General features: G+C 44.9%; 2 protein-coding genes across 6 annotated transcripts; both read right to left on the reverse strand.

Moving 5' to 3' along the window:
* Nucleotides 1–802: 802 nt before the first annotated feature.
* Nucleotides 803–119,264, reverse strand: CDC42BPA (CDC42 binding protein kinase alpha). Of its 5 annotated transcripts, none has more exons than XM_075267212.1 (39): nt 118,920–119,264; nt 77,432–77,523; nt 72,209–72,292; nt 62,921–63,016; nt 61,452–61,600; nt 43,795–43,888; nt 42,382–42,582; nt 41,177–41,425; nt 40,892–40,971; nt 40,650–40,816; nt 39,289–39,405; nt 31,587–31,720; nt 30,820–31,062; nt 30,471–30,581; nt 29,448–29,692; nt 27,261–27,366; nt 26,931–27,055; nt 23,011–23,116; nt 22,311–22,459; nt 21,882–21,973; nt 21,184–21,260; nt 19,397–19,435; nt 16,708–16,827; nt 15,395–15,475; nt 15,133–15,238; nt 14,730–14,866; nt 13,861–14,000; nt 13,602–13,683; nt 13,180–13,396; nt 12,997–13,059; nt 10,961–11,554; nt 10,766–10,863; nt 10,500–10,584; nt 10,257–10,380; nt 8,970–9,087; nt 6,609–6,794; nt 4,106–4,223; nt 3,322–3,476; nt 803–2,830 (listed from the first exon to the last, which is right to left on the reverse strand). In XM_075267212.1, the coding sequence occupies exons 1-39, from the start codon at nt 119,098–119,100 to the stop codon at nt 2,699–2,701; spliced, it is 5,493 nt and encodes a 1,830-aa protein (XP_075123313.1). In that variant the 5' UTR covers nt 119,101–119,264; the 3' UTR covers nt 803–2,698. The 5 variants fall into 5 exon arrangements, with proteins under 5 accessions (XP_075123313.1, XP_075123312.1, XP_075123314.1 ...); XM_075267211.1 differs by having other exon boundaries at nt 804–2,830; nt 29,448–29,695; XM_075267213.1 differs by lacking the exon at nt 19,397–19,435 and having other exon boundaries at nt 804–2,830; nt 29,448–29,695.
* Nucleotides 119,265–130,743: 11,479 nt separating this feature from the next.
* Nucleotides 130,744–133,956, reverse strand: CIAO2B (cytosolic iron-sulfur assembly component 2B). Its single transcript, XM_075266506.1, has 5 exons — nt 133,765–133,956; nt 133,325–133,402; nt 132,943–133,068; nt 132,367–132,412; nt 130,744–131,409 (listed from the first exon to the last, which is right to left on the reverse strand). Exons 1-5 carry the CDS (start codon nt 133,891–133,893, stop codon nt 131,312–131,314), a joined length of 477 nt encoding a protein of 158 aa, XP_075122607.1. The 5' UTR covers nt 133,894–133,956; the 3' UTR covers nt 130,744–131,311.
* Between the last annotated feature and the right edge of the window lie 10,223 nt (nt 133,957–144,179).

Here is a 144,179-nt window from a genome sequence, read left to right on the forward strand (position 1 = left end):
ACTCATTCACAGCATTACGAGCGCTCCCACTTAAGTGAATGGGAAGTGTTCGGGAGCCATCCGCAGCGCTTGCGTGTACGGCTGTGAATGAGTATTTTTACAAGCCCAGCGTAACTCTGTGTGCATGCAGCCTTTAACCCTTATTTAGAAGATCCTGAGCTATGATCCTGGTCAGTAGTCTACAGAACTAGATTCTAGTATATACATGCCACCACTAGGGGGAGCTCTCTGCACACATAGGATTATCATTGAGTTCACTGTATATAATGATTTGCAGTAAGCTCCCCCTAGTGGTGGCTGCAGGTAGTTAGATATATTATTTATTTCTATGGCTGGGGTGAAATTTAAGGGGTTTGCCAGGTCTTATGTATTTATAGTTGGTCAGGACCCTCACCAATGAGCGGTCTCTGTCCTGTGCTGATGACATCGCCTTTATTGGTCACGTGGTACAGCTCAGTCCAGCGCTCATGTGTTGGAGCCCACCAGTCACACATTGATGACGTCTTAAGGCCAAGTCCTGAAAAACCCCTTTAATGGATTTAAAGACATACAATACCTCTACGCTTCCAGAGTTACTCTTATATACAGAGGGTATCCTGCTGTGCTGGTTCTTGTCCCTATATACACACCCACTACCATATACTCATTGTCGCCCCCTGCTGGGTAACGCAAAGAAGCTGCAAAGAACAGGAGTGCAGCTTTGGATGTGACTAGAGAGGAGGTAATATTCCTCACCGATCTTCCACCTTATATAAAAACGCGAGATCCCGATTTATTTTTTTGTCTTTTTTTTTTTTTAATTTTTCAACCTTTTTTTTTTGTATAGCATTAATTGTAAAAACAAAAAATACCAGCATCGTGATTATAAATATTATATTAACAGATAAAATGACATCTCGATTGTAACAAACACAAAGAAAAAAAAAATATTATTTTGCAGAGACTGCGCAAAGCACAATACGTGGATTTATACAACGCGGGGGAGGGGCGTCAGAATACTTTGGTGGGGGATGGGACGGTGACAAAAAAAAAAAAAAAAATCCTGATAATAAATAAATAAATACAAACAAAGCAGATGGATGTAAATTACAATGACCTACATGCAAGGGGCGAGGAGCGGGACCCCGAACCTTCTTCCTAAGGGTGACACACGGTCTCCGGGGGGCTCTTGGATGTGTCCGAGATTGACAGACTCTTCTCTTTGCGGTCAGATAGGGAGATATTACTGGGCTGGTCAGCACGGAGCCGACCTTTACAATGTCCCTTTGGTATATTGTAGGCACAGGAAAGTTGCTGAAGGCGCCACCAAGTGGTCAATAGTCAGAACTGCAGATGAATATTGAAGCAACATCCAAAGCAGCAGAATTCTGGTCTGGAGGGGCTATTGAATGTGGTGAAATGGCCACCAAATCTGTACTGGATCCAATTTTTGATTTTTATTTAGTAATCGTAGTGGAAAAAGCAAATCAGCAGCCAAAATAATCTCGTCGGGCAGTCGCTTCCTGCTTCGAAGTCGTCCTAATCTGATTGAAAGTGTCACCTGTGTCAAAGGGGCGGGTCCGGGACTATGAGCTTGATGTCTGCGGCCTCTTCACTGTGTACCAAGCACAGCGCCATACTCCGTATAGTGGCTGTGCTTGGTATTGCAGCTCTGCCCCATTCATTTGAATGGGACTAAGCCGCAGTATGGCCATGTGACTCAGATGTAATGTCACTGGAGGCGCCGCTCAATATCACAGTCCCCTCCCCCACTTTAAAATCTTAACTACATGGCATCAGCCGGGGTCGCTCACACCTCAGATATCTCATTAATTTTCCCTACTCATAAAAACTCATTTTCATGGCCCTCCAGATAAAACAAAACAATCCCCTCCCCCCTTCGAAACTATGCTTTAAAAACTTTGTAAATACTTGCACCTCGCAGCCAGCAGGTGTCACTGTCCCCTATTAGTAACCATTCAAACTCTTATGACAGTGACATCTGCTGGTCAAAAGGAAGTATTGCATTCATTAAAATTCACCTGCGTACAGTATATACGTGATAATCATGGCGGGGCACGGGCGATTTGACAGGCGGGGGCGGCAAACAACGTAATTTCCTGAGAAATTAAATATATTGGTGTGGAATGGTGAATACCGGTGACGTGTGAACCTCGTCAAAACAACGGCGGTGGGAAAACTGAGTATAACCTGGAAACGTGATTGACGGTGAGAAGCAAAACGTGAAGATTACGTGATTGTACGGTACGTGGTCTGGATCATTATGACAGAATCTCTCTTAAATAGGCCTCTAATACACCATCCTTATATATACATATGCAATGTACTATTAGATTAAACTCTGCTTTGTAGTAAAATACGTTATCGACGACGCGAGGGCTCGTGAGCTGAGAGCGGGGGTGCGGTCACATGTCCTCCCACGGGGGGGAGTGACCCGACACACAGCAGACTCCCCCCCTGGATCTCCTATAATGGTTCCATCCTGTGTCCACCATTCATGGCTAATGGATTCACTGGTAAATCGTATGAAAAGCAACCAATCCTATAATGTGGCGCGTCTGTCCGCGGACGCTGCTTGCCGGAGGCAATGTGGTGCCGTGATGGTGGAGAAGAGGATCCTGCCGGCCCTTCCTTACCAGTCCAGGGCGGGCGGGAGGTGGGGGGAGGAGCTGAGAGCAGCGGGAAGGGGCGAGAACGTTCATGCGTCCCAGCTGACGTGGTCCGAGCTCTCTAAGGAACTGCTCTTGGTCTTGTGGGGCGACACCGGGCTTGGGGGGCTGCTTAGGTTGGAGCTATTTGAGGCTGTTGAATGTCTTGGCGAATCAGAATCCTGAAGAAGAAAAAACGAAGAGTTAAATCTCTGAAGACAATATATAGTGGTCTCTAGTCACATCGAAAGCTGCATGAAATATGTAACATTAGTGTTGAAGGGGGGGTATAGAACTGGAAGAATCATGGGGGTCAGACAACCGAGGCCCCCACAGATCAGGGGTCATTGGTCACATGACCTCATCAAGTTCAAGTGAATGGGGCTGAGCTGCAATACCAAGCACGGCCACTAAACAACTTATGGCACTGTTCTTGGTAAGTACTGAAGAGGCCGCAGCCCTCACCTGACCACTGCAGCCCCTTCTAACAGCTGATCGGTGGGGGGGCCCGGCCTATACTAAGGATAAGTCAATAATCATAAAGGTTAGAGACGCCCTTTAGTATCTCGGGTGAGATGTTATAATGCTCCGCACTGTGAGGGCTACGGCCAGCTGGGCACTACATCTCCCACAACGCCCCACAGACGTCCTCAGTCCGCTTGGAAAGTCTTACCTCTCGTTCATAGTCTCGAGCTGGCGCGTCGCTCCCTTGGTCGGGTCCTCCAGAAGACAAGGAGCCATCAGATGGCGACGTCATGGGCTGTCTCTTTGCCCCGTAGCTGCCTCCAGATAACTCCCGCCGTAAAGCGCTGCCGTTCTGTGACGTCCCTGCAATGTGAATTTCGATATTTTAAAAGAATTTTTCATGTCCCTATCTACATTTAAAGGGATCGTCCACTGTCAGACCAATGGTCATGTGATGGAATCAGAAATCTGCCAGACAACAAGCTGTGCACCTGTGTGCTCATCACATGACCACGGACTGTATATCACATGACCACGGACTGTACATCACATGACCCTAGATTGTACATCACATGACCACGGAATGTATATCATGACCACGGACAGGTTTTTATCCACTGGCAGTAAGCAGAATGAATGATTTCCAGCAGAGATCTAGAAAACTGCAAGGAATTGATTTCTCTCTTAATACTCGTCTGAAAGTGGACAACCCCTGTAAAAATGACTATATCCTGCAATTTTCACTCTGGCAACTAAGCCTAAAAACAGACTCTTGGCAATTCTGTAGGGTTTTCTTTGCAGAAGTCATCTCATTTACATCCTAGACAGGATTACAATAGATGATAACACCTCTATAGATAACACCACTGACAATAGATCATGTCACAGTTTATTTCCTCTCCCTCGCTACACTGAGCATGTCCTACCCAGATCTCAATGAGTCGCCTCTGTATTTCGCTTCGTTTGCAGCTTGTGGTGTTCCCATTACTTACGTGCAGCCAGTCCGCTGCTGGCGCTCATGGACCGGCCGGGCTCACCGCGGGACTTTGTGATTGACGGAATACTGACCGAGCCGCTGAACATGGACCGACTATCCTGGGGCCGGAGGTTCTGTACAGGAGAGAGGGGACATTGTTATACGTCTATAGGTCCCCGCAGGATATATAACCTATAGAACACCCGCTCCTATATATATAAGCGCAGCAAACAGGAAAGCTCCAGGAGGCCAAAGCCGAGACGATCCAGACTGAGACACCACGTCACGTGAACACACACAATGGATCAATGAGCAGATCGGACCAGAATGGGGTGATATAATGTCCCTGCGATGGAAGACGTGAAATATACAGCGACCCCATTCCTCATGGCTGTGCGGCTAATACTGGAAGTACTGCAAGAGAAGACACTGTGGGGATACCAGGAGGGGGCAGCACATAGGGGCAGGACACCACAGCTGTAGGGGCAGGACTAAGACATTCTCTCTTACAGGGAATTGGGGGCAGCAGCGAGCACCACCGACAGCTCTGCTTGTAGAAGCACGGGTGCGTTATAATAGAAAGGCCTCTAATAACAAGTAGGATCACACAGGACGGGAGGGGTTAATGTCGCTGCAATAATAAAACGAGAAAAGATCGGCACAGGCGAGACAGAGAGAGAAGGGTGACAGCGGTAACCCCACAGCCGGCGTATAGAGGACATGGCAAGCAGAGGAAGAATGGGAGGCAACGAAGAAGAGGAGAGAAGAGCAGAGACTGGAAGGAGAGAGAAGAGCAGAGACTGGGAGGAAAGAGGAGAGGGAAGCAGAGACTGGAAGGAGAGAGAAGAGCAGAGACTGGGAGGAAAGAGGAGAGGGGAGCAGAGACTGGAAGGAGAGAGAAGAGCAGAGACTGGGAGGAAAGAGGAGAGGGGAGCAGAGACTGGAAGGAGAGAGAAGAGCAGAGACCGGGAGGAGAGAGGAGCAGAGACTGGGAGGAAAGAGGAGAGGGGAGCAGAGACCGAGAGGAGAGAGGAGCAGAGACTGGGAGGAAAGAGGAAGGAGCAGAGACTGGAAGGAGAGAGAAGAGCAGAGACTGGGAGGAAAGAGGAGAGGGGAGCAGAGACTGGAAGGAGAGAGAAGAGCAGAGACTGGAAGGAGAGAGAAGAGCAGAGACTGGGAGGAAAGAGGAGAGGGGAGCAGAGACTGGAAGGAGAGAGAAGAGCAGAGACTGGGAGGAAAGAGGAGAGGGGAGCAGAGACTGGAAGGAGAGAGAAGAGCAGAGACCGGGAGGAGAGAGGAGCAGAGACTGGGAGGAAAGAGGAGAGGGGAGCAGAGACCGAGAGGAGCAGAGACTGGGAGGAAAGAGGAAGGAGCAGAGACTGGAAGGAGAGAGAAGAGCAGAGACTGGGAGGAAAGAGGAGAGGGGAGCAGAGACTGGAAGGAGAGAGAAGAGCAGAGACTGGGAGGAAAGAGGAGAGGGGAGCAGAGACTGGAAGGAGAGAGAAGAGCAGAGACTGGGAGGAAAGAGGAGAGGGGAGCAGAGACTGGAAGGAGAGAGAAGAGCAGAGACTGGGAGGAAAGAGGAGAGGGGAGCAGAGACCGAGAGGAGAGAGGAGCAGAGACTGGGAGGAAAGAGGAGAGGGGAGCAGAGACTGGAAGGAGAGAGAAGAGCAGAGACCGGGAGGAGAGAGAGGAACAGAGACCGAGAGGAGAGAGGAGCAGAGACTGGGAGGAGAGAGGAAGGAGCAGAGACTGGAAGGAGAGAAGAGCAGAGACCGGGAGGAGAGAGGAAGGAGCAGAGACAGAGAGGAGAGAAGAACAGAGACTGGAAGGAGAGAGAAGAGCAGAGACCGGGAGGAGAGAGAGGAACAGAGACTGAGAGGAGAGAAGAGCAGAGACCGGGAGGAGAGAAGAGCAGAGACCGGAGGAGAGAGAAGAGCAGAGACTGGGAGGAGAGAAGAGCAGAGACCGGGAGGAGAGAGAAGAGCAGAGACCAGGAGGAGAGAAGAGCAGAGACTGGAAGGAGGGAGAGGAACAGAGAGGAGAGGAGAGCAGAGAAGGGAACAGAGAGCAGGAACAGAAAGGGGAAAGCAGAGACCAGGAGGAAAGAAGGGAGGAGAGTGGGGAGTAGAGCCCAGGATAAGAGAGGAGCAGAGAACGAGAGGAGAGAGGGAAGGAGAGCAGAGACTGGGAGGAGAGGGGAGCAGAGACCTGGAGGAGAGGGGAGCAGAGAGCGGGAAGTGAGCAGAGCTGATGTGAAGCAGCCATACGAGAGATCATGATGTGATATTAAGGGGCACTGGCAGGGAGGTCGGAGATGTGAAGCAGCCGCAGGGGATGAGGTTATGATGAGGTGTAATGTGTGACTATCACTGACATGGAGCAGCCATGACCGGCAGACATGAGGGCACAGATGAGGGCTGTGCCATGGAGCAGTGACAAGCAGAGGCGTACAGCGGTGACATGGAGGCAGGCACACCACACAGGTTAGTACAGCGAAGGGGCTCGGCTGTGCCTACCCTGTGAGAGCCAGGGGTAGTGCTGAGAGACGGGGAGGAGTAGGAGGAGGTGGCGGGGTGTACGGGATCGGAGGACAGAAAGTTTTCAGCAGAATTTGCAGTCATGTGATAGACGTGCTCAAAGTTGCTTGGAGTGGAGATCAGGCTGGAGTGATGGCGGAGGGGGGATGGATTAGGGGACCTGGACTAGTAAAAAAAAAGACAGAATAAAGAAGACACAATCAAGGCGGAGAAGGCTCCAGTGTCAGCGGTAACAACCTCCTAGGGGAGAAATCCATTAGGCACAGTCATGATGACAGGAGACCTCTCCATGCTGCAGTAACAATGCCTGTCCTGGCTGTTTGTTACAATGTATCAGGGCAGATAAAGAGTATCTGGCTGGGGTCCAGGTTGTTTCACTCAGACGGGATGCAACTGTAACAAACTCTCAGCTGTGAGATGTATTTGGGTCTGGAACAGGGTTTGCATTTACTGACAGCAAGCAGAGATGTAGAAAGTGTTAAAGACTAGAAATGGATATTAAAGGTGCAGAACGATACAAAGAAGTGATAAACCCAGTTATAGAGAGACTGGAGGGTCACAGAGCCCCCTCTGCTGGCCAGTGGTAGGTATTGCTGCGGTAAGTTGCTGCAGAGTGATCAGTATGCCAGGTAGGAGCATGCAAGTCATTGCAGAGTGAGAGGGTTAATCTAATATGAGAAGATTTGGGGTTGTGCACTGCGCCTGGCATTAAGCTAGAATGGACAACTGGGAGGAGACTCCTGACTGTCACCTTCTAGCAGCCAATGACAATGGATGGGAAAGCTGGGTAATGCTGATTGGCTGACAGCAGGGTCCACCTCCCACTTGTCTTCTCCAGATAAAAGTCAGGCACAGGACTCAACCCCAAAATCTGGTTCCAGGAGTGAGAACATTTAGCAGTAGTTTAACCCTTATAGATGATCCTCTTTAGAGAGCCCGGAGGCTTCGCCACTTACAAACCTAATACCGCCACAAAGACACGACTGAAGAAGACTTGTAATGGGAGGGCCCCCGAGCCCCTCAGGAATGGCGGGATTATATAGCGCACATAAAGTATAAAAAACTTACAGAGATTGAGGCTAAAATATAACACTGACACCTCCTGCCACATATTACTCTGGGGGTCTCAGAACTGATCGCTCATCTCTACTTGTGATCCAGTAAGATTACAAATTGTCCTGAAGTTTTTGCTCAACCATCAGATGCCGGAACAAAGGAATCCACTGTAGACACTTTCTATATTGTACAGTGTTGGCCAAAAGTATTGGCACCCCTGCAATTCTGTCAGATAATACTAAATGATTGCAATCACAAATTCTTTGTTATTATTATCTTCATTTAATTTGTCTTCAATCAAAAACCAGAACAAGAATTGTCAAAAAGCCAAATTGGATATAATTCCACAGCAAACATAAAAAAGGGGGTGGGCAAAATTATTGGCACTGTTTGAAAAGTCATGTGATGCTTCTCTAATTTGTGTAATTAACAGCACCTGTTACTTACCTGAGGCACCTAACAGGTGGTGACAATAACTAAATCACACTTGCAGCCAGTTGAAATGGATTAAAGTCGACTCAACCTCTGCCCTGTGTCCTTGTGTGCACCACATTGAGCATGGAGAAAAGAAAGAAGACCAAAGAACTGTCTGAGGACTTGAGAAGCCAAATTGTGAGGGAGCATGAGCAATCTCAAGGCTACAAGTCCATCTCCAAAGACCTGAATGTTCCTGTGTCTACCGTGCGCAGTGTCATCAAGAAGTTTGTGACCCAAAACACACTTCAGGTCAGCACTAGAAAATGGTGGTGAGAGAAAGCCCTGGAGACTTGTAAAGTGGCAGCAATGAGTCCAGCCCTGAATCCCATAGAACACCTGTGGGAGAGGAGAGATCTCTTGGTGGCAGTTTGGAGAAGGCCCCCTTCACATCTCAGGGGGGACCTGGAGCAGTTTGCCAAAGAAGAATGGTCTAAAATTCCTGCAGAGCCTTGTAAGAAACTCATTGCTGGTTACCGGAAGCGGTTGTGCGCAGTTATTGTGTCTAAAGGTTGTGCTACCAAGTATTAGGCTGAGGGGGCCAATACTTCTGTCCGGCCCATTATTGGAGTTTTGTGTAAAATGATCAATGATGTGACTTTTTTTTTCATTCTCTTTTGTATTTTTTCATAGCAAGCAAAATAAATGAAGATATTACCAAAGAGTTTGTGATTGCAATCATTTACTGGAAGAACACAAGTGTTATCTGACAGAATTGCAGGGAGGGCCAATACTTTTGGCCAACAGTGTACATATCAAAGATGAACTCTGAGACAGGCCCGTACAGTACAGCAGCCGCTCATCTCTCACCATAGGCAAATCCTTCAGTATCTGGATCCCGTCTCCAGGCCCCATGTGTGCTATGTGGTTGAAGTTCGTTGGGTTGGAAATCAGCTTGTTTCTCATTTCTGGGTCTCGTAACATCTCCCTGTAAGATAGAAATGGACGGTCATGTCAGTGAGGGGAGAGGTGAAAGGGAGCAATGTGAGGATCACCAAATCACTGTACTTGTATTATACTCCAGAGCTGCGCTCACTATTCTGCTGGTGCAGTCACTGTGTACATACATTACATTACATATCCTGTACTGATCCTGAGTTACATCCTGTATTATACTCCAGAGCTGCGCTCACTATTCTGCTGGTACAGTCACTGTGTACATACATTACATTACTTATCCTGTATTATACTCCAGAGCTGCGCTCACTATGCTGCTGGTGCAGTCACTGTGTACATACATTACATTACTTATCCTGTACTGATCCTGAGTTACATCCTGTATTATACTCCAGAGCTGTGCTCACTATTCTGCTGGTACAGTCACTGTGTACATACATTACATTACTTATCCTGTATTATACTCCAGAGCTGTGCTCACTATTCTGCTGGTACAGTCACTGTGTACATACATTACATTACTTATCCTGTATTATACTCCAGAGCTGCGCTCACTATTCTGCTGGTACAGTCACTGTGTACATACATTACATTACTTATCCTGTATTATACTCCAGAGCTGCGCTCACTATTCTGCTGGTACAGTCACTGTGTACATACATTACATTACTTATCCTGTACTGATCCTGAGTTACATCCTGTATTATACTCCAGAGCTGTGCTCACTATTCTGCTGGTACAGTCACTGTGTACATACATTACATTACTTATCCTGTACTGATCCTGAGTTACATCCTGTATTATACTCCAGAGCTGTGCTCACTATTCTGCTGGTACAGTCACTGTGTACATACATTACATTACTTATCCTGTATTATACTCCAGAGCTGCGCTCACTATTCTGCTGGTACAATCACTGTGTACATACATTACATTACTTATCCTGTACTGATCCTGAGTTACATCCTGTATTATACTCCAGAGCTGCGCTCACTATTCTGCTGGTGCAGTCACTGTGTACATACATTACATTACTTATCCTGTATTATACTCCAGAGCTGCGCTCACTATTCTGCGCTGCCTAAACTGTATAACCAATCTCTGGAGACGGCTGATTATTTTTTCGTGCATAAGATTTTGCCTTTTCATTGGCTGCTGTGGACTGCTCATGGTGATCGGGTGCTTTAAGTGGTTTCCTACCTCCTCTGCTGCATCCTCTCCTCCTCTGGCACACGGAAGGAGTACCTCCGTTTGTTGTTAATATTCCTCACCATTTGCTTCCTACTATTGTCTGACGTCTCGGGAACCACCAGCTCGTCCCCTTCTACAAAACAAAGAGGTAAAGTCAGGACAGAGGTCCCTGGGTGGGGGTGGCGGGGGATGTGAAACAAGACTACAGGACAGGGAGGAATAATTTGTAGAATTTCCATTGGTCTCTCTCACCTGCCATTTTATTCTTGAAATATATAAGACGTATTGTTTCCAACCCCAGGAGATTGAGGGAACCTTCAGCGTTCAGTGGCCGCACCTGAGAGCGAAAGAAAAGAGGATCGGTATAGAAAGTGCACGGGGGGGTAATGATTTGCTCAACATTAAGATTGCAACGCCATATGGGAACATCGTTGCAGAATAACAGTGACCGCCCGGAAGCATATAGTCTATGGGTGGTCCAGAACTGGTTAAAAAGGGGGGAGGGGGGGTGTTCTTACCTTCTTAAGGGGGATAGTCTGTATCCACTCCATGGAATTAATGTCATAGACGTCGACTGAATTCTCGCTATACACAGAGAGGTACGGGGCATTGTAGCCTGCAAGTAGAAGCGACAGGTCATTGGTTACGACGTGCGGTGCCATTCTGGATCTAGACAACAGTGGGGTCGGTATTTTATACATTTTCCCACTTACAGCACGCTGATGGAACCGCAGGCCACATGAGTTCCTGCTGCCGCGACCTCCGGCCCTGGCAGTCGACATAAACCCCAACGCTGCTAAAACACAGCAGGTATTCCTTATTTGAGATCTCGACTGCGCAAATGGCGTCCGTGGGCTGTTGCGTGATGAAGGAGAGCGTGTGGTCGTCAGAGTGGAGGAGGCTGTACGGGCTGCCTTCGGCGTGTAATGGATACCGGATAAATCCCGACTGATAGCCCACGCAGAGGCGCTCATTGAAGATGGCCATCCACTGGACGTTGCCGGGAACCTGGATCTCCTTGATCTTTTTGTGCCGGCTCTTGCTTTGGTTCAGTTCGTAGCAGAGAACCTGCCTCTTCATTGACACGCACAGGCAGGTGAGGGCGCCGTGCCGCACCTGACCCGACACTATACCCTGGCAGCCCTTGGTCTCGGCCAGCTTGAAGAACTCGGCCTCTCTCCCGTCTAGTGAGGCCATAGGATAGAGCCGGACGTGGCGGTTCCTCCCTGATATGACGGCGATCAGCTGCTCGTGCGGTATCAGCTCCACCTGGTGAACCTTCTTGTTGTCTCCAACCCTTATGATCTCTGTGGACAAGAGGAAACAGTCAGCGCTCCTACGGAACAAGCAGCAATTTATGGACACGGGACTCAGCAGCTTTTGTGCCTTGCCCAAATAAACCAGATCCCAAATACTCTCTCTATAAACAATTGAAATTCTGCATATGATTTATCACAATTGTAACTTATTTTTACAATACAGAGAGAATCTACTGTTGGAAACAGTCAACAAGCAGGTGTGTAGCTATATCTGTTATCCTGGAGAGGCGGGTGAGTAGACCACAGGTATAGAAAAGTAACCCTATTACTGCTACAGACCTCAAAGAATTAACAACTTTTTTTGGTATAGACATCTTGATGGCGAACCTATGGCACAGGTGCCGGAGGTGGCACTCAGAGCCCTCTGTTTGGGCACCCATCTGTGGAGCAGATTATACTGTGTGGGGGGGCACCGTGGAGCAAATTGTACTGTGTGGGGCTCACTGTAGAGCAGATTATACTGTGTGAGGCTCACTGTAGAGCAGATTATACTGTTTGAGGGCCACTGTGGAGCAGATTATACTGTGTGGTGGCCACTGTGGAGCAGATTATACTGTGTGGGGGCCACTGTGGAGCAGATTGTACTGTGTGGGGGCCACTGTGGAGCAGATTGTACTGTGTGGGGGCCACTGTGGAGCAGATTGTACTGTGTGGGGGCCACTGTGCAGCAGATTATACTGTATGGTGGCCACTGTGCAGCAGATTATACTGTGTGGGGGTAACTGTGGAGCAGATTATACTGTGTGGGGGCCACTATGGAGCAGATTGTACTGTGTGGGGGCCACTGTGCAGCAGATTATACTGTGTGGGGACAACTGTGGAGCACATTATACTGTGTGGGGGTCACTGTGCAGCAGATTATACTGTGTGCGGGCCACTGTAGAGCAGATTGTATTGTGTGGGGGTCACAGTGGAGCATAAAGCACTATAGAGCCCCATTCATATGACCATATTTTACCGGTCTGTAATTGTGTGCAATTGTAATTTCAAATTACAGCGTTGGCACTTTGTGATAAATTAGCAGGTTGCAGTTTGGGCACTCAGTCTCTAAAAGTTTCGCCATCACTGGTATAGACCAACAGAGGGACAGACATTAACCCCTTCTTTTCCATATACATAATGATATTAGTATAAACCCATCAAAGAGGGTCCCCGACGACTGAGAGCCAGTCTGCTAAAACAGCGGCTACCCAGGGAACCCATAGACTATAATGGGGGTGTGCCGGGTTTCCAATATGTAGGACTTTTCTCTCCGATGATTTTCTTTATGGAGACTCTGACACAGATGTGAACCAAGCCTTACAGTGTATCTTCCCATAACACAATCAGTCAGCAGCATCTAGCCTACTTGTTGATGGTTTCCATAAGGCAAAAAAAAAAAAAAAAACACTTTTGGATATTTTCTGTATTGCACATCTTGTCTCTCTTACCATCTTTGGTGACGTGCACGACAAACAATCCTTCTTCGTTCCCGAGGGCTATTCTCTCATGATCTGCAACCACATAAACAAGTGAATATAAATGATAAATCTAATGACTATAACACCACCGTAGACAATAGATGGGAGGAATCGGTCAGGTCCGAGCATCCGACTGCTCTCTGTTGTACTCACCTAGAATGGAGGCCGACTGCGTGTTCTTGATGAGCGGCAGCGTGCTGTCATACGCCTCTTTAGGCACGTAGACGGAGCGGTCCTTCAGCTTGTTCTTCTTCAGGATCCGGTGCAGCTCGTTCAGCACTCCCACCCACTTGCTCTTGTCGTTCTCGCTGTCGGCTAGGAGCAGGATCGAGCACTTATTGCTGGACGCCGACAACTGCGACGCCGTCACCTTGGAAAAGACGCAGAAGATGTTACCACCGCTAAGTAATACATTACCGCCATATTACTGCATCTACCAGAAAAATAAAGTAACTCTGCAAATAGTCGTGCTGAAAAATATACTATCATGTATACAGCACCTAGGCAGAGCCATGGTAACAGACTACATAACCCTACAGTCATGTAATACAGGCTGCAGTGAATGTGTCACTTACTCTGAAAATGCAGGGAATATCCTTGCGATTGGCGTGGATGACGTCCGATGCCAGGACCGAACTCACTGCAAACTCCTCGTCCCTGCAGCCAACACATAGGAGGAATCAGAGGCTCGTTCACTACAATGACCAGCAGGGTAAGAACTAATATGGCCACCATTAAAGGGGTGTTCCAGTAAATCAGTCAGGGGGTGGGGGTGGGGGGGTGGAATGACTGCTCGGACCCCCACTGATCACAAGGACAGGGTGCAATACTCACCTCATATCAATCACCTGACTCACTACACAAGAGGGCTGAGACGTCTTCCCTTCCGGTATATCATATAAGAAGAGTTTGAAGTCACAGACTACCGCCAGAGCCCGCTGCCAGCCCTTCTTCACTCCTGCCGGCTTGGGCACCTGAAAAATGAATGCAATGTCATCAATATAGTATTGTGCACACTAACCGCGCCATTCTATACTGGACTGACTACAGTTATTAAAAGGTGTTGTCCGGGTTTGGAAATCATGGCAGCTTTCTTAAAGAAACAGCGCCACCCCTGCCTACATGTTTGTGTGTGGTATAGCAGCTCAGCTCCATGACTGCAATACCACAAACAACGTGGGGGGGCTGTAATAAGTTGAAAGCAGCCATGTTTTCCTCAATAGGCTGAAGTCTCTTTAAAGGGGTTTCACAGGAATTATATACCAATGATCTAACCTAAGGTCCTTCAATATATGATTGGTAGGTGGGGATGGAGGGATCTGACACCGGAGACCCCTACAGACTAGCTGCTTTAAGTGGCTGCCACCTTTGGGTGAGCATTGAGGCCTCTTCAATGAATATCAATGGACATTGTATAGTGGCCGTGCTTGGTATTGCAACTTAGAACCATTCACTTGAATGAGACTGAGTTGCTGCTGTACCATGTGACTCTTGGATGCGACGCGTAGTGGGTACCATAGCCTTTTCAGACAGCGGTGCTCCCCACCACTCTTATGTACCTGTTTTCATTGCTGTTCCCCATGACAACACTTCCTGTTCAGTTCACTGACAGCTACTGTCATAGGGACATGGGCACAGAGAATCTATACCTTCAGACAATCCTTAGCTTTTTTTGCACTACAAGTTCCAGCAAGGTCACTTACACGGACATGGCCTTCATAAGCTGTCCCAATTCCTTTCTGGGGATCAATGCCCAAGGGTCCCTTGGTCTGGTCAGGAGGGATGGGACACACTGAAGGGGCTTTATCCGCACAGGTAACATGGCAAGAAAAACCACACACTGTAAAGAAAAAAACAAGAGAGATGTTTTGTTAGAGTTCTCCGCCAATAATAAGTGGATTGCAGGCTGTCTTGATGATGGGTCCGTGGAGATCAGTGGTAATCTACAGCACCCCCACAGGAGAAACTAATACTACATGTTATCCCATGAAATCTATGGGCTGGCAGGGTAATGCATGTCGGACTGGGTCCTCAGTGGAAAGAACCCTCCTTTCAGCTTCTCTCTGCCCTTGTTGGGGATCCCCTAATTTAGAATTCACTACTGACCTTCACAGGTGCAGCCCTGTCGGATGAGCCCCACCATCAGCGAGGTGCACTGGTTACACTTTGTTGGTGTGTTGAAGGTTTTGACAACAAACTGATGAGCTTTGGGCTACAAGACAAGAAAAAAACAATAATCGTCACTCCTGGACATAAGTGTGTACAGCGCTGTAATCTCCTGCTCTTGTAAATCATGGCTAATGGACATAGGGAAAGTCTGCAGTCCGGACAGAAGTATCGCCATCCGGAGGGAGGACACTTATATTACCTTTGGAGTGGAGGAGCCTGAACTCAGGTATGAAGCTCTGATTGTCGGTGTCTGCGCGGAGCGCGGGGGGTGATCTGCCGTCTGGAAAGGAAGAATTAGATGACATCAGAGATCCCGCCATTAAATCTCCTCCCTGCCACAATCCAGGGGTTTGATAATGAAGCACTGACAATAATGGGGTTGCAGCTCTAATGGAGCTTTTGCTACAGCAAAAGGCCACATACCCCAGCTACAGCAGGAGGCAGAGCAAAGCCAGCTACAGCAGGAGGCAGAAAAACACCAGCTACATCAGGAGGTACAGCTACGCCAGCTATAGCAAGAGGCACAGCTACACCAACTACAACAGGAGGCAGAGCATCGCCAGCTACAGCAGGAGGCAGAGCATCGCCAGCTACAGCAGGAGGCAGAGCATCGCCAGCTACAGCAGGAGGCAGAGCATTGCTAGCTACAGCAGGAGACAGAGCATCGCCAGCTACAGCAGGAGGCAGAGCATCGCCAGCTACAGCAGGAGGCAGAGCATCGCCAGCTACAGCAGGAGGCAGAGCATCGCCAGCTACAGCAGGAGGCAGAGCATCGCCAGCTACAGCAGGAGGCAGAGCATCGCCAGCTACAGCAGGAGGCAGAGCATCGCCAGCTACAGCAGGAGGCAGAGCATCGCCAGCTACAGCAAGAGGCAGAGCATCGCCAGCTACAGCAGGAGGAAGAGCATCGCCAGCTACAGCAGGAGGCAGAGCATCGCCAGCTACAGCAGGAGGCAGAGCATCGCCAGCTACAGCAGGAGGAAGAGCATCGCCAGCTACAGCAGGAGGCAGAGCATCGCCAGCTACAGCAGGAGGCAGAGCATCGCCAGCTACAGCAAGAGGCAGAGCATCGCCAGCTACAGCAGGAGGCAGAGCAACACCAGCTACAGCAGGAGGCAGAGCTACACCACTGCTGCAGCCACTTTATTCTCAGGCTCTGTTGTAGTCCCAGAGATCCACAGTGCCAGCTTTGCCATAAATCAAGTCTGACAACATGGTTACCAAGGATTCTTTAACAACAGTAAAATGTGTTAGGTTGACAGGGCAGTACCAAGATTCCTATTTCAATAACTACAGAAAGGGCTCAGTTTTGGGGGCCTGTTAGAGATAAGGTATAGGGGCCCAGATACTTTGGGTAATCCCTCTAACAAAAAAATGGAAGACAAAGTTCTAGATATCTGAGCATCTTCTCTCAGGAATCTAATGTGCATCATTCTCAAGCTCTAGATCCTGTAGGATACAAGGTCCAGCCCTGCATATTCCAGGGGATCAAGAGGCAACAGGAAGTGTTACCTCGCCAGCTTCAATGTCACTCATGGTCGATGGCGATCTGGAGCGGGATATGACCTGAGATTTTGAGTCCTCGTCACGTGACGGAGTGTTGGACAAGGTGAAATTATCCACAGAATCCATCTGAAAGCACAAAACGGTTGCAGCCTTAATACCTAAAGATACGGAAACCTCGATTCTTAATCTGAGGGATGGATGCAACTAAAAGAGAAACGGTAACCTAACTCCTGCAAATCATAGGATGAGTGAATCGTGTGTCAGGACTGGAGGCTCCTCTCAGCAGCTGGAGTGTAGATGCAGAGAGCGGAACTAAGGGTGAACTAATACTAAGACATGGAAGGGGTTAATAATACACCCACACAGGGACCAGAGCGGGACTAGTTAAGGGTTAATGCCGGGTACAGGATATATGTCTACGGAGATGTAGAAATCAGCTTAAAGGGGATGTCCACTCTACTGTTACTATAACAATAAGATGACTTATTTAAAGGGAATGTCCATTCTTATATTACCATATCAGTCTGGTAACACGTTTAAAGGGAATGTCTATTCATATACTATAATATCAGTATGGTGGCATATTTAAAGGGGATCTCCAATCTTACACTACTATATGAGTATGGTAACATATTTAAAGGTGATGTCTTTTTTTGGTCAATCTATCAATCGTATGACATATTTAAAGGGGACTTCTATTCTTTATGCTACTATTTCAATATGATGACCCATTTAAAGGGGATGTCCATAGAGAACCCATCAATACGCCCTCTTTAAAGCATTAGTGATCCCCTTATAAATCTATTTTTAAATCTACTATTTGGTCCCTCGAAGTGGCAAACATAGGGTCTAAAGAGTGAGGATTTGGCGATGCTGAGTAGTCACATGGTGTATCACATGATCCCTTTCATCCAATCAGCAGCTGATATACAATTCATACGGCTTAAGCAGTTGAGAGGGATCATGTGATAACAGAACCATGAAAAGTTTTCTTTTTAACCCAAAATAAATGTCCTAAACCTTCGCCTCCCCTGACATGTCTTCTAGTAAACACTTCCCTCATTATTAAACGGCAATTCTGGGCATCTTCTCATATACTGTATATTGTGTTGTTCCTCTGTTATTCCTCCTGGAATTGTATGAATAAAATGAGAAGTGGGTATTCTCTTTCCCCTTGTAAAAAGGCCATGTCCATACACAGTCTGATAATAGTGGCCTCCAACTGGTAACACCTGGCTGTCAATTTATTCATAAATTTGTAGGAGGAACAACAGAGGAACAGAACAATGCAGAATCGCCAGAAAAGATATATCAGCATTGTTATATTATACAGAATACTAAAGCAGACACGTCAGGAGAGGTTCGATTTCCACTTTAAGGGAGTTATACCGAAATATTGTTTTATATAAATCTTGTATATACTCCGAGGCTGTAGCCACACCTTGGCCTACTCTTAAAGGGATCCTATCATTTAAACTCAGTTTTTTCTGCTTATCACATAGGAATAGCCTAAGTAAGCCTATTCTTCTCCAACCTTTAGATGTCTTCTCCGCGGCGCCGTTCGGTTAAAATCCTGTTTTTCACCGGTATGCAAATGAGTTCTCTCGCAGCACTGGGGGCGTCCCCAATGCTGCGAGAGAACTCTCCAGCGCCGCCTCCCTTTTCTTCAGGAACGGGGTCTTCAGGCGTCTTCTTCCAGGGGTTGGCTTAAAACTTCTAACTGTAAGGGGCCATTTTCTTGTGGCCAGCGGGCATGCACATTCGGCTTTGCCCTAGGTCTGAGGCCTAGAAGTTTGAAGACAGCGCCGGAAGAAGACGCGAAGAGAGCCCTTTCCTGAAGAAGATGGAGGCGGCGCTGGAGAGTTCTCTCGCAGCATTGGGGACGCCCCCAGTGCTGCGAGAGAACTCATTTGCATACTGGCAAAAAACGGGATTTTAACCGAATGGCGGCCCGGAGAAGACATCTAAAGGTAGGCGAAGAATAGGCTTTCTTAAGGCTTTTCCTACGTGATAGGTAGAAAAAATTGAGTTTAAATGATAGGATCCCTTTAAATCTCACATAACCACTGGTTTACTATAACGTATCAGTATGGGCTAGTTCACACGGAGTTCTGCGTGTACACATTCTGTCGCGGCATTCCGTGATGGATTAGGCCCAAATGAATGGGCCGGAACCAGATAGGGCAGCACGCTTCTTTATTCCGCTCCCAGCTAGCGGAAACAAAAAGCGAGCGGCTCCCATTGAAGTCAATGGGAGCAGTGGATTTTGAGGGGGATTCTGCGTCAAAATCCGCTGCCAACTTGCCCCGTGTGAACTAGCCCTACTAGACCATCCTTGGTGAGCTAAGCACTTGATCCCATTTCCTAACGTGGCCATTTTCCTCCCGAGCCCGGGTGCACAGTACGAGGTATAGGTTGGCATTAGTGTGTCAGTATTATTACACAACTTGCGGGTTAGGTTCGGGAGCCGGGAAATGTATACTCCATTGTAGCTGCCGTCCTCCCCCCGGGTTTCCCCTCGCCTTCCCGGGGCAGTACAGGGAGTGACATTGGCCCCATTATAGAAAGCTTTATAAAGCAGCCACTCGACATGCAGCAGCGGTGACAGAAGAAGCCTGGAATGGACCACGTAAATCAAAGACATTTATACCACAGGCAGAAAAGGGGGAGCACACAAAGCAAGACAGCCTCTTACACGTCTGCCTTTACTGGCCGGGTGGCAGGCCGGAGATCGCTTCAAGAGAGAGGAGAACAGGTTACACGCTACACAAATACAAAGCAGTGAGACACAAGACAGGCAGGGGGCGCTGCAACAACAGTCCAACCACAACTCCCGTCTGCACCCCAGATCTCCCTATCATCTCTTATAGAGTCTATGAATGGGATCTTTCTCCTCGCAAGTGTGGGATTAAAGATTCAGACTCAAAGGGAAGTGTCACTGTTAATTATTATTATTATTACTAAAATCTATCACTTGGATTTTTTATCCAATTACATAATTATGATGGGACGGCCATCTTGTCTGCACTGGTAACAGCATTTAGGGATCTGCTTTACAGCACAGTCATGGCCACAGGCAGCAATAGTCTGGAGCCGCCTCACCTCCGTGGTCTGTTGGAGGGTTAAAGGGGGAGGAGATAAGATGTGACATCATCTATTGGCAGAAGTGATGTCATTATGGAACAGTGGCGTTATCTTCTATTGTACTCCTATCGGAGATGTAAATGAGGTGAATGTTGACATGAAAATCTCTAGAGAACCAGCACGTGTAGGTTTATTATTAGGCTTAGTGGCCAGAAGAAAAGTTGCAGGATAGATAGTAACATGGAAATCTAAAAATAAAGTCATCAAAAAGTCTTTTAAAATATGTTTCAGGTAAAAAAATAAATAAAAAATAGGGCATTTGGGTGACACATTCCCTTTAAAGCCTTGCTCCCTGTCTACTGACAGGACCTGCACATCATGTGACCTGTAGACAAGGAGCGGCTCTGGGGTCTGACAACCGTATGACAAACTGGACGCTCTCCTAGTTTGCAGACCTCAGTCCTGCTTTCTGACAACCCCGTCCCTGCGCCATACAGGAAACCCTGACACTTTCCTCTGCTTGGACTCTGGGCACATTACATGAGTTTTCTAGGATTATAACACTGATGACCTATTCATAGGGTGGGTCATCAATATCAGATCAGCGGGGTCTGACATTCAGGATCCGCATAGATCAGGTTAGTCCTGCAGCCTCTTCTATTTACCAAACACAGCACCATACATTGAATAGTGGCTGTTCTTGGTATTGCAGCTTGGCCCATTCACTTGAATGAGACTGAGTTGCTAACAGGTCACCTGATAAATTAATGTAACATCACTGTACTGTAAATGGGCGCTCATCCAAGAAGCTGAACTGTGGGGGTCCTGGGTGTCGGACCAACCCTGTTCAGATATAGATGACCCATATGTGTATATATATGTATATTCTTGGCTGTGCTTTCACTCCCATAGAACAGTTTCTATTGGTTGTCCTATTGAATATTTTGGAGCAATGTGCATACTCACACCTGTCGGCGCCCAGGAATATTTTACAACAGTTCGGCTTGTGCAAGAGACAAACAATCCAGCGAGGAATCCTATGCAAACAGCGCAGTAGCACATACAAGTACGGGTAAGACAGGAGGCAGCGCCCACCTAATATACTTCATGCTTATACATTAACTCTATTCTAGCAACTGAACATGGATGGAGATTTGTGGTTATGCTGCCCCCTACAGGGTCGTGGAGGTATGACAGGTCCTCCTGAGAACAACCAACAGATGTAAGTAAATGTCCTCAGTACTAGAGATCAAGGAGATAAAGTAACCATCACGGGGAGGGGAGTGGATTAGACTTCCTGCCAGCCATTTTGCAATCCCCCTCCAAGAGCGTCACCTAGGGCCCCCCCTCGTCAGTAATTTTTTACTCATTATACATAGATGGATGGAGATCACTTACCTCAAAATGGTCCAGCACAGAGGTAGGTGCATTCAGAAACGCTAGGAAAGAATTCTGGGATTCCTGATGTTTGACACCTATGGGTGCGACACAGATGATCGGGATTAATATGAGGTATGCGTGCATCTCTGGTGATACAGCGAAGGGTCTGTTCACACCGGGGGGAAAGGGGGGGGGGGGGAACGGGGGCGATTTCCTGATGTATGCCACCCAAAGATGTCGCTGCTGGGTATCAATCTATTCCTGGACACGAGACTGATGAAATCTAATCCACAGCATGAAAGGGGAAGGTTCTGAAATTTCCCCACTGTGGGACTATTAAAGGATTATCTTATCTCTCTTAGCTTAAAAGGTTCATCCAGGATCATTTGTTTTATATTAGGCCGGGGAAGGTAAAATAAAAATATCATGATGGAAAAATTGTAGAGTGTCCACAGCAGCACAGAGGAGATCAGGAAAATAGTGTGCTGATCTGTGCTAGATGACCAGTGCAGGAGTAGAAGATCAAAGGATCTATCCGGAGAGGCTTAGGTTCTGGTTCTGATCATGTGACCATATGGAACTGAACCCAAAAACACGACTTGTAGGAGAAATCTAGTCTCATGAAAGCCCTTAACAATTAGACAGGGCAGATGATATGGCGGTGTCATGGTTGGTCACTGCGTATGGCACCCATGGCTCTCTCGTCGTTTTGTTACCTTTTTCGGATCTGAATTCCTCAGTTTCCCACTTGAGCTTATCAATTTCTGCCACGAGATCTTGGTTCTTCTTTTCAGATTCCTGAAGTTTACTGTCAATTGATAAAAATCAAAAGGTAAAACTCATACAATGAAGTTATTAAAGGCGGGAGATAGAGCACATGAATGGCCAATAGATGGCGACATTATACCATGTGATTATGACAAGTCTCCAGGATCGGGAAGATCCTGTTATCAGACAGCCATGACCGTCATAAGGTACAAGACCGGTCCCTGCACCTCCAGGAGGCTGAGAAAACAGCCAAAGCCTCAAGGAGCAGAATAGATACTGATACATATTATACACATCATGTGACCGTCCCAGTCTAGGGGTGAAATTCTCCTTTAAGAAGCTATCAGTAATATGTGTACAGCAGATGCGGCACGTACCATTCAGTGGCAATGATGGCCGCCTTTGCCTTGTTCAGCTCCTCCTGGATAGTTTGCTTGGCCCGGATTTCAGCATCCAGGGCAGACTGAAGCTCCAGCCGGGCCGACATGTCAAGCTTTGCAAAACGTCGCATTTTCCAAGGCATGTCCTGTAATAGAGATAAAGGGTAACATAGAAAGAAAGATGGCGGGTCATGAGTACATGAAAGATATCTACATGGCAGAGGACTGGTATCTATGTTAGTAAAATGACCCTCCTGCTGTGACTGGTACTGTTATAGGGAAGTGTGGCTAGTAGTGGGGGTGCTGGGGCTAACACTATTATGTGGTCCTTTGGTTTGGCAGTGTTATGGAGCCCTAATGGCACTGATATGGTGGTTCTATGGCTGGCACTGTTGTATGCCACTGTGGATGGCCCCCTATAGGTGGCACTGTTATATGGCAATGAGGTTGCCACTGTTAGCGACCCTAGGGATATTGCTATTGTATAGCCCCGTGGATGACACAGATATGTGGCCCCCATGGCTGGCACTGTTCTCTAGCACGGTTATGGGGGTACGGTGACAGGCATGTGATTAAAAGCAGCCCCGATATCTTTGGAAGCCAACAATGATGGTATAACTTGGGTTAATTTCTGCACGGATGTCCACTAGGAGAGGTCATGTGACCAGTGAAATAACTATGGCCACCAGTTGCTCACCGTGGCTCTGGCTCCGAGGCTCGAATTCCTCAGTGTCTCCAGCTCCTCGGTCATCTTGGAGGCCAAAGCCTGGAGGTATCCCCGTGCGTCCTTCTCATCACTCACCCTAAATGAAAACATATAATATGTCAATGGTGAGCGATGTGTCAGATCTGAGAAGATGGCCGCTGTGTTCACACCAGGAAAGAGGGGCAGCAAAATAGAAGCCATTGCATCAAATGCTTGTGACATGAGAGGCTAGCCATGGAAGAACTGGATCTGCTACATGGGCAGCGCTGAGCAACTTCCTCTGCAACCACAGAGAACTTCAAAGGGAGTCGAGACGGTTATAAACTCAGCACTTTTGCTCCCCCCCCTAAAAAAAACTACATATAAAATTATATATATATCAACACACACACATATATATATCATCTTGTCTTGGTGCTGCAGCCACAGTATCCGTTCAGTAATGCATGTGATGATATCACTGCCAGACAATGCACAGGGCAGATAACACTGTATCATCCTCCTTATCCCACTACATACACACGTAACCCCGTACGCCTGAGCCTGGGGGGAAGCTGTGAGCGCACCGCGCCTGTGGAGGGTCTGTCAGCACCGGAGGGGTTAATGCTGGGAGCTGCCTGTAAGTCATTGCCTGGCGGCCGTCCAGGGAGAGAGGCTCTTTTATGCCGAATGTCCAGGATGAGAGGGAACTGAAGGAACTTTCCAAAACTTTGCCCAAATAAGGAGAATGATGTCGGGTTAAGAGCAGGGACCACGTTCCCATAAAAAGACAACATTTACTGCTGCAGGGGGTGCGGAGAATCCAGGAGCAAAACTACAGGAACCGACATCACATACAATATAGGAAATAATAGAACAGCCCCCCCACCGGTATTACCCCGAAATGTGAGGAAATACATAGGGGGCAATATTATTATAGATACAGTCCTATGAAAAAGTTTGGGCACCCCTATTAATCTTAATCATTTTTTGTTCTAAATATTTTGGTGTTTGCAGCAGCCATTTCAGTTTGATATATCTAATAACTGATGGACACAGTAATATTTCAGGATTGAAATGAGGTTTATTGTACTAACAGAAAATGTGCAATATGCATTAAACCAAAATTTGACCGGTGCAAAAGTATGGGCACCCTTATCATTTTATTGATTTGAATACTCCTAACTACTTTTTACTGACTTACTGAAGCACAAAATTGGTTTTGTAACCTCACTGAGCTTTGAACTTCATAGCCAGATGTATCCAATCATGAGAAAAGGTATTTAAGGTGGCCAATTGCAAGTTGTTCTCCTATTTGAATCTCCTCTGAAGAGTGGCATCATGGGCTACTCAAAACAACTCTCAAATGATCTGAAAACAAAGATTGTTCAACATAGTTGTTCAGGGGAAGGATACAAAAAGTTGTCTCAGAGATTGAACCTGTCAGTTTCCACTGTGAGGAACATAGTAAGGAAATGGAAGACCACAGGGACAGTTCTTGTTAAGCCCAGAAGTGGCAGGCCAAGAAAAATATCAGAAAGGCAGAGAAGAAGAATGGTGAGAACAGTCAAGGACAATCCACAGACCACCTCCAAAGAGCTGCAGCATCATCTTGCTGCAGATGGTGTCACTGTGCATCGGTCAACTATACAGCGCACTTTGCACAAGGAGAAGCTGTATGGGAGAGTGATGAGAAAGAAGCCGTTTCTGCACGTACGCCACAAATAGAGTTGCCTGAGGTATGCAAAAGCACATTTGGAGAAGCCAACTTCATTTTGGAAACAAAGATTGAGTTGTTTGGTTATAAAAAAAGGCGTTATGCATGGCGTCCAAAAAGAAACAGCATTCCAAGAAAAACACTTGCTACCCACTGTAAAATTTGGTGGAGGTTCCATCATGCTTTGGGGCTGTGTGGCCAATGCCGGCACCGGGAATCTTGTTAAAGTTGAGGGTCACATGGATTCCACTCAGTATCAGCAGATTCTTGAGAATAATGTTCAAGAATCAGTGACGAAGTTGAAGTTACGCCGGGGATGGATATTTCAGCAAGACAATAATCCAAAACAACGCTCCAAATCGACTCAGGCATTCATGCAGAGGAACAATTACAATGTTCTGGAATGGCCATCCCAGTCCCCAGACCTGAATATCATTGAACATCTGTCGGATTATTTGAAGCGGGCTGTCCATGCTCGGCCACCATCAAACTTAACTGAACTTGAATTGTTTTGTAAAGAAGAATGGTCCAAAATACCTTCATCCAGGATCCAGGAACTGATTAAAAGCTACAGGAAGCGACTAGAGGCTGTTATCTTTGCAAAAGGAGGATCTACTAAATATTAATGTCACTTTTCTGTTGAGGTGCCCATACTTTTGCACTGGTCAAATTTTGGTTTATTGCATAGTGCACATTTTCTGTTAGTACAATAAACCTCATTTCAATCCTGAAATATTACTGTGTCCATCAGTTATTAGATATATCAAACTGAAATGGCTGCTGCAAACACCAAAATATTTAGAACTAAAAATGATTAAGATTAATAGGGGTGCCCAAACTTTTTCATAGGACTGTATATACACACACTTATAGGACGTAGGAGCAGTATTATAGTAGTTATATTCTTGTACATAGGAGCAGTATTATAGTAGTTATATTCTTGTACATAGGAGTAGTATTATAGTAGTTATATTCTTGTACATAGGAGCAGTATTATAGTAGTTATATTCTTGTACATAGGAGCAGTATTATAGTAGTTATATTCTTGTACATAGGAGTAGTATTATAGTAGTTATATTCTTGTACATAGGATAAGTATTATAGTAGTTATATTCTTGTACATAGGAGTAGTATTATAGCAGTTATATACTTGTACATAGGAGTAGTATTATAGTAGTTATATTCTTGTACATAGGAGTAGTATTATAGTAGTTATATTATTGTACATAGGAGTAGTATTATAGTAATTATATTCTTGTACATAGGAGTAGTATTATAGTAGTTATATTATTGTACATAGGAGCAGTATTATAGTAATTATATTCTTGTACATAGGAGCAGTATTATAGTAGTTATATTCTTGTACATAGGAGTAGTATTATAGTAATTATATTCTTGTACATAGGAGTAGTATTATAGTAGTTATATTCTTGTACATAGGAGCAGTATTATAGTAGTTATATTCTTGTACATAGGAGCAGTATTATAGTAGTTATATTCTTGTACATAGGAGCAGTATTATAGTAGTTATATTATTGTACATAGGAGTAGTATTATAGTAATTATATTCTTGTACATAGGAGTAGTATTATAGTAGTTATATTATTGTACATAGGAGCAGTATTATAGTAATTATATTCTTGTACATAGGAGTAGTATTATAGTAGTTATATTCTTGTACATAGGAGTAGTATTATAGTAGTTATATTCTTATACATAGGAGTAGTATTATAGTAGTTATATTCTTGTACATAGGAGTAGTATTATAGTAGTTATATTCTTGTACATAGGAGCAGTATTATAGTAGTTATATTCTTGTACATAGGGAGCAGTATTATAGTAGTTATATTATTGTACATAGGAGTAGTATTATAGTAATTATATTCTTGTACATAGGAGCAGTATTATAGTAGTTATATTCTTGTACATAGGGGCAGTATTATAGTAGTTATATTCTTGTACATAGGAGGCAGTATTATAGTAGTTATATTCTTGTACATAGGGGCAGTATTATAGTAGTTATATTCTTGTACATAGGAGGCAGTATTATAGTATATTCTTGTACATAAAGGCAGGATTCCAGATAATATTTTTCTACAGATCACATAACCCCCTATGACACCAGCAGTACTATCATATATGACAGGCGATATAACTACTTATTTCCTTCCATTATGCAGATTTCCCATTTCAGTAAGTGATGTAGAGGACAAACCATTGGATGATTTCTGTGATCTGAGCCTCCCAGTGGGCCACAGATTCCTTCTTGTCAGCCAGATCTCTCATCTCCTCCTCCAGCTGCCTGTTGTTAATATTCTGTTTCTCAAGCATGGAGTTGAGCTGAAATTCAATGAGAAGATGAAAATCTATTAAGTACAAAGTGAATGTCCCTCAACATAACCCTCCGTAATAATCCCATTACAATGACTGCTGCTGTCTTCTCCTCCTGTCACTTCTAAAGCTGCATTTAGAAATCAGCAATGTTCTGATACATTCAGGTCGTGTGCTTTACAATTATATATTGGTGAGTAGGGAGGACGGATACCTTTTCGAGTTCATTGGACAGCCTCTTGTTCTCCTCGGCCAGCAGCGCCCGCTCACGCTCAAATTTCTGTTTAAGCTCCGCCTCAAACTCTTCTCTCTCGCATTGGCTGAATTAATAAAAGTATAAAGGACATTATAAATGCAGATTGAAAGACATAAAGGGGCGTATACAACACACAATGGAAAGATTTACTGAGATAAACGTGGCAAACTTGGGGCCTAATACGCTACATAATACCGGAGTGTACACGTGTGACATCACAGTCATTGTGCGCTTCAGACGCTTTTTGTGCCGCCCTCAAAAAGGGGCTCAGCAGTAAAGTGATCTAAGATGGGCAAAAGATGCTGCAAAATTATTGTGGCTGGAGTTAGATAAATAGATGACAGAGCTTTTCTCTATACATAGTCCTTGTCTGGATCTATCCACAGATCAGGAGATGTTGATGACCTATAGAGATTTAGTGCGGGCCCGGTGTAGATTCCCCGCAGATCTGCGGGATGCGGCTTCTTCTACTTTCCTGACATCACTGGGTTTAGTTTGTTTAGACGTAAATCTTTCTAGTTCAAATAAAACGATGATTTGTGGATTTCCAGGAAGAGCCGTCCGGGCTTCACTTTCCCTTTTTAGGATGGATCCAGGCAGTCAGTTGTAGATGTGAAGCCCCTTGTGTCTGCGGGGGCAGCTGGCACAGTGACTGGTGTGCTGGGGAGATACTAGGAATAACCACTTCATCTCTCGCCAGGACAAGAGCTGGCATCTATGGGCAGAGGCCTGGGTGACGTTAGGGACCCGAGTGCCCCAGAGTTATCAATTGTGGTGGAAAGATCAGAAACTGTTTATATGAGTGAAGCCAAAAAAACAGGCGTCAGGGCCTTTTATCCAGAGATTCCTATAAATCTGCATGAAAACAGCACCATATAAGCCCTGATACAGACAGAGAGGGGAGCGAGAAAGCCAGAAACCCTGGACGACAAGTCAGCAAGTGCCATAGCACTGACACTCAACTCTTCAGAGACCCTTACCACCTTGTGTCTACCCCACTACATACAGCACCTGCTACACCGTGTAGCCCCTTCTCGATCTCCACCCAGCACCTGCCACCTTGTGTCTGGCCCTTGTATCACATCCACAGTGCACTCCTCACCTTGAGTCTCCACTGCCATCGTAGAGCACCACCATCTTGTGTATTCACCTCATCTACCTAGAGACCCAGCCACCTTGTGTCTCCACTCCTAACTCTAAGGAGAACCTGCCACCCTTGTATCTTGCCCCTGCCCTATCTCCACGGAGTCTCTGCCACCCTTGGGTCTGACCCCTCTCGTGTCCACACAGCACCTGCACCTAGCGTCTTGGACATGTGCACCTCCCACCCTTATGTCTTGGCCCCGCCTCACTTCTACAGTACACCTTTCACCGTGGCTCTCTAGGGGTTAAAGGGATTCTACCATTAAATTCTTCTCCTACCTTTAGATGTCTTCGCCGCACCGCTGTTCGGTAGAAATCCCGATTTTCGTTTGTATGCAAATGAATTCTCTTGCAGCATTGGGGGCGGTCCCTAGCGCTAAAACAGCACTGGGGGCGTCACGAATCCTACGAGAGAAATCTCCAGCGCCACCTCTATCTTCTTCAGGAATGGGCTCTTCACACGTCTTCTTCCGGAGCTGGTTTCAAACTTCTAGGCCTCAGGCAGAGCAGACTGCGCATGCCCGCGGCCACAAGAAAAATGGCCGTTTGCACAGTAAGCGGCCATTTTCTTGTGGCCTGTGGCCATGCGCAGTCGGCTCTGCCCGAGGCCTAGAAGTTTGAACCCAGCTCCAGAAGAAGACGTGTGAAGAGCCCGTTCCTGAAGAAGATAGAGGTGGCGCTGGAGATTTCTCTTGCAGCATTCGTGACGCCCCCAGTGCTGTTTGAGCGCTAAGGACCGCCCCCAATGCTGCGAGGGAACTCATTTGCATACTGACGAAAACCAGGATTTCTAGTGAACGGCGGCGCGGCGAAGACATCTAAAGGTAGGAGAAGAATAGCCTTTCTTAAGGCTATTCCTACATGTGAGCTACAAAAAATGTGATTTTAATGGCAGAATCCCTTTAACCAATCTCGCCCATGTCTGTCTTGGTGGACACTGGATTGGAGGAAGCAGGGTCACCTATGGGATTTCTGGGCCCCAGGAAAGCCCTAACCCCTTACCTCTCTCTCCGTGTCTTCTCCAGCTTGTCCTTCAGAATCATGATCTCCTTTTTGAGGGTGAGCTGTTGGCTCTCTGCGTCCCGGAGCTCCTTCTTCAGGTTCTTGATCTCGGTGACGTGCAGCGCTTCCCTCTTGGACAGCTCCTCTTCATAGGAGACGCTCTTCTTCTCTAGGTCAGTCTTGAGTTTGTTGATTTCTTGCTGCTGTTCTGAGCTGCTGAACCCAGAGGAGCGGCCCGTCTGTTTCTGCTATGGGAAGAAATAATCTGAAAACCTGTTTCATTTCCATTTCTCACCCTCCTGCCCCATCATCACTATAGGACACTAAAATTCTTCCCTTCATATGCTCTGAAGTTAAGAGCAGTCTATTGCTTCCTGCTATCAGCCATTTCAGACTTGGAGGTGTCTGAGTTTGCTTTATAGGGGCTTACATACTGATGGCCTACCCTTAGGATAAGTCAGCAATATTTTATCAGCAGGGTCCAACATTCGGGACCCATACTGATCAGCTGAGTGCATGAACGTTGTGGCCTCTTCCCTGTGCCGATGATGTCATGTTCATTGGTCACATTCAAGTGAATAGAGCTAAGCTGCAATATCAAGAATACCCCCTGGGCAATGTAGGGCACTATGCTTGGTATGACGTGAAGGGGATGCAGCGCATATCCGAATGCTGCGACCTCCTCAACCAGCTGATCAGAATGGTTTGTGGACACTGGACCCCCACTGATCACATATTGATGACCTATCGTTAGGAGTGGTCATCCATGTGTATGTCCCTTAAAACCCCTTTAAATGAACGATTGAGAAAAATGCAGTTACGTCCACACTGACTAATCCATAGGGTCCTACCAACATTACTGTAATAAGCCATGAATGCCACCGACAGATGTAGCAGAGCAGAGCTTGGTATTAGTCACATGTGCTAGATAACAGAATGGTCAATCTCCATGTTTGGTTCTCCTTAGAGATGCAGTTATGTATAGCCAGGAACCATACACCAAGCCTGAATAATGGGACCTACTTTAAGCCCTTCCAGTTCGCTCTCCAATTGTTTTGCATATTGCTCGCTACGTTCGCGTAGTTTTCGGTCTTTCGAGGCTTCTGCTGCTGCTGCTTCCGCTTGGACTTCCATCTTTAAAAAAAAAAAAAAAAAAAAAAAAATTTATAAGCAAAAACCATCAGGTCAGACAGTCATAAAAACTATGTGAGAAATCGGCAGCAGGGTTCTCGTATAATATTGTGTGCACTGCGAGAGGTCCCGTGGGCCAGGATGTTTTTCAGGACATATTTTGGTGCACTTTTTTCCCCCTTATGTTCCCAAATTGGACTGGATCTCCTTTCTCCACCCGTTGTCCTGACTTTCCCATTACCTCCTTCTTGGCCCGCTCCGCTTTGCGCAGTTCCTGACGTAACGCCTCCACCTTCTGTGACACGCTGTCCATTTCTTCTTCCTTGTCACGGAGCTGACGGACAAACTTCTGCTTGTGGGAGCGCAGCTCTGTCAGGCGTTCATTCATCTCCTTCATCTCCTGCATGGTCAGCCTGTGCTGGCTCTGCGCCTCCTTCAGCTCTTTGGTTTGGGATTTTAACTTGTCATTGGACTCCAATAGCTCCTGAAAATGGCAAGTAAGAGAGGAGAGATGTCACCAAGAGCCAAACATACATAATCATCATCACAGCTAATGGATAATAATGTAATCTATGTACACAGTGCCCGCAGCAGCAGAATAGTGAGCGCAGCTCTGGAGTATAATACAGGATGTAACTCAGGATCAGTACAGGATAAGTAATGTAATGTCTGTACACAGTGACTGTACCAGCAGAATAGTGAGCGCAGCTCTGGAGTATAATACAGGATGTAACTCAGGATCAGTACAGGATAAGTAATGTAATGTCTGTACACAGTGACTGTACCAGCAGAATAGTGAGCGCAGCTCTGGAGTATAATACAGGATGTAACTCAGGATCAGTACAGGATAAGTAATGTAATGTATGTACACAGTGACTGTACCAGCAGAATAGTGAGTGCAGCTCTGGAGTATAATACAGGATATAACTCAGGATCAGATCTCTTTGTTATGGCGGATGTAACATACTATGTCCTTTCTTCCTCTATATTGGTACATAAGCCCTTTACCTTGTTAAGATCTTCCTTCTCTTGTTTCAGCATCTTCACCTGTTTTTCAAAGGCCTTAATTTGTTTGGAGAAATCCTCCAAATCCTGCCGTGTCACGCTGCCCTTCTCGAGCTGCTGGTTATGCTGACCGCTGCCTGCAAGACAAGAACATTCTGCTTAAATAACTGCACATCACTGACGACAGATCCCTCTCAGAGGATGTACAGGATGACAAAAACATGGCGGCCTACTTCTGTGCTAAACTTTTCTATTGGTGGTATGTGGTAATGCAGCTCAGAATTATTCGCTTTAATGGAGCTTAAGCCACCCGACAAATTATAGACGTGTTTGGTTGACATAGTGCTGACTTGTACAGCCCCCACCCGTATATCAGGTATGAGGGGACATTCCCTGGGTCTGGGGTGCACTATGGGCCCGCACTACATCCAGTCTCGAGGCGCTGCAAATCTCTACCATAGCTGGAATTCTTCTTGCATGCGGCACGCATTGATGTAATACGGACAGATGCACTTTAAATATCCCCCTTAAGACTATGAGGAATTCCCCACCATCTGTACAGAGTTATATACCCGCCGCATCCTCCCTATAACTATCTGTAGTCTCTCTATGGGGTAGATTATGTAACATGCGATAAAAGATGTTATTGTATGGAGTCCATAAATGGCTGTGGTTTCTATCTACGAGCCCTCTAGATCTTGGTTTACCTGACAGGGAATAGAAATGGTTCTGTTTACACCTAAAAGTTGGTTTCATTCAGCAGAAGGTTCGTTACAACGTATCAGTGTACTAAAAGGAGTATTCTAGGACTGCAAAATTATAATAAAGCCCCCTACAGCCGAGCCTGTGTATTATCAAGGGCATGTGATCTTGTGGTAAAACTCAAGACGGGTCCTATACCTGCCCATTTTGAGGAAAGTGAAGATGTCCGTGGAGGAAATCATCTATGTGCTGTTCTACCATGTACCAGGCAGACGCACAATGTCAGGTCCGCAATTTATAGGACATGTCCGTAATGGCTGTGAATTGTGGCACTGCACGGACTCGCCCATAGAACTCTATGGGTGAGTGCGGCAAGACATGGACATCTTCGGAGCCTATGTTGCTGATCAGCAACATGCGGACCGTACATTCAATACGGTCGTGTAAGACCAGCCTAACCCATATGCAGGGCAGGGGTGATACGCTTGGGTCTGGTGACACATTCCCTTTAAGGATAAGCTATCAATCTCTTGGGGGAAATACTTAGAGGGGAACCTACTGCTAGGTTTGAGGTCCAAACGTGGTGACCGCAGATTCCTCCATGGCTCATTTTTACACATTTCCAGCAACATCCGATGCAGACAAGTGAGAAATTGTAGCTGAGGAGAGTCCATCATATTTTATACGCACGCACATGTGCTAGGACATGAGTCCAGGACTCTTTACCAGTGTAGTAAAACTTTTGAAAGGACCACAGAAGGAACTGGAGTCAGCAGGTTTAGGGTGCTAAGCAGAGATGTATAAGCGGCACGCTGCTGGTTTAGGGTCCCCAAACCTGTGACAGTCTCTCTACGACCCCATAAAGCTGTAGAACATGACTTCAGCTCCATAGGAGGATCCCTTTAATGCCCCCTCAGGCGCTGTAGTATTAGGTGTCGGCTGCCCCAGTAGCAGGTCGCTGGGTGTTGTGCTCCTTGCACCGGTGCGGGTCTATAGTGTTTAGGCAGACACATTCCAGCCCGGTCGTGCGGCGGCGTGCAGAATAGGAAGGAGAGGCAGGTGTGCGCCTGTTTATACACAGATTATGTGCTAAAATCAGGACCAGATGTCTCCTCCATCCAGGGATAACACAAGCTAAACAATCGCCTCTTTAAAATAGGATAAAAGTCAACTCGGCTGCTTTACTTTCCCAAGTTAAAAAAAAAAAAAAAAAAAAAAGGTAATTCCTTTATAAAATAAACCAGGGCTGGAAAGTCGCAGAGATGCCGATCCCCGATTAACGGTCTGTGACTCCGATCTGCTTGTGGTTATTTGTGTATCAGGCAGTGACCCAATATCTTATATCCTGCACGTGTGCTCATTATCATGTAACCATGGAGATATTAACTAGTAACATGCCAAGAGAAGGGATCGTATCATAAGCCATTCCACGTAGGGAGCGAAAGTGCAAGTATCTGTCATACTATATTATAGTAGTTATATATAGGGGGCGGTATTATAGTAGTAATACATAGGAGTCAGTATTATGGTAGTTATATATAGGGGCAGTATTACGGTAGTTATTTATGGGGGCAGTATTATGGTAGATATATATAGGGGGCAGTATTACGTTACGGTAGTTATATATGGGGGCAGTATTATGGTAGTTATATATAGGGGGCGGTATTATAGTAGTCATATATAGGGGGTAGTATTATAGTAGTTATGTATAGGGGGCAGTATTATAGTAGTTATGTATAGGGGGCAGTATTACAGAGTTATAGTCTTGTACGTAGGAGTTGTATTATAGTAGTTATATTCTTGTACATAGGAGTAGTATTATAGTAGTTATATTCCTGTACATAGGAGTAGTATTATAGTAGTTATATTCTTGTACATAGGAGCAGTATTATAGTAGTTATATTCTTGTACATAGGGGGCAGTATTATAGTAGTTATATTCTTGTACACAGGAGCAGTATTATAGTAGTTATATTCTTGTACATAGAAGGCAGTATTATAGTAGTTATATTCTTGTACATAGGAGCAGTATTATAGTAGTTATATTCTTGTACATAGAAGGCAGTATTATAGTAGTTATATTCTTGTACATAGGAGCAGTATTATAGTAGTTATATTCTTGTACATAGAAGGCAGTATTATAGTAGTTATATTCTTGTACATAGAAGGCAGTATTATAGTAGTTATATTCTTGTACATAGGAGTAGTATTATAGTAGTTATATTCTTGTACATAGGAGCAGTATTATAGTAGTTATATTCTTGTACATAGGAGGTAGTATTATAGTAGTTATATTCTTGTACATAGGAGGTAGTATTATAGTAGTTATATTCTTGTACATAGAAGGCAGTATTATAGTAGTTATATTCTTGTACATAGAAGGCAGTATTATAGTAGTTATATTCTTGTACATAGGAGTAGTATTATAGTAGTTATATTCTTGTACATAGGAGCAGTATTATAGTAGTTATATTCTTGTACATAGGAGTAGTATTATAGTAGTTATATTCTTGTACATAGGAGTAGTATTATAGTAGTTATATTCTTGTACATAGGAGCAGTATTATAGTAGTTATATTCTTGTACATAGGGGCAGTATTATAGTAGTTATATTCTTGTACATAGGAGGTAGTATTATAGTAGTTATATTCTTGTACATAGGAGTAGTATTATAGTAGTTATATTCTTGTACATAGGAGCAGTATTATAGTAGTTATATTCTTGTACATAGGAGTAGTATTATAGTAGTTATATTCTTGTACATAGGAGTAGTATTATAGTAGTTATATTCTTGTACATAGGAGCAGTATTATAGTAGTTATATTCTTGTACATAGGGGCAGTATTATAGTAGTTATATTCTTGTACATAGGAGCAGTATTATAGTAGTTATATTCTTGTACATAGGAGTAGTATTATAGTAGTTATATTCTTGTACATAGGAGCAGTATTATAGTAGTTATATTCTTGTACATAGGAGTAGTATTATAGTAGTTATATTCTTGTACATAGGAGTAGTATTATAGTAATTATATTCTTGTACATAGGAGCAGTATTATAGTAGTTATATTCTTGTACATAGGCGGTAGTATTATAGTAGTTATATTCTTATACATATGAGGCAGTATTATAGTAGTTATATTCTTATACATAGCCATTATCGTAACCCACACAATTTCCATTATTATGTCAGGCAAAGTAAGGGTATATGAGACTCGCACAGGTCGTGTAGTATAAGCTGAGGAGCTACAGTAAATGTAACTGGTATAGCAGCAGTATAATAATACAGGCATTACAATGTTATGACTAAACCATATGATAGCAGTAGGAGAATCAAATCCATATTATTAACTAATATGCCTGTGTGGAGGATTCTGGGACATGGCCCTGTTACAGGGCACTCGGCGTGACTCCCTGCCTCCTCTTGTGAGACGCTGTGGTTTGCCGCTCAGAGGCTTTGGCTTTCTTGTCTTGCCTACTAATGAGATTCTTCTAAGAAAAAAAACCTACTACTACTAATAAATACCATTGACAAGTTCCATGAGAGTTGATCCAAACTCTGCTCAGACCACGACGCAGAAAGTGAGATTCCTAGAGCGCTAAATATCTGAAAGCAAAGGAATCAGAACGTGCGGCCAGTGGAACGTATCATTGCCGGTGATATGAAATATTGGGTTTTGGCAGGAATAGTAATGACAATCTGCCTGGAATGTAATATAATGATACGTTGCGCACAGGAAGAAGTAGCTGGATCCGCAGAGCGCCGTCGCCTCCAGGAGAACGTTTACTTGTCACCGCTCCGAGCCAAGACAAATCTACTCTCTGTGTTATCGTTCACAGAGCTGGCAGCAGCCGAGCAGAGTTTCGTAAAATTGTGTTCTCCTGTGTTACCGAAACAACAGAAGTCTTCCTCGCTCGGCCTGGATTGGAAACACATGCGAGGGGCTGCTCCTGCTTTATGAGCCCAGTGAGTCACGGCAAAGACATCTCCAGCGGCAGCAGCGCACATGGAAACGGGGGGCCACGGGCTCCAGAACGGTTTAGGCTTCATTATTGTAATAGCACTGAAAAAATATAATATTTTTTTTCAAATTTTTAGGCAAATGAAGTTTAATCTTCACAAAACGGCGAGGTCTATGACTTTTTAACACACTTAGGGGGGAATTTATTAAGAGGCACACATTGCACAAGGCCTTTTCTTGTACCTCAATCCCGGTCTGTGCTGTGCCCGCCACATTCTGCCAATGTGGGTGTCGCGGGGATCAGGGTGGCCGAGGCAGTGACACTTCGGGCCGGCTGATTCACTAAAACAGACACTAGTTTGCTGGAGTAATTTACAATGGAAATCTATGCCACATCCTACTTGGCGTAGATGTCCATTCTGTGTCGGGACCTCCGACAGATTTTTGAAAGGGGCCGCGGCCTTTTTATAATTCTCTCGGTTCCTGCGGCAGTCGGTAAGCTTATTAAGACTGGGCAAATGGCAAGTCTCAGTACAGTTCCAAATTCACACCATATGCAAGATCTCCTCTTTCTGTGAAGGCAAACGTTCACATTTACATTAGACAACCAGTCCTGACTAGGGTTGAGCCGATCTTGAGATTTCAGGATCATCTTAAAAATCCGATTTTCGATCATTTTCCAGGTGATCCGATTGTGAAATTTGCTCGATTGCTGATCGGGATCCGATCTTTCCCGATCCCAATCGCTCAACTCCAATATTAGCTTTTCCCACAATGATTGGCCAGTAGCCATGCGTTGTGGGAACTAACGTGAGACCTCGATCCCGCCTAAAAAGTTCAGGATCGGAATTCCGATTACGATCGTGAAATTTGCTCAATCGCCAATCTCAATCGCTGAACCCTAGTCCTGACCTAATACTTCTTTACTGATGAAAGGATATAACGGTTGTATCCGTCAAGACAACACTTGGTGATGTAATGCAGAAAATACAATTGGAAAGCCTTCCCCTTGGTGGTGGATGCCACATATAAGAGACATAGGATAGAAACGAGAGGTCATGGCACACAGAGGGTAGTGGAGTCGTACACAGGGGCGCTGGCAGAACTGCAGACAAGTGCTGCGGGCAACAGAGAAGTGCTGAGGAGCGAACAGCAGACGTCAGCTACATCAATAAACGGGCAATAGGCTACAGACTGAAGATTTTTTTGCTGAATCTCAGAGTTTCCTCCCTCGTGACTCAGTGACTACACATGGCGGTGTCCGCTCACTATAGGAATGCCGCTCACGCAGTGACTGGTCTCTGTTATTACCACGTGTGTCCAACAATGGGAAACGGTTACACAAAGCAGATGTGTATGGAGCTGAGCACGTTACTATCCTGGCAGCGTGTGGGGATGGCTGGAGCTGATTGTTTCCATATCCTCTGCTGAAAATATTCCGTCCTGCTTCCTGGCTACTAAGCTGCGGCCAAGGGTCCGGCACTTCATTCTCTTCTGTACATTTGCAACTTTCACACTAAAGCTCAAACTCGCCTCATCTTTTTAGGGTAAGTTTTCTGGTGAGGATTTTGAGGCCTCAAAATCCTGACCAAAGAGACGGCTCCCATTGAAATCAATGGGAGCGGTCAGTTCTTTTTTCTGGGAGCCGGTTTGTTGCGGCTCCTGGAAAAAGAAGCGACATGCTTATCCTTTCAGGCGGATTCGCCTCGTGACATCCGCCTGAAGACACTCCCTCCCGACAACCCCCTTCATTTGGGCCTAATCCGGAGCGGAGTGCGTGACTGGATGCCGGTGCACTGCATCAGCATCCAGTCGCAGTTACCCGTATTTTGGACCGGAGCCTGAGGTGGCCTCAGCCTCGGGTTCCGGTCCAAAAAACCCCGTGTGAACTTACCCTCACAGTATTATCTGTGTGCAGGAACTCTAAACATACTATCCAATAGCTATTCTTCTCCAGTTACATCCAGAGCTGCATTCACAGTTATACACCGTGACCGTGCCACAGTTTCTGGCACACAGGCGACAGCGGCCTCTAGTTCCACGACTAGCTGCAATAATTTGTGGAAAAATCATAGAAATATCTGAATGAGCTCTAAAGCACTGAAATGCAATGTAGAAGCTGCTAGCAAAGTTTACGGCAGCTTTGGAAGTGATTGGTGTAGAAATTACCAACTAAATTTCAAGAGGCTGCTTAGTATCAAGGGACCCGGTCATCTCAATCTCCACATTATCATGAGATGAGATATTCCAGATGACCAGATTGGATACAAGTGCTGGATTATCAAACATTCTGGATTATCTGGCGCTTGCTCTTTAAGAACATCCAGTTGATGCGTCTGGCAGTGCCAGGCTGGCGCGGCTGCTCCGTAGCACTTTGCTGGCATTTCATTAGACCTGACTAAACGATTTTCCGTATCTGAGTATCTGCTCCCGGCGGAGTTCATTAAATAGAATCAGGTCTTCTGCGAATACCCAGAGACCTGGCACACATCCTGCGGCTCAGACTCCACACACCACCAGATCTGCCCTACAAGTCACAGCAACCACAATTCCTAATATGACACAAAAGAAAACGGCCAGATATGAAGGAGTTTCGGGAGCGCTGGTTGTCCCAGAGTGAATTTACAGACCAAATTATATCAACAACACAACTTTATTAGTATGTACACTACATCGCCTGCTGTCACTTCTACTATATACTCAGGTCTGGATTCATCTGATCCTACTACTAGTCCCTTTTACGAGGTGACCATTAATTTACTGCTGTTTGTCGTATGTATATGTGCCACAAGCTGAAGTAAAAGAGTTCCCCAACCCCCGACGGGTATGGCTGTCACTGCGGCGGTCAGTATTTGGATGCAATGGTCACACGATCCTGGTGATGACAATAGGGAACACGGCTGAATTATTAGGGGCTAATGTCGCCTGCACGTCCTTTACAGCTGTATCCATCTACTAATACTGTGAGACTTAGCATATACATATTATAGGGAATGAATGATACGAAAAATGAAAAAGGATACGAAAGATCAGAGCCGCCTACCTTGTGTTTTCAGCTTGTCTATTTCATCCTTTAAGGATTTGATTTCCAGGTCTTTGCTTGCTGTGACAGGGCCGTCTACTGCCGAATACTGAAGAGCCTGGACTGCCTGGGTAGATTCTGGGGGAATAAAAACATATATAAGCTGTTCTATATAGCAATATAGCAATCACAATAGTGGGATAGGCCAGGACAACTATGGAGTGTGGACTAACAATCAACTGCCAGAGATCCTAACATTCACCCCATCACTGCCCTAGACCATCAGGTATACTGACATTCACCCCATCACTGCCCTACTCCACCAGGTATACTGACATTCGCCCCATCACTGCCGTACTCCACCAGGTATACTGACATTCACCCCATCACTGCCCTACTCCACCAGGTATACTAACATTCACCCCATCACTGCCCTACTCCATCAAGTATACTGACATTCACCCCATCATGGCCCTACTCCACCAGGTATACTAACATTCACCCCATCACTGCCCTACTCCATCAAGTATACTGACATTCACCCCATCATGGCCCTAGACCACCAGTTATACTGACATTCACTCAATCACGGGTCCTAGATCACCAGATAGACTGGCCTTAAATAATTTACTGCCCCACATAACCAGGAAATTCAGCGCCACACCTGTCCACGGGTTGTGTTTGGCATTGCAGCTCAGTTCCATTTGCTTTAATCAGGTACAGTGTGATACTTCTCATCTTGGTGCAAACCCTTTAACTGCCTTAGACCATTAGGTTTCATTGCCTTAAACCAGGCGGGATGCTGACACTTACACCTTCTCTGCCACAGACCACCATGGGTGTTGATGTTGCCCCTTTCGCTGCTCTAGACCAACATGGATGCACACACTAACCTTCATGTGCTTTATCTGAACGCTATATTTGATATTATTAGCCTGGTCTTGTATATGTAATAGAGATGAGCGAGTATATTCTATTGAATACCTCCCCTGCATAGTTTTTGGTGTAATAAAAAGCACCACCTGCACCAGGAAAGGTGGGATGGGATTTGAATGTTTACTGCGTGGTATTCGACAGAGTACACCAATAACTATGCAAAGGGAGGTATTCGATCGAGTACTACTCGCTCATCTCTAATATGTAAGTTTCTTACCACCTTTCCCAAAGGCTTAAAGGTTTTTTTGGAGGGCAATGACATGGATTGCTACATCCTCTTCACTACCATAACTAAACACAGTCTATGGTATAGTGGCCATGCTTGGTATTGCAGCTTAGCCCCATCCATATGAATGGGACTGAGCTGCGGCAGTGGCACTGGCTGCCTTTGATAATATTAGTTAGAGAACCCCTTTAAGGACATTTGTTCCTTTCAATCAGGGTACCTTGCAGCTTTCTGCTCAGTTCCATTTTCTCTTGTTCCAGACGACGTATCCTCCTCTCGTACGCCTCGGTGGCCAGGCTGTCTTCTAGTGTCCGTTGGACATTGGCGTCTAAGTCTGTGCTGGATTTTTCCAGGGAGAATCGCAGAGTACTTCTGTCTGAAAGTACACTGACCAAGCACAACAGATTTACAACCAGGGCATGAGTAATAGCTATCGAAGCAGCCAGATGTAATGCATCTTACCAGTTACTTGTGTAAGTGAACCCCACAAATGGAAGATGGTGCCCAGAAAATCCAGTGTGAGTTGATGGAGGCATCGTCTCCTGAAACAAAGTGGAACAGACACTGTATAAAACACGAGAGAGATTCCCCGGGACGATTCTCCACAAGCTTCTACCAGGTGGAGAAGTCACAGTCGCACCTAGGTCGTGCCACATAAGAGGACAGCAGTAGCCAAAGGGTGAAGACCCGTCACGATGTCTACGTTAGGCCTCAGTATATGGAAGCGCTGGGCAGACTAGTACTTACACAGTTCTTCAAACAGTCATCGTCCACATCGAAGTTGGACGTGTCGGTGGGGCTGCTGACTTCTGGGATATAAGGTGCTTCACAGTTCCGAATGTTTTCCCAGTCGATGCCAGCAAAGAACGGGTGATTCTTAAAGTCCTCTATCCCGTTCTGACCCAAGCGATGCTCCCGGCTGCAGATCAGCCTTTTTATTAAGTCCTTTGCGTTTTCAGAGACGTCCGCTAACTGAGACGGGAATTGAAACCGCTCCTGTAGAAAAAATGAAAGGCATCAGGTGGCAACCAACTTGGCTACCATTATAGCTACCACAAGGGCACAGCTTGATCAGGGGTCCTACTTTTATCTCCATACCCCATAACAGGCAAGGGCGGGTTCACACCAGTGCCCGATCTCAGTTTTGCAGGTTTCCGTTTTCTGTCGGCATTCAGTGTCCGCCGGTGAGCGTCTTCTGCTCTCCGCGGCGAAAACGTTTTTTTTTTTACCGGACACAAAGTCCTGCATGTCCGACTTTGTGTCTGGTTAAAAAAAAACGGATTTGCCGCAGAGAACAGAAGATGCTCACAGGCGCTCATTTTACAAACCCATTCAAATGAATGGGTTTGAAAACTGCCTGCTGGTTTCCGTCTCCGGTCCAGTTTCTTGGGCAGGAAACGGAAACCTGCAAAACGGAGATCGGGTACAGGTGTGAACTCGCCCTTATATGCAGAAGAGACAATCCCTTTGAGGCTAAGGCCATGGCGAGCAGGAATGCAGAAGCAGCCAAAATCAGCCGGCTTTACACCACGGGTGTTACTCTTGTCGCAAATCTCATCCACTATACTGGGACTGTATATGATGGCGATTCGGCTCATGGCTAACCCGCAATGACTACATGAATGGCCCCGACCTTGAGGCGTTTTCCCATCCACATCACTTATTGCCCATCCATGGATATGTGTCTGATCACAAGAACAGGGTCCCAAAACCAAATACAGCTCTTGCGAGTCCCACAGAAGTGAATGGAGCAAGGGTCACACATGGACTTCACACAGGCAACTTTTGGACCATGTTCTTGTGATCGTTGGGGGTCCAGAGCATTCAGACCAATGGCGATTAGCCACTTACCCCCAATCCTCTGGACAGTGGGAATATCCCTTTAATTTTCACATGAACCAGTGACCTACACAAGACAACTTTTCAATGCAGTACTCAAGTAACGCACTCACTTTGTGATTCATGATCTTCCCGTACGTCTCCACTAAGGACTCTGCATAGAATGGCGTTTCACCATAGAGCATTTCATACATGCAGACCCCAAGTGACCACCAGTCACACTCCGGCCCGTACTTCCCCTTCCCGTCTTCCATTGCCTGGAGGATTTCAGGAGAGATATAGTCCGGAGTCCCGACAGCCACCGACGACTGAACCTGGAGAGAGGACACGTATTAATAACTCAGACTGACAAGAGTGAGGGGGTAAGGACCCCAAATGCTGTGCCTCATCCTGGCCTTTTACCTCTGCTCCGGTGCATTCTGGAAGCGCAGACATAAGGCACAATATCCGTGCAAAAGCTTCTGAGCAGACGGACATCCTCGGGTGTGAACCTAATTGTGCTCAGTGTGCAAAGGCAGATGCGGTGGAGCAAAACAAGGTGCGCCTAGGAGCCATGCACCGTCTGCTCGTACCCCTACTCCTTAATCCTCATCCTACTCCTAATCTAACACAGTGGATGGATTTCTTGCTACTTTCTGGTTTTTTTCACATTTTAAGTCATAGAACACAAGCCATGAAAAAAAAAAAAAAAGACATCCGTAATACTAACATCATTGGAATGGAAAACTGGACAAAAAGCCACAAGGTCCTAGCAAAGTAGAATAAATAATTGTTAATACTTCCGTATATACTACAGGGTATACATATGACCTTATACACATGGTGCACGGGGCAAGTCACAAGTCAGGATCATGACGCCCCTTTAAAATTTGGAATTTTTAATGTTGCATTCAATACGGTGGGTACTTTTGAGTCAATATAGTAATAAGGGAGGGGATTGTATATATAATATACAAAAAAACAGATTTACATATCCGGTATTACTTAGATCAGCTCTGTCCCATGTGGGTGCTCAGGGGGTTGTCCAGGACTATGGCATTGAGTGCCAGTGATGTCACGTCAATTGGACACATGGCAATGCTGCAGTTCAGTCTGAATGAGGTTGAGCTGCAATACCAAGCACAGCCACTACACAAGGCAGGGTGCTGTGCTTGGTAGGTAGTGAAGAGGCCACAGCAGTCAATATCACAGTCCCAGACAGCTCCAATTAGAAAAACATGGCTGATTTCCTAAAACTGCGCCACACCTGTCCATGGGTTGTGTGCGGTATTGCGGTTCAGTTCCGTACACATAAATGAGGTTGAGCAATACGTATGTGAATGTCTGAGTGATCACCTGTGTACAACGCTGTGGAATATGTTGGCGTTCAGGGGGAAATGGGATAAAATTCCTATAATCTGACGCTGGAATAGTGATGATCCGCTGTTCTTCTCCAAAAAGACGCAAGGTCATCATTTGCCTGAACAGGGACGACCGTCTCGTGAGATGATTTCATTCTCTTACCCGCAGCCATGGTGACAACTTACCGTTCCGTCTTCCATCAGCTTCAGACAGGAGCCGAAATCTGCCAGACGAATGTGGCCGTTCATATCCAGCAAGATGTTATCAGGCTTTATGTCTCTGGAGGAAGGAGATGAAAAAGAATAAGATAAGCGCAAGGAAGAGACATTGTGAGACGCGGCATACACCCCAGATTACTCCTGAGGTAGGAACAGATCAAGGGACAGAAACAGCGTGGCCATATAGAAGGGATATACAAAGGTGCAGCAGTGCTGAATGGGTTGGAGAAAGGCTTAAAACCAAAAGACAAACCTTGCTCTGCTATACTAAGTGCGAACGCCCCCATTTCAATATGTGACATTAGATCGGGATGATCAAGTACAATATTACCAACCACTTGAACAACTGTATGGATGTAGCAGAGCCGACTATGTCACTTGGTACAGCTCATCATTAGCGTATTGTTGTGGATTTACATAGGACTGCCAGCTGAAACCTTCTACATGGTCTTTGCTTTATGACGCTAGCTCCAGTCACTAGCTGATCCCTTCCACCAGGTTATTACACGGCATCATGTGCATAGTCAGACAGAATATAAGTAACCCTTTGTAGGAAGCCCCCTCCCCTAATTAGCAGAATGGGCTGTAATGAAGCATATAAAAAGAGGCTGTCAGATCACATGACCGAGCGCAGGGAAGATCAGCTGCAGCCTACAGCACTGCAGCTCTGGATGTGAGTAGAGGACAATGTAACAAGAATCATTTTCATACACCTGACATCTCTCCCGACAAACCAGAGCCCACCTGTGTACTGAGGTGGGGTAAGAAAATGGGCGCCTCTGGTTTTAGTAATATCTCTATTACGGGTCGGACACGGACTTCCAGGAATCTACCCATAGGTGGCACCACAGACAACTTTTCTTCTTTGTTCCTTTGAATGGACATGAGAGAGGTTCCCTTTAAGAGCCACCTAAGAATATGATCTCCGCTTCACCCGCACATACAATCTCTGCATATCCCTTTACTATGGGAAGTGACTTCCAACGTAGAGGACAAAGGATGTGACGTGATCTCTCATAAAGATTCAGCCCCGGCCGGCAGACCCTGACACTGTGATTCCAGGGATGGAACAAGTCACCGCTCCCAGCAGACGGCATGGAAATCAAAATCCTGAGCGTGTGCCTAAGAAAACAGCGAGTATTTATAACCGGCCGGGCAGCGAGCGCCAGCGACACAGGAGAGAAGCGGATTAGGAGGTTATTTGTAGAAGTAGTTGTATAGGCGGCCATCCGTATACTTATCCAGAACCCCATCCGTATACTTATCCAGAGCCCCATCCGTATACTTATCCAGAGCCCCATCCGTATACTTATCCAGAACCCCATCCGTATACTTATCCAGAGCCCCATCCGTATACTCATCCAGAGCCCCATCCGTAAACTCATCCAGAGCCCCATCCGTATACTTATCCATAGACCCATCCGTATACTTATTCAGAGCCCCATCCGTATACTTATCCAGAACCCCATCCGTATACTTATCCAGAGCCCCATCCGTATACTTATCCAGAGCCCCATCCGTATACTTATCCAGAGCCACATCCGTATACTTATCCAGAGCCCCATCCGTATACTTATCCAGAGCCCCATCCGTATACTCATCCAGAGCCCCATCCGTATACTCATCCAGAGCCCCATCCGTATACTCATCCAGAGCCCCATCCGTATACTTATCCATAGACCCATCCGTATACTTATCCAGAGCCCCATCCGTATACTCATCCAGAGCCCCATCCGTATACTCATCCAGAGCCCCATCCGTATACTCATCCATAGACCCATCCGTATACTTATCCATAGACCCATCCGTATACTTATCCAGAGCCCCATCCGTATACTTATCCAGAGCCCCATCCGTATACTTATCCAGAGCCCCATCCGTATACTTATCCAGAGCCCCATCCGTATACTTATCCATAGACCCATCCGTATACTTATCCAGAACCCCATCCGTATACTTATCCAGAGCCCCATCCGTATACTTATCCAGAGCCCCATCCGTATACTTATCCAGAACCCCATCCGTATACTTATCCAGAGCCCCATCCGTATACTCATCCAGAGCCCCATCCGTAAACTCATCCAGAGCCCCATCCGTATACTTATCCATAGACCCATCCGTATACTTATTCAGAGCCCCATCCGTATACTTATCCAGAACCCCATCCGTATACTTATCCAGAGCCCCATCCGTATACTTATCCAGAGCCCCATCCGTATACTTATCCAGAGCCACATCCGTATACTTATCCAGAGCCCCATCCGTATACTTATCCAGAGCCCCATCCGTATACTCATCCAGAGCCCCATCCGTATACTCATCCAGAGCCCCATCCGTATACTCATCCAGAGCCCCATCCGTATACTTATCCATAGACCCATCCGTATACTTATCCAGAGCCCCATCCGTATACTCATCCAGAGCCCCATCCGTATACTCATCCAGAGCCCCATCCGTATACTCATCCATAGACCCATCCGTATACTTATCCATAGACCCATCCGTATACTTATCCAGAGCCCCATCCGTATACTTATCCAGAGCCCCATCCGTATACTTATCCAGAGCCCCATCCGTATACTTATCCAGAGCCCCATCCGTATACTTATCCAGAGCCCCATCCGTATACTTATCCAGAGCCCCATCCGTATACTTATCCATAGCCCCATCCGTATACTTCTCCACAGCCCCATCCGTATACTTATCCAGAGCCCCATCCGTATACTTATCCAGAGCCCCATCCGTATACTTATCCACAGCCCCATCCGTATACTTATCCAGAGCCCCATCCGTATACTTATCCAGAGCCCCATCCGTATACTTATCCAGAGCCCCATCCGTATACTTATCCAGAGCCCCATCCGTATACTCATCCAGAGCCCCATCCGTATACTTATCCATAGACCCATCCGTATACTTATCCAGAGCCCCATCCGTATACTTATCCAGAGCCCCATCCGTATACTTATCCATAGCCCCATCCGTATACTTATCCATAGCCCCATCCGTATACTTCTCCACAGCCCCATCCGTATACTTATCCAGAGCCCCATCCGTATACTTATCCAGAGCCCCATCCGTATACTTATCCACAGCCCCATCCGTATACTTATCCAGAGCCCCATCCTTAGACTTATCCATAGCCCCATCTGTATACTTATCCAGAGCCCCATCTGTATACTTATCCAGAGCCCCATCCGTATACTCATCCAGAGCCCCATCCGTATACTTATCCATAGCCCCATCCGTATACTTATCCATAGCCCCATCCGTATACTTATCCATAGCCCCATCCGTATACTTATCCAGAGCCCCATCCGTATACTTATCCAGAGCCCCATCCGTATACTTATCCATAGCCCCATCCGTATACTTATCCAGAGCCCCATCCGTATACTTATCCAGAGCCCCATCCGTATACTTATCCAGAGCCCCATCCGTATACTTATCAATAGCCCCATCCGTATACTTATCCAGAGCCCCATCCGTATACTCATCCAGAGCCCCATCCGTATACTTATCCATAGCCCCATCCGTATACTTATCCAGAACCCCATCCGTATACTTATCCACAGCCCCATCCGTATACTTATCCAGAGGCCCATCCGTATACTTATCCAGAGGCCCATCCGTATACTTATCCAGAGGCCCATCCGTATACTTCTCCAGAGCCCCATCCGTATACTTATCTATAGCCCCATCCGTATACTTATCCATAGCCCCATCCGTATACTTATCCAGAGCCCCATCCGTATACTTATCCAGAGCCCCATCCGTATACTTATCCAGAGCCCCATCAGTCCCAGAAGATGCAGGTAAGGAAGAGGAGCCAGCTACTTCCTCCTTCACCAATGTAATACCGTCTTAGCTTCCAGCACTTACTAAACTACTGACAAGTGACATCAGGGAGATTCCAAGAAATTAAGTATTAAGCAACGCACAAGATTTATACAACAGATGTCTTAGGTGGCGTTCACATGTGTGCAGAGAAAAAAAGTCCTGCACACTTCAAAACAATGGACATCGATGGATCCTATTATACTCATTGGGGTCCGCGCGGGTTCCCTGTTTAACCACTTTTTTATCGGTCCCCTTCTCCATTGTTCGGGTCCTCCGACGGACTTGAGTGACAGAGAGCAGGCACTTGTATGAACCTAGCGTCAGCCATTTACATAGGTTATGTCCTCAAAATCAATAAACAAATACAAATACAGACCCCAGAGCAAAAAGCAACTTAAGGCTAAGATCTCACATTGCGGAAACGCAGCTTCTTTGGTTGCAGATTTTGCTACGGTTTGTTTTTTTTTGAGCCAAAGCCAGGAATGGATTGAGCAGAAGGAAGAAGCATAACAACTTCCTATATGTTTCCCATTCCTTTTGTAGCCATTCCTGGCTTTGGCTCAAAAAACCGCAACAGAAAAAGCTGCGTTTATGCAACGTGGGGCCTCAGCCTAAGGGGGCATTCACACGGAGTAAAGTGGCGCTGATTCTTCCATGATAACTCGCAGCAGAATCAGCGCTGATAAAAAGCCTCCCATTGACTTCAATGTGTTCCGCGCGGAAAACGGAATCTATTGAAGTCAATAGGAGTCTTTTTTTATCAGCACTGATTCTGCCGCGAGTTATCGTGGAAGAATCAGCGCCACTTTACTCAGTTTGAATGCCCCTAAAAGCAGACCCGCCCTTCATCTCCTAAACCAGTGATGGCGAACCTATGGCACGGGTGCCAGAGATGTCACTCAAAGCATTCTCTTTGGGCACCCATCCGTGGAGCAAATTGTACTGTGTGGGGGTCACTGTGCAGCAGATTATAGTGTGTGGGGAGCAATGTGGAGCAGATTATACTGTGTGAGGGTCAAAGTGGAGCAGATTGTACTGTGTGGGGGTTACTGTGGAGCAGATTATACTGTGTGGGTGCCACTGTGGAGCACATTATAGTGTGTGGGGGCGACTGTGGAGCAGATTATACTGTGTGGGGGTCACTGTGGAGCAGATTATACTGCTCTACAAAGCTCGTATGACCATATTTTGCAGGTCTGTAATTGTGTGTGCAACTGTGGATCCGCACATTATTAAGGTTAAATTTCCGTGTTGGCACTTTGTGATAAATTAGGGGGTTTTGGGTTGCAGTTTGGGTGCTCGGTCTGGGTCATTCCATATCAAGTGATCCAAATAGGAATATTTTTTTTACCTGACGTCTTTAGATTTTTTTTATTTTTATTTTTTATGAAGTACAACTTAAGTTAATTACAAATAAAAAGTTTAGAATTTTTTTCTTCATCAGTTAATTTTTTATAGACTTCTAAAGTTTTGAAAAAGTGTGAATTTTGGCCTGGTATGGCTTTACATTTTTTAACATATCTTGGGCTAGAATTAAGATAATGAGGTGGGAGAGGCATCATTTTTCTCAGAGCGGTACCGGCTTTCATTTGATATGTCACAAGACGATGTTTCTTTATATTTTGTTTTGGAGAAATCAAATTCAAAATCTTGATGCGCAATTGTGAAAAAAACGTATGTTCTAAAATTGTGAAAAAATGCATTTGTGTTACTTGTGTTCTTGGTTATATTTGTACAGGTTTTCAACTTGGGACCAAATTGGGATCCATTTTTTTTAATTTTTTTTTTAAGACTTGAATCATCTGATTTTATGTTTGTGTGAGCTTCTTCCTTTTTTCTTTTCAAATTACAACTTGCTGAATTCAACATTTATATGCAACAATAAAGAGAAACAAAAAACAAATCCCATAAGTTCCAGAATAAATACATCTTATCATCATAACACTACTTGTCCAGCATTTTCAACCTGAATGCATTGAACAAACCGAAAGAAAAGAGCTGCTCATATCCTCAAGTGCGATTTTCTAAATAGTCTCATCCTAATTATATGTTAACAAGAGTACAAGAAGCAATATTTATAACACCTATTTCTACATGTAACAATTTTTTTTTTATTATATCACTAAACATGTAATTTATTAAGAAAAATAGTCCAGTAGATAAATCCTCATTCTATAAAATATGAACCAATCAAACAATTAATAGGACATTTTTAAACTACTGGCCTTTTATCATCAATTTGTCCTTTCTAGTGAGTAAAATGTAATCTTGTCCATAAGCGCTTACTAGCAATGGCCATTTCCTTTTGTGTCAAAGAGTATGTCCGGCCTGTCATGGTGTTCGGCTCCACCTGAGTTAATATCTGATTTTTGTTGACTTGTAAAATGTCTGGTTTTCTTGGATACAAAAAGGATGGTGCTGGACCAGAAGGATGCAAAAAAGTCAATTTTATTGTCTTCATTTTCACAATCTTTGGAGAGTACAGTAGCCAGCCACCAGCGCCGATCATATTCACAGGTCACATAACCAGTTATGTCATCCATTGCCAATCTTGTGCCGCCTTCTACCACTTCATGGACTTCACTGCCCACAGGCTGAACAGATCTGAATTCAAGATTTTCAGAATGACACTATAATAGTTGTATTTTAAAATATTATCCCATCGCGATCCCAACTTGAATTTTGGTACAGATGTGGCTAAGGGCATAGCAGGCCCATGTGCATTTTTTTGAAATTTTTAAATAAAACATTTTTTTCGGAAATGCGTTTTAAAATTTTGCGTTTGCGTTCACATGGGTAAAATATTAACAAAGATACTCTTGTGACATATTTGGTGAAAGCCTGTATAGTTCTGAGTAGAATGGCGTTTATTTTGTTTCTCTATCTTTTTTCTAGCCTAAGTTATGAGGAGAAATGTAAAGGCAGGAAACACCGAAATTCGCACTTTTTCTGAACTTTGAAAATCAATTAAAAATCCAAAAAAATTTCTAGAATTTTTTTTTCTTCACATTTTGCATTCCCTGACACACTATTACCAAATAACAAAATCTCAAAAGAATTAAAAATATAGAGGGAAAAATCATTGGTTCACTTGACACGGAATGACCCGTCTCTAAAAGTTTCACCATCACTGTCCTAAACTAATTAAGACCCCACAACAAACCCCAGACCTGACCCGTAAATACACACCCTAAGCAAACGCAGAATACAACAAATACAAGCACAAAACTCTATAAAGACAACCCCGACCAGACCCCGCTAAACAGATACTGACCCCTAAACAACTAAAGACCTCAAGACCAGACCCCAAAGTAAGTACAACCCCATTAAATAAATAGAGAGCCTAGAGCAAGTATAGACCCTATATAAACACATTACCAACCAGACCCTTCTAATACAAATACAGACCGAGCACCAGACCCCTAAGTGAATACAGACCTAGACCCCGAAATAAATACAGACCTCCTAAACAACTGTGGACCTTGAGAAAACTCCTTAGGAAATACCTAGGAGCCAGAGCAGCAGGGTAGATGTGTGACCAATGCTCTATTTAGATACCTCTGGAACAGGGAGTCAGGGATCCCCATTGTACTGATCAGCGGGGGTCCGACTGGATAGGAGATAGATATAGAATTGTGGGGGTCGAACCACTGGCACCCCCCACAATACAGTAAGACAAGTACAGCGCATCATGGGGATCTAACTGTAAGAGGAAGGCAACACTGAAAACATAACTAGGCGAGAATGTTAAGGAAGTTCATGTGACTGTACCGGGAACTCCTCAGAAACATTCATGGAAAATCTAATTTTTGCAAAAAATAATCCAATATTTTTGCTGACATCTAAACAAAATAAGTATTTACTAGACAACTGTACATGCCAGTCAGTGGCCTGAAATTTTATACTAATGCAGCCTAAGCTTCTTTGTGTATGAACTGAATGCCAGGATTACAGTGGAGACTGACACTGCAGATGTAAACGCCCAATTGTCTAATGCCTTCTCATACATTCTTCCTGTTATCTCGTGAAAGTCGCCATATACCCGGTGCAACGGGCACGACGATACCCCATTAAAGGGGAGACTGAACCCTCAATAGAATTCCAAAACTAAAAACTGACACATGCGATTGCATAATAGTTAGATGGGGGACCCCAACTATGGCAAAGGCACCAGAGGAGAAAAAAAGGTCGCCGTGTGCCCTGTGCATGGGCAGAATTAGCCTGGATAAGGCGCAGAACTGGCAGCTAGAAGAGGCGATTGGCACTATCGGAGCGCACAGACCGGCTTATCGCCCGCAGCAGAGCTCTGTGGCCGAGGGCCAAAGATTAAAAACTAAAGACTGCGACCAGGCCGGCTAATTCACGTCAAAGCTTTCCAGAGCGGCTGCGGCGGAGTATTACTGCCCGTTAAAGGAGCGACTCTCGTAAGCTCCTTAGGAATGTCGGGGGCCATCTGCTGATGCCATCTGTCACAAAGTTTTTAAAGAAAGGGCTGCGGCGGAATCTCAAGTATTTTCAGCTGTTGCTCCGAGAGTAGTTACCTGACGCCGTGAGGGGCCGGAGCGGCTGATAAAACTGCCCTGTTGTAGTCACTGCCACAATACGTAAGGTCATCGCAGACAGAAGAGAGGTGACGCCTAAGACACGGGATCCGTCCGCTTTATGCACCGCCATTTCTTTATTGTATCAGTTGCTGGGAGAGATGAGTCACAGGACTCCAGTTAAAGCTCCTAATCCAGCTTTTCTAGAGTCCTGAATGGCTACACTGTGTAGTTAAGTGGTGAGGAGCCCTCTTAGACTGATCTGGGTATTAGAAAAGCTGGGTGAGACCTGTAATAGCAGCCATGTTTTTTGCTACTCAGCTTTTCCAGTCTCCGACTCATGTTTTTATTGCGTCTGGGATGTAAATGGTTACTGGGCGCACCAAGTGAACAATGTAGAACTCACCAAAACATAAAGCTATAGTTGTTACACAGCTTTCCCAAAGTTCTGAATGGCACAATGAATGGACGACGCAGAGGTAGCCACATCACAACACTGTAGTGGTCACTCGGCTTTCCGAAAGTCCAGAATGGAAAACTGACAGTATATAGTTAATTGGTGAGAAACCTCTCAGGCAGACTCCAGTTAAAGCTCCTAATCCAGCTTTTCTAGAGTCCTGAATGGCTACACTGTGTAGTTAAGTGGTGAGGAGCCCTCTTAGACTGATCTGGGTATTAGAAAATCTGGGTGAAACCTACAGAAGGAGCTGTAATAGCAGCCATATTGTTACCCAGCTTTCCCAGAGTTCCGAGCAGAAAATCTATATAGTTCAGTGGTCAGGAAGCCCCATAAGGCTCATCTGCTTTTCAGCGGTTTAGGAAAGCTGGGTGAGGCTTACAGCAAGAGCAGTTCTAGCGGCTATATTAGCTGTTACTCAGCTTTCCCAGACCCTGAATCATGCTGGGATGTAAAGGGTTACTGGGCACAACGAGTGGGCGACACGGGGTCACCACAGGACAAAACAGACACAAGCGGCTGTAATCCTATAACATATATAAACTCAAGGGTAAAGATAGCCAGCATGTCCTCGCCAACATCACACCATCTTCTGAAATACTCTGTGCTGCTGGAGACTCCTAAGGACAGGTCATCAGTATTAAAGTCCTGGCGAATCCCTTTAATGGGGGGTAAAGTCTCCACTAACAGTGTATATGGGGATTCACAATGTGACCACAAGGACAGGTGAGGGAAGGAGCAGGCTGATGGATCTCAACATGCCCAATCCTTTTGTTTTTGGGCAAAATGAGCGACAGTCGGGTACACTGATTGTATGGGCTGAACGTTGGGAATCTCACATCATTCAAGTCTCTAATTCAGCAGTGTGAACAGGACCCGAACCTGACATTAGTAGTAGAATTACCACAGAACAGGCCAAATTACTATAAAGAGTCACAATAATCAAGGAAGAGAGGATGGGTTGCCCATAGCACCTTTCTGTGGGAAACTGAAACCAGCAACTTGATTTGTGGAGCAGCTCACAGCAACCAATCAAATTCCAGCTCTTATTATTCAACCACTCTGGAAAAATAAAAGCTGCAATTTGATTGGAGGAGCCGCCTGCAGTAACCTATCAGGTTACAGCTTTCATTTTCCAAAGGCCCGGAGAGAAATGTGAGCTGGAATCTGATTGGCTGATATAGAGAGCGGACGGCCTTCTCCGTACAATAGTTTCTATGGATCTATATTACTTTTATGAAAATCTGCGCTGCGAGGCAACTAGAGAAGAGACCGAACAATAAAACACCCGAAGGATGGAAAAAATGAGGAGGCAAAAATGTTAATTAACAGGGATTAGTTAATAAAACGGAATCCTGGAGTCTAATAAAATGGCTGACATAACGCTCCTGAATGTAGCAGCTGTAAAAATCCTTAATGGTCGGAAACCTACAATTACCGCCAAGATGGCACCAGACGCAGGAGAAGGGGAGTGATGGGAACTGAGGCAGAAAAGGGCCGATGAGCTAATGAAAACCGCCACGGAGCGCTGCGGCCAAGAAGAAGCTTTTATAGGAGTCAAATGGCTACAAATATTAATTAGCACAATAATAATAGATCTCATCACTGATAACTCATATAATATAATAAAGAATATAATTTATTACACACTATTAGCAGAAACGTTATGTATTCTGTATATTATAACAGTTATATTCATATATACAGGAGCAGTATTATAGTAGTTATATTCTTGTACATAAGAGATAGTATTATAGTAGTTATATTCTTCTACATAGGAGCAGTATTATAGTAGTTATATTCTTGTACATAGGAGCAGTATTATAGTAGTTATATTCTTGTACATAGGAGTAGTATTATAGTAGTTATATTCTTGTAAATAGGAGCAGTATTATAGTAGTTATATTCTTTTACATAGGAGCAGTATTATAGTAGTTATATTCCTGTACATAGGAGTAGTATTATAGTAGTTATATTCTTGTACATGGGAGTAGTATTATAGTAGTTATATTCTTGTACATAGGAGCAGTATTATAGTAGTTATATTCTTGTACATAGGAGTAGTATTATAGTAGTTATATTCTTGTACATAGGAGGTAGTATTATAGTAGTTATATTCTTGTACATGGGAGTAGTATTATAGTAGTTATATTCTTGTACATAGGGACAGTATTATAGTAGTTATATTCTTGTACATAGGAGTAGTATTATAGTAATTATATTCTTTTACATAGGAGCAGTACTATAGTAGTTAAATTCTTGTACATAGGAGTAGTATTATAGTAGTTATATTCTTGTACATAGGAGTAGTATTATAGTAGTTATATTCTTGTACATAGAGGAAGTATAGTAGTTATATTCTTGTACATAGAGGAAGTATTATAGTAGTTATATTCTTGTATATAGGAACAGTATTATAGTAATTATATTCTTGTACATAGGAGCAGTATTATAGTAGTTATATTCTTTTACATAGGAGCAGTACTATAGTAGTTATATTCTTGTACATAGGAGGTAGTATTATAGTAGTTATATTCTTGTACATAGGAGTAGTATTATAGGAGTTATATTCTTGTACAGAGGAGGCAGTATTATAGTAGTTATATTCTTGTACATAGAGGAAGTATTATAGTAGTTATATTCTTGTACATAGGAGCAGTACTATAGTAGTTATATTCTTGTACATAGGGGCAGTATTATAGTAGTTATATTCTTGTACATAGGAGTAGTATTATAGTAGTTATATTCTTGTACATAGGAGCAGTATTATAGTAGTTATATTCTTGTACATAGGAGCAGTATTATAGTAGTTATAGTCCTGTACATAGGAGCAGTATTATAGTAGTTATATTCTTGTACATAGGAGCAGTATTATAGTAGTTATATTCTTGTACATAGGAGCAGTATTATAGTAGTTATATTCTTGTACATGGGAGTAGTATTATAGTAGTTATATTCTTGTAAATAGGAGCAGTATTATAGTAGTTATATTCTTTTACATAGGAGCAGTATTATAGTAGTTATATTCCTGTACATAGGAGTAGTATTATAGTAGTTATATTCTTGTACATGGGAGTAGTATTATAGTAGTTATATTCTTGTACATAGGAGGTAGTATTATAGTAGTTATATTCTTGTACATGGGAGTAGTATTATAGTAGTTATATTCTTGTACATAGGGACAGTATTATAGTAGTTATATTCTTGTACATAGGAGTAGTATTATAGTAATTATATTCTTTTACATAGGAGCAGTACTATAGTAGTTAAATTCTTGTACATAGGAGTAGTATTATAGTAGTTATATTCTTGTACATAGGAGTAGTATTATAGTAGTTATATTCTTGTACATAGAGGAAGTATAGTAGTTATATTCTTGTACATAGAGGAAGTATTATAGTAGTTATATTCTTGTATATAGGAACAGTATTATAGTAATTATATTCTTGTACATAGGAGCAGTATTATAGTAGTTATATTCTTTTACATAGGAGCAGTACTATAGTAGTTATATTCTTGTACATAGGAGTAGTATTATAGGAGTTATATTCTTGTACAGAGGAGGCAGTATTATAGTAGTTATATTCTTGTACATAGAGGAAGTATTATAGTAGTTATATTCTTGTACATAGGAGCAGTACTATAGTAGTTATATTCTTGTACATAGGGGCAGTATTATAGTAGTTATATTCTTGTACATAGGAGTAGTATTATAGTAGTTATATTCTTGTACATAGGAGCAGTATTATAGTAGTTATATTCTTGTACATAGGAGCAGTATTATAGTAGTTATAGTCCTGTACATAGGAGCAGTATTATAGTAGTTATATTCTTGTACATAGGAGCAGTATTATAGTAGTTATATTCTTGTACATAGGAGCAGTATTATAGTAGTTATATTCTTGTACATGGGAGTAGTATTATAGTAGTTATATTCTTGTACATAGGAGGTAGTATTATAGTAGTTATATTCTTGTACATAGGAGTAGTATTATAGTAGTTATATTCTTGTACATAGGGGCAGTATTATAGTAGTTATATTCTTGTACATAGGAGCAGTACTATAGTAGTTATATTCTTGTACATAGGAGCAGTATTATAGTAGTTATATTCTTGTACATAGGAGTAGTATTATAGTAGTTATATTCTTGTACATAGAGGAAGTATAGTAGTTATATTCTTGTACATAGGAGTAGTATTATAGGAGTTATATTCTTGTACAGAGGAGGCAGTATTATAGTAGTTATATTCTTGTACATAGAGGAAGTATTATAGTAGTTATATTCTTGTACATAGGAGCAGTACTATAGTAGTTATATTCTTGTACATAGGGGCAGTATTATAGTAGTTATATTCTTGTACATAGGAGTAGTATTATAGTAGTTATATTCTTGTACATAGGAGCAGTATTATAGTAGTTATATTCTTGTACATAGGAGCAGTATTATAGTAGTTATAGTCCTGTACATAGGAGCAGTATTATAGTAGTTATATTCTTGTACATAGGAGCAGTATTATAGTAGTTATATTCTTGTACATAGGAGCAGTATTATAGTAGTTATATTCCTGTACATAGGAGTAGTATTATAGTAGTTATATTCTTGTACATGGGAGTAGTATTATAGTAGTTATATTCTTGTACATAGGGGCAGTATTATAGTAGTTATATTCTTGTACATAGGAGCAGTACTATAGTAGTTATATTCTTGTACATAGGAGCAGTATTATAGTAGTTATATTCTTGTACATAGGAGTAGTATTATAGTAGTTATATTCTTGTACATAGAGGAAGTATAGTAGTTATATTCTTGTACATAGAGGAAGTATTATAGTAGTTATATTCTTGTATATAGGAACAGTATTATAGTAGTTATATTCTTGTATATACGAGCAGTATTATAGTAGTTATATTCTTGTACATAGGGGAAGTATTATAGTAGTTATATTCTTGTACATAGGAGTAGTATTATAGTAGTTATATTCTTGTACATAGGAGCAGTATTATAGTAGTTATATTCTTTTACATAGGAGCAGTACTATAGTATTTATATTCTTGTACATAGGAGGTAGTATTATAGTAGTTATATTCTTGTACATAGAGGAAGTATTATAGTAGTTATATTCTTGTACATATGAGCAGTATTATAGTAGTTATATTCTTGTACATAGGGGGCAGTATTATAGTAGTTATATTCTTGTATATAGGAGTAGTATTATAGTAGTTATATTCTTGTATATAGGAGTAGTATTATAGTAGTTATATTCTTGTACATAGGAGGTAGTATTATAGTAGTTATATTCTTGTACATAGGAGCAGTATTATAGTAGTTATATTCCTGTACAGAGGGGCAGTATTATAGATGTATATTACAGCATATATCTGAAATGCATTACATATAAAATCTGCAGGTTGTTTTTCGTCTCTTCTTTCATGGCCAGGGAAGTCGGACCCCCTACACAAGGTATTGTCCGGAGGTCTCTGCAGACATTGATCTGGCCCGACAGCCTTCAACTAAAAATGTTGTATTCTCCAAATGAATAGAAAGAGTTAGCAGAGAAAGCTGAGACTACAGACTGGCACAGCTCTGGCATGTGGCCGGACATGAATGGGATGTTCAGCATACTAAGAAGGGAGAGGGTTCCCTGGGGAGATGTGACTTGACTACTCTGTACATGAGACATTACTGTAAGTGTGACTGGAGCGGAGGAAGACACTGGGCATGACAATGTGAAAAAAGTAAAATGGAGGCTGCAGATGTTTATCAAGTGTTATCAATACTGGGCAATGCAAATATCAGGAATTTGTGCAAGAAAAGTGCAGATAGTAGAGTACTCAGTGGTCACTGGCAAGTAATTGGTGACCTACGCGAGTTACGGTCCCCAGTCCCTCTCCAGGTCACCAATTGGTCTCAGTGGTCATGTGAGGTTGAAGACTTCTAGCATCCAGGCACCGGCGCGAGCCCGACCGGACAGAGTCAGAGTGGAGACCGTATCACTCTTGGAAGACTTGGTATATTCATACATTACATACACTGTGATACCCTGTGGGGGCGCTGTAGGTAAACTCACCACTTGCTTCCAGATTCCTCCATAGACTATAGCCAACTACTAAGTTTTACATAGGAATTTCTATGATCAACTTATTTTGGGGTAACCTTTCTTACATCTCTGGTTGTAAAGATGTAGCAGAGGAGGAGGCGTCCTGTACCGCCCATCCAGTATAGCGTTCACGTAATCCTTATACGTCTTCCATGCCGTTCCTCGAGACCTCGGCTTTATATAACAAATAATTACAATTCCATACGTCCTCTGAATATTCTCCACAGATTGTTCGCTGCCATCCAGGATAAAACCGGTCGTAAAAAAGTGCGAGCGGAACAACCACATAATTTCATATACTCCGAGTCTGGAGTCTGAGGATCTAGAGCCGTGTGGGGGAACCATCTGGGAAATGTGTTGTATAAAGGGACACGAGAGGCCAAATCTCTCAATAATCCGACAGGAGTCAGGCCGAGAAGATAGTCAAAGGAGAGTGGACATCTGACGGTGCTTGCCGAGAGCCAGGATACCATGACAAAACAACACATGTAATAGTGTACCTACCTATAGACCTAGGTCATGTCCTAATAATGGTACAGTATGCTAGGAAAGAGTCTACTGGGGACAATTCCTTGTCAGCAAGATGATCATAGGATATCTCAAAAATAGCTACAAATTGTGGAAGAACTTGGCAGTAAGAGTTTCATTTCGCTGCAGTGCCTCCGCAGGTTAAATTAAGTATTACACCATTATCATTAAAATCAACAGGCTGTTCTTGTAAGACATGGACATGTCGGGTCCTCCAGGGTGAGGGACTCGCTTTTTAGCCACTCTCTAGTCTAGCTAATAGCTGAGGATCAGAACAGACTCTTTCAAGTGAGCCAGAGGTGTCCCGAATTATTGCTCGTTCTTATTTGCACACATGGTCCACTCTATTGGCTTGGATTTGCCCCAAGGATAAAAACTCTTTAAAGGGATCCTATCATTAAAACGGATTTTTTTCTGCCTACCACGTAGGAATAGCCTACGAATAGCCTTCTCTTTAGATTTCTTCTCTGTGCCGCCGTTCGGTATATAATCCGGTTTTCGTTGGTATGGAAATGAGTTCTCTCGCAGCACTGGGGGCGGGCCTCAGCACTCAAACAGCACTGGGGGCATCCCCAATGCTGTGAGAGAACTCTCCGGCTCCACCTCCATCTTCTTTAGGAACGGGTCTTCTTCCAGCGGTGGCTTCAAACTTCTAGGCCTCGGGCAAAGCCGACTGCGCATGCCCATCGGCCACAAGAAAATGGCCGCTTACACCGCATTGTAAGCGGCCATTTTCTTGTGGCCGACAGACATGTGCAGTCGTCTGCCCGAGGCCTAGAAGCCTTTCTTAAGGCTATTTCTACGTGGTAGGCAGAAAAAAAATTCAGTTTTAATGATAGGATCCCTTTAAGGCTATGTTCACATCTGTGCCCGGTGGCTGGTTAGCGCAGATCCGACAAAAATTTGCCAGATGAAGTCCAAACTTTATCGTCAGGTTAAAAATAGACTTCACTGTCTGTTCCATTTTGGACCTCGGCAGACCAGCGGAACAGAAACGAAAGTGCAGATGTGAACGCAGTGTAAAGGGGAATGTCAATAAAAAAATTTTTTTAAAAAAAATCGCAGCCTAGGCCTCTAACTTTCCCAAGCCTTTCCCTTCGTTGCTCTCTCCATTCATATATACACAGGCGTCAGACATACAGCGGTCACAATCCACTTTTCTCCAGAACCAGCAGAATTCTGGAGGCAGCTTTAGATGTGAATGGAGAAATAAAGACCATGAATGAACGGCAAAGTATTTATCAAGTTATTCAACGTTTCATTTCAAAAGGAATAAAATCTCACGACATATGGAGGACTCACAGCCACAGGAAATAGAAAAAATATTGAATTCTTATGTAAATGTCCTTTACATTAACTCAATATGGCGCCCACAGCTGGAGACGTCTGACAGTGATTTTCTTTATAAGATACCGTGACAATATATAACCCGCAGTTACGTAACAGTCTGTATTCAGCTCCTAATATACAGCCCAGAGAGTAGCTATGGGCACAGCCTCATCTTATGTTATACAGATGCCTCGTGTAAGTGATATATGCAATACGCCAAGTATTTCCTGGTGACATCAGAGAGGACGACCACACACAGCGCGCACCTCCGACATGCAGTATGTGTGCAGATATACACGGCAATAAGGATGTATATATTGATGGATGGTGATGACAACACCGCTGCATGTGGAGCGATATCTCAGCCGTACATTATTATATTTGAAAAGAATCCTAAAAATGCTGCAATTCCCACTCTTGCCACTAAGCCTAATATAGTTTGTGAGATGGATCCTGGGCCATAGACACAATGTTCTGGAGCAGACCCTATGGGAGAATTTTCTAGGCCTGCTCTGTGACCTGTGTAGAAAGGGGAGTAGATAAGATGTGACATAACCTACTGTGACTGATGGATTCTGTGTCTTATCTACCTATACATGATAGCGGTGATCATCAGTGTGCTGTAAGTGAGGTGACTGCTGCAAAGATATTGATGGAAAACAGGAAGTATATTTTTTGGCTTAGTGGACAGAGTCAGTACTGCAAGATACAAAATAGGTATAATCATCTACAATAAACGTGATTAGGCAATTTTCTAGCGACACATTCCCTTTAAGGGAACGCTTTGGAATTCCGAGAACAGCCAAGGAGAAACATGAAGGGTTCCTTACCGGTGGACATAGTGTAGCTGGTGGACAGAGTCAATAGCCATGACCATTTCGGCCAAGTAGAAACGCGCCATGTCCTCCGGTAACCGATCCTCAAACTTACTGAGCAGAGTGAGAAGGTCCCCGCCAACATAATAATCCATAACCAGGTACTGGAGGGGGAGAGGAGAAAATCATGAGACAACAAAAACATTCTCCAGGTCGGTGCAATGCTGTAATATGTTGTAGGGTTATCTATAACTCCAGTCACAGCCAGAGCTGCAATCACAATTCTGCTATCCGGAAGTTCCCATTCTTTATTGCATCCCCTGCTGGTTCAGTCTCTGCTTTGGTATATGGAGCAACCTTCAGCGCTGCAGCCATTGCGGAACAACTACTCCCAGCATGCACACTGGTTCTGCTCCTCTTGGATTTCCCATAGAATTGAATGATGCATGCTGGGAGTTGTAGTCCCACAACAGCTGGAGTGCTGAAGACTGGTATTAGATATAGGGGGAAGAAGCAATGGCTGCATTAGGCAAACCTTCCATTTTGCATTTGCACCAGTATAAATCTCCCCAGTACTGCATCTCCCACAATGCAAAGCAGCGAGGAGCAGTGCACTCTGGGAGTGGGACTATAAAGGATCGGTGCAAGCACATTACAAATGCATTGAGTGACGGCTCCAGGATATAAATGGACGGTGACGGCGTCTTTAATATAACATTTAATATAATATATATTCTGGGAGCGAGGCCCGGCACAGATTCGAGTTTCCGATATTTTTCCATCTTTCGCCGCAGATCTCGCTGTGTTAACACTCTGGCCACATTTCGGTTTTCATTAGTTCTGTTTAAGTTGTTTTCATAGGGATTTAGGAAGGATTTAGGGCACTTACATCAGTATTAGGGGACACCTCTATGACTTAAGCAGCTGTGAATTCCCGCCGAGGCCGAGACCCTCATAGAGACTTGTGCCGGCCCCTCACCACTGACTGCTTCATGGAATACTAAAGACATGGCTGCAGTCAGGATACAACATGTCAGACTTTATGGGAATGTCACAGTCCTGGGCGCACGACCCCACAATCAAATGTTTATGGCCTATCCTAAGGATTGGGCGAAGAAAAACATAGCTCACGGACAATAATTGAAAAGCATAAAGTTATGTAATAAACTCAACTATGGCCAGAACTCCCACGGATATATCCTATGAAGGCAAATTGTCGGTATGTCTCCATAGTGCCCTAGTCCTGTACCAATGGGGCTACAAAAGACATAAGCCAGGAGGCCAGCATGAAGGATGGCAGCGAGTCTGTGCAATACGCTCCACGCTACTGTGAGACTAGAAAAACAAATAACTGCATCTCCCGCTATATAATGCAGCAGAGCAGCGACACCGAGGCTGTAATAAGGACTTCACCAAGGCGCTGACATGGTATATGCCCTGCCATAGGTACAAGCAACTGATAGAATACACCAATATTATCTCACCAAGTAGTTGTCATCCTGGAAGGCATAGTGCAGGGTAGTGATCCACTGGCTGTCACCGTACACCAACACGTCCCGCTCTTCTCGAAAACAGGCTGTCTGAGGGGCAGAAAGAGGCAGAGTCAAAGAGCGGTCATAAGAGACAGCAAGAAACACAAAATATCAATCATTCTCACCCACAGACTCTACAGCTACTGGTGCAGTCACTGTGTACATACATTACATTACTTATCCTGTACTGAGCCTGAGTTACATCCTGTATTATACTCCAGAGCTGCGCTCACTATTCTGCTGGTGCAGTCACTGTGTACATACATTACATTACTTATCCTGTATTATACTCCAGAGCTGCGCTCACTATTCTGCTGGTACAGTCACTGTGTACATACATTACATTACTTATCCTGTATTATACTCCAGAGCTGCGCTCACTATTCTGCTGGTACAGTTACTATGTACATACATTACATTGCTTAATATTTTCAACAGCAAGCAACAGAACTTAGAATACAGCTCTGACTGCTCAGTTATATCTTTAACAATTTCAATGTGTTTCCACCCATTTCCCATATATTTCACGCACATTCTGCAGGAATTTTCATGGTGGTGTCTATAACCTCTGGTAACATTCCTGCCCGGTGCTCACAATTTCCACATATACAGCTGACGCTACATGCACACTTAGTCATGCAGAATTTTTCTGGTCGCTGTTATGTTCGCTTCTCCATAGAAATTGATATTGTGTGTTATAACTAAGTAGATCCATCTGGACTGCACCAGACTGAGCCCCGAGTCAAAAATGTTATACCTCACCTGAGAACATAAAAGCTGTGCTGTAAAGCAAATGACTAAATGCTGTTAACAAAGCAGGGGAGAAGCTCAGACAAGATGGCCGCCCCCATAACCATGGACAGAAAATACAATAAAATGAATTTACAATTAAAAAACAAAAACAGATCAGAAGAAGGTGAGATTTAGATTTAAAAAATAAAACAAAAAAAATTGTCAAAACATCCCCTTTAAGAAGTCTTGGCTTTTGGATGATGTGAAAGTGACAGGAGAAATTACAAAATGTGTAAGGATTGAAGGGGAAAAAGAAGCAACCAGCAAAAAGATGGACGCACACAATCATAAACAATTCCGTTTCCTTAGAATTTCACTTTTCCGAAAACAGAAAATTTCTCAAACGCCGACCGCGGCCAGAACACTTGTGTACCGAAAGAAGGAAAAGTACAAGAGCGCCTGGAATGTCTACAGGAACTCTTAACCTCTCTGCTGAGAGCAGCTACATTTCTACAAGGTTGTTCTTGGCAAAACCGTCCGTAATGGGGACAAGCGGGGAAGAGGAATTTTTGTTTAGTATCCTGAAGAAGCAAAAGGTTTATTTTACTTTGAGAGCCACGATGTAAATACGGCCAAGATAAATGTGTTATGGCCAGAAAAATGGAACTTGTGAAACGCCGCGGGGGTGTAAAACTACCATAAAGTGCAAGTAAACAAGAGCATACTGCATACAACCTGTACATAGCACAGATGTAAATTACAAGAAAACTGCCCCCTATCTATAAGAATATAACTACTATAATACTGCTCCTATGTACAAGAATATAACTACTATAATACTACTCCTATGTACAAGAATATAACTACTATAATACTGCTCCTATGTACAAGAATATAACTACTATAATACTACTCCTATGTACAAGAATATAACTACTATAATACTACTCCTATGTACAAGAATATAACTACTATAATACTGCTCCTATGTACAAGAATATAACTACTATAATACTACTCCTATGTACAAGAATATAACTACTATAATACTGCTCCTATGTACAAGAATATAACTACTATAATACTACTCCTATGTACAAGAATATAACTACTATAATACTGCTCCTATGTACAGGAATATAACTACTATAATACTGCTCCTAGGTACAAGAATATAACTACTATAATACTACTCCAATGTACAAGGATATAACTACTATAATACTGCTCCTATGTACAAGAATATAACTACCGTAATACTGCTCCTATGTACAAGAACATAACTACTATAATACTACCCCTATGTACAAGAATATAACTACTATAATACTGCTCCTATGTACAAGAATATAACTACTATAATACTACCCCTATGTACAAGAATATAACTACAATAATACTACTCCTATGTACAAGAATATAACTACTATAATACTGCTCCTATGTACAAGAATATAACTACTATAATACTGCTCCTATGTACAAGAATATAACTACTATAATACTGTTCCTATTTACAAGAATATAACTACTATAATACTGCTCCTATGTACAAGAATATAACTACTATAATACTGCCCCCTATGTACAAGACTATAACTACTATAATACTACTCCTATGTACAAGAATATAACTACTATAATACTGCTCCTATGTACAAGAATATAACTACTATAATACTACCTCCTATGTACAAGAATATAACTACTATAATACTGCTCCTATGTACAAGAATATAACTACTATAATACTATTCCTATGTATAAAAATATAACTAATATAATACTGCTCCTATGTACAACAATATAACTACTATAATACTACCCCTATGTACAAGAATATAACTACTATAATACTGCTCCTATGTACAAGAATATAACTACTATAATACTGCTCCTATGTACAAGAATATAACTACTATAATACTACTCCTATGTACAAGAATATAACTACTATAATACTACTCCTATGTACAAGAATATAACTACTATAATACTACTCCTATGTACAAGAATATAACTACTATAATACTGCTCCTATGATCAAATTTCAGTAAAGCCCGTCACAGACAGACTGATCAATAAAAAAAGCAAAATCAGAGAGTCTTATGTAGCTTAGTATTCTAGCAGATTTATATGCTATGCAGGATTTGTGGAAAGCTGGGTTGTATCTCCTATAGCTGTAGACTACTGTGATGCCGCTTACTTTCAGATAATCAATAGATCAGACAGAGGGCTGGAAGGGATTAGGAGACCACCGGTGACCCCTCCCTATACTTGCTCACCCACCCATTCTATAATATGGACCCCGATGTCCAGGACATTTTCATTCCAGGAAGACGTCTTGGACTTTTCTCGTCCTTTTGCTGCCATGGAGAATTCTGTTTATTAAATATTTTACCCTGGGAATGAAGTTCAGAGAACGTTTTCCTGGCGTCGCTCAATTTCCCCAAGGTCTTCTGAAGACATCAATCCTAGGACACCTGTGGCTGCAAAGCAGTCGTGGAACTACAAGTCTAAGCAAGCCGGGACTATATACTACTGCCACAGATGTATCAGATACATCTTATAATACACATTCACATCAAGGTGGTGCAGAGAGCTCAGGAAATCTGGAACTTTTGGTTCATGAATAGAATACTAAAATTATAGTGAGGACTGACACCTACTCAAGCATAGTGTTTGGAGAAAGAATTGGGGTATAGAATATTGTATAACAATAAGATTTATACGATGGGTGGGACATAAGTCTCTGTTCATCCTGCTCTTCCTGGTTCATGAAAATTGCACGAAAAATTGCAGTGAAGTCATCTTTAAACAAACCTAATACAAAGAATGCAGATTTATAGGCTTATAGGGTGAGATACAGATTTCTGCTTATCCCATTCTTCATGTTTCAGGAATAGAATACATAAACTGCGGTAAACACTGACACCTATACAGGCAGAGTTATTAAGGATGAACAGCGCAATATAATTTTGCAAACAATGTAGATTTAAAGGTCACTCCCTTATGTGTTGGATACTTGCAGGACTATGTCCACTGAAAAGAATAACAAAAACAACGGTCAGGACTGACACCTACTCAGGCCAAGCTATTGCAAACTGTGGTCACTACGTGTACAGAGGCCCAGACACAATGTGTCACTGGCAGTGAAAGGGTGCAAGATACGGTAATAAAAAATCTCCAAAATGTCTGTATTCAGCTAATCTGCGCCACAACCCCCTATAACTATAAATAGACACCAGATGATTCCAGAAGCCAAATACTCTCCCGTCATATAGAGAGGAACTGGAGGAATATTCGTGCAGTTGCCGCTACCCCCGGGGGGTGTGTGATGGAAAAGTCTGTCATATGGTATTATATTACACTATAATGAGACTGACCCTCACCGCATACACCCCAGATAGCTGGCGGACAACAGAGAATCAATGTACATAAGAACAGTATTATAATAGTTATATTCTTGTACATAGTAGTATTATAGTAGTTATATTCTTGTACATAGGAGCAGTATTATAGTAGTTATATTCTTGTACATAGGAGCAGTATTATAGTAGTTATATTCTTGTACATAGGAGCAGTATTATAGTAGTTATATTCTTGTACATAGGAGCAGTATTATAGTAGTTATATTCTTGTACATAGGAGCAGTATTATAGTAGTTATATTCTTGTACATAGGAGCAGTATTATAGTAGTTATATTCTTGTACATAGGAGTAGTATTATAGTAGTTATATTCTTGTACATAGGAGGTAGTATTATAGTAGTTATATTCTTGTACATAGGTGTAGTATTATAGTAGTTATATTCTTGTACATAGGAGCAGTATTATAATAGTTATATTCTTGTACATAGTAGTATTATAGTAGTTATATTCTTGTACATAGGAGCAGTATTATAGTAGTTATATTCTTGTACATATGAGTAGTATTATAGTAGTTATATTCTTGTACATAGGAGGTAGTATTATAGTAGTTATATTCTTGTACATAGGAGCAGTATTATAGTAGTTATATTCTTGTACATAGGAGTAGTATTATAGTAGTTATATTCTTGTACATAGGAGCAGTATTACAGTAGTTATATTCTTGTACATAGGAGTAGTATTATAGTAGTTATATTCTTGTACATAGGAGCAGTATTATAGTAGTTATATTCTTGTACATAGGAGCAGTATTATAGTAGTTATATTCTTGTACATAGGAGGTAGTATTATAGTAGTTATATTCTTGTACATAGGAGTAGTATTATAGTAGTTATATTCTTGTACATAGGAGTAGTATTATAGTAGTTATATTCTTGTACATAGGAGCAGTATTACAGTAGTTATATTCTTGTACATAGGAGGTAGTATTATAGTAGTTATATTCTTGTACATAGGAGCAGTATTATAGTAGTTATATTCTTGTACATAGGAGCAGTATTATAGTAGTTATATTCTTGTACATAGGAGCAGTAGTATAGCAGCTATATTCTTGTACATAGGGGTAGTATTATAGTAGTTATATTCTTGTACACAGGAGTAGTATTATAGTAGTTATATTCTTGTACATAGGCGTAGTATTATAGTAGTTATATTCTTGTACATAGGAGCAGTATTATAGCAGTTATATTCTTGTACATAGGGGGCAGTATTATAGTAGTTATATTCTTGTACATAGGAGTAGTATTATAGTAGTTATATTCTTGTACATAGGAGTAGTATTATAGTAGTTATATTCTTGTACATAGGGGGCGGTATTATAGTAGTTATATTCTTGTACATAGGAGCAGTATTATAGTAGTTATATTCTTGTACATAGGAGCAGTATTATAGTAGTTATATTCTTGTACATAGGAGTAGTATTATAGTAGTTATATTCTTGTACATAGGAGTAGTATTATAGTAGTTATATTCTTGTACATAGGAGTAGTATTATAGTAGTTATATTCTTGTACATAGGGGGCGGTATTATAGTAGTTATATTCTTGTACATAGGAGCAGTATTATAGTAGTTATATTCTTGTACATAGGAGCAGTATTATAGTAGTTATATTCTTGTACATAGGAGTAGTATTATAGTAGTTATATTCTTGTATGTGAAGATAAATATATTTATTCTATCACCAACACTACTTTTTCCCTATACACATGCATATATACAGTACACATACTCAGTAGGTATACAGTGCTCCGTCACTTGCTCTGTGTATTGACCCCCCCTGCTCACCACTCTCTTACATACACAGTATAGTTTCGGTAGTTTCTCAGTTTACATTGAGGTTACATTTGGGGACATATAATGGAGATGTCAGTCATTTGCAATCATGCAGAACATTCCAGCACAGATTACTGATAGTTGCTGTACATATAACAGCCCACACACAGCTCATTACCTGTGGTCAGGAATAATTCGGTATAACCGCACACCCCTGGTTATTATTCTTAGATATAAATGGCAGCTATAACCCACAGGGGCTCAGATTGTAATGATTGAGGGGAGGAGGGGGGGATGGAGCTGCTAATAACAATCACAAATATATATGAATGCTCTTAAGTTTCGTGGAAAATCTAGAATTATATTGTACACTGTATATAACAAAGTAGATGGTGATTTAGGACACCTGGAAAGCTGGGTGACATTCTTCATACCTCCAACCATACTGGCGGTAACATGATTTTCTTAAAAACAGGTAATCAATAGATAGAATTTTTACTGGGAACTCAAGGGTTTACGTATGTAGTTCATCAGGAAGCTCACAGAGAGGAAATCCTGGCAGCCATATTTGCTCACATGATCACCTATCACGATCGCTGTGGAGTCAGAGTTGTGTTATCTGTGGACAGGCGTGGTGCTGTTTTTGGAAAACTGTTTTTGCAATTCTGGACACCTCCCTGGGTTTTTCAAGGCTAAACAACTGAAGACCTGACATTAGGATAGTTCATCAATAAAAGATGATCAAGGGTTCGATACCCAGGTTCTCGGCTGCAGTACTCACGTAAGCGCAGCAGGCTCTTCAATACTTACCAATCATAGCACCATATTCATTTCTATCTTCTTCAGGAGCGGCCTCTCTGCGCGTCTTCTTCCGGAGCTGGGTTCAAACTTCTAGGCCTCGGGCAGAGCCGACTGCGCATGCCCGCGGCCACAAGAAAAATGGCTGCTTACACAGTAAGTTGTTGTAAGCGGCCATTTTCTTGTGGCTTGTGGGCATGCGCAGTCGGCTCTGCCCGAGGCCTAGAAGTTTGAACCCAGCTCCGGAAGAAGACAAACAGAGAGGTTGTTCCTGAATAAGATGGAGGAGGCGCTGGAGAGTTCTCTTGCAGTATTGGGGACGCCCCCAGTGCTGTTTGAACGCTGAGGACCGCCCCCAGTGCTGCGGGAGAACTCATTTGCATACAGACGAAAAACGGGATTTCTACCGAACGGTGGCGCGGAGAAGACCTCTAAAGGTAGGAGAAGAATAGCCTTTCTTAAGGCTATTTCTACGTGTGATCGAGGAAAAAATGTGATTTTAATGATAGGATCCCTTTAAGGGTTCACAAGGTAGAATTTGGTGCTGCTTCTGAATTGAGTTTTGTCTCAAAAATTGCTCCAAATTTGTCCCTTAATCTGACTTCTAAGGTTTATAACAGGAGGCCACGACAGAAGAAGAAAGATGTAGAAATAAGCATCCTGCTCGATTGTGTCACAGAAACTGCAATGGGGCCATGTGACCGATAAAAGTGACAGCACATGTCTGTGACGTGGAGAGGAACGTAGCTGCCTCTTTAAAAAGCTGATCCTTAGGGGGTCCCGGGGTTTGGACCCCCACAGATCTTTAAATGATGGCCTATTCTATGGATAGATCATCAATTGGAAAGTCCTAGAAAACCCGTTTAGGCTAAGGCTCCAAGTAGCGTACTCGAGCATAGAAACACAGTGGCAAAAATCGCGGCAGCAACACCACTTGGGGCCCCAGCCTTAAAGGGAACTTGTAAGGTCATTTTAGGATCCCCGTCCACCCTAGTGTAGCACATTATAATCATGTCCCCAAATCCCAATCGTATCTACTTCCATGATTAGACTGAATTTTTAAAGAATAATTTCCAGACTAAACAATCAATACCAAAAAAAAAAAAGGCAGAAAACCTTCATGGAAAGTGAATCCAGAGCCCACCGAGCCCAATGTTTCCCCTTGAAATCGAGATTTCTAGTGAAAGTCATCTATTACAGAGAGGCCGACACGTGGGCGTCTACACCGCCCTGCAGATTTTAGGGGCCATATATAGCAAGGCCATAAATTCCTACTATAAACACCGGCCGCTGTATCCTGGGAACGTCATAATATTGAAGTGTCAGAAGAGCAAAATAAAGCTGGATTTGGACATGATACTTAACCTGTGACAGGGCAGCCACCGACAGGCCGGGATTATTGGGAAAAACAAGGGATCTGACAACATCAGCACAGTAATACTAAAGAGTCTGACACCAGCCGGAGAATAACCTTAACTCCTTAATGACCAGAAGTATACAAGAGGTATTCTCTCCTCAAAGCATAAAGGTGTACTGAGCTCTTTGGTGCAATGAGAGTGCAGCCATTGCTGCAAAGAGCTAATTTGCATATTGGACAGGGCTGGGGTGATATGCTGGTTCTGGTGACAGTAACCTATCTATCTGCAGGGCTGGGGTGATATTCTGGTTCTGGTGACACTAACCTATCTATCTGCAGGGCTGGGGTGATATGTTGGCTCTGGTGATACTAACCTATCTATCTGCAGGGCTGGGGTGATATGTTTGTTGTGGTGACACTAACCTATCTATCTGCAGGGCTGGGGTGATATGCTGGTTCTGGTGACAGTAACCTATCTATCTGCAGTGCTGGGGTGATATTCTGGTTCTGGTGACACTAACCTATCTATCTGCAGGACTGGGGTGATATGCTGGTTCTGGTGACAGTAACCTATCTATCTGCAGGGCTGGGGTGATATGCTGGTTCTGGTGACACTAACCTATCTATCTGCAGGGCTGGGGTGATATGCTGGGTCTGGTGACAGTAACCTATCTATCTGCAGGGCTGAGGTGATATGCTGGGTCTGGTGACACTAACCTATCTATCTGCAGGACTGGGGTGATATGCTGGTTCTGGTGACAGTAACCTATCTATCTGCAGGACTGGGGTGATATGCTGGGGTCTGGTGACACTAACCTATCTATCTGCAGGACTGGGGTGATATGCTGGGGTCTGGTGACACTAACCTATCTATCTGCAGGACTGGGGTGATATGCTGGGGTCTGGTGACACTAACCTATCTATCTGCAGGGCTGGGGTGATATACTGGTTCTGGTGACAGTAACCTATCTATCTGCAGGGTTGGGGTGATATGCTGGGTCTGGTGACACTAACCTATCTATCTGCAGGGCTGGGATGATATGCTGGTTCTGGTGACACAACCTATCTATCTGCAGGGCTGAGGTGATACACTGGGATCTGGGGTCACACTCCCTTTAAGGTTAGGTATTAGACGCCCCGCCCTCTCTCACCTCTGCTCTTTTCAGCATCTCCCATTTATTCAGTATCTTCATGGCAAACACTTTATCCGTATTTTTTAGTTTCACCACGGCGACCTGCGAAGAATAAGAAGAGAAGTCAGTGCCCGATGTTAAGCTCGCTGTACACAGGGGGTCATTCGCTTATACAGAAGGGTGATTTTTGCACAGCTGTCCTGTGAGATTTTGTCAGTCAGATCACACCTGAATAAGATGTCAGTGTTTTTGGTTAAAGGGGTTGTCCATTCTGCGTACAGATCATCTGCTCTGGCAGCCGCCTCTGGGTGCTGGGACGGGCGGTGCATGCATTGCTGCTTCTATACAAGTAACACGAGTAGCGTTGCAGTTCACCAGATCCACCACTATTGAGTGTATGGGGCTGCTGAGTCACTCCTGTTACTTGAATAGGAGCAGTGCGCCATGTGCTGCCAGTACACTGGCATCTGGAGGCTGCTAGAACAAATCGTGTGCGCAGGGTGCGGGCCAACAGGTCACACACTGATGGCCTATCCACAGGGTAGAAAATTCGTTTTTGGGCTGGAAAAACCTTTGTCCTTGACTCTCATAAAGTGAAAGTACAGTTACAATAAAAACATCTCATGGCTTCCCCTGGAAATCAATGAAAATCCCCAGATATGAAGGTTCGATTCCGTTCTGGCACAGATAGAATTTTTTTCTCTAGCCTCCATCTTTCTTAAGCAATCAATGTAGTCAGTTTTGATCACTGATATAACTAGACTCCCTATTAGCAAGTGGGTGGTATCAGGGAGGAGAAGGAAAAGGGGTGTGACTCAGAGCTCCAATCAGAGGAGGACAGTGTCAGAGCTCAGAATCACACCCCCTTGACTGCTCTTGCCTGACACCACCCACTGGACATTAGGGAGCTTAGTTACCATATCAGCCACCAAAATTAACTACACTGATTGCTCAGGAATGGTGGGGGCTGGAGAAAAAATTGCAACTGTGCTAGAATCACTGTAAGGGAGGCTATTAAATGATGTAACCTACCCTCATAATAAGCCACATGGACGGTATCGTTCACAGCAGAACCTTTTTCGTGGACAATTCCACAGCAAAACCCTGATGTGTGAAGATGGTCCAAGCCCCATGAGCGTTCAGGCCGTCCCCACATCTCAGTATAATCTCGTGCGTCTCTATTTTTGCAGATTTTTTTACTTTTCTTGTCAATTCTCAACCCCGTCTATGTCTACGCTGTGATCTATAGGCTATGACATGGCGGGAACATTATAGGTCATCGCATTCCAGCACTAACATATTTTTAGTAAAAGGAAGTGGGACGCTGAAAGGATTTTCCATTAATAAAGGTCTCGCTCACATCTGAAATGTTCCAAAAAAATTTTATTATAGCAAATGTAATAACTGGATGTAGACGAACGGACCGCAAATAACAACACAAATAAGACCAGAGAGGGTCTCCGGGAGGCTGCCGGCCACATCCCGCCCACTGGCAGCTACATGGTTAATGCTGTCCTAATGAGGCATCTCATTACGTGTGTCCCATTTACAGATCAGGCCGAGAAATCTTATATTATGTTTTTGAGACCGTTATTTGAAGAACTGGTTCATACAAGATCATTTCCTGAAATACTCCGTGTTGCTGTGGCTGTCGCTGCTCCTTCTACTATGTAACTCACAGCCCTTATGAGATCAGCACACTCCTCTCCTGAAATACTCTGTACTTCTGGGGACATTGATCCTTTAAGTGGGTAACTCTCGGCCTGTGACCTCCACCAAGATCAGTAGACTTCCCTCCTGAAATACTCTGTGCTTCTGGGGACATTGATCCTTTCACTATGTAGCACTCAGTCTGTGATCTCCTCTATAAGATCAGCACACTGCTCTCCTGAAATACTCTGTGCTGCTTCCACTATGTAACGTTCAGTCTATACCTCCTTTATAACATCAGCAAACTCCCCTCCTGAAATACTCTGTGCTGCAGGGGACTCCTGTTCCTTCCACTATGTAACTCTCACCCTGTGACCTCCCTATAAGATCAGCACACTCCTCTCCTGAAATACTCTGGACTGCTGGGACCCTGCTCCTTCCACTATGTAACACTCACACTGTGACTTGCTGTATAAGATCAGCACACTCCTCTCCTGAAATACTCTGGACTGCTGGGACCCTGCTCCTTCCACTATGTAACTCTCAGCCTGTGACCGCCCTATAAGAACAGAACACTCCTCTCCTGAAATACTTTGCGCTGCTGGGACCTTGTTCCTTCCACTATGTAACTCTCACCCTGTGACCTCCCTATAAGATCAGCACACTCCTCTCCTGAAATACTCTGGACTGCTGGGGACCCTGCTCCTTCCACTATGTAACTCTCAGCCTGTGACCTCCCTATAAGATCAGCACACTCCTCTCCTGAAATACTTTGCGCTGCTGGGACCTTGTTCCTTCCACTATGTAACTCTCAGTCTGTGACCTGCTGTATAAGATCAGCACACTCCTCTCCTGAAATACTTTGCACTGCTGGGACCCTGCTCCTTCCACTATGTAACTCTCAGCCTGTGACCTCCCTATAAGATCAGCACACGCCTCTCCTGAAATACTCTGTACTGCTTCCGCTATGTCATCCCCCAGTCTGTGATCTCCCATTATCTATAACCCCCAGTGACCTACAGCCCTGTGTGAATGGGGCCATATATCTGAGGGTCTTCTGTAGACGCTCCAGCATGCGGAGGCCCTCTTTACGTCGGGCTGAGTCAGAGCTGAGCAGTGCGGATGTGACGGTGAGGATCAGTCATCATCCGCCATCTGGACGCAGCTTCCCACCAGCAGCCGCTGCAAATGTAACGTCACATAATAACCCATTACTATGGACAGACTGTAAAATTAACTATATCACAGCCAGGACGACAAAGGGGGCAACTAATGTGCCCTGCGGGACCAATCCATCCAGTAATGTGTTAATTAGTCACTGTGACTCTTCATTCAGTTTGTCTCAGCTTACCCAAAATGCGAACCAACCCGAACGATATGAAGGTTATCAAATCAGCAAACTTTATGGTGCTGAAGGTGGTCTCAGGTTCACAGCAGCACAATGCATTTCAGGAATCCACTATCTTAACAAGAGGATGAGGTCAGTGCTGTGATGGGGGCCATGTCATAAAGTGAGGAGGGGAATGGAGACAAGCCAAAGACTGAGATTTACAAAGTGGGAGGAGCTGGGTGGCAGGAGCACAGAGTATTTCAGGAGGGGCGTGTGCTGATCTTCTTGGGGCAATGACTTGTACATTCATATGATGACGTAAGTAAGGACAGGGCTGACTGTGACAGGTGGAGAAGTATGGAAAGAAGTGCTGTGAGGCGGCAGCAGCACAGAGTATTTCAGGGAAGGCAATGGTTGATTTTGTGGGGGCAGAGACATGTCACTTGTGTAGGACAGGGATGGAGGTGCTAATGATGAACAGACGTGAGCGGAGACAAGTAGGATGTGACTATCTGGTCCTGTAAGGAGCCCGGTACCACAGCAGAACAGAGTATTTCAGGAGAAAGATGTGCTGATCGTGTGGGGGCAGTGATTTGTCCCGTCATATGATGATGCTATCAAGGACAGGGTTGTATCTGACAGGCAGTGGCTTTATGTGTAGGCGATGGCACCTAGCAGTCTAAACAATATATAAATTACCCTTTAACTGCCCACTGCTGGCAGCTACAGGGTTAATCATACGAGGATCTGCCCTTGGGGTAAATAAAACATAAAGATCCTGTAACTGGATCTGGAGGACACGACTACTGTGTGTAGCTAATACAGTATATACAGTGACAGAGAAGAGCCAGTAGGCAGGCTGAGGGGGCGGAGCAATCTGTGTCAAGCTCCTCCCACATGAGTCCTGCATAAAGTATAACACATTGTATATGGAGTGTTCCTTTAAAACTGGACAGGAGAGGATGACAGAGAATTATAGTCACAGCCAAGTTCAGGATTTAGAGGGAGAACTCCATGACATATCCTTAAAGGGATTCTACCATTAAAAACCTTTTTTTTCTCCCTAACATGTCGGAATAGCCTTAAGAAAGGCTATTCTTCTTCTATGTTTAGAGAGGTCTTCTCCGTGCCGCCATTCGGTTAAAATCCTGTTTTCCGCTGGTATGCAAATGAGTTCTTTCACAGCACTGGGGGCGGTCCCAACGCTCAAACAGCACTGGGAGCGTCCCTAATGCTACGAGAGAACTCTCTCCAGCGCCGCCTCTATCTTCTTCAGGAATGGGGTCTTCACCACGTCTTCTTCCTGGGGTTGGCTTCAAACTTCTAGGCCTCGAACCTAGGGCAAAGCCGACTGCGTATTCCCGCTGGCCACAAGAAAGCGGATATTTTCTCGTGGCCGGCGGGCATGCGCAGTCCGCTTTGCTGTAGGCCTGAGGCCTAGAAGTTTCAAGCCAACCCCTGGAAGAAGACGTGCTGAAGACCCCATTCCTGAAGAAGATGGAGGCAGCGCTGGAGAGAGTTCTCTCGTAGCATTAGGGCCGCCCCCAGTGCTGTTTGACTGTTGGGGACTGCCCCCAGTGCTGTGAGAGAACTCATTTGCATACCGGCAGAAAACAGGATTTTAATCGAAAGGCGGCACGGAGGAGATATCTAAAGGTAGAAGAAGAATAGCCTTTCTTAAGGCTATTCCGAAGTGTTAGGGAGAAAAAAAAGGTTTTTAATGGTAGAATCCCTTTAAGATGGGGCATCAATATGTGATCGGTGGGGATCTGACTATCGGCAAGACACAGATCAGCTAATTGAAGAGGTCACAGCGATCAGGTGAGCACTGCAGCCTCTTCCCCTGAGATCAACCACAGCACTGTACATTGTATAGGGGTTATGCTTCTTATTGCAGCTCAGTCCAATTCCCCCGACCGGGACAGAGCTGCCGCTGTACCATGTGACCGATGAATGTGATGTCATCAGAACAAGGTAATGGCGGAGAGGTCATCAGCACCTTAGTCTCTTCATACAGCTGATCAGAGGGGTCCTGATGTCAGACCCCTCCTCCCCCCCCCCAGTGATAAGATATTGATGACCTAAGGAGAGGTCATCAATAGAGAAGTACTGGAAAACCCCTTTAAGAAAAGGTTCGAGAAACTGATATAGTGTTACATTGTACAGTTACTATGAATCTACAAGATATCTGATAATCTGGCAGCGACCCCCCCCCCCCGATTGATGCCGGATTTATGGCATTTTATCACAGTGTTCCTCACCTCCCCAAACGCGCCTCTTCCGATCACTTTTAGAATTTCGAAGTCTTCCTTATGTAGCCTCAGCTGCTTCACTTTTTCGGCAAATGGTTTGGCTGCAGAAGACAAAAAAAACATAAGGTTATGGTACAATGTGACGGATACGGCTCCATATAGCAGGACAAGGCTGTGACAGCTCACTACAATGTATCAGTGCAGGTAAAGCTTATAGAGGATGGTCTAGTCTGGATACAACTGTAACAAACCCTCAGCTGTGAAAAGTGATATAAGACTAGTGTACTGCTCGCCCTTGTCACAGAGGACACCAAGGCTGATTCCACCGCAGACTCCGTGGCTTGAGACTCCCTGCCGATCAGTCCCATTCATCTGGGAAAGCGGAGAGAAAGTCACGACCAAAGCTTATGTCCGGTATTAGTATGCCATCATGAGTAGCCGGCGGGTGGAAAACGGCACAAAAAAAATGCCGTGATCAAGAATGTAACATGTGAACACAGCCTAAGAAAGTAGTCAAAGGGGATTAACATGGGGAAGTGCACAAGGGGATTCTACAGGAAAGTGCAAGGTAAGGAAAACTACCAACAAGTTCACACATACTGGAAGCGCCTTCTCTAGGACCCTACAGAAGGTTAGAGGGGCGACTATTAGTGGGGAGCGAGACCCTCAATATGGAACATCCTACATAGCAATAGGGATTTAGTAATATTTTATTTCTCCTGTGGTGGCGCTATATGAACACTTCATAAATATCCTCATGAGTCCAGGAAAAGTAATGTAATGTATGTACACAGTGACTGCACCAGCAGAATAGTGAGCGCAGCTCTGGAGTATAATACAGGATATATCTCAGGATCAGTACAGGATAAGTAATGTAATGTATGTACACAGTGACTGCACCAGCAGAATAGTGAGTGCAGCTCTGGAGTATAATACAGGATGTAACTCAGGATCTGTACAGGATAAGTAATGTAATGTATGTACACAGTGACTGTACCAGCAGAATAGTGAGCGCAGCTCTGGAGTATAATACAGGATATAACTCAGGATCAGTACAGGATAAGTAATGTAATGTATGTACACAGTGACTGTACCAGCAGAATAGTGAGTGCGGCTCTGGAGTATAATACAGGATGTAACTCAGGATCAGTACAGGATAAGTAATGTAATGTATGTACACAGTGACTGTACCAGCAGAATAGTGAGTGCAGCTCTGGAGTATAATACAGGATAAGTAATGTAATGTAGGTACACAGTGACTGTACCAGCAGAATAGTGAGCGCAGCTCTGGAGTATAATACAGGATGTAACTCAGGATCAGTACAGGATAAGTAATGTAATGTATGTACACAGTGACTGTACCAGCAGAATAGTGAGCGCAGCTCTGGAGTATAATACAGGATGTAACTCAGGATCAGTACAGGATAAGTAATGTAATGTATGAACACAGTGACTGTACCAGCAGAATAGTGAGCGCAGCTCTGGAGTATAATACAGGATGTAACTCAGGATCAGTACAGGATAAGTAATGTAATGTATGTACACAGTGACTGTACCAGCAGAATAGTGAGCGCAGCTCTGGAGTATAATACAGGATGTAACTCAGGATCAGTACAGGATAAGTAATGTAATGTATGAACACAGTGACTGTACCAGCAGAATAGTGAGTGCAGCTCTGGAGTATAATACAGGATATAACTCAGGATCAGTACAGGATATGTAATGTAATGTATGTACACAGTGACTGTACCAGCAGAATAGTGAGCGCAGCTCTGGAGTATAATACAGGATGTAACTCAGGATCAGTACAGGATAAGTAATGTAATGTATGTACACAGTGACTGTACCAGCAGAATAGTGAGCGCAGCTCTGGAGTATAATACAGGATGTAACTGAGGATCAGTACAGGATAAGTAATGTAATGTATGTACACAGTGACTGTACCAGCAGAATAGTGAGTGCAGCTCTGGAGTATAATACAGGATGTAACTCAGGATCAGTATAGGATAAGTAATGTAATGTATGAACACAGTGACTGTATCAGCAGAATAGTGAGTGCAGCTCTGGAGTATAATACAGGATATAACTCAGGATCAGTACAGGATATGTAATGTAATGTATGTACACAGTGACTGTACCAGCAGAATAGTGAGCGCAGCTCTGGAGTATAATACAGGATGTAACTCAGGATCAGTACAGGATAAGTAATGTAATGTATGTACACAGTGACTGTACCAGCAGAATAGTGAGTGCAGCTCTGGAGTATAATACAGGATAAGTAATGTAATGTAGGTACACAGTGACTGTACCAGCAGAATAGTGAGTGCAGCTCTGGAGTATAATACAGGATATAACTCAGGATCAGTACAGGATATGTAATGTAATGTATGTACACAGTGACTGTACCAGCAGAATAGTGAGCGCAGCTCTGGAGTATAATACAGGATGTAACTCAGGATCAGTACAGGATAAGTAATGTAATGTATGTACACAGTGACTGTACCAGCAGAATAGTGAGCGCAGCTCTGGAGTATAATACAGGATGTAACTGAGGATCAGTACAGGATAAGTAATGTAATGTATGTACACAGTGACTGTACCAGCAGAATAGTGAGTGCAGCTCTGGAGTATAATACAGGATGTAACTCAGGATCAGTATAGGATAAGTAATGTAATGTATGAACACAGTGACTGTATCAGCAGAATAGTGAGTGCAGCTCTGGAGTATAATACAGGATATAACTCAGGATCAGTACAGGATATGTAATGTAATGTATGTACACAGTGACTGTACCAGCAGAATAGTGAGCGCAGCTCTGGAGTATAATACAGGATGTAACTCAGGATCAGTACAGGATAAGTAATGTAATGTATGTACACAGTGACTGTACCAGCAGAATAGTGAGTGCAGCTCTGGAGTATAATACAGGATAAGTAATGTAATGTAGGTACACAGTGACTGTACCAGCAGAATAGTGAGCGCAGCTCTGGAGTATAATACAGGATGTAACTCAGGATCAGTACAGGATATGTAATGTATGTACACAGTGACTGTACCAGCAGAATAGTGAGCGCAGCTCTGGAGTATAATACAGGATGTAACTCAGGATCAGTACAGGATAAGTAATGTAATGTATGTACACAGTGACTGCACCAGCAGAATAGTGAGCGCAGCTCTGGAGTATAATACAGGATGTAACTCAGGATCAGTACAGGATAAGTAATGTAATGTATGTACACAGTGATTGCACCAGCAGAATAGTGAGCGCAGCTCTGGAATATAATACAGGATGTAACTCAGGATCAGTACAGGATAAGTAATGTAATGTATGTACACAGTGACTGCACCAGCAGAATAGTGAGCGCAGCTCTGGAGTATAATACAGGATATAACTCAGGATCAGTACAGGATAAGTAATGTAATGTATGTATACAGTGACTGCACCAGCAGAATAGTGAGCACAGCTCTGGAGTATAATACAGGATGTAACTCAGGATCAGTACAGGATAAGTAATGTAATGTATGTACACAGTGACTGTATCAGCAGAATAGTGAGTGCAGCTCTGGAGTATAATACAGGATAAGTAATGTAATGTAGGTACACAGTGACTGTACCAGCAGAATAGTGAGCGCAGCTCTGGAGTATAATACAGGATGTAACTCAGGATCAGTACAGGATATGTAATGTATGTACACAGTGACTGCACCAGCAGAATAGTGAGCGCAGCTCTAGTGCAGAATATAATTTCCTGCAGTTTTTAAGTGGAAAACTATGCCCGGAGAAGATCAGATACTAAGATACATTCCATAAATTATTACCCAGGGCTACAAATACAAAAAGCCTCAACAATGATAAGTATAAACCAAGACCATTCCATAAATCTAAATTTCTCCTTTCTATTTATAAGATAATCAGCCGCAGCATTCCTCGCGGACAGTCGCACGTGGAGCGAACATGGATTATACGCAGAATGGCGGGAACATTCCAGGCAGCGCTATTCCCAGGGGTCGTCCGAGCTCAGTAAACACATAAACATTCATTAGTGAGCGGACGGTCAAGATATCATCAATATCTATTTCCAGGGACGGCTCCCAGGCGATGTAAGACGCAGGATGGGCATCGTGGGAAATCTCCTGAGCATCTTGTGAGGAGGAGGAGGGTGGGGGTGAGGGCAGAGCGTGGCGGGGTGACGTGAGCAGATGCTGCAGAGCATGGCTGACTATGAATGGGGCTGAGGACATTCATTCACTTCCAATCCTGCAATGAATGAATCCGCGTCCTCCCATTGAGGGGGGGAGGGGGGAATGACAGCCTCATTATACGGGAGACGGTGAATGAGGAGACGCGGTCGGAAAGCCTCATCGCCAGCACCGGGGTGCGCAGAGCTGCAGGGATAACGTGACATCTGCTATCTCTATGGCAACAGCAGCCATTTTGTGGACGTATCACAAATTAGGTGAATGGGGCCTGCTGGCGCAGGAGAAGTGGACGTCGCAAACGGTTTTCATGGGAGCCATTTTGATGAGAGAATTTGGGGGTCATTCACTTTTATCGCTGTGAAGGAAAGCGGAGTACACTCCGTATAATTGCCACTGTATTAGTGGACACCCATCTTTCCCAGAAACTGATACACTGACCAATTCCCCTACATGGTCGGTACGTCTGGATATAGATGGCGATTTGGACCTTCGTATGGGGCAGATATAACAAACTGTCTATAAGAAAATCTGTTTCTGTTAGCAACCAATCACAGCACAGCTTTCACTTTCTTAGTAAGTGAGTGAGGCCCTTGTCTGCTTCAAAGATGCGCCAATTTTCTCTTTCTGCACCCCACTCGCCAAAGTAGGTGGAGTAAAGTGCAAGCTTTTATGTGGAGGCCGGAGCCTCTTAAAGGGGTTGTCCAGAAACTGAAAAGCAAATGATGACCTGTCCAGATTGGTCGGAGTCCGACACCCAGACACAGCACTGATCAGGTGTTTCGGCCCCCAGAAGCCTTACACTATGTACACGGCTGGAATGGGATTGGTGCGCAGTTGCAGATCCAGGCGCTACCACTACAGTGTACAGAGCTCCATACACTGTATACAGGATCCGGGTCATACACTGTAGTGGTAGCGCCTGGATCTGCAGCCCCAATCCTGTCCTCTTGAATAGCAGTAGGGTTACTTCTAGCTGTATACTTTGTATATGGCTTCCAGCAGCCGGAAGACCTGATAGTGATGCAGTGTTAGTGCTGGTCCCTGAGCAATCTGATGTGTATGACCTATCCTCAATGGGTCATCCATTACCATCAGGTCCCGGCCACCCCCTTGAAGTGTACATACAAATAACCAGGATTACCTGCCAATTTCAATGGGGAAAAATCCTCACAAGCAGCCTCCAGGTACCGGCAGCTACTTGTGGACAGGGAGCGTGTGCAGTACTCCTCCTATACATGTAATAGCCCTGTCCACTGTACTGTATGGTGGGTCTCGGGGTATTGCAGCACCGCTCCTATACATGTAATAGCCCCGTCCACTGTACTGTATGGTGGGTCTCGGGGTATTGCAGCACCGCTCCTATACATGTAATAGCCCCGTCCACTTTCTAGTGGGTATCGGGGTATTGCAGTACCCCTCCTTTACATGTAATAGCCCCGTCCACTGTACTGTATGGTGGGTCTCAGAGAATTGTAGCGCCATTCTTATAAACATAACATCGCTGTCCGCTGTACTGTATGGTGGGTCTCAGGGTATTGCAGCGCCTCTCCTATACATGTAATAGCCCCATCCATTGTACTGTCTAGTAGGTATCATGGTATTGCAGCACCGCTCCTATACATGTAATAGCCCCGTCCACTGTCTAGTGGGTCTCAGGGTATTGCAGTGCCGTTCCTATAAACATTAAAGCTCTATCCACTGTATAGTGGGTATCGGGGTATTGCGGCACCACTCCTATACATGTAATAGCCCCCTCCACTGTACGGTCTAGTGGGTCTCGGGTATTGCAGCACTGTTCCTATAGACATTAAAGCTCTGTCCACTGTATAGTGGGTCTCGGGGTATTGCAGCACCGCTCCTATACATGTAATAGCCCCGTCCACTGTACTGTATAGTGGGTCTCGGGGTATTGCAGCACCGCTCCTATACATGTAATAGCCCCGTCCACTGTACTGTATAGTGGGTCTCGGGGTATTGCAGCACCGCTCCTATACATGTAATAGCCCCGTCCACTGTACTGTATAGTGGGTCTCGGGGTATTGCAGCACCGCTCCTATACATGTAATAGCCCCGTCCACTGTACTGTATAGTGGGTCTCGGGGTATTGCAGCACCGCTCCTATACATGTAATAGCTCCGTCCACTGTCTAGTGGGTCTCAGGGTATTGCAGCACCGCTCCTATACATGTAATAGCCCTGTCCACTGTACTGTATAGGGGGTCTCAGGGTATTGCAGTGCTGTTCCTATAAACATTAAAGCTCTGTCCACTGTATAGTGGGTCTCGGGGTACTGCAGCACCGCTCCTTTACATGTAATAGCTCCGTCCACTGTCTAGTGGGTCTCAGGGTATTGCAGCGCCACTTCTATTACTTGACCACGCTCCCCGTCCACTACTAAAGCTTCTGACACCTGGAGGCTGCTAGAACAGCTGATCTGTGCAGGTTCGGGTGTCAGACCACCACAGGTCTCACACTGATAACCCATGGATGTCATCGCTATTTGAAAAAAAAAAAAAAAAAAAATCAATTTAGGGCTAGAAAATCCCTTTAAGTACATATTCTGACGACTTTCTCCTCTGCTCTCAGGGTCACCCCTGCTGGATCAGAGGCTGCATTGTGCATGCTCTGCTGTACGGCACCAGAAGAGATGTAGTGTTTACCATCAGGCAATAAAGCGTAGTCCACAGTAGTAAAAAAAAAAAAACCAAAATCACACTGCCTGCAATGAAGTCCAACAATGGGAGCCTGGGAGTTTGTCACAGCAGTACTGGAAGATGTTCTAGCAACTATCTGAATGCAGCTTTGGATGTAACTGGAGTAAAAAACAGGAAACTCAATATAAGATAAGTAAAATAGCATTGCCAGGCATATAGGAGCCGTGTGCATAGCCAAGGGTTATCCGGGCATGCTGGGAGTTGTAGTTTCTTGATTTTTTTTTTACCGGACAGGTGATAGACAGGGAGCATCTGGGGAACCTCACACTCCAGGAGCAGAAGGAAAGTCAATTAACCCACTTGGCCCTTGAGGACAGAAGTTCACACAGTGCCAGGCGACTTGGGTATCACAACACGGCATGACACTATTATATGCCCGGGACACCGAGAGCACACAATACAAGACGACAAACCTGGACCACAATACCCAGCAATAGTAGAAAGCTGCAAACACCAAACTATATAAGAAGGTTTGCAAATATAAACACATCTACTCCACTCCCCTACTGCGTGTCAGTCTTTACTGCAGATCCTGCATTCTATTCAACAAGCTTAGGATGAAGAGTTGTGCGGTAAAAGTGAATTCAGTTTATTGTCCCTTGTTATCAGCCAGCAGGGAGGTGGAGGTTCTGTACGGGGGCGACACCAGACGCAGATGTTTACTTAAACCTCTGTACTTTCCGAACAGTCAGGTGCGGGGACAGGCTGCAGTGTCAGACCTCCCTGGTGTTTGCATTGTAGGCTGGTCTGTTATTAATGGAACGTGTCTGTGTAACCATGGTGGCGTCATCTCTGACAACTGACAACGTGGAGAGTCACTCCCCATAAGCAGGTATGCTATACCATGGAAAAAAGGATCGTATGAGAGAGATATCACTGCCCTATAGACCCTACACAGATCTGAGGGCGCACAGGGTCCCAACCACCAATGAGACCTCAAGGGTCCTTACATTTGCACTATGTCATGTCCTGCTAGTTTACATATTTTGCCTGCAGGGGGAGCTGTAGAACAGAGTTGCATGAAGCGATCAATGTTTCAGTGTGACAACCGGGGGTTGTAATGGGGTCTAACTGCAGTCCAAGACAGAACATGCCGTTTTTGCCCTTGGTGGGGTCTCTGATAGGTCCAGCTTGGGCTAATTTGCTTGTTTTGTCTGCAGGGGGAGCTGTAGAAAAAAGATGCATAGAAATAACAGAAGCCATCCATAAATCTGTATAGAACTAACCGGGGCTGTAGTGGGGTCTAACACCGGCCACGACTGAATATTCTGTTTTTGCCCCCCATTACAGTCCCCAGAGATTTATATAGTCACGACAACTTCAGCACAGGCAGAACTTCCCAGACTCCCAGGTGAGTCAAGACATCGCCACTTGGTTCTACAGCCCAGATGGCACTAAGTGCAGAATGGCCCAGGTGTCAGATATGACACCCTCATGGTAGGGCTTATATAAGGGGGGTGGTAAACGGTCCTGACTCTAGGGGCTGTAATGGGGTCTAACAGCAGCCCAAGGCAGAACATTCAGATTTTGTCCTGGATTTGTCTTTGACAGGTCCAGCTTGGACTAGTGTGCTTGTTCTGTAGAAAATAAAGATGTATGAAGTCGTCCATATACCAGTATGACAACACCGGAGCTGTAGTGGGGTCTAACAACAGCCCAATGCAGAATATTCTGCTTTTTGCCCCTGGGTTAGACCCCATTACTGTTCCCAAATCCATATGACGGATGTGGTATAGTCTAACACTGGCCGTGGTGTATGTCCTATATCTCCATTACATAGGCACATGGGACCCCTTTGTGATTGGTGGAGACACAAGTGATCAGGCCCTCACTTGTAGTAACTGGAATACCCCTTTAAGTCCCTCTCCAGATGCCTTGCTTATAAGAAGACTTTGTTGACAAACGTTTCCAGCTTTCCCATTGATTCGCAACGTCAGCGCCTGATGAAAATTAAAGGATTTAATAAAAACTTGTGCAAGCGCCAGTGACCGTATCCAACCGGAATATTACCCTGGCTCATACTGTGATGAACAAGCGCCAAATTCACACGAGCGCAGACACACACATCGCCTGACTATAACCTCAGGGCTGAGGGAGTCTGGGAAGGTTCATGAACCTTCCCACAGGGGGCGCCGTACAACAGCCAGATCTTACATGTGAGCCAGTGTCACACTTATACACCGGAGTGTCGCGCTATAACTAGTCATTCAGGGTCACTTCCCCCATTGACTTTAATATGAACATAAAGCACCTTACGGCTGAGCTGCAGAGATCATCAATCAGATGTCAGGGCGCACAGGGCAGAATATGGGTGTGATAAATAGTCCCAGGGGTCCATATTCTAGGACAGCTGAAAGAGTGACTAAATGTGACCCCTGTGCCTTTAAGGGCAATCTGTGCATGGGTAGGCTGCACCAGATTATTCCTTAAAGGGCATGTCCAATGTTCGTATCATGTGCTGAGTGCTGCGACTCTGGAGCCATTTAAGTAAATAGGAACGGAGCTGCAGCAACTAGGCCTGGCTACTGCATAGTGTACGGAGCCGTCTATATACTGTATAGTTCCCGGGTCAGAGGCCGCTGCGCACACCACTGATCTGATACTGGAGGCCTACCTTAAAAATAGGTCGTCAATAGCAAACCCCTAGTTAACCCCTTTAAACCTCTTATCCACTAGATAGGGCAAATGCTTGACCATCACCCCAATCACTTACATAGCGGTGACATACAGTATGCTCCCCCTATAGGTAGTTACAGGCAGACAGAATTTTATCATTTCATTTTTCTCTCAGGTCATTCATTATATTTAAAGGGAATGTCACCAGACCCCCAGCCTATCACCCCAGCCCTGCAGATAGATAATTTAGGGTCACCTGAATCAAACTGTGTTGTCCCCTTGTAAATCGTTGCCTCCATTGCTGAGATATTGCTGTTTTATCCATATGCAAATGAGCTCTTGGAGGCACCTGGGCGCCGCCATTGCTCTAAAGAGACCATTTGCATATGGATAAAACAGCGATATCTCAGCAATGGAGGCAACGATTTACAAGGGGACAACACTGTTTGATTCAGGTAACCCTAAACTATCTATCTGCAGGGCTGGGGCGATAGGCTGGAATCTAGTGATACAGTCCCTTTAAAGGGGAACCCCATCACCCACTAAAAGCCCACACAATCACCGTCCTTATCATATGTGATTCTTTCTGTGCCAGGTGACTGAAGTGGGAATGTGGGCAAGGGAATTGAGTAAGGACGGATCTTATAGTGAGTAGTGGCTGACAACAGCTGCGGCGCGCTTGGTGTAACCTCACCCCTGTGTCCTGCATCGCCGCCTCCGCTCTGTATGGGGGACTATTAATCTACACAAACTGAAGCTCATTAAAAGGTGGTAACACCAAAGCTTCTCTTTAAGATACTCAATAGCAACTGATGCCAGTCATTCCTGGCATTACTGACAGCCATTCCATTACCTCCCCTGACAACCATCAAAATGTGCACCAAGTAAATGACAGTCGGTGACTACCGCCCACTATGGTCATTGATCACGGGAAGAACCTATAACATATGAATATGTACAATATTATCCTACTGTTCAGAACAGAAACAATCATATATATAACCTTTATTATGGACACCTTACCGTTTCATGTATACAGCCCCTATGCAGAGTAGGAACAACCCTGTGTTGTCTGACCCTGCAGTCATCTGTATTAAGAATGTTATATTTTTACATACATATATATGTATATATATATCGATATCTGATCAGTGGGGTGGCAACACCTAAGACCTCAAAGATCAGCTGCTCACTGGTTCCATTGACATCCTCTTCATTCCTTGTGTGTCCTGGTTGCAGTTCAGTCCCTTTCAAGTGAATGAGGCTGAGCTGCAATACCAAGCCCAGGCTCAATGTCATGTACGGCACTGTACTTGGTATTCGAGACGCATTGAAGAAGCTGGTCCAGAATAAAGTGGCTTTGTCACTTTCGAGGCTCCTTCAATATGTTTCCCGGCAGAGCAGCTCTTCATACATGAGGCTCTACAGCGGCTTCTGCCCCTTTAATCTGCTGATCAAACACTGATGTCCTATCCCCTTTAATTCCCTGGTAGGATTAGTCTGTACAGGGCAGACCCTGAAGGAGAGAGAGCTCAGAAACCTAGTAACTATTAGATAAGATGTAATTGGCCTCTTCTCCTCCATTCACACTGGATAGGATGTTGCAGCTCAGGCTGAGAAGTGTCGGCTCCGGTGACCTCGCCTCACCTACCGGCTGCTTATATTTTCTTTCTTACCTAGTGAACATCGTATCCATACATGTGAGGTTACAGGCGGCACTATTTACTGGAGTCCAAGCAAGCAGCAAAGTTTATATAATAATCACAAGATATAGCGCAGAGGAAACCTTATAAATAGTAATACATAGTATACACATATAATAATCTACAATGTATCTACAGATATGGACTACACCGTCCTATAGCTAAGAGAGGGGGATCAGGAGACAATCAGCAGAATAGTGAGTGCAGCTCTGGAGTATAATACAGGATGTAACTCAGGATCAGTACAGGATAAGTAATGTAATGTATGTACACAGTGACTGTACCAGCAGAATAGTGAGCGCAGCTCTGGAGTATAATACAGGATAAGTAAAGTAATGTATGTACACAGTGACTGCACCAGCAGAATAGTGAGCGCAGCTCTGGAGTATAATACAGGATGTAACTCAGGATCAGTACAGGATAAGTAATGTAATGTATGTACACAGTGACTGTACCAGCAGAATAGTGAGTGCAGCTCTGGAGTATAATACAGGATGTAACTCAGGATCAGTACAGGATAAGTAATGTAATGTATGTACACAGTGACTGCACCAGCAGAATAGTGAGCGCAGCTCTGGAGTATAATACAGGATGTAACTCAGGATAAGTAATGTAATGTATGTACACAGTGACTGCACCAGCAGAATAGTGAGTGCAGCTCTGGAGTATAATACAGGATGTAACTCAGGATAAGTAATGTAATGTATGTACACAGTGACTGTACCAGCAGAATAGTGAGCGCAGCTCTGGAGTATAATACAGGATGTAACTCAGGATCAGTACAGGATAAGTAATGTAATGTATGTACACAGTGACTGCACCAGCAGAATAGTGAGCGCAGCTCTGGAGTATAATACTGGATATAACTCAGGATCAGTACAGGATAAGTAATGTAATGTATGTACACAGTGACTGTACCAGCAGAATAGTGAGCGCAGCTCTGGAGTATAATACAGGATGTAACTCAGGATCAGTACAGGATAAGTAATGTAATGTATGTACACAGTGACTGCACCAGCAGAATAGTGAGTGCAGCTCTGGAGTATAATACTGGATATAACTCAGGATCAGTACAGGATCAGTAATGTAATATACAGTATGTACACAGCAGCTATCTACCTAATAGCCATCTGGTCATCTATCTATGTACAGAGTCCTGGTTTTGTCATGATGCTGGACATTGTAGTGACGCCATTATTATCTGCCATTCAGTAAACCATTGATGTCCCCGACCACAGAATTTGCTTCCTCCGCAGGTGGAGCAGACACCACATATGTTGCAGAGTCGTATATTGGTGGATGGGTCGGTGTCCATTGTGATAATACACAAAGGAAAACAGCAGGTGAGACAAGATTTGGAGATCTTCACAAAGGCCGTCCCATCTGAGACCTGTGTAAGACATTTACTCCACAGGGCGAGGGGCTTCATTATATGGGCCCCACAGCGGACCTCGGTCATCTGTTCTACAATCCATCAATGACACCAGTACTGGGGGGTTCTGTGGGGTCACAGGTGGAGCTGGACACACAGGAGATGGGAAGCTCATAGGGGACGTCCTTTATGTGTTACTTCCTCATCATCTTCAGTATCTGAAAAGTCTATTCTTTTTAAGCAGCTCTGGATGTGAATAGAGACAATGACATATTTTAATGGACTCTTCTGGAATGGTTTCAGTCTTCATGGCAGTCCACGCGACGTGGGTGGTTTCGTTACAGTAACATCCCTTTAATCCAGCATCAAATACTGCCGGAGTTCTGATAGGAGCGACCTGTAAAATACTCCGGAATATCTGACAGGTCTCTTTGAGGACCGATTAAAGGCATTTTATGGTAGAACTTAAAGATCTGTAGACAAGGCACATATCCATCGGCGCCTTAGATGTGGAGGCGATATTAGTCTGGCCCTTTAAGGAAACTCTTAAAGGGCCAGGACACCTGAAGTTAGCAATAGACATTAATAGGCCTTGTATCAATATAATTACCGGCACCCATTGATATATGCGAAGCCCCTCAGAAAGGCCCCGCCCATGTTTGCTTGGGGATCACCCTGCGACGGCCTCTCTCTCTATGGACGCCATGCCATTGTTCCAAGGCCTGAAGTTGACCATTAGTACATGCCGCATTGATTTTGTAGGGGGAGGGGACCGCCCCAGCACGCTTCTAGTTTAGAACTAGCGTCAATGGCAGGTTTAGGGGTTAACGTGGGCAGCTGTTCGCCCCCTGCCAGCTAGAGGTCATTGCTTAAAGGACCCAAAGACTGACAGCTGCTCCTACAGCAAAATGGACAGTGCAAGGCCTCAAACCAGCGGAGGGGGAGGGGGGCACATACTATTTGGAGGGGCGCAGCCATCAGTATTACACATAAGTGCTGATCATCTCCTAGGCCTGGGAACCGAGGCTGCCGAGTATGTGAGGTATGTCTGCTGCGGCGCCTCCTCCTTCCAACCACAAGGTCAATGACATTGGACAAATGTTCTGCTGCGAGGAGAAGGGGGGAGTCACGTGCTGCAGACCATGGGCCTCACTACACTAGATTTACTGCACCAAAACTGCACAACGGTGTGAACTCTGCCTAAAAGGGAACCTGTCAGCAGGCGTTCTGACACATCCGCAATGGCCTATGAAGATCAGAACGTCAGTCAGTCTTCTGTTCCAGATTCCTCTCCACTTTCTGACCCAAAAAGTTGCAGAACTTTTCATTATACATGGATAAAGCTTTATATGGTGAGGAACCTACAACTGCTCATCATGTGCCTCCTGGTTCATGAATAGAATGTCAGAGCTGTAGTGAACACTGACACACAGGCAGTGCGGGAGAAAAGAGAGCCCACAGCAACCAATAAGATTCATCCAATCCATTGGCCTCTAAACCCAACCAGAACTATTAATACTGATTTATTTTGAATGTAAAACTTTACTGTCTAGAAGGACAAAGCATGACACATGGCGCTTCAGATGGTCATGGCCGCCGCTGATGTCTGGCGTCCGGTTCTTGCTGTTACTCTGCCTCCTGACCCCACAGAGATAATATTCCAATTGTAGCACAAGTGTCTCATTGTCAGGACACAGGAAGAGGAAGCAGCTGCTGTGAGAAAAGGCTAAAATAATCCATTTACTGCCCACGTGTCATTCCACCCCGGGCCTGCAGGATGCTCCAAACTAACGCTCATGTGCCTGGAACATCCTGACGGGGCATCAAAGAGGATCCTCTCATGTAAAACCTGCAAATACAAGGCCAAGAGTTTTATTCCTCTCCTACGATCTTGGACTGTGTCAGTTTACACTGCAGTGCTGGCATTCCACTTTCGGCTTGGAAGACCCTCCATTAGCCAGAATAATCCTCCTCCAATGAGCTCATCACTGGGTGACCAACCTATCAGAAAGTGGACAACCCCTTTAAACAAACTCTTGAATGCCATTAATAAGAACAGGTACATAGGGATAACCAGTGAGACTTAACCACAATTTTGGGAATCTGTGACATCACTGATGTTAGTTAAAGGTATATCATTTAATAGCTGTCCCTTCACCGACTCCTACACAGTTGGAATTTTTTCTCTAGCTCCTCCCTATCCTGAGTAATCAGTGCTGTTAGTTTGGTATCCTAACTAGACTCCCTAATGAAAAGTGGGTGTTTTCAGGCACCACCTACTGGACATTAGGGAGTCTAGTTAGGATAATGGGCACCAAACTAACAGCGCAGATTACTCAGGAATGGGGGGAGCTAGAGAAAAAATTCCAACTGCGCCAAAATCAATGGAGAGGCGGCTATTACAGGATGATGAAGTGGTGGTGATAGGTCCACTTTAACATTTATGCTGTTCTAAAACGGTTGCCTCTTACATGTGACTTAATATAGGATGGTACAAATGGCAAGTGGCTACCACTGGATAAGACAGCCAATCAGCTGAGCCATAGACATGGTTGTCACTCACTAAGAGCAGACAAATGATGTTGTTATTTTTCTCCAGTATTCCCAGAAGCCCCGCCCAACCCAGGACCACCATCAACACAAAGCATCATGGACCCAATCTTCAGAAAAATGCGCTATGTACAAAAAAAATACGACCTGGCCTTGGATCTGTACATGAAGCAGACCGCTTCTACACGTAAATCTCTATTAGGCGGAGACGCCCTTTAAGTGACACATCTTTAAAGGATCCCGATCAATATAATTAAATGCTGACAATTAGCTTTGGTGTGAGGACTCGCTTTATGGCGTATTTATAGAGCAGGACTTGACAACTCCCAGGAGGCCTAATACCCCTACCCACAGAAATAAATAAATAAATAAAATGCACATTGCTACTTTTCTTTTTTTTTTTTTTCACCCACCTTTCCTAGACTCCTGACTGGCAATCCTGTTTACTTATATAAAGATACAGCTTAACATCTGATACAGTGGCTACATAGATTTGGAATGTTTGGATGGCGGCCATTTTGGTTTCCGCCCTGGGAAACTCAAGCACTGCCCTCTCCAGCATACATGCCAGTGGCTAGCCCAGTGATGGCGAACCTATGGCATGGGTGCCAAAGGTGGAACTCAGAGCTCTCTCTTTGGGCACCCATCCGTGGAACAGATTATACTTTGTAGGGGCCACCGTGGAGCAAATTGTATTGTGTGGGGACCACTGTGCAGCAGATTATACTGTGTAGGGGCCACTGTGGAGCTCATTGTACTGTGTGGGGGTCACTGTGCAGCAGTTTGTACTGTGTGGGGGGTCACTGTGGAGCAGTTTGTACTGTGTGGAGGGTCACTGTGGAGCAGTTTGTACTGTGTGGAGGGTCACTGTGGAGCAGTTTGTACTGTGTGGGGGTCACTGTGGAGCAGTTTGTACTGTGTGGAGGGTCACTGTGGAGCAGTTTGTACTGTGTGGGGGTCACTGTGGAGCAGTTTGTACTGTGTGGGGGTCACTGTGGAGCAGTTTGTACTGTGTGGGGGGTCACTGTGGAGCTCATTGTACTGTGTAAGGGCCACTGTGGAGCAGTTTGTACTGTGTGGGGGTCACTGTGGAGCAGTTTGTACTGTGTGGGGGGTCACTGTGGAGCAGAAATCTCTATAAATTGCCGTGTTGGCATATACCTACCATTAACCCGATATCGGTCTCTCCCCCCTTTACCCCCTGCCCGCGGCTGCGTCACATCCCATATTCCCTATGTTGGTGCAGGACGGCTCCTGACCTTGCCTTTTAAGGTTGAGCTATACGTATGGAATCCCCTAGGTAAACCACTAACATAGACAGTAACTGATGACACAGCCGATGTAGCAGAGCTCGCAGTGTCAGACGTGAGAGTGCATCATTTATCATCTGACATATCTCTCGTCCATACTATTATTTGTGGATTTACATAGGACTACCTGTAAATCTACATTATTTACTGCATACTATTGATGTGCTGCCAAAGTGACAACTTCAGCTCTGCTACATCTGAAATGAAACCAGAGGAACAGTCACGATCCGAAATAATCGTCCTACGCGTCATTCCGTATTTGAGGCAGTGAACAGATGGGCATAGGAAGAATGGCATGATTGGTTGTCAAAGTCGTGGCTATTATTTTTGCATCCAAAGTGCGCCGACACATTGTAACACACCTGTGTAAGGACGGATAGGTCAGCAGGACGCATTATAAAAGAGCAGCCATAGTATATCTAGTATATACAGTGTAGTATATACAGTATATCTATGGCCACCCCAGGTCCCATTATGAACTTCCACTATTCCTACCATCAGTGATTCTAACCTAGCTTTCTAGAGATCCTGAAAGGTGCATACACCTGCACCTTCACATACAAATACTACTCTGGGTCTATAGATAGTTGAGTGAACATATAATGGCGGCCACTAGTAGTTGTCACCCACAAGGGGGCGACTCAGGGTCTGGTCGTCTCAGGTCATTTTTTGCACATTAGGGTTATAAACAATCCCTGCACCCCTCCCCCACCGTGTATAATTATCCATCGTGTAATACTGTACGCGTCTGGGAACGCGACAGCGTGGAGCAAATCTGAAAACAATACAAACAGTATTAGATAATGGGAAGATCAGAGATTGCAGATTTTCCTGGCCCAGTTTGCAGCTTGCGCTGGTTCCAGTCAGTAGCAGACAGATCGTTTCCTTGTACGCTGGAGGCTGATTCCGAGCTGATGGGGTGTTTTCATTCAGCTGGCACAGTCCTGCAGGCCCGCAGAGGAAAATCGTCCTCCCTTTTATAGTCAAAAATGTGCTCACACTTGGCTGCAACCAGCGGTGCACAGTCCCCAAACAGCCCCCTCCCTCCCCCAGCAGCATCAGATAAGCGGGACCTCTGCTGACTTCTTTACAGGCCAATAAACCCAAAACGCGCCAACAAATCGGAACATCCATAAATATGTGTGCAGAGTATTACTGGGGGCGCTTACGAGAAATGGCTGAATCCAGAGGACAATGCAGAGGGCCAGGGGATTCATGGTCAGATATTGGAAGTAAAATGGCTGCAAACTTACCCAAAACGCGTGTCGGCCTTTGCTGACATGCATATCAATTCTTGAAAAGCGTGTAAACCGCTTAAAAAAAAACGTATCCTGGGCACATTCTGCAAAATGTTTGTTGAAACCTTTCCAAAGCAAGTGCCTCAAAACGTGTGACACCTCTCAACAAGGCATGTGAGAACCTAAAGAGAATGTTAACTTAAAAAAAAGCTCTCAAAATAAGTGTAAACACCCCCCCCCCAAAAAAAAAAAAAAAAAGTTTAATGCAGCCTTCTTAAAGAAAGACGTGTGTACTGTCCCAGAGTGCACAAGCGAACCCTCGTAGAAAGTGCTTGCACAGAACAAGTGTCTCAAAACATGAATAAAGTTTTCCCATATAGCGTTTTGATATAAAAAAATTTGCTGCAACCTACAGAAAGCGAAAGTCTCAAAACATCTGCATATTTTTCCAAAACACACGTGTGAATCCTTGTAAGTTCTTGAAAACTTCCCAAAGCAAATGTATAAATTCTCCCATAATCTTACAAAGAATTTTTGCAATCTTCTAAAAGCAAGCGTCTCAAAATGCGTGAGTCTTTCCCGAAATGCACAGGTGAGTATTCCCTGCTAACTTAAACAAGCTTGCAGTAAACATCCCTGTCTCGCAACAAGTATGAACTTTCCCAAAGTACATGTGAACCTAAAAAAGTTTGACGCAACCTTCAGAAAGAAAGAGCCTTTCCCAGAAGGCGCATGAACCTTCCTAAAGTACACGTTAACATAAAATGTTGGTGCCACCATCTCGGAACAAGTGTCTCGTAAAAAAATAAAATTGGGAACTTTCTCAATGTGTATGTGGACCTAAAAAGTTTTCTGCAAACTTCGGAAAAAGTATGTCTCAACTCTTCAGAAAGCAAGTCTCAAAATGTGCGTGACCTTTCCCAAAATGCAGGCATGAAGTTCCTAATGATGAAGTTCCCGAATGAAGAGTCTCAAAACGCATAGAAACTTTCCCCATAATAGGAGTATGAAGTTTGTTGCAATCTTGCAAAAGAAAGTGTCTCAAAAATTGAGAAATTTTTCCCGAAATGCACAGGTAAGCACATGGTACTAGCAGCAAGCATCCCAAAGCAACGGTCATAAAGAAGTGTGTGTTCCCAAAACGCGTGTGAACCTGAAAAAAGTTTTTGCAAACTTCTGAAAGCAAATGTCTCAACACACATGACTTTTCCCAAAATGCCTGTGTGAACTTCTCAGAATGCATATTCACTCCTCAAAGCAACTGTCTCAGAACACATGTGAACCATCCTTAACTTTCCCAAACCGCGTGGCACCCTGCCAAAGCATATGCACCAAAAATGCACATGAACTATTCCAAACCGAGTCAGACGAGACATTAACCTTCCCAAAATGTGTTTGAATCTCCCCATAAAGTCTCCCAAAAGGCTTGTGAACCCTAGCAAAATAGGTACCAACCCTCCCCAAAAATGTCTCACAACGCGTCTAACGTTTCTCAAGTTGTACAAGGGAACACTTCCAAAATCCATGTGAACGTAAAAAAGTTTGTTGCAACCTTTCCGAAGCAAATATCTGAAAATGAAAGTGAACCACCCAAAGGTGAATCACAATCTTCCCAAAATGTGGGTCAACTTTGCCAAAACAAAGGAACCAAAACGTACCGAACCTAATAAAAGCAGGCATCAAACTTTCTAAAATGTGTACTAACATTCCCACAATGCATACAGCCAAAGTGCATGTAACCCCTCTAAAAACTTGTAACAATGTCAAAAATCGTGTCACCTTCCAAAGCAAGTGTCCCAAAATGCGTGTCAACGTTTCTAAGATGAGTGTGACCCCTTCCAAAATACAAGACAACCCTCCAAAAATGAGTGTTTAACCCATCCAAACCTCATTTCCATGTACTAATGAATCATCGATACTACTTAGAATTGGCATCAACCCACCCGAAACGCGTGGGAATCTTCCCAAACTACAAGACCTCACCACCAGACAGATAACACATGAGAATGAATCAGAGCATGTCCAAAAATTAAGAAAGTCTGCTTGGGAACAAGATCTCTGTAAACTTGCCCAAAACGCGTAAACCTAGCCAAAATCTGTGCAAAATCTAAATAGTTTGTGAACTTAGACAAACCCTGTCAAGATACAAATGGACCTTTAGAATATGTGTGCAAACGTCTCTGAAATATGTCATTTGGCACAAAATGCGCGAGCAGATCATGGTTGGTGCAGTACAGGAGACAGTAGAGGCAACTGGGGGAATGACAGGGATTATGGCTAGTAGGGAGGAAGCAATTTGGCCACATAGCTAGGCGCCATAATCATTGAGATGTCTCCATGACCAAAACGTTAGAAATCTTTCCAAAGTAAATGTGGCCAAAAATACTAAAGATAGAAACTGGAAGACTGTGCTAAAGAGGCCTCAGAGGCGGGGGCACAGAGGGAGTCCTCAAAAGGCGGGGGCACAGAGGGAGTCCTCAAAAGGCGGGGGCACAGAGGGAGACCTCAAAAGGGGTGGGGGGGCACAGAGGGAGTCCTCAAAAGGTGGGGGGGCACAGAGGGAGACCTCGAAAGACGGGGGCACAGAGGAGGACCCCAATGGCAGGGGCACAGAGAGAGACCTCAAAAGGCGGGGGGCACAGAAGGAAACCTCAAAAGGCGGGGGCACAGAGGGAGTCCTCAAAAGGCGGGGGCACAGAGGGAGTCCTCAAAAGGCGGGGGCACAGAGGGAGACCTCAAAAGGGGTGGGGGGGGCACAGAGGGAGTCCTCAAAAGGTGGGGGGGCACAGAGGGAGACCTCGAAAGACGGGGGCACAGAGGGGGACCCCAATGGCAGGGGCACAGAGAGAGACCTCAAAAGGCGGGGGGCACAGAAGGAAACCTCAAAAGGCGGGGGCACAGAGGGAGACTTCAGAAGGCGGGGGGGGCACAGAGGGAGACCTCAAAAGGCGGGGGGGGGCACAGAGGGAGACCTCAAAAGACGGGGGGGCACAGAGTGAGTACTCAAAAGGCAGGGGCACAGAGGGAGTCCTCAAAAGGTGGGGGCACAGAAGGAGTCCTCAAATTGGTAGGGGGCACAGAGGGAGTCCTCAAAAGGTGGGGGGGCACAGAAGGAGACCTCGAAAGACGGAGGCACAGAGGGAGACCTCAAAAGACGGGGGCACAGAGGGAGACCTCAAAAGGCGGGGGCACAGAGGGAGACCTCAAAAGGCGGGGGGGGCACAGAGTGAGTACTCAAAAGGCAGGGGCACAGAGGGAGTCCTCAAAAGGCGGGGGCACAGAGGGAGTCCTCAAAAGGTGGGGGCACAGAGGGAGTCCTCAAATTGGTAGGGGGCACAGAGGGAGTCCTCAAAAGGCAGGGGCACAGAGGGAGTCCTCAAAAGGCGGGGGCACAGAGGGAGTCCTCAAATTGGTAGGGGGCACAGAGCGAGTCCTCAAAAGGCGGGGGCACAGAAGGAGTCCTCAAATTGGTAGGGGGCACAGAGGGAGTCCTCAAAAGGTGGGGGGGCACAGAAGGAGACCTCGAAAGACGGAGGCACAGAGGGAGACCTCAAAAGACGGGGGCACAGAGGGAGACCTCAAAAGGAGGTAGAAAAGGGAAGCCTCAAAGGTGCAGGAAAAGGGAGGTCTCAAAGATGGGGCTCAGGGGACCTTGGTGAGGGTCTGTAGTCCACCTGAGCACCCCCTTCAGACACATCACTAGTATACGAGGACTCCTCATACAACGCCGTGTAATTCTTCCCTGCCCGAACATTTCTTTGAACCGCAGAATTTCCTGAAGTTATTTCAGTCAGCTCAACTATACGGCCAATAAAATCTAAATTTCCATGACACAACCCGATTATAAACTTAACACATCATCTGGTGGAAAATGCTGCTGTTCTCGGAGACGTTACCACGACGCGATTCACATCCATTCTGCACAGACTGCTGTATACACAAGGCTTTCATATATATAATTGATAACCTCGAGGCCGGAGATGCTGTTTACATAACGGCTTGAACGCTCCCTACTGACTCTGAGCTTACAGGTCGGAGAGCCGGAGACCATACATGGCGCGATTCACTGACCCGTACAGACAACGGGGCGAGAAGTCGGGTGTAAAGGGTTGAACAAGGGCTTCAATGTTACACATTAACATCATGTTGCAAACTCCACGTTTCACGACCTAATCCACAGCCGCTGCGTTGCGAGGACGGTCAGAAATTTCGCCACATACGTCATCTGTGCAATGGTGGCTGTGGATCGGTCATGTGACCAGAAGAACACGATGTCATTTCAATACACTTGCTTGTTGACAGTGACTAGAAACATTCTTGTTCAATTCCTTAAAGGTGCAGGCCTAATACTTCTCAGAGCTGAGGGTTTGTTGCTATTGTACCCTTTTATTCCTCTCTGAGCTCTGATAAAGCTGTGTGATAACCAATATGGTCATTATTTAGCTCGAAATAGAGTTCTCACCCAGCTTTCCTCGATTTCTCAATGGCAAATCTGCTCCACTTGCAATGCAAAGTTGACTCCTACCTTTATTAGTGCTGCCAATTCAGAAAGGTTACCACTCAGGAGCCTGGGAAAGCTGGGTGACCACAAATATGGTGGTCATCACAGCTTAAATTACTGTTTTCAACCAGCTTTCCTTGATTTCTGATGGTTTAGATGACGCCTCACTTTAGTATTGCTGCTAACTCAGGAGTCTGGGAAAGATGGGTGAACACTAATATGGTGGTGATCACAGCGCAAACTAGTTTAATCACTCAGGTTCCTTTCCCTCCCATATTGTCAAGCTGATAAGACTCTTAAGTAAGTTCAACATCTGGGAAAGCTGGGTGACAACCAAAACAATCCTTGTTACTATATCCTCAGGGCTATTCACTAAGCTTTCCAGGCATCCTGAATAACCATATTGGCATGTTACAGAACAATAACACCTGGTATTCAGCAGACAGGAAAAGCTGGGTATTCACCCTTTGTGGGCAGCCATATTGGCTGCTACCCAACTTTCCCAGGTAAGTCTGAATGGCACGTTCTATATTTTGACGAGAGGGGGATTTTTTTTTTTTTTTTCGTTTCAGGTACACCAGGTAATGGGCACGGAGGAGCAGGAATGGCGCCAGGGATTGCGCAGTAATGAGTCGATACGGCCTCAATCCAATTTCACAGATCATTAGGGCGTCTCAGGTGCCCCCTCCTCCTCTCGCCATTAACTCCGTCACTTCCTGGGCCTACGGAACGTTCTGTGACATAGAACCAGGTATAATGACAGGCGGCTGATACCAGAGAGATAGCGGAGTAATCCCAGCTTTGTGTAATTCCTTTCACTGTAATTAAAATGTGTTGTGGTGTGAAATGTGTGTTGGGTGACGGGCACCGCGGCACAGACTGATCAGGATAAGTGCACTACACCGGCTGCGAGCGCTGCTCCGGAAGGATTAATGCGGCCTGGGCTATAAAACACCTGCTGGCCCGGCGGGCACTGCCAACCCCTGCCCCACTCAGTCATCTATGTATTAACACCTTGTCATACACCCAACCGATGACATCACCAGGCCGTAACCGCTGCCAAGGCGGGCACAGAGGGCATGATGGGATTTCTAAATGTATTTCTTGGTTCTCAGACTCCTGATTGATAGATATATCTGTATGAGAAAGCTGAGTCATATACCCTATAGCTTATTCATCTTACTGGTCATCACACAACTTTCCCAGATCCCTGATAGGCAAATCCATAGATCAAGCACATGAGCAAGTGGGAGAAAGTTACAACTAACTGATAATCACACAGCTTTCCCAGGGTCCCAAATGGAAACTCTATGGATCACGTGCCTGAGCAAGCGGGTCAACGCTATGGAAGTCACACAGCTTCCCCAGAATCCTGATGGGAAACTCTATGGATCAAGTGTCTGAGCAAGCTATGGAAAAAAGCTGTGATGGCCTGACTGGTAGTCACCCAGCTTTCCCAAAGACCTAAATGGCAAATCCAAGGATCAAGTGCATCAGTATAATATGATGGTTAAATAAGATGTCACCCTGCTTTCTCAGAGCCCTGAATGATACTGCCTGGTAAATGTATAATGTCAAGACTTTGGAAAAGCTGAGTGATATTCCCCACAATTTATTCATCTGACTTTCAAAGATAGCAATGGAAAAAATCTATGGATCAAGTACATTAGCAAGCGGGAGAAAGCTAAGGTGGACCACACAACTTTTCGAGAATCCTGAATGGAAGACCTATAGATGAAGAAAATGAGCTAAATAAGGGAGAAAGCTATAAAGCCCAAATGAGTCACCCAGCTTTCCCGGGGTGCAGATCGGTTGCCAAATCTGTCCAGATGAATACTAAGAGAGCTGGGTGAGCGGCGCTGTACATGGCGACCATATATCAACCCGAAAGTGAGGTCTTTCCTTAAGTTTCAGCCGTCTCATGTCCCCGGTCACCAAGATTTGTAGCGGAAATTTTTATCAGTGGAAAATCCCTTCACTAAAATATTCAAAAACAACCAAGTCATCGTCCCCATGTCTGGTGCTACGAGACGGTGTCATACAATGGGCTGGGATACAACAGGCCTCAAAAACAAAAGAAAATCCGGCCTTGTTGCCCATATCAACCAATCACAGCGCAGCTTTCATTCTTCCACAGTCATTTCTGACAAGAAAGCCGAGCTCTGATTGGTCGCTACGGGCAACAAGGGCAGATTTCATGTCAGACAGAGCTGATAACTAGGCCTAGCAGACAGAATCACATAATAGGCTTAGATACACCATCTCAGACTACAGTATTATATATAGTATTATATACCACAGATATAGATACAGCAGCTCTGTAGCTAATATCACACATCATAGGCTTAGATACATCATCTCAGACTACAGTATTATATACCACAGACATAGATACAGCAGCTCTGTAGCTAGTATCACATATAATAGGCTTAGATACATCATCTCAGACTACAGTATTATATACCACAAACATAGATACAGCAGCTCTGTAGCTAGTATCACACATCATAGGCTTAGATACACCATCTCAGACTACAGTATTATATATAGTATTATATACCACAGATATAGATACAGCAGCTCTGTAGCTAGCATCACATATAATAGGCTTAGATACACCATCTCAGACTACAGTATTATATACCACAGACATAGATACAGCAGCTCTGTAGCTAATATCACACATCATAGGCTTAGATACACCATCTGAGAATACAGTATTATATACCACAGATATAGATACTGCAGCTCTGCAGCTAGTATCACACATCATAGGCTTAGATACTGAGAGTACAGTATACCACAGATATAGATACAGCAGCTCTGTAGCTAGTATCACACATCATAGGCTTAGATACACCATCTGTGAGTACAGTACTATATACCACAGACATAGATACAGCAGCTCTGTAGCTAGTATCACATATAATAGGCTTAGATACATCATCTCAGACTACAGTATTATATACCACAAACATAGATACAGCAGCTCTGTAGCTAGTATCACACATCATAGGCTTAGATACACCATCTCAGACTACAGTATTATATATAGTATTATATACCACAGATATAGATACAGCAGCTCTGTAGCTAGCATCACATATAATAGGCTTAGATACACCATCTCAGACTACAGTATTATATACCACAGACATAGATACAGCAGCTCTGTAGCTAATATCACACATCATAGGCTTAGATACACCATCTGAGAATACAGTATTATATACCACAGATATAGATACTGCAGCTCTGCAGCTAGTATCACACATCATAGGCTTAGATACTGAGAGTACAGTATACCACAGATATAGATACAGCAGCTCTGTAGCTAGTATCACACATCATAGGCTTAGATACACCATCTGTGAGTACAGTACTATATACCACAGACATAGATACAGCAGCTCTGTAGCTAGTATCACATATAATAGGCTTAGATACATCATCTCAGACTACAGTATTATATACCACAAACATAGATACAGCAGCTCTGTAGCTAGTATCACACATCATAGGCTTAGATACACCATCTCAGACTACAGTATTATATATAGTATTATATACCACAGATATAGATACAGCAGCTCTGTAGCTAGCATCACATATAATAGGCTTAGATACACCATCTCAGACTACAGTATTATATACCACAGACATAGATACAGCAGCTCTGTAGCTAATATCACACATCATAGGCTTAGATACACCATCTGAGAATACAGTATTATATACCACAGATATAGATACTGCAGCTCTGCAGCTAGTATCACACATCATAGGCTTAGATACTGAGAGTACAGTATACCACAGATATAGATACAGCAGCTCTGTAGCTAGTATCACACATCATAGGCTTAGATACACCATCTGTGAGTACAGTACTATATACCACAGACATAGATACAGCATCTCTGTAGCTAGTATCACACATCATAGGCTTAGATACACCTTCTGAGAGTACAGTATTATATACCACAGATATAGATACAGCAGCTCTGTAGCTAGTATCACATATAATAGGCTTAGATACACCATCTGAGAGTACAGTATACCACAGATATAGATACAGCAGCTCTGTAGCTAGTATCACACATCATAGGCTTAGATACACCTTCTGAGAGTACAGTATTATATACCACAGACATAGATACAGCAGCTCTGTAGCTAGTATCACACATCATAGGCTTAGATACACCTTCTGAGAGTACAGTATACCACAGACATAGATACAGCAGCTCTGTAGCTAGTATCACACATCATAGGCTTAGATACACCATCTGAGAGTACAGTATACCACAGACAGATACAGCAGCTCTGTAGCAAGTATCACACATCATAGGCTTAGATACACCATCTGAGAGTACAGTATACCACAGACATAGATACAGCAGCTTTGTAGCTAGTATCACACATCATTGGCTTAGATATAGCAGCTCATTAGAGTATCACACAGCGTGGGATTGGATACACAGCTTGGCAGAAAGTAGCACACATGATAGACTTTAATACACCGCTAAAATCAACAGTATCACAAAGTAAGTTTAGATACAGCAGTATCACATGACAGACAAAGGTATAGTGGTTCAAGAAGACAGTATCTCAAGACAGGATTAGATACACAGAATTAGAGGACAATATTACATACCACAGGCTTAGATACTTAATCTCTGCACATAGTATCATACATAAGATTAGATACATGACAAGCTTAGATACTACACTTCAGCAGATAGTACCACACAACACAGGAATAGATACACAGCTCAGCAGATAGTATCACACATGACAGTGTCTGCAGAAGTGAAGTATCTAAGCCTGTCATATGTGATGCTGTCACCTGAGCTGGTGTATCAAAGCCTATCACACAAGGCAGGCCTAGATACACAGCTCAGCAGACAGTATCAGGCTTAGATACCCTGGAGTGTATGATGCGGCCATGTTCACAGAATTAGGTCACTCTGGTCTCGCCCGCTGTTCAGACTCCGCAGTGTCACTTGCTTTGGGTATCAGGACCAGACACAGCTGAGACGACGGAGCGCAGGATGACGGGAATATCACGCACTGGTGTCTATGCTAGGAGAGCAGACGTGCCCAGGGCACTTTCCCAGTATTAAATATGATGTGACCAGTGACCATCTGCCAGATGAGACCCCAGAGGAAAACAACCCTGGCCGCCCTCATAGGATGAACGCCAACATGGCTGCCACTCCAGGCAGGATCACCCAGCTTTACCAGACTCTCTAATGGCAAATTTGACTGATACGTCCCAAGTTGTGCCTTTCAGGGCCTCAGGAAAGCTGAGTGGCATCAGATGTATATATTTAAAGGGACGGAGTTGCCCACACATACTGCTCGCAAGCAGGTGGTGCACTAAGTATGCCCAATATAGAGAAATTACCAGAATTAAGAGTTTGTCTAAGTCTGCGCCAAGTCTGAGCTGGCCGGGAGTCAAGACACCAGCCGAAGATTAATGAGGAACAAGTATCTTTAATTTGAGTAAAACAAAAACCTCATATACATCGTCTGCCGATGAGTGTGTCCGGAAAATGTGACGCTGGGCGGCTGCGAGCAGAGGAGCGAGAGGGGTCACCTCTAAAATGGCAGACTCAGCAACATATCCTCAGCGCAACGAAAGATGAGAGGCGATGATCTATACGTCAATTACACGGAGGGGGTCTGAATATTAAAGGGACAGGATGCCTAATGTCTGCTGCCTCACAAATCTTCCTGCTATCTGTTGTTCTCTGTTATCAGCTGCTGCAGGCCACAGGGAGGTTATGAGTAGGATTCTTCGATGGGATAAGTGACAGATGAGAAAATCTGGCATCTCATTTCAATGCAGAGAGGAAATATAGGGGGTGATCGCCTTAAAGGGACAGTCCAGTTTTATGCAAAGATACTACTATAATAGATAAGATAATACTTCTCACAGCTGAGGGTCTGTTATAGTTGCATCCAATCTGGACAATCCTCCGTAAGCTAAACTTATCAGTTTCCAGACTGTTACATTGTGACAAACTATTAAGATAAAGGAGAGATCTGCGCAGCTGAATTATTTAGCTCACATGGGATACAACTGTAGCAAATCCTCAGCTGTGATAAGACTTAGGTCTGTGCTATTCAATGTCAGGAAACATAGGTCTTGAAAATGCTATAACTGCAGACCTTCTCAGACCTGCTTATAGTGGGGGGCCATGCTGATTCCTGGGGTGGGGTCTAAACCTGTAGCAGTTCCCACCCTGGTGACGGATATGACACGTGTTCTTTATAGTCCCTGTTGTAGAGCTACTCTGTGTTATTGCAGTTGTCATCGTCCTGTCCTGCACATCACAGTGTCCGAGACCTGAGACCCCCACACAGCTAAGCAGCAGAGATGACACTGGCCCTTTAAGATAGCATCCCCATAGCAATGCAAATGAAAATCTGTGGGGATCTAATAGAAACTGGTATCAAACTTTTTGGGTTGTTTTCTTATCAAGGTTGATGTCAGCGCTTATCGCTGGGCCAACAGAGAGGCGTCACTGGCCCTTTAAGTTTACAGGATTGCCCATTTCTGGCCCACTCATAGTACCGAGCAGCAGATCTAGATCCATCTCAGGCCTCCTCCGTCTTCTTGTCTCACACACAAACAGCAAAGCCTTCAAGTGTCTGACAAATGTGACACCTCGGTGCAGTCTCGGTCCCAACACCCTCTGAAGGAGAAAGTCTACAAGGAGCAGGAATTAGGGGTCTGTGGAGGCAGTAGCGCCACCTATAGATTAATACTTGGGAACACCACCGATACCCCCTCCCATATCCTGAGAGATCTGCAGCTATGTCACATCTCTGAGGGGGACGTAAAGGAGAAGATTAAAGTTATCAAGTTCTGGGGCAAAACGTCTGACAATAAGGAAAAGTGAGTGCACGAGAATGAAAGAGGAAGACTGATAGAAAGAGAGCGCACGGAGAGGTAGGTGAGACATGTATAGCCAAAAGAGAGACACAAGGTCAGGAGGAAGAGAGAAAGCAAAGGAGAGAGACAGGGAAGAAAACCAGAAGAGAGGAAAAAAAGAAAGAGCGAAAGATGGAAGGGACGAGAGACAGAGGGACAAGAGACGGAGGGACGAGAGACGGAGGGACGAGAGACGGAGGGACGAGAGACGGAGGGACGAGAGACGGAGGGACGAGCGACGGAGGGACGAGCGACGGAGGGACGAGCGACGGAGGGACGAGCGACAGCAAGAAATAAGAAAGGGCAGAGAGAAAAGAGTCAAAAGAGAAGAGGGTGAAATGAGAAATGAGAGAAAGACAGAGGTAGAGAGAAAGAAAAGTGAAAAAAGAAATGAAGAAAAGGGAGTTAGACAGAATGTAGAAAAGAGAGTAAGAAATAAAAAGGCCCTAGAGAAAAGAGAGAGAACAGAATCGAGGGAAAGAGAAGAGAGAAGCCAGAGAAAGAGAAAAGAACGCAGAGAGAGAGAGAAAAGTGAGGGAAGAGAGAGCAGCACGAGGGAGAGGAAGAGAGGTATGAGAGAGCAAGGAATAAAATAAGGTCATAGAAAGAAGAGAGGAGACTGTGAGAGAAAGTGGGAAGGGAGAGCGAGGAAGAAGAGGAGCAAGAGAGAGAAAGAAGGAGAGAAAGTGAGAGAAGAGAGAGAGAGAGCAGAACAGAGACAAGAGAGAGCCAAAGAAGAGAGGACAAGGAGCAGCCAAATAGAGAGCTATAAGAATATCAGAGAGTCCATCCTGAGTCCTGCACTGGGTAAACATAAGAATAAAGCAGAGCTACGAGACAAGCCATGCCAGCGCCCACCACAGTGTCAGGGGGGGCAGCACTGATCTCTGCTGTCTGGCCTCTGGATTGTCCTCTGTCCATGTGACGCGGCTCCAGACTTTTCCCAGGCCGTCGGTCTGTGAGGACAGGAAGCCTCCAATGAGCGGCTGCGAGCTCGGGGTTAATCTTTTGTAATTCCCATCTCGTGGGTAGAAACCTGATTCCTGAATCCACAGTAACTTCCTCTTATAGAAGCGTGCAAATTTTTTTTTATAAAAACAGGAAATAAAAGCCGGACACCTGCGCCCCGCACCGACTACGAGGGGGCAAAGACAATGGCAGGAGCGGCCAAGGAAGGGACAATGCAAACCTCCTCGTACATGTATATAGCTGTAAAGTGACACTGTTGTCTCTGCTGCAAAATGTCTGCATTTTGCTGTATTTGAGGCAATAAACTGAACTAAAACTGCAGCATGAGAACAGGGCCTTAAATGAAGGTCACCCCTTATGATCGCTCCTACCCTTATATATATATATTGTACTGTGGGGGAATCCAGGTCCGATGCCCGATACCACTGCAGGCCAAGGATATGTTCACACGGTGCAGATGTAACACAATTGTTTGACACGGTTTCCATAAAAACATCACAAACTTGTAACAAACGGCACAATTTTACGTAAATTGCAGCAAAAACGGGAAATCTGACTGCACCTTGTAAACTCCCCCTATAGCGCCCCCTACAGAGCCTGCGGCTCATTGTGCAACCCCGTATACCACCTCTATATGGTGCCATATTCTGCCTAGAAGCACAGACACTAGGACAGACCAAGAGACCCCAGGCTAGAAAAACCTGTCTAGTCATGACTCTTGGCTCCGCCTACAAAATGGCAGCCACCGCTGTCCACCGGCAGGGAGCCAGCTGATAGAGATAGGGCTGTATCTGTCATGTCAGACATGAACGCTTCCTGTATGACCGGCCTGCATTATCTCCATCAAACACGCTCACGGTTTCCAGGAAAACGCCTAACAGATCCTTCTCGCCGGAAAACTTTCCTTTTCTTTGAGTTTAGTATGGAAAAACTTTATTCAAAAAAAAAAAAAAATTTGGACACACAAACTAGAAAATGAGGAAAGGTTCTGACCGACGTGAGATCCACTGGGAAGTCAACCAAGGACTGTCCTCGCACTTCTGTATCAGCGTAGAGACCATGGTCATTCAGGTGTCTGGGAAAGCTGTGTAAGCAGCCCTTTTCTCTCCAAGCGGACACCAGATAGACTCCATTATAGTCTATGGGGTCCGTGAGTTTCCCAGGTAATCGCTTTTTTTATGCAGATGGGGTTTCCATTTGGGGCGTCCGCTTGGGGACCTCCCCGAACGGGAAACTAACGCAGATATGAATCAGGCCTCAAAAAACGGATTGGGGTATCCACGGTGTAACTGTTTGCACTCCGGATACCAGATGCAGATGTGAACCGGGCCTGACTTATGTCGAATATTAGTTTACAGGGGTCCTGTTAGGAAAACTACAACTCCCAGCATGCCCTGATACAACTTTATCGAGATACAATTGTAACAAACGCTCAGCTGTGAGGAGTATTGGTTTATATTATAGCAGTGGTCTGTAAACTACAACTCCCAGCATGCCCTATCCGATACGACTGTGTGCTGGACACGACTGTAACAAACTCTCAGCTGTGACAAGTCTGGGTTTACGTTGCATTCAGGCCATACACTAGGTGCCGATCTGGTGCCCGCTGTGCCAGCAGTGCACCTTGGCGCTCCCATAAGGATCCTGAGCCGCATTTCCTCCCCCAGAACAATATTTAGCTTTGGCCGGTGCGGGGAGAGGTAAGAGGAGGAAGACGGCGAGGCAGGAGGGTGGAAACAAAGGCTTGGCACGTTCTGCCAGCTACATAATAACACGGCTTTCTGTCTGTTTGCCCTGCAGCCTGCGAAAAAAAAAAAAGCTGCAGAACTTATCACCAGCGAGCAGACCGCGGCCGCGCACAATAGAGCCGAGCCGGCCGGCCAACGCTTTATCGCCGGAGGGAAAAAACTGCGCAGTTCCTGTCAGTGACATTTAGAAGCTGCAGCTGGCACCGACATCCCAGGTACATGCCCAGTAGCTGCGACTTGTACAGAACAGTCAGCTGAGGCACGAGGCGCTCAAACCTCACACATGACAGAAACATGGTGGATTCATTCCAGAAATGGCGCCTCGCTTGTCTGTGGGTTGTGTCTGGTACTGCAGCTCTACTGAAGTGAATGAAGGTAAGCTGCATTGCCGGACACAACCTGTAGACAGGTGGGATACTGGGGGGACCATGACATCCTGGCGCTCTCATGTGTAGGACCATGACACTTGGGGGCTGCGACACCGTGACACCATGACACTTGGGGGCTGCGGCACCGTGACACCATGACACTTGGAGGCTGCGGCACCGTGACACCATAACACTCGGGGGCTGCGGCACCATGACACTTGGGGGCTGCGGCACCATGACACTTGGGGGCTGCGGCACTGTGGCACCATGACTCTTGGGGGCTGCAGCACTGTGACACCCTGGAATCCGGGTGATGCCCTGACACTTAGGGCGTAGGACTATGACCCCGTAACAATAATAAGGCACCACTGGCACAGAAACCTCAGGTACATGCCCCGTAGCTGGTGACTTGTTAGGTTAAGCTGCAGTACCACACACAACCTGTAGACAGGTGTGGCGCTGCTTTGTACACCCGGTCCTGCTGACCTTACAGTATCACAGATATTGACACTATACACAGTTATTGCATCCACTCTAGGAAAACCATCACCCAACTTTCCCGGAAACTCATACAATAAGACTGAGTAAATGTACGATTTGATTTACAGACAGGACTAGCGCCAGCATCGCTGGGCATCAATAATTCAGCCGCCCGCCCTCCATATATACCTGAGCGTTTTTAGCAACGTCTGCCCAGTAGCATGCCAGTTAACCCCTTCATCCCTGACTATTTGTATGGCCTTTGCATTGCGCCAGCTCACTGTGAGGTATAATGCAGGACTAGTGACATCACCTCACTCAGAATGATGTCATCAAATGGGCGTTATGCAGGGAGTCCGCTTGGGCTATATGCATTAAAAGCGGACCCTCGGACCCTGTGGACTATAATGGGGTCCATGTGGTTTCTGCACGAAACATGTGGAGAGAAAAGTCCTACAAGCAGCACTGAAACCGAGCCGAAACCACACGAACCCCATTATAGTCTATGGGTCAGCGGGTTTCCTGAAGGTAACCACTTTTTAATGCGTACGGGTTTCCGTTCGGAGGGGTCTCCAAGCGACTCTCCAAACGGAAACCCGAATGCAGATGTGAACCGGGCCTAACAAGGGTGCAGCTGTAAGTGAATCAGCGAATGGCAGCCAAAAAAATGTGTCAGTAAATTGAAGTACAGAATATATTAGAAAGCCGTCAGCGCAGGGATCATCGGGGGTCTCAACAGTTGGAACCCCCAAAATAATCTCCTCACTGGAAGACTTCCATTAAAGATTGGGATAGTCACACATTGTGGTCCCCCGTCAGCCCTCTCCGTACTCCACTACAGAATATGTAGGCGAAACAAATAAAATAAAAAGTGATCAGAAATCCAGAGATGAAAAGGTTAACTGGCCCCCTATGGAGCAGATGGTCTGGCCCGTTCTCTCTCTCTATATATATATCTATAACTGCACATATATAATGTAGATGCTGCTGAATTATTCATCTGCACAGTCAGCATGGCGGAAGCAAAACATCGCCCACACTGACCGGCGACCTGCGCGGAGGGAAACGTAACCACTACGGTGCGTCATGTCCAGTAATGCCAGTCACCCTGCAAGTCAGTGAGGAAGATGGCGGGGGGGGGGGCTACCTACACAGTCTCCTTGATAGACTCCTGAGACTCACCTTATACGGAGGCAGTGACCCGCCGAGGGCTCCAGGGCGTAAACAATGGGCGTGACAGATGTAAACAGAGCAGAACGTCAACAAGTGAACACGTGGGTGGTGCGGATACTTGGGGGGACGCAGATGCCCAGGCGTCAGGGGTGCGGGACCACAACACCTTAACTATGAGGGGTGCGGGACCACGACCTCCTGACTATGAGGGATGAGGGACCACAACACCTTGCCTATGAAGGGTGCGGGACCACGATTCCCTGACTATGAGGGACCACAAAACCTTGATTATAAGGGGTGCAGCACCAGGACGCCCCTGACTATAAGGGGGGCGGTACCAGGACGCCTTGACCATGAGGGGTGCGGGACCACGACCTCCTGACTATGAGAGATGCGGGACCACGACGCCCTGACCATGAGGGGTGCAGGACCACAATGCCCTGACGCTGGGAAAGTGTGGAACCCTGACAGTAATAATGAAATTACCTCTTACAATAATTGTAGTATACAGCACTGAGCCCCGTGTTATGTTGCCAGGTATACAGAACAATACACCTGCCCTCACTGGACCCTGACCTGTCTTGATTAATGCCAGCTCGCTGGAGTCAGCCTGGCACTGAGCTGTCATGACCTCGGCAGGCGGCAGAGAGGTTAAACGCATAGGTTTGTGCTTTCATGAGCGCTCCCTCCCTTCCCCCGCTACGAGCTGTTGACAGTGCAGATTCAGAGGCCTCAGAGCTGAGCAGCCACTGGTCCATTCCCTGCACCCACCAGCACTACAACCCCCAGCATCCCCTCTTCTCCCAGATCTAAAGGAAAGTACAATATGGTCGATTATTGCTGAGATTATAGTCTGTACTTCTTCATCATCATCATCATCGCTTACTGACCTGTAACAAGGACATGACCGGCCTCAGCTGCACCACATACTACCAGTACAACCCAGTATACCATATCTCTCCCAGTACAACACTGTATACCATATCGCTCCCAGTACAACCCAGTATACCATATCTCTCCCAGTACAACACTGTATACCATATCGCTCCCAGTACAACCCAGTATACCATATCTCTCCCAGTACAACCCAGTATACCGTATCGCTCCCAGTACAACCCAGTATACCAGATCTCTCCCAGTACAACCCAGTATACCATATCTCTCCCAGTACAACACTGTATACCATATCGCTCCCAGTACAACCCAGTATACCATATCTCTCCCAGTACAACACTGTATACCATATCGCTCCCAGTACAACCCAGTATACCATATCTCTCCCAGTACAACCCAGTATACCGTATCGCTCCCAGTACAACCCAGTATACCAGATCTCTCCCAGTACAACCCAGTATACCATATCTCTCCCAGTACAACACTGTATACCATATCACTCCCAGTACAACCCAGTATACCATATCGCAAAACTCTGTATCAACCTAATATTTCCCATTCCTGAGGGTCCGGACTCCAAACTGATACATTGTAACAAACTATCAGGACAGGAGAAACATTGGTGCTGCTTTATATTTAAAGGGGTTGTTCACAAATAATAATATACTCAGGGGTGGCCCATCCCCGATGTTCTGCTTTCCAGTCTTGGTCCTTTTTCCCTTTCCGTGCTAGACTGAACTCATGGGATTGGATACACGGGTGAGATTGGATACACGGGTGGGGTTGGATACGTCTCTGGATGTCAACAAGATTGGTTTCATTCACTGCCAGCAAGCAGAGATCTCACCCGATTACTGTGCATGGTCTGGGGGTGCGGCCAGTGAAGCCCGGGGTCCTCATGCAGGCCGACCTCCTGCTTATACACAGGAGTCACTGTGGAAAAGCAGAGCTGAAGTGTAAAGCATGGTGCAAGGAAAGTGCAGTAGTCTTTAATAAGACTACCTCAGATAAGCTGGTGTCACTTATCATAACCGTCTTGGTTGGCACACAGCTTTCCCAGGAATTTAGAAAAGCTGGGTGCTAACCCCATTGTACAAGGCGTGCGTGATCAGCTGGTGTCACAGCCGGGACCAGAGGATCTGGAACATGGGAGAGGAATCCCGGACTACAATGAGGGATGAGAGCGTCAGCACAAGCTGCAGCGCCCGCCCGCCAGGCTGACCCAGTCACAGCTCATGTATAGTGGGCATATACAGGGCACAGCACAGTATATAGCACTGTATACCGCACCTCACCCACCAGTCAGCCATAACAGTAATATTGTGCAGATCCTCCTCATCACATCCTGTAAATCCTATAGACTGCTCAGTGCGGCCATTATGGAGCCCACAGGGGATCGGTCGGAGAATCTGGAGCCGAATCCTCACCTTGATCTGTGTCGTGTTCCCATGGATATGGCGGTATTATCCTGCTGAATGAGGCCACCAACATTAGGGGGGTACTTGGTGTATACAATGTGTAGGTAGGTGGTACATGTCACAGTAACCTCCACATGATGCCAGGACATTGCCCAAACCATCCCATAGCGCCTCCCCCAGGGAGTAACACACACCCAATCCATCCTCCATGGACCAGCTCTGACACTATTGCGATTGTGTATATGGATAGGGGTCAGCATGGGCGCTCTGACTGATCCGTGACTATCCCCCCCATTATACAGCGAGCTGTGATGCCCTGTGACACCCTTCTATCAGAACCAATGCTAAATTTTTCAGCAATTTGCTTTATGATACCTCTTATTGGTCCAGACCACATGAGCTAGACTTCATTACCCAATTTTAACGTCCATGATCCTAAGGCCAGGTCACATGGACCACAACTGTAGGCACTGCCCACCACATCCCGGGTGCACCCCACCCCATTTTATGGTCACATCATAACCTGTACCTTATAGCTCAGATCCGCACACACGTCCATGTTTCTTTTCTGCTTCCGTCACAATTGACCATTGGCTTCCTGCCTAATCTATCCCACCCCATGCCAGGCACCATTGTTATTGAACGGTCAGTGGTTTTAATGTTATGGCTGATCCGTACCAGTGACAGCAGGGGGAGGGATATCTGCGGCCCCCATGTAACCAGCTGCTAAGCCCCCTTCCTGGCGCGGTACACCAGGGCTTACCAGCGCGCTGTGTCCTTCGGTGACACGACATAAGTGGAACATCTGCTGGCGCTGATAATGCCACTTACAGCCTCTTCTTGTCATTATGTAGATGTGGTCAGCGCAGCCCCCGACACGCACGCTCCGGGGTCCCACCTTACTTACAGCCATCGGCAATTACAAGGGAAATTTTACTGCACTCAACATGACCTACAGGAGTATATAGTATATAGTATATAGGGACAGTACAGGAGAGGGACGGAGCCATCAGCAGCAGCTTGCTGACGGCTTCCAGGGGGAGGCAGGAGATGGGGGATTTTTCAATTCTGCACAAAGGTCATACAAGATAAATAGGTAGGAATGAGCAAGAAGACCAGAAGTTGGGGGTGTTAGAATATTGGGGGGTGATCATTCCCACTGCAGAGGATCAAGATCAAGGATCAAAGCGATCGCCGGCAAAGATCAGAAAATGTGAAAAATTAGGTCTATGAATTACATATGTAATATACTCATTTATATCTCATATCACTCACGTATCTATCTAGTTATCTAATCTTCTAAGTATCAATCATATCCATCTACTTCTCATATCTATATCTAGCTTTCATATTTCTCTCTCTCCCATATGTATCTTTCATCTCTATATCTATCATATACCTCATATCTACCCATCCAAAATATTTCTCTGTATTCTATTTACCTTGTACCTCTCTCTATTTATCCATCACATATCTATCTATCTATCTATCTATCTATCTATCTATCTATCTATCTATCTAGCACATATCTATCTAATATCTATCCCATTTCCATCTATCTATCCAATATCTATCTATCTATCCATCTATCTATCTATCTCATATCTATCTATCTATCTCTCATATCTATCTATCTATCCAATATCTATCTATCCATCTATCCATCCAATATATATCTCCTATCTATCCATCTATCTATCTCTCTCTCTATCTCCTACCTATCTATCCATCTATCTATCCATCCATCCAATATCTATCTCCTATCTATCCATCTATCCATCTATCCATCTATCTCTAATCTATCTATCTATCCATCTATCTATCCATCCATCCAATATCTATCTCCTATCTATCTATCTATCTATCTATCTATCTATCCATCTCATATCTATCTCCTATCTATCTATCTATCTATCTATCTATCCATCTATCCATCTATCTCCTATCTATCTCTCTCTATCTCCTATCTATCTATCTATCTATCTATCTATCTATCTATCTATCTATCTATCTATCTATCTATCTATCACACACTGCACACAGTTGAGGTTTACTGGGAGTCCACACATCTATACATGATTTATGACGCCCGCACACACAGCTGATGACCAGATAACCGCCATGACATCATTAGTGCACAGAAATGCAGAAGTCCCGACCTCCCCAGCGACCAGCCGGGAGCAGATAGTGACCCGTGTAATATATGGTGCTGGAACATGAATATACATCCAGGACACCATCAGGTAATATTACTGAAGGGTTCATTTTTAAAGGGCTCCTCCACCCACACACAGCTCTCACTGGTGACTCTCCATCCTTGACTCGCCTTCTACAAAGCTTCAGAAAAAAAAGGTTGTTTTTTTTTTTATATCAGTACTAAGGAAAAAGGGTCAATATGGCCGCCACCATCATGGCTACTGGATGGCAGATCTGCCTATAGGATTTGGGGGTATCAGTATAGTCAGGGACCACTGGAAGAGCGGCCATACTGATTGTCACCCAGCTCGTCACAAGAGAGTACTGTAATTCAAGGACCTCCAACTATATTGTCATCTGTAAATATTCTCACTACGTCATGTGCTGGGTGATCCGTCTACACCAGACCGGACCAGGCCTCCGAGAGGAAGAGAGGAAGTGGAAGGAAGAGAGGAAAGAAGGAAGGAAGGAAGAGAGAGAAAGGAAGAGAGAGAAAGGAAGAGAGAGAAAGGAAGGAATGGGAAGGAAGGAAGAGAGAGAGGAAGGAAGAGAGAGAGAGAGAGGAAGGAAGAGAGAGAGAGAGAGAGAGAGAGGAAGGAAGAGAGAGAGAGAGAGAGAGGAAGGAAGAGAGAGAGAGAGAGGAAGGAAGAGAGAGAGAGAGAGAGAGGAAGGAAGAGAGAGAGAGAGAGAGAGGAAGGAAGAGAGAGAGAGAGAGAGAGAGAGAGAGGAAGGAAGAGAGAGAGAGAGAGAGAGGAAGGAAGAGAGAGAGAGAGAGAGGAAGGAAGAGAGAGAGAGGAAGGAAGAGAGAGAGAGAGAGAGGAAGGAAGAGAGAGAGAGAGAGGAAGGAAGAGAGAGAGAGAGGAAGGAAGAGAGAGAGAGGAAGGAAGAGAGAGAGAGGAAGAGAGAGAGAGAGAGAGAGAGAGGAAGGAAGAGAGAGAGAGAGAGAGGAAGAGAGAGAGAGAGAGAGGAAGGAAGAGAGAGAGAGAGAGAGGAAGGAAGAGAGAGAGAGAGAGAGGAAGGAAGAGAGAGAGAGAGAGAGAGAGAGAGGAAGGAAGAGAGAGAAAGAGGAAGGAAGAGAGAGAGAGGAAGGAAGAGAGAGAGAGAGGAAGGAAGAGAGAGAGAGAGAGAGGAAGGAAGAGAGAGAGAGAGAGAGGAAGGAGAGAGAGAGAGAGAGAGAGGAAGGAAGAGAGAGAGAGAGAGAGGAAGGAAGAGAGAGAGAGAGGAAGGAAGAGAGAGAGAGAGGAAGGAAGAGAGAGAGAGAGGAAGGAAGAGAGAGAGAGGAAGGAAGAGAGAGAGAGAGAGAGGAAGGAAGAGAGAGAGAGAGAGAGGAAGGAAGAGAGAGAGAGAGGAAGGAAGAGAGAGAGAGGAAGGAAGAGAGAGAGAGGAAGGAAGAGAGAGAGAGAGAGGAAGGAAGAGAGAGAGAGAGGAAGGAAGAGAGAGAGAGAGAGGAAGGAAGAGAGAGAGAGAGAGGAAGGAAGAGAGAGAGAGAGAGGAAGGAAGAGAGAGAGAGGAAGGAAGAGAGAGAGAGAGGAAGGAAGAGAGAGAGAGAGGAAGGAAGAGAGAGAGAGAGGAAGGAAGAGAGAGAGAGGAAGGAAGAGAGAGGAAGGAAGAGAGAGAGAGAGGAAGGAAGAGAGAGAGAGAGAGGAAGGAAGAGAGAGAGGAAGGAAGAGAGAGAGGAAGGAAGAGAGAGAGGAAGGAAGAGAGAGAGGAAGGAAGAGAGAGAGAGAGGAAGGAAGAGAGAGAGAGAGGAAGGAAGAGAGAGAGAGAGGAAGGAAGAGAGAGAGAGAGAGAGAGAGAGAGAGAGAGAGAGAGAGAGAGAGAGAGAGGAAGGAAGAGAGAGAGAGGAAGGAAGAGAGAGAGAGAGGAAGGAAGAGGAAGGAAGAGAGAGAAAGGAAGGAAGAGAGAGGAAGGAAGAGAGGAAAGGAAGGAAGAGGAAGGAAGAGAGAGAGAGGAAGGAAGAGAGCGAGAGGAAGGAAGAGAGGAAGGAAGGAAGGAAGGAAGGAAGGAAGGAAGGAAGAGAGAGAGAGGGAAAGTAAGGAAGAGAGAGAGAGAGGGGGAAAGTATGGAAGAGAGAGAGAAAGGAATGAATGGGAAGGAAGAGAGGAAGGAAGGAAGGAAGGAAGGAAGGAAAGAAGGAAGGAAGGAAGGAAGGAAGGAAGGAAGGAAGGAAGGAAGAAAATAAAGAAGAGAGAGAAAGGAAGAGAAAGTAAGGAAGAGAGAGGAGAAGGAAGAGAGAGAGAGGGAAAGTAAGGAAGAGAGAGGGGAAGGAATGAATGGGAAGGAAGAGAGGAAGGAAGGAAGGGGGAGAGAGAAGAAAGGTATTGTACTGAAAGAAAAGAGAGGAAGTAAAGAGAAGGAAGGAAGAGAGGAAGAGAGTGGAAAGTGAGAGGGAGGAGGAGGAGGAGGAAGAGTTAGAAAGAGATGGAAGAAAGGAAAAGAGTAAGTAATGATGGACAGAGGGACAGATAGATAAATAGACGGAAGGAGGGAAGAGGAAGGATGAAAAGGGAAATAAGAAAGAATGACAGAAGATGGAAAGATGGAAGGAAGAGGAAGGATGTGGAAGATGACAGAACAGACAGAAAGTAAAGCAGAAGGAAGAAAGAGAAGGTCGGAGGAAAGATGTGAGAACATATCTGGAGTATCAGCCTGGCCGCCATGTGATATAGGGCAGAATCTTGAATACACTATATACTTATATATATATGTCCCCAGGCCAAGACATGCGCCCCCTACAGACCACAGAGTGACCCCACATCACAACATCTGCAGAAGTGACCAGTGCAGGGCCTGAGGTGACCCCCAGAAGTAGTTAGTGACACCCCAGTGACAGGAGGGCCCCGCTCAGTGCTACACCCCCCAGGGCACACACATGACAGCCCTCTGCAGCCAGTGACACACTGATGACAATGCAGTGCCCTAAAACAACACCCCAGGGCAACAGTAACGCCCCAAAAGTCTCAATGACAAGCAGGGGCACATGGAGGCATCTGCAGGCCAGGTGACCCTCACATCTCATTGTAAGAGCCCCACTGATGACATCACCGGCTGCAGCGCCCCCTAGGACATCACAACACGGCAGACAGGTGACCCGGATCCGGGTGACTCACCCCACTCGATGTAGTCGCTGATGTTCTTGTCGCGGCGCAGCGGGGAGCCGCAGCACTCGTCGTACAGGCAGAGCAGCGAGTCCAGCAGGCTCTCCACACTCATCCATCCCCCGGCTCCCCGGAGCCCCGGCCCGTCCAGCATCAGCTGCTCCAGCCGCCGCAGCCGCACCTCCCCCGACATCTTCAGCCTCCTCCTCGGCACACCCGCCGGGCCACCTCACCGCGCAGAACACCCGTCACCCGCCCGCCGGCTCACCCTCCGCCGCCCGGCCCCGCCCGCCATGTCCTGAGGGGAAGACGAGAGGATGAGAGACCCGGGGACACACACACTGGATCCTGCGGGCTCCGAGGGGAGGAGGAGGAGGAGAGACCCGGGGAGGAGGAGGAGGAGGATGGAGGAGGAGACTCGGGAGCCAGGGAAGATGGAGGATAAGGAGGGAGACCCCACACCCAGGACACTGAGACACAGGCGGTCTAATAGAGAGGTCACAGAGAGGGAGACTGTCTAATAGAGAGATACAGGGGCTGTCACAGAGAGAGACTGTCTAATAGAGATATACAGGGGCTGTCACAGAGGGAGACTGTCTAATAGAGAGATACAGGGGTTGTCACAGAGAGAGACTGTCTAATAGAGAGATACAGGGGCTGTCACAGAGAGGGAGACTGTCTAATAGAGAGATACAGGGGCTGTCACAGAGATAGACTGTCTAATAGAGAGATACAGGGGCTGTCACAGAGATAGACTGTCTAATAGAGAGATACAGGGGCTGTCACAGAGGGAGAGTGTCTAATAGAGAGATACAGGGGCTGTCACAGAGAGAGAGACTAATAGAGAGATACAGGAGCTGTCACAGAGAGAGAGACTGTCTAATAGAGAGATACAGGGGCTGTCACAGAGAGAGACTGTCTAATAGAGATACAGGGGCTGTCACAGAGAGACTGTCTAATAGAGAGATACAGGGGCTGTCACAGAGAGACTGTCTAATAGAGAGATACAGGGGCTGTCACAGAGAGAGACTGTCTAATAGAGAGATACAGGGGCTGTCACAGAGAGAGGGAGACTGTCTAATAGAGAGATACAGGGGCTGTCACAGAGAGACTGTCTAATAGAGAGATACAGGGGCTGTCACAGAGAGAGACTGTCTAATAGAGAGAGACAGGGGCTGTCACAGAGATAGAGACTGTCTAATAGAGAGATACAGGGGCTGTCACAGAGAGAGACTGTCTAATAGAGAGATACAGGGGCTGTCACAAAGTTAGAGACTGTCTAATAGAGAGATACAGGGGCTGTCACAGAGAGAGACTGTCTAATAGAGAGATACAGGGGCTGTCACAGAGAGGGAGACTGTCTAATAGAGAGATACAGGGGCTGTCACAGAGATGGAGACTGTCTAATAGAGAGATACAGGGGCTGTCACAGAGAGAGACTGTCTAATAGAGAGATACAGGGGCTGTCACAAAGTTAGAGACTGTCTAATAGAGAGATACAGGGGCTGTCACAGAGAGAGACTGTCTAATAGAGATATACAGGGGCTGTCACAGAGGGAGACTGTCTAATAGAGAGATACAGGGGCTGTCACAGAGAGAGACTGTCTAATAGAGAGATACAGGGGCTGTCACAAAGATAGAGACTGTCTAATAGAGAGATACAGGGGCTGTCACAGAGGGAGACTGTCTAATAGAGAGATACAGGGGTTGTCACAGAGAGAGACTGTCTAATAGAGAGATACAGGGGCTGTCACAGAGAGGGAGACTGTCTAATAGAGAGATACAGGGGCTGTCACAGAGAGAGACTGTCTAATAGAGAGATACAGGGGCTGTCACAGAGATAGAAACTGTCTAATAGAGAGATATAGGGGCTGTCACAGAGAGATAGAGCGAGACTGTCTAATACAGAGATACAGGGGCTGTCGGAGAGAGACTGTCTAATACAGAGATATAGGGACTGTCACAGAGGGAGAGTGTCTAATAGAGAGATACAGGGGCTGTCACAGAGAGAGAGACTAATAGAGAGATACAGGGGCTGTCACAGAGAGAGACTGTCTAATAGAGAGATACAGGGGCTGTCACAGAGGGAGACTGTCTAATAGAGAGATACAGGGGCTGTCACAGAGAGAGACTGTCTAATAGAGAGATACAGGGGCTGTCACAAAGATAGAGACTGTCTAATAGAGAGATACAGGGGCTGTCACAGAGGGAGACTGTCTAATAGAGAGATACAGGGGTTGTCACAGAGAGAGACTGTCTAATAGAGAGATACAGGGGCTGTCACAGAGAGGGAGACTGTCTAATAGAGAGATACAGGGGCTGTCACAGAGAGAGACTGTCTAATAGAGAGATACAGGGGCTGTCACAGAGGGAGACTGTCTAATAGAGAGATACAGGGGCTGTACAGAGATAGAAACTGTCTAATAGAGAGATATAGGGGCTGTCACAGAGAGATAGAGCGAGACTGTCTAATACAGAGATACAGGGGCTGTCGGAGAGAGACTGTCTAATACAGAGATATAGGGACTGTCACAGAGGGAGAGTGTCTAATAGAGAGATACAGGGGCTGTCACAGAGAGAGAGACTAATAGAGAGATACAGGGGCTGTCACAGAGAGAGACTGTCTAATAGAGAGATACAGGGGCTGTCACAGAGAGAGACTGTCTAATAGAGAGATACAGGGGCTGTCACAGAGAGAGACTGTCTAATAGAGAGATACAGGGGCTGTCACAGAGAGAGACTGTCTAATAGAGATACAGGGGCTGTCACAGAGAGAGAGACTAATAGAGAGATACAGGGGCTGTCACAGAGAGACTGTCTAATAGAGAGATACAGGGGCTGTCACAGATAGAGACTGTCTAATAGAGAGATACAGGGGCTGTCACAGAGAGACTGTCTAATACAGAGATACAAAGGCTGTCACAGAGGGAGCGTGTCTAATAGAGAGCTACAGGGGCTGTCTCAGAGAGAGGGAGACTGTCTAATAGAGAGATACAGGGGCTGTCTAATTTATATATTAAATATACAGCCAGTTATAGATAGAGAGTGGTCAGTAGTATATAGGTGATGGTGATAGATAGACCTGTGACATTAGTATATAGGTGACAGCTTTAGAGAGCAGTCTCTTAGCTAGACAGAGCGCCCCTTATGGTAAAGGTGAGAATAACAGATCACCTCCTTCCGTACTACTGCTCCAGTAGACACAAGTTACACATCTCCCCTATGCTATATACTGTGTCGTGTATCTGCTGAGCCTTGTAGTTCCCTCTCAGTCCTGGCTGTGTAGGGGAGCCGTCGCTCGCACACTGGCAGGCCTTCAGCTTTCTCTCCGCTATGGAGCCGAGCCCAGCAGTGACACTTCCAGTACAGCGAGCTGAGGAAGGAGCCGTCTGGCGCTGAGCACTCAGCCTGTAACATTATGTAACACACTAGATTATACACACAGCACAAGGCCGCCTTAAAGGGGATGTCTGCTGCTATATAAAGAAAGCTTAACCCTTATGAAAAGAAAACATTCACATACAATTGTCAAGATCTCTGCTCGGTGTAAAGGGGAACCCTAATACTTCTCCCAGCTATATAGAATCTATATACTCCTGTACTTTCTAGGGGTCTTCATGTCTTTGGCCATATTCATAACACCACACAGATTTACCGACCAAGTTCTGATACAAAGCTCCAAACCCTCTGCATAGACACTGAAGGAAATGAGAAAATTCTATGTGCCTGGAGTCACCACTAGAGGGAGCTCCTCTAATGATTTACTATTAAGTACAATGTCTTGTATCTATAGTATGGAGTGAGCGCCCTCTAAGGGTGGAGTCTAAATTGTATTATTTAGCTCCACACTGTGGCACATAGGGGGCAGTATAATGTAACAAACATGTCTGCATAGAGAAAGCAACTTTTGCTCCATCTCAGAAGTGTATAAAGATGGCGTCAGCATCTTGGGCACTTATAAAGAATTAACTATTTACATTCCTGCCTCCTAGACATGGGCAGGTTCCCAAAGCTCTGACTGTGTTTCGTGACCGCTGGAGGGTAATCGCGTTCTGATTCTCAGAGTTACCGTAGACCTTCCGCCCCATCTGCTGCAGATTAAAGACTGAAGGATATAGAAACCATTCATCTCACTCCTAGAATCAAAAATCTGCCAAAAACACTGTAACAAAAATAGGAAAATCAATCCAGGTCCATTTGCCTGCTGCAGTACCGCTGTTCACCACTTTACAGTGACATAGATAGCAATGCAACAGCGCCACCAGCTGTACAGACAGGAAATTAATTGGAGTACAAGATCTAGTGCAAGAAACTAAGTTCGGGAAATATCAGAGAGGACATTATAGTTAGTAAATGTGTCAGTAAATGGGTATATAGCTGTCAGTAAGGAACAGCCCACAGAGAGGAATCCATTCTATAGCAGGTTGTTCCCCTGGAGGACAGGAACAATAATGGATGAGGTGTTAGGACCCCGCACCTGTCTGGGGGACATAAATCTGGTGGGGCAGGTCCTTGTTCTTAGATGAATTCTGTGCCCCGGGGTGGTGAGGTGTCTGCTGTCATGTGAACCAAATAGTGTTTACTGCAGGTGCTTCACACCTGGCGCCTGACACACCTATATCCTGATACTATATACCAGCTGTACATATATATTATATACAGGAGATACCCAGGTTATACCAGCTGTACATATATATTATATACAGGAGATACCCAGGTTATACCAGCTGTACATATATATTATATACAGGAGATACCCAGGTTATACTGGCTGTACATATATATTATATACAGGAGATACCCAGGATATACCAGCTGTACATATATATTATATACAGGAGATACCCAGGTTATACTGGCTGTACATATATATTATATACAGGAGATACCCAGGTTATACCGGCTGTACAGTCATGGCCAAAAGTTTTGAGAATGATACAAATATTAATTTTTACAAAGTCTACTGCTTCAGTTTTTCTAATGGCAATTTGCATATACTCCAGAATGTTATAAAGAGTGATCAGCTTAACAGCAATTACTTGCAAAGTCAATATTTGCCTAGAAAATGAACTTTATCCCCCAAAACACATTTCAACATCATTGCAGCCCTGCCTTAAAAGGACCAGCTAACATCGTTTCAGTGATTGCTCTATTACCACAGGTCTGGATGTTGATGAGGACAGGGCTGGAGATCAATCTGTCATGATTAAGTAAGAATGACACCACTGGACACTTTAAAAGGAGGCTGGTGCTTGGCATCATTGTTTCTCTTCTGTTAACCATGGTTATCTCTAAAGAAACACGTGCAGTCATCATTGCACTGCACAAAAATGGCCTAACAGGGAAGAGTATCGCAGCTAGAAAGATTGCACCTCAGTCAGCAATCTATCGCATCATCAAGAACTTCAAGGAGAGAGGTTCCATTGTTGGCAAAAAGGCTCCAGGGCGCCCAAGAAAGACCAGCAAGCGCCAGGACCGTCTCTTAAAAGTGTTTCAGCTGCGGGATCGGGCTACCAGCAGTGCAGAGCTTGCTCAGGAATGGCAGCAGGCAGGTGTGAGTGCATCTGCACGCACTGTGAGGTGGAAACTCTTGGAGCAAGGCCTGGTCTCAAGAAGGGAAGCAAAGAAGCCACTTCTCTCCAGAAAAAACATCAGGGTCAGACTGATATTCTGCAAAAGGTACAGGGAGTGGACTGCTGAGGACTGGGGTAAAGTCATTTTCTCTGATGAATCCCCTTTTCGATTGTTTGGGACATCTGGAAAACAGCTTATTCGGAGAAGACGAGGTGAGCGCTACCACCAGTCTTGTCTCATGCCAACTGTAAAGCATCCTGAAACCATTCATGTGTGGGGTTGCTTCTCAGCCAAGGGAATCGACTCTCTCACAGTCTTGCCTAAAAACACAGCCATGAATAAAGAATGGGACCAGAATGTCCTCCAAGATCAACTTCTCCCAACCGTCCAAGAGCAGTCTGGCCATCAACAATGACTTTTCCAGCATGATGGAGCAACTTGCCATAAAGCAAAGGTGAGAACTAAATGGCTCAGGGAACAAAACAGAGAGATTTTGGGTCCATGGCCTGGAAACTCCCCAGATCTTAATCCCATTGAGAACTTGTGGTCAATCATCAAGAAACAGGTGGACAAACAAAAACCTACAAATTCTCACAAAATGCAAGCATTGATTGTGCAAGAATGGACGGCTATCAGTCAGGATTTGGTCCAGAAGATGATTGAGAGCTGCCAGGGAGAATTGCAGAGGTCCTGAAGAAGAAGGGTCAACACTGCAAATATTGCAACGCTGCATTAACTCATTCTAACTGTCAATATAAGCTTTTGTATTATATACAGGAGATACCCAGGTTATACCGGCTGTACATATATATATTACTAGCTGGTACCCGCGACTTCGTCTGTGGTCATTGTAGAAGTGGGTATATACAGGCGGGGGTAAGGTTTTCGTAGTGTGTATATGGTATGGGATATGAAATGTAAGTTTGTATCTTGTTTTTGCTGTAATTCAGAGAATACGTGAGACTTTTGTGTTGCAGTTACTTTGTATTTGAGCTGCTATATATACGGTGTTGTGAGAAACTCTACATAGTGACTTTGGGACAGAAGTATTTGAAGTTAACCCTTTCCCGCCGATGGCATTTTTTGATTTTCGTTTTTGACTCCCCTCCTTCTAAACCCCATAACTTTTTTATTTCTCCGCTCCCAGAGCCATATGAGATCTTAATTTTTCCTGGGACAAATTTTTCTTCATGATGCCACCATTATTTATTGTATATAATGTACTGGGAAGCAGGGAAAAAATTCAAAATGGGGTGGATTTGAAGAAAAAATGCATTTCTGCGACTTTCTTACGGGCTTTGGTTTTATGGCGTTCACTGTGCAACCAAAATGACATGTCCCCTGTATTCTGTGTTTCGTTATGATTCCGGGGATACCAAATTTATATGGTTTTATTTACATTTTGACCCCTTAAAAAAATCCAAAACTGTGTTAAAAAAATTATTTTTTGAAAACTCGCCATATTCCGACAGCCGTAACTTTTTTATACTTGCGTGTACGGGGATGTATAGGGCGTCTTTTTTTGCGGGAACGGGTGTACTTTGTAGTTCTACCATTTTTGGGAAATGTTATTGCTTTGATCACTTTTTATTCAAATTTTTAGCAGAATCAAAACAGTGAAAAAATGGCAGTTTGGCACTTTTGACCATTTTTCCCGCTACGGCGTTTACCGAACAGGAAAAATATTTGTATAACTTTGTAGAGCGGGCGATTTCGGACGCGGGGATACCTAACATGTATGTATTTCACAGTTTTTAACTACTTTTATATGTGTTCTAGGGAAAGGGGGGTGATTTGAATTTTTAATCCTTTTTATTTATTTTTTTTTATATTTTTTTTTACTTTTTTTTAACTTTTTTTTTGCATTTATTAGACCGCCTAGGGGTATTGACATGGGTGGGTGGTGTCGCGGATTGTCAGAGTGGTGGGGGCAAACATGGCTGCTCCGGAGCGTTAAAGAGCGCCTCCTAGAGAATCGTTAAGGTGAGGGGCAAAGTGGTAAAGTATATGTATATTGTGTGGGGTTAGGGGCGAGGCTGTAGAGGGCAATATGAATTTTGTGGCTTGCTATGGTCCAAAGTGTGTGAGATTGCAGAGATGGTGGTGTGAGTTTGGGTTTTGTGGGGGTCCTGGCACAAACGTATGTGCGCTATTGTGACGAAAAGTAGCCTATTGTTTAATCGAGTGTAGTGACTATGTTTGTGGAAAATTTCAGCCAAATCGGTGAAGCGGTTTTTGCGTGATTGACCGCCAAACATCCGAACATCCAAAGGGTCCTGGGAAAAACGTATGTGCGCTATTGTGAGGAAAAGTAGCCTATTGCGCAATCGAGTGTAGGGACTATGTTTGTGGAAAATTTCAGCCAAATCGGGGTCCAAAGTGTGTGAGATTGCAGAGATAGTGGTGTGAGTTTGGGTTTTGTGGGGGTCCTGGGAAAAACGTATGTGCGCTATTGTGACAAAAAGTAGCCTATTATTTAATCGGGTGTATTAACTATGTTTGTGGAAAATTTCAGCCAAATCGGTGGAGCGGTTTTTCCGTGATTGAGGAACAAACATCCGAACATGCAAACACACAAACCCACAAACTTTCACATTTATAATATTAATAGGATATACAGGAGATACCCAGGTTATACCGGCTGTACATATAGAATTATATACAGGAGATACCCAGGTTATACCAGCAGTACATATATAATTATATACAGGAGATACCCAGGTTATACCGGCTGTACATATATAATTATATACAGGAGATACCCAGTTTATACCCGCTGTACATATATATTATATACAGGAGATACCCAGGTTATACCAGCTGTACATATATATTATATACAGGAGATACTCAGGTTATACCAGCTGTACATATATATTATATACAGGAGATACCCAGGTTATACCGGCTGTACATATATATTATATACAGGAGATACCCAGGTTATACCAGCAGTACATATATATTATATACAGGAGATACCCAGGTTATACCAGCAGTACATATATTATATACAGGAGATACCCAGGTTATACCAGCAGTACATATATTATATACAGGAGATACCCAGGTTATACCAGCAGTACATATATATTATATACAGGAGATATCCAGGTTATACCAGCAGTACATATATTATATACAGGAGATACCCAGGTTATACCGGCTGTACATATACAATTATATACAGGAGATACCCAGGTTATACCGGCTGTACATATACAATTATATACAGGAGATACCCAGGTTATACCGGCTGTACATATACAATTATATACAGGAGATACCCAGGTTATACCGGCTGTACATATACAATTATATACAGGAGATACCCAGGTTATACCGGCTGTACATATACAATTATATACAGGAGATACCCAGGTTATACCAGCAGTACATATATATTATATACAGGAGATACCCAGGTTATACCAGCAGTACATATATATTATATACAGGAGATACCCAGGTTATACCAGCAGTACATATATTATATACAGGAGATACCCAGGTTATACCAGCAGTACATATATATTATATACAGGAGATATCCAGGTTATACCAGCAGTACATATATTATATACAGGAGATACCCAGGTTATACCGGCTGTACATATACAATTATATACAGGAGATACCCAGGTTATACCGGCTGTACATATACAATTATATACAGGAGATACCCAGGTTATACCGGCTGTACATATACAATTATATACAGGAGATACCCAGGTTATACCGGCTGTACATATACAATTATATACAGGAGATACCCAGGTTATACCGGCTGTACATATACAATTATATACAGGAGATACCCAGGTTATACCGGCTGTACATATACAATTATATACAGGAGATACCCAGGTTATACCGGCTGTACATATACAATTATATACAGGAGATACCCAGGTTATACCGGCTGTACATGGCTGGGATAGTTATATATATATATATATATATATATATATATATATATATATATATATATATATATATATACTGTATATATCCAGTATATTGTAAGTTTAATACTCACTTGGCTATTCCTCTGTCAGACATCGCCATCTGCTGGTCTTAGTTGAAAATGAAAATATATACAGACAATATACAGTGAGGTAATAATTCTTGACTTATCCTAGGTTCTGGGCTACTGGGACTCCCAAGTAAACGGACCACTAAAACAACCCAGGGAGACCGGCAAACCCCATTGAAAACAGCGGAGAGGAGACTCCTTCGTGCAGGATTTCTCTCTACGATGGAGTCTCCAGCACAGATGTGAGCTCGGCCTTACCTCTTGTTTTCCAGTCCCGCTCCCTCATTGTATACCTTCTGTAACTCTAAGAACTTTACGTTTCGTTCTTTTACCACTTTATACTTTCTTCTTACTGCTAATGTGTTTGAGACTTTGCTGGCCTAGTCCTGTTCACACAGCTGAAGGTTTGTCACCATGTATCTGCGCAGACCATTCTCTGTACAGGGACCTCCCAGCTGCCACCTCTTACCTATACTGATACATTGTAACAAGATCTTGTTCACACGTCATGGGCACGGCCTCCAAAACACGTCACCCCAAAAACCTGCAAGTTTATAACTGATAGACCAGGGAAATTGGTGATACAACCCCATTGTGGTGGAGTTTTTGGCCACATCACAGCTTCCCTGCTCCTCACTCCAAATCTGCGGCTCTTTCATGTTCCACCCCATTGAGGACCCCCTCCATGACAAGGGGCTCCAGCAGTTCTCCTGTCCTGCCTTCATGTGGCCAACACGGCTCCAGTCTGTACAGTCCAGGTTTCTTGTTCGCGACATTAAAGCAGACGTAGGTGACTGTTGTCAACTGCAGGACATGTAACGGGCGCCGGGACACACCATGCCTGAAATGGTGCGGTCAGAGACAGGGGTTGTTATGAAAGCGCCCCCCTGTGTCTGGATGTCATCAGATAGATGGCGGCGATCAATTGAAACTTCCATCCTCCTCTAAGTCCAAATGTTTTCAATTGCATCGTGGAAGAATATCTTGCAGTCAACAATCTTATGACAAGAGGTACACTACCCAAAAGTAACCTCAGAGCCTTTATGCCCTCTTGTGGCAAGACCCAGCGTCTGATCAGACCACACCATTTACTTATCAGCCTGAGACAAAACCGGAAGGTAGAATGTTGCAGCAATCCAACATTTCTATCTGGGGGTGGAATTGGGGGCAAGTTTACATGTTGCAGAATTATGATAGAAATGTACTTTAAAGGGATCCTAACAGTCAGACAATTTTTTCTAGGCACCACGTCGAAATAGCCTTAAGAAAGGCTATTCTTCTCCTACCTTTCTAAGTCTTCTCCACGCCACCGTTCGCCTACAATCCCGGTCTTTCTCAGTATGTAAATTAGCTCTCTCGCAGCACTGGGGGCGGGCCCCAGCGCTCAGACAGCAATGGGGGTGTCCCCAATGTTGCGAGAGAACTCTCTCCAGTGCCGCCGCCTCTTCTTCAGCAGCGTCATCTTCAGCATCTTCTTCCAGCCGTGGCTTGTAACTTCTAAGGCCTCGGGCAGAGCAGACTGCGCATGCCCACAGGCCACGAGAAAACGGCCGCTTACAATACTGTGCAAGCGGCCATTTTCTTGTGGCCTGTTGGCATGCGCAGTTTGCTCTGCCCAAGGCCCGAGGCCTTAGAAGTTACAAGCCACGGCCGGAAGAAGAGGCTGAAGATGACGCTGCTGGAGAAGAGGCGGCGGCGCTGGAAAGAGTTCTCTCGCAGCATTGGGGACACCCCCAGTGCTGTCTAAGCGCTGGGGCCCACCCCCAGTGCTGCAAGAGAGCTAATTTACAAATTGGGATTGTAGGCAAATGGCGGCGCGGAGAAGACAACGAAAGGTAGGAGAAGAATAGCCTTTCTTAAGGCTATTCCGACGTGGTACCCATTAAAGGGGCAATTTCAACACCTCTTAATTCTTCAACAGCAGCCCCTCCACTACGGTATGTAAGAATTTTCCACTAGCCCCTGCCGTTCCTGAGTAATCGGTGTCGTACCCAAAAGCTGTCAAGTGGGCGGTCTTTGGCTCAAGCAGGTAGTCTGGCACCGCCCACACAACAGTAGAGAGCCAAACTGTGCTGAAACTAGTAGAAATCCAGGAGGAGACAGGTAGAAGCTGAGGTCTTCATGACTGAGGTCGCAAAGAATTTTTTTTTTTTTTTCTAGTATTTTTTATGTCGCGTTCCTTTACCAAGCGTTGTATTATTTAAGAATAGAGCGTTGGTGATTTTAATTCCTTTAATTTCAAAAATATATTAAGAAGAAAAAAAACTAGATATAAAAACTAGCAAAAAAATATTCACTTCTAGGAGGAAGCTTTTATGTGTCTTCTTATCTGTATACACCCCCTGTATAAGCCGATATAGAAAAGATACAATTGTGTGTGCCCGACGCTGCCACTAGGGGGAGCTCACCGCATATACAAGGGATTGGCCAGATTTTTTTTTTTCCAGATTATCTTTTGGATAGGCCATAAACACATCATCACAGTAGGGGGTTAGATGGTTGGCCCCTGCGCAGATCAGCTGTCCTATACTATAAAAAAAAAAAATCCTGACCAACCCCTTTAAACTCAATAGAAGCTGTATTTATCTGTATGCAGTTATCGCCCTCTAGTGGTGGCTGCAGACATGCAGAATTTTATCTGGTTGCTCTGACTTTGTAAAAAAAAAAATGAACACAAGTGTAAAACTAAATATAAACAGAATATGTTAAAACAGCAGAGGGCGCTATATTACACACATGACAGCAGCAGGCTCTTGTAAACAGTCAGGATCCGATGCCCCGGAGTGGGCGGAGTCTAAGACCTCGCCGACAGGCACTGGTTGACAACTTCCAGCAGATGGGAATTCTCCAGGGCGGCCGCCACGCGCTCCTTGTCCGCCAGCTGTTTATTGACTGGAGGGAGACAACGGAAAATGGATAAAAATGACAGACGCTGCTGATCGTGTAGGTGAGATCTCATACTCCAGTCACATCCAAAGCTGCAAACCATTCTGTGATGTAAGAAAGGATCTTAGAATCCCTACATCTCCCACAGACTGTGTATAGCCGCTGAACAAGCAGAAGCTTCGGATGTGACTAGAGAATAAACACCATGTCATGTCAAGATCAGCAGTTATTGTAAATGGCGCCATCCCGGATTAACCACTTGATGACCAGACACCTTCTCAGGCTCTTTCGTACATGCGATTTTGAAGGCTAGAACGCTTTCTCGTTAGTTATTTGCATAATTTTGGGAATTTTCCGGTAATACTTTGAGTTTTATTGTTACGTCCTTATTATTTTTGCATCTTCTTCCTCTTTTTTATGTCTGGGAAAATTTTGCGCTTTTTTTTTTGCCTAGTAGTATACACTGCAGAGCTGATCTGGACCCTCTAGGACCCAGCAGCTCCTAGCGGATCACATGACCCTCAGATTGGCTGTATACAGAAGAGTGACTGTGTATACAGGGATCAGGAAAGCAGAGGGGGTCACTCACAGCTGTGACCCCTGCAGAGATATACAGGTGCGTCTTTGCAGCGTCAGTTAGCTGCCGCTCAATGTATATAGTCAAGGCGTGGTCAGTAACTGGTTAATCGTCACCTCTAGGGCTGTAAGCTGGTTGGCTGTAGGTGGTGTGGCCCTTTAAGGGGTAGTACAGGATTACAAAGACATAGCTAAATAGCACCCCCCAGTCTATGGGGTTGTGTCTGGTATTGCAGCTCACTTTCATTGAAGAGGACTGGACCGAGATGCAATCCCACACATGACCTATAGACAGAGGTGGCGCTGTTTTTGGAATAGACTTCTGTTTCCCTTTATCCCGCTGCTTCCTGTTCACACCCATCCCTATGAATTCCCCAGAATTCTCACCTGCGTGTTCAGAGGCATGCGTACCCGGCGTAATGTGAACGTCCACCTGCAGGTAACACAACAATAGTTAGTAGTGTAGCGTCACTTTAAATGGCTTCCATCGTGTGTAATACACTGCCATACTTTACACTGCAGCGCTGCTCCATTAGACCAGTGACTCAGCATACCTGTAATGTCTATTGGACGGCGATGCTGCATTTCCATCCCCTATACTTTATACTACAGCTCTGCTTTTTCTGATTGGCTGCCGTGTATGAGCACAAGCTATGCAGGGAGTCACGTCTGAATAAACCGGCCATTGTGCCTGGCATTGTGAGCAGAGCCCCCTCCCATGTCATAGAGTCAGCTGTTGGGGGCCCCGCTGATCACTAGCTAAACATTATCGGGATCTAGCTCTTTGTCTCCAAGACAGCGCCCCCCCAGCTCCAGCCCCGTCACTGCAGTTGTAATACCAGCTTCAACCACTAGGAGTGATGCTGAGCTTTATCTATCCATGTAGCCCCTTCATTCAAAAATTTATGGCAAGTCTTAAAGGCATAGTTGGAATACCCCTTTAACAACATGGGGGCAACTCACCTTAAACCTCTCGGGTAGGGAACGCAGGAGTTTGACTTTAATGGAGAGGCCGATCAGGGTGGCCATGCTGCAGTGCGGGATGGTGGGGGTGAACTCCACGGACACCGTGCTCTCCTCATCACTAACCTGTAACACAACAATTTGGTGGTCATCTACTCCAGTCACATCCAAAGCTGCAAACAATAAAAGTCTAACGTTGCTGCAGGTTGTCACAAGCCACCACTGCCCCCTGTTGGTCCCTCACGATGCAATGCAGCAGAGCTCAGCAATACTGTGGCAAGCTGCACAATTCCTACAGTCTGAGCCAGACTTAAAATCAGAACAATTGTAAGTGCAGCTTTGGCTGTGACTAGTGTATAAGGCAGTTGATTGAATGGCGCACCTTCACCCTGATCTCCTCCACCACGTTCAGCTCCTCCAGGCTCAGCGGATGCTCCGGGTCATTGATAGAGCGGATGAGATGTAACAAGTTAAGGAAACTTCATATTGCAAACATGTCACACTGTAACAGACCCCCAGCTGTGAGAATACTCGGCCTGCAGAGGACTGTCAGCCACTGAACACAATCAGGAATGTTCCAATTCACTGACAGCAAGCAGAGAGAATAGAAAGGGGCGTGGCCTTACAGTCAGCTGATCAAGTGAAGTTTATCACAAATTGTCACCTAGTCTGCACACCCCTGAGCCCACTGGCTGCCGCCGGTCACAGTGATACCCTCTAATGAAGAGTTACTGAGAACCTGCAAAAGATTAGGTGAAGATGGACTTCCCCTTTAAGTGATCGCAAACGATCAGGTCGTACGATCAATACAATCGTCAGGATATCAAAAATCTCCCTGTCGTCGATCTTGTCATGCTGCTCCTCATCCTCGTCCTGCGCCGTCACCTGCCGCTCCCCGCTTCGCTGGTAGATGAGCGGGTTGGCGTTCTCAAGCTGACTGCTGCCCACCATGTCCCGGCCGCACCGTGCACACTAACACACAGCGAGGACAAACATGCTTTAGTCATGTGACACGATATCTGTCTCCCGATTGGAGCGCTAACCAGTCCCTGCGCTCTCATTGGTCACACAGTCGGGAAGTCATTCTACATGGTGTCGGTAGTACTGGAGTAAAGGCGGGAGGGGCTACATGTGATTGACAAGGTGAGACCTCTTCATCAGTATCCGCTGCTGAACACAAAACTCCGCCCCTTCTATGCTCCAGGATAGACTGTAGCTCCATAGCACGCGGAAGCCTACTGTAGGAAGGGCGGAAGTAGAATTCAGCCATATTTGATTCTGGAAAGCTGAATTTTATTGGGGACGCATTAGTTTACTCAGTTTTTACTCAAAAATTTTTTGTGCATTTTTTAAATCATGGACCAAATCAACAAGAGCCATGAAAAAAATTTTAAAATTCCTTTAACCAATTCATGGCAGTTTTTTTTTTTTGAAGGTTAAAATATTTTCTTTGTTTTAGTTGCTTAAAAAATTTTGCGTCTTTTCTGGTGATTCAGGGATTTCTTTATCTAAATTTTATATCATTTTTATATATACAGATAAATGTAGAAAAAAGGAAGGGAAATGTTTTTTTACTTTTTATGTTTTATTTTTTAATATCGCAAAGTGATGGCAACATTTTTTTTAAAGTTTTCTCTCTTCCTCTCTCTCTTATGCAGATTTTTATATAGGAGACAGTTTTTGTGTCACGGCGGTGGGCCAGAATCTGTGATGTGGGTGAGACGTTCTTATTATTTTAATTTTTTGTTAAAATTTTTAATTTTTTTAAAACTTTTTTAGGACCCAGAAACTCCTGTAGTTCCTGACAACCTGCAGATAAGATAGATAGATAGATAGATAGATAGATAGATAGTAGATGGTTAGATAGATAGATAGATAGATAGATAGATAGGAGATAGATAGATAGATAGATGATGGTTAGATAGATAGATAGATAGATAGATAGATAGATAGATAGATAGATAGATAGATAGATAGATAAAAATGCAAAAGCAGCACAGCATACAAACCGGGTGCAAAGCCAAACTGGAAGGTGGCTAATCTTCAACTTTATATATAAGAAATTCCAATCTGCTTGGAATAAACCCACACTTTTTCTAAATATTGGAGTTCTGCCATTTTTTCCATTTCTTATATAAAGTTGAAGATTAGCCACCTTCCAGTTTGGCTTTGCACCTGGTTTGTATGCTGTGCTGCTTCTGCATTTTTTTCTACTAGATAGATAGATAGATGATAGATTAGAAATGACTAAACCTTTAATATAATAAAGTAAATTACAATAACATTATTTATTCATACACTTTCTCACATAGGACGTGACATAGATGACGCTTTTGGTTTTGCTGTAACCGTTACAAATCACACAGTAAAATAAATACAATATTTAACATGATCAGAAAATGGCAGAAATAAAAATATGGCGATTGTATTTGAGCAGTAACAATCTGGGGTCTAATATTATTATATGGGGCAGTAAATATATTTCGCTTCTATTCTTGCACCACCCTGTGACCGGTTCCCCCAACTTGACGTCTCTGCGGTAAGCACATCCCCCGCTGATATATGTAGCACATGCCCCTAACCTATGACATAACTCCGGTAGTAGTGCACGGACACCATACATGACTACAGACACCAGGCCAGACCTTGTAAATTCTCATCTCTCCTCATATCTCTAGCTCACTGTCCTGTTCGCACCAAGGAGACGACAACCTGGCACAGAAGGCTCTCAGGTCATTTTGTGTAGTGGTCACAGGGAGCGACAAGAAGTGCACAATTGACATGATAGCGTGAAGAGCTGACATACATGATGTATGTTCAGTATATTTGTAATATATGGGGCCACACATCTCAACTTTTTGGAAATAACACACAAACCCCTTTAAGTAGAAATAATCCTGCTCGGCCTCCTGTTCTCAGAGCATTCATAGATATGACCTTTGCTTTGGCCATGAACTTCTATACGTCATTTGTTCTACTGTTGACCTTCCAGATCGATTTTTCTTTCCGTCATGGGGGCAGGGTTAGGATTAGAGACTGCAAAGGTTAAAGGGCTTGTTCATGGTTTAGGTTATTTGGTCTAAGGGTAGGTCACAAAAACCTAAATCCTGGACAACCATTTTAATGTAGGAAGTTTTAAGTATAGCAGAGAAGCTGGTCGCACGCTTTCTGTATCTGATGGCCAAACCGTAAGGTGTCCTACACATGACCGAGTATATTCTAATGTTTGTCGAGCAGATCCTATAAAGTATCAGAACGGAGCATCAGAATACGAATGAGTGTGCATGAGGCCTACTTGCCAACACTTTTTCAGGTTGCCCATACCGCTTTTAGACATCATTAGGATCCCCTTTCCTGAGCCATGACATGAAATGTGTTGGGTGTGCCCCATGTTTGGACATGACCAGCAATAAAATACTCAAGTGACTAAATGACCGCACGTTGCCGGGAAATTTGGCTTCTCTGTCAGAGTGTGGAAAGTAACCCCAGATGTTCTGGAAGATTTGGCAAGTATGGAATTGACGTAGCCACCCCTGCTTTAATAGTTTGCCCCTTTTTGCCATGGGTAACCTGGGCCAATCCTAACATCAGTGGGTTGCAACTCAGGAGAAAAACGCTCAATGTTTCCTGCGGTGAAAATCTTTGCTGGAAGTCCATTCTGCCTATTAAGACTCACGTGACCAAGTGTGCATCCGATGTGGGACCATTCTCAGCAGAATGCAGTTGGATGATACTCAAAGTGATATCTTAGTGCATTCTCTGGTGCATTAACATCTGCGGGGGATTGTGATGATTTCCGTTCCAATTACATGAAGCGGGCTAGGACCTTCTCTATCCCGCCCTATATTATTGGAATAGACCGGAAGACCTCATAGATGTGAAGGCATCACAGACTGCACTTGGATTACACTCAGATGTCTGCAAACTTGGACACACATCAAATGCACTCTTGCTCCTGTGCATGGGGCCCAGTGGCGTAACTAGGAATGGCAGGGCCACGTGGCGCACTTTTGACATGGGGCCTCCCTGACCGATGCTGAAGACCTCGACTAATCGACCCGCATTCCTGCATGCACTATTATGCCCCATAGTGGCCCTACACACAGTATTATGTCCCATAGTGCCCCTGCACACAGTATTATGCCCCATAGTGGCCCTACACACAGTATTATGTCCCATAGTGGCCCTGCACACAGTATCATGCCCCATAGTGGTCCACACACAGTATTATGCCCCATAGTGGCCCCTGTACACAGTATTATGCCCCATAGTGACCGCTGCACACAGTATTATGCCCCATAGTGGCCCCACACACAGTATTATGCCCCATAGTGGCCCCACACACAGTATTATGCCCCATAGTGGCCCCTGCACACAGTATTATGCCCCATAGTGGCCCCACACACAGTATTATGCCCCATAGTGGCCCCTGCACACAGTATTATGTCCCATAGTGGCCCCACACACAGTATTATGTCCCATAGTGGCCCCTGCACACAGTATTATACCCCATAGTGGCCCCTGCACACAGTATTATACTCCATAGTGGCCCCTGCACACACAATATGATGCCCCATAGTGGCCCCTGCACACAGTATTATGCCCCATAGTGACCGCTGCACACAGTATTATTCCCCATAGTGGCCCCACACACAGTATTATGCCCCATAGTGGCCCCACACACAGTATTATGCCCCATAGTGGCCCCTGCACACAGTATTATGCCCCATAGTGGCCCCTGCACACAGTATTATCCCCCATAGTGGCCCCTGCACACAGTACTATGCCCCATAGTGGCCCCTGCACACAGTATTATGCCCCATAGTGGCCCCCCACACAGTATTATGTCCCATAGTGGCCCCACACACAGTATTATACTCCATAGTGGCCCCTGCACACAGTATTATGCCCTGTAGTGACCCCTGCACACACAATATGATGCCCAATAGTGGCCCTTGCACACAATATTCTGTCCCATTGTGGACACCCATGAACAATTATTGTACTCTGGGGTCTTTTCAGATCCCAGAGTATAATAGTTGGAAACCCTGGAGGATACAAACATAAAAAACAATATGACTTACCTCTCCGTAGCTCCAGCCGGTAACAGCCTATTAAAAAAAAACAAAAAAGAAAAACGCAGCGGTAGTGGCTGTCGCTGGACCTCCTAATGTCCCAGCCCTGTGGTGGCCGCTAACGCTGCTACCCGGTAGTTACACCACTGCTGGGGCCTAAGAACCATCGTATGGATTCCAAAAACTTCCCAATGCAATAACCACATGATGTCCTGCACAAGCCGAAGTCAGAAGTACTAACGGATACACCATACAGTGCCAGTCATATATCAGCACAGCATTGGGCTCACTAGTCGCTAGGGCACGAGACCTCAGGCAGGAAACCAGAAGATGCCAAAGAATCGACGTACGTCACAAGCAATCTCAGGAGAGGTGAGGCAAGAGGAATATACCTGTTTATTATGTTGCCGCACACCCTTGGACCTCGGCTTATTATAGTCTGGGGTCTGAAGAATACACTAATAGCAGTTCTAGGTCATTCCAAAAAAACACTAGAAACCACATGGACGAACCTATGAATATTCGTTGAAACGCTCCTGGGAGTTTTTGCACTTTTTATTGAATATTTTTTTGCAATTGTTAATTCCAATAACAAGAGCGATCGTCTCGGATAAACACTTTAATTAAAACCGTCAATCTCACACCTTGGAAGAACATGTCACATACAAGACTACTTAAGACAAGGTTATGTAAAATTGACTTATTATATATCTCCCTAGGCATAACACCCATAGTTGGCACTGTCAGTCCGGGTGGGTCTCTTGTATGTTCCTCTCCCAGGGTAATGTCACCGCCTTCAGTTTAGGGATGGTTATATTTCTCAGAAGTCGATTCTTCCAAGAATGGTACACAGTCTTCTAATGTGCAAATCAGAGCAGAAAATGGGATAGAAGTGCTAGCTCATCAATTGTATAACCTAAGTACACTAAAAATTTACTTTTATTGGTGCTCCTAAAAGTTCCATAGAAAGCTAACTCTAAAAAAAGTATGAGCACTTTGTATGTCATTGGGGCCATAATACGAGATTAGGAGTGTGTGTACGACTGTGTAATACTGACTATTATTATGTGGTGTGACAGGACCAGGGGCAAAGTGGTAGAAGGAGTGTACATCTCTCCCAGGTTCCTGTCATACACAGGGGTGTAACTACCGGGGTAGTAGCGGTAGCGGCTGCCACAGAGCCCGGTACATTAGGGCCTGGCGACAGCCGCTACTGCTGCGTTTTTTTTTAATAAACTGTTACTGGCTGGAGTTACTCCAGTCGGTGACGGGCCCTACTTACTTACCGATCCTAGCAGGGGCCGGGATCGGTAAGTGACATCGCAGACCCCAAAAGCACTATTGTACTTGGGGGTCTCTTCGCATCCCCGAGTATAATGATCAGAGGCCCAGGAGAGGTAACGGGAAAAAAACAGTGTTACTTACTGCTCCGGGCAGGCTTCAAGCCTATTTTTGTGACATCCCTGATGACATGCGTCCATATGCATCCCGACACAGGCCCCCTGGTCACATGACGTCCCGGATGACATTGAAGATGGCCGACAGCGGCGGAGATAGGTGAGTAACAATGGTTTTTTATGTTTTTATCCTCCCTGGGTCTCCGATTATTATACTCTGGGGTCTGAAAAGACCTGGTCGAGGTCTTTGGCGTCAGTTGGGGGGGGACCCATGTCAAAAGTTCACCACGGGACCCTGCCATTCCTAGTTACGACACTGGTCATACACGATCTAGATGCAGCTGAGAAAAGCTGTGCTCCTTGCTGGTGGGTTTTACCAAAACCCTGGTAAAGGTCTGGCTGCTGGAGTAGGAGTATTGGTGTCTCTACTCCATTCAGCCACTCCAGGTTTTGGGATGTGTGGGGTTAAATCCTTTCTATCCTGAAGTGTGTATAACAGGGCAGTCAGCCCACAGATATAGGGCTCTCTCTGCTCCTGGAAATTCACCTGTAACGCTAGGTTCACACTAGCATTCGGCAATCCTGTCAGATCGGGTCTGTCCGTGAGCGCTGCTGAGCGTTTTATGCTCTCCGCCGCGAAACTGTTTTTTTTTTTAAATCGGACACAGAGTACTGCATGTCCGACTCTGTGTCTGGTTTAAAAAAAACGGTTTCGTGGCGGAGAGCATAAAACGCTCACCGCCAGACATCTTTCAAACCCATTCAAATGAATGGGTATGAAAGAGTCCTGCAGGTTTCCGTCTCCTGTCCAGTTTTGTGCAGGAAACGGAAACCTGCATGAACGGAGACCGGGCGCAGATGTGAACGAGCCCTGAGTAACATTGCTGTACAGTATGTTGTGTTTAGGAAGCTGTGCAGTAGGCCCAGCTCTTCACACGGGGGATACACTGGCTGATTTTGAACATGTAAACGTTCCGAATCAGCAGCGTTTAAAACAGATCCAATTGCTTTCTATGGGATCCGGCATACGTGCGCTCCCCATAGAAATGAATGGGCTGCTTTTTCCCATTCATTTCTATGGGGAGCGCGCGTATGCCGGCTCCCATTGAAAGCAATGGAACCTGTTTTAAACGCTGCTGATTTGGAACGCTTACACGTTCAAAATCAGCCAGCGTATCCTCCGTGTGAAGGAGCCCTCATAGTTAGGTGACCTGTGTTGTAGGTAGAAGCTGGACATCTTGGATTTTATTTTGTATTGTACTTGTTCTGTTTTCCTGCACAACTTCTAATAAAACTGGTTGCGGCCCGTTGCACCATACTTGGCTGGACTGGACTTTCATTTTTGTCCCAAAAAGACGACAATCCCCGAGCTAATCCGGTTACAGTGGTAAAACCCTCTTGGCTCTGAGACTACGCACACCCTATAGCAACAACAGTGTGAGCTATTATACTCAAGGAAGGATAAGCACCACAATACACCTGAATTCAAGCGTGTACACACACAATACTAGCTAATAGGTCAGTATAAGTCCGACCTGTAGCCCTAGCTAACCACTACCTAGAGGGCCTCCATTACACCCCCACAAATTACTAACACACACACATAGCATCATGGCGGTGTGCACAGGAGGGGTCTTTGGAGACACTATAGGGATGGAGGACTAAGGGGTCATCTCCATACACTCGGTAGGATGGATACTGGTTGGGGAAACCATTTTGGTGAACTAGTCCTGTGGTCAGGGTATCCAGGACGGATTTGCGGTGCCCTGGGATAGGTGGATTACAGCCGGGAGGTAATAATCGGAGGTTGTGGCTATAAGGAGGGAAGGAGATTCCCGTGTTCATGTTGGCTGGGATTGGAAAGTTATGAAAATGGGTAGTCTTAATGGGTATGTAAATAATATGTAAATGTCATTATGTTCATATGTTGTTATGTATGTTAATTATCGGATATGGTAATTTAAGATGTAATTTAATAAAATATGGCCTTTTCTTCCAACCTCTGGTTTCTGTGTGATTAAGTAATTCCAAAAGAATCCTTTATTACAATAATGCATGTAAATAGCGACAGAGTATTCATCCGGCAATGCGGATACCCTGATGCGGTATAACGCAAGGCTTCTCATAGTGCCTCAATGGGGACTAGTACACTTCTTTTGACTCCCCGAGTTCGTAACATACTCCTTGTATTATGTAATCTTGTATTATGGCCCCAATGAGATACAAAGTGATGATAAGTTTTTAGAGTTAGCTTTCTATGGTACTTTTAGGAGTACTAATAAAAGTTAATTTTTAGTGTACTTAGGTTATATGATTTGGTAGTTATCAGTTTCGGTACACATACCCTTCTATTTACAATTTGGTGTGTTGAGAGAAGTGCTCTCCTATGGATGGGGGGGGGGGGTGTTCAGTCCTAATCCTTCAGACAAAATACCTTGCACCTTGAAGGGTTGCAGAGGTATCTGTTGCATCTGGGGTCCCATAAGAGACCCCAGTATTATAGATGGCACATGGTAGGTGGGGGTGTTACAAATTTGGTACTTCTAGTGAAACCTCTTGCTTCCCTGTCGTCCTAGCAGCGGCACAATATGGGGTATTTCTGCCCCTGTTTGCTGGTTGGACAGGCGGAAATTTAATTAGCCAATTAATTAACATGGCTTGCCCTATAAGAAGGCACAAGGACCTCCCCTGCGTGTTTTTTTCTGTCCTGTGTGACCAGACAGGTGGGGGAGGACTTGTGTCCTCCTTAGGGGGCCAGACTGAGGTTCTTACCTTGGTCCTGGTCTTCATTCTTCTTTGTTCATTCTTCATTTTTCATTCTTCTTCTTTCCCTTTTGGGGAAAGATAGGCTAAGTGCATGTTACTCCACTACGCTTTCTCTCCCTCTTCTTGCAGGCTGCTGCGCTCCGTCGCTTTTTTCTGGCGCACACTTCTGATTCGCGGCTAGCGCGTACCTGAAGTGCTATTCTTAAGCAGGGCGCGGCCTGAGGTGGTAGTAAAATTACTGGTTGTTCTATCCTGCCTCATTAAAGGACGACCAGAGTCCCCCCTGACCTTGGATTTATGCAGCAAAGGCCAGGGCTGAGGGATTTGTTTGAGGGATCTGTTTGAGGGCGCCATAAGCTCCACCTCTTCCGGGTCACCATCATAAAGGAGGGCACCAGGCTTTCACTGATGCCCTTCCTGGTGTATCCATTATACTGGTGGGGTTACCTGCAGTCCTGTACAGTCCTGTGCTGTGCATCGCCTGTGCATTCCTGCAGTCCTGTGGAAAGCATCTCCTGTTGGATTGTTACAATTCTTTCGTGACAAAGTTCAAAGTTTGGTAAGATCTTTCCTATTTTATTTATTCTGCTGATGTTGGCTCCTTGTTTGCTCCATCTCTGATTTTTTGCTACAGTGTTTGGCATAATGTCATCCTCCACTACGCCTCCTGGCGACCAACGGAGGAGGAAAGAGTCATCAAAACGTAAACACTTGACCTGTTTTGATTGTGACATCCCGCTCCCAGATGGTAGGTTGCGGTCCTTTGTGGGGGGTCTGTTACCCTATATGGTGGAAGGTTAATAAAAACACTGTTTTTAGGCTATGAATGGTCTCATTACCGTGGTTGCAGAGGGCATCCTCCTGAGGAACCCTTTCCCAGAAAGATGGTAGCATGGGTCAACGAGTATATGATGAGTACGGTTTGTTAAGCAGTACTAAGAAGACAGTTCCTCTCTGCTATGTGTCCTTATCTTTGTTGCAGGAGGATTCCTTAAAGGATATCCGTACTACCTTGTCTCAGCTCGCTAAGAAGCCATGTCCTGATAGACAATCCCTGTCGCTCCCCTCTATGGAGAGACTCCAGGTGGGCGACGACTCAGACTCCTCTGATGATGAATCAGTCCATTCCAGCAGACCTATTTTTCATTATGATCAAACTACTAGGCTGCTGAAGTCCATCCGGTCTACAGTTGACCAGGATGTTGATGGGGAAGCCTCCATATCCACCACTGGGGGCCATATTACCTTCCATGCAGATGCATCTCTGGCTAACGTCATGCTCCAGCAATGGAAGCAACCTGAAAAAGGACTTTCCTCCACCAGAGTCTTCAGGTCCTTGTTCCCCATGGACCCATCACAGTGGGACAAGTGGGGGCCTCCCCCAAAAATGGAGCTCGTTGTGGCCAAGTTGTCACGTCGGACCATGGTTCCATTAGAAGATGGCTCAAATCTTCAGGACCTCCTGGATCGTAGAGCGGACTCCAGCCTAAAGAAGGTGTATTTCGCCAGTTCGGCTCAAGCCTCAGTAGCCATAGCCTCAGCTGCTGTGTCTGATTATCTGTGGACCCATCTTTCTCAACTCGAACGGGACATCGACTCGGGAGTTTCTCGTGATGACATCCTTGCTTCCATGGGTAGCCTTCACAGGACTTTGGACTACGTCTCGGAGTCGTCCAGACAACAGTTGAAACTCACCTCCAAATCCATGGCTATGTCTACGGCCGCCAGGAGGCCTTTATGGTTAAAACCCTGGAGAGCTGATCTCGCCTCAAAATTTGCGCTCTGCCTCCTTCCTTTTGAGCCTGGGAAGGTATTCGACCGAGGGCTGGATGACCTCATGGAAGGTCTATCTGGGGGCAAAGGAAAATCCCTGCCGCAAGCCTCCAGAGGAAGGAGACCTCCCGCTCTCAGGGGTCGAGGGTCAACATCTGGTCTTAGATGCCAGCAACAACAGCGGTCTAGATACCGTCCTAGAGGTGCGGGTCGTGGTCAGGGATGA

This window comes from Leptodactylus fuscus, chromosome 3, assembly GCF_031893055.1.
Source record: "Leptodactylus fuscus isolate aLepFus1 chromosome 3, aLepFus1.hap2, whole genome shotgun sequence".
In the NCBI taxonomy this organism is placed as follows: Eukaryota; Metazoa; Chordata; class Amphibia; order Anura; family Leptodactylidae; genus Leptodactylus; species Leptodactylus fuscus.

What these genes read in the sequence shown, in the direction of transcription:
- CDC42BPA (XM_075267211.1), bottom strand. Translation starts at nt 119,100, where the DNA reads ATGTCGGGGGAGGTGCGGCTGCGGCGGCTGGAGCAGCTGATGCTGGAC. An exon ending in TTTCAAGAATAAAATGGCAG is followed by an intron (nt 10,381 to 10,499) that starts GTGAGAGAGACC and finishes TTTGTTTTGTAG; the next exon opens with AAGGGGACGAGCTGGTGGTT. An exon ending in CAGCAGCGGACTGGCTGCAC is followed by an intron (nt 3,477 to 4,105) that starts GTAAGTAATGGG and finishes TTCACATTGCAG; the next exon opens with GGACGTCACAGAACGGCAGC.
- CIAO2B (XM_075266506.1), bottom strand. Translation starts at nt 133,893, where the DNA reads ATGGTGGGCAGCAGTCAGCTTGAGAACGCCAACCCGCTCATCTACCAG. An exon ending in CCCTACCCGAGAGGTTTAAG is followed by an intron (nt 132,413 to 132,942) that starts GTGAGTTGCCCC and finishes TGTTACCTGCAG; the next exon opens with GTGGACGTTCACATTACGCC. An exon ending in GCATGCCTCTGAACACGCAG is followed by an intron (nt 131,410 to 132,366) that starts GTGAGAATTCTG and finishes GTCTCCCTCCAG; the next exon opens with TCAATAAACAGCTGGCGGAC.